Source organism: Quercus lobata, chromosome 1 (assembly GCF_001633185.2).
Source record: "Quercus lobata isolate SW786 chromosome 1, ValleyOak3.0 Primary Assembly, whole genome shotgun sequence".
NCBI classification, from domain to species: domain Eukaryota; kingdom Viridiplantae; phylum Streptophyta; class Magnoliopsida; order Fagales; family Fagaceae; genus Quercus; species Quercus lobata.
Window position 1 is genome coordinate 7,265,084 of NC_044904.1, and position 103,374 is coordinate 7,368,457.

At 35.8% G+C, this 103,374-nt stretch overlaps 4 protein-coding genes and 2 pseudogenes across 8 annotated transcripts; 2 read left to right on the top strand and 4 right to left on the bottom strand.

The window, feature by feature from the left end:
- Window positions 1-7,346: 7,346 nt before the first annotated feature.
- Window positions 7,347-36,248, bottom strand: LOC115976597 (molybdopterin biosynthesis protein CNX1). 3 transcript variants are annotated; one of them, XR_004088345.1, is made up of 16 exons: window positions 35,894-36,248; window positions 34,963-35,161; window positions 34,451-34,577; window positions 27,893-28,023; window positions 26,940-27,041; window positions 26,720-26,803; window positions 26,168-26,395; window positions 25,749-25,939; window positions 25,532-25,636; window positions 25,046-25,354; window positions 19,650-19,807; window positions 19,429-19,535; window positions 18,470-18,526; window positions 14,303-14,549; window positions 12,077-12,144; window positions 7,347-7,828 (listed from the first exon to the last, which is right to left on the bottom strand). XR_004088345.1 is itself a non-coding variant. In XM_031097998.1 (14 exons), exons 2-14 carry the CDS (start codon window positions 35,158-35,160, stop codon window positions 14,331-14,333), a joined length of 2,016 nt encoding a protein of 671 aa, XP_030953858.1. In that variant the 5' UTR covers window position 35,161; window positions 35,889-36,248; the 3' UTR covers window positions 14,058-14,330. The 3 variants fall into 3 exon arrangements, 1 of the variants encoding a protein (XP_030953858.1); XR_004088344.1 differs by having other exon boundaries at window positions 35,889-36,248; XM_031097998.1 differs by lacking the exons at window positions 7,347-7,828; window positions 12,077-12,144 and having other exon boundaries at window positions 14,058-14,549; window positions 35,889-36,248.
- A 2,013-nt stretch (window positions 36,249-38,261) lies between these two features.
- LOC115976607 lies at window positions 38,262-42,096 on the bottom strand (annotated as a pseudogene).
- Window positions 42,097-60,336: 18,240 nt separating this feature from the next.
- LOC115976614 lies at window positions 60,337-71,495 on the top strand (annotated as a pseudogene). Its single transcript, XR_004088346.1, has 4 exons — window positions 60,337-60,914; window positions 61,018-61,363; window positions 61,519-61,798; window positions 71,124-71,495. The product of XR_004088346.1 is annotated as a BTB/POZ and MATH domain-containing protein 4-like (transcript).
- Window positions 71,496-73,589: 2,094 nt separating this feature from the next.
- LOC115974216 lies at window positions 73,590-76,072 on the top strand. The gene is made up of 5 exons (XM_031094495.1): window positions 73,590-73,829; window positions 74,038-74,244; window positions 74,597-74,680; window positions 74,875-75,096; window positions 75,778-76,072. Exons 1-5 carry the CDS (start codon window positions 73,771-73,773, stop codon window positions 75,950-75,952), a joined length of 747 nt encoding a protein of 248 aa, XP_030950355.1. The 5' UTR covers window positions 73,590-73,770; the 3' UTR covers window positions 75,953-76,072.
- Window positions 76,073-77,827: 1,755 nt separating this feature from the next.
- On the bottom strand, window positions 77,828-86,524 carry LOC115976619 (protein OSB2, chloroplastic-like). 2 transcript variants are annotated; one of them, XM_031098044.1, is made up of 9 exons: window positions 85,913-86,524; window positions 84,628-84,766; window positions 83,222-83,315; window positions 79,561-79,643; window positions 79,394-79,445; window positions 79,016-79,119; window positions 78,789-78,933; window positions 78,429-78,493; window positions 77,828-78,351 (listed from the first exon to the last, which is right to left on the bottom strand). In XM_031098044.1, the coding sequence occupies exons 1-9, from the start codon at window positions 86,350-86,352 to the stop codon at window positions 78,235-78,237; spliced, it is 1,239 nt and encodes a 412-aa protein (XP_030953904.1). In that variant the 5' UTR covers window positions 86,353-86,524; the 3' UTR covers window positions 77,828-78,234. The 2 variants fall into 2 exon arrangements, with proteins under 2 accessions (XP_030953904.1, XP_030953896.1); XM_031098036.1 differs by having other exon boundaries at window positions 79,337-79,445; window positions 85,913-86,522.
- Window positions 86,525-87,960: 1,436 nt separating this feature from the next.
- On the bottom strand, window positions 87,961-95,482 carry LOC115976633 (probable serine/threonine-protein kinase PBL18). The gene is made up of 6 exons (XM_031098056.1): window positions 95,210-95,482; window positions 94,077-94,408; window positions 93,841-93,976; window positions 90,769-90,905; window positions 90,543-90,666; window positions 87,961-88,588 (listed from the first exon to the last, which is right to left on the bottom strand). Exons 1-6 carry the CDS (start codon window positions 95,271-95,273, stop codon window positions 88,203-88,205), a joined length of 1,179 nt encoding a protein of 392 aa, XP_030953916.1. The 5' UTR covers window positions 95,274-95,482; the 3' UTR covers window positions 87,961-88,202.
- Window positions 95,483-103,374: the final 7,892 nt, after the last annotated feature.

Genomic DNA, 103,374 nt, shown 5'->3' on the forward strand with positions numbered 1-103,374 from the left:
ATAACATATCTATATTTTCTTGAGCAAATGAACCTGGACTTTTTTACATTCCAAATGTATAATAGAGTTTTTGTTTTTATTTTATAGTATTATTATAGATATATGATGATGGGATTTGATTTAATGGGTGTCTACTTCATAATACTTTTCATCAAATGAAGACACAAAATAGGTTTCTTTAGCGCATAGGAGATTTAAAGCACATTTCTGTATTTGGAAATTATAATATTGGTTCCTCAAGTTTATTCTGGGTGTGCAATTAATTTCTTAAGTTTCAACTGAGCACAATTGGTCCATCAAGTTTAAAAAATGAGTTATATTAGTCCTTTCACTAACTATCATTAGTGGTGTTACTTACGTGGCTAACGGAAAAATAACTTAACATTTTTTAATTAAAAAAATTAAAATAACTAGTTTCCACCTAAGATTTTAGCAAACTGACCCTGTTGCAATCCGAAGCCATCAACGTCTTCGTCAACTACAGCTTCCGAAACCGAACAGAAGGAACTATTGGAAACTATAGTCACCAATCTCCCATTGGAGAAAAGCTCAAGGTCTTCAACAGCAACAAGATTCCTATTTGGGTTGTTGAGGACAGCAAATATACTCAACACTTCCAAAGCTTGCAAAGCTGCATTGGAGAAGAAGATCGGATTGCAACTCAAGCAAGCCACACTAGACGACCTTGTAGTTTTGCCTGAAAAATAAATAAACTTTACCATTTTTTAAAAATAAAGATTTAATAGGATAACATTTCAATCTAAAACACCTACTCTATAATGATTGCTCTTTATTATCATCTCAAGACATGAATTGATTCTTAACGTAGATATATTTGGATATTTCATTTGACAATAGACGACAAAAAAAAAAAAAAAAAATACCAATTGAGTTAACTATAACCTACTAAACTTTATTAGTTAAGCAAACCATTACCCACCGTAATGATCCATAATTGATAATTATTTATCGAACAAAATGACAAAATAGTTTAATTTAAGCCTTGATGAGCAAATCAATTAGAACATAGGGATAACAATAAATTGAGCTTAGTAAATTTCCTAGTTTAATCCATCTTTAATGGGATGGAGATATATTTAGGTTTTTTTTTTTTTTTTTTTAAGACGGGTAAAAGATTTAAATTAAGTCTAATAGAATTTATGAAGGGTTTAGGTTTTCTAGATTTGGTATCCAATATTGATTTGATTTGCGTGTGTTACAACATGTTTATCATTAGTTTTATTAGACAATAACCTCATTTATAATCCAAAGCAAAATTAAAATTAAAAAAAAAAAAAAAAAAAAAAAAACTATTTTGTAATTACATGCATACGCGTAGATGATTTTATGAATAACATAATTACATATACATATTAAACTTCATATCTAAGTAGAATACTACTAATGTTCTTTTCTTTATTTTTTTCAACTCTTGAAAAAACCTTCTAAGGATATTATTTAGTAGATTATGCCACTTCTTGATTGTTATAGTTCAGAAAGGAAAAAGAATAAGATAATTTCACTAACCATTTAAAACATCTGTCTTTCTCTTATTAGTTATAAATAGCTGATAACCCATGTGCTAAAACATTTTCAAAATAAAAGAAGCCCAAACCTTTCAAACCTTTTTATTTTTTGAGAAACACCTATCAAACTACATTATTATCACGTTAGCTTTGCAACAAAGCTGTACCTAACAATACTTCATTTAAGTTTTAATGTTAAAGTGTGAATCATCATGTGTCACAAAATCAAGTATTGAAATGGACTAGTAACACACAAGAGTAAGGTTACAATGAAGGTGCCTTCATAGACCTTATCGTGGTCTCCCATTATATGAAGAATTTTTGCTTGGGTACATAATATCATGCACTCATCATGCTATTGTGTGATGTATCATTAAAAGACTCATGTGATAATATGATCAGATCACATCCATCGGTAAAAGATAATTAAATTTTGTTAATCCAACATGTTGAAAAAAAATAGAGGATTCCCCTTTTATTTTTGTCACTTGCATTATGCAAGAGAGTTTTAAGAATAAATTTTATTTTTAAGAATAAATATAACTAGCTACGATATAAATTGGAAACATTGAAAAGTACTAGTTAGGTTACCACCAGTGAAAGATTAAGGATTTAAATCATGATTTTTCTTATAATAGAAACCAAATAGTACCATTGAATAACCAAACTCTTAGCAACATGCATATTGTTAACATGTAAGAAAAATAGTTATATGAGGTCATTTTCACTTCCAATTTATTATTATACCATTTTTAAGAGATTAAGGGCATGTTTGGTAGACTGTAATAAGCATTATAATGTAATAATTATTCATGATTTAGTTATTCAATAGTTTGGTTATGTTTTTATTATAGAGAATAATCATTCCTTATGAATAGTTATTTTTTTAAAATGAGAAATAATTATTCTTCTCTAAAAAAATAGTAATAGCTATTCTTTAGCGGATGTAATAATTTTTAACATTAATATATTTTCAAATAAACAAACTTTTCATATCCACATAACAATTATAAATAATAATAAAAAATCTACAAAAAATAACTCATTTCTCTCTCAAATTTAAAATATATTATGTTCTAAAAAATATAATTGTATGAATAAGATATTTTCTAAAATAAATTTTAAATTTTATTTTAAGATTACAACTTATAACCAAACTTATAAATAGATTTATAAGGTTACAGTTCATTTTAAAAAATAACTATTTTCAGTAATAAAGATTACTCAATTCAAGTAGAATATGTCAACTCAAGCCGCATAATATATATATCTCTAAGATGTGTTATCAAAATACTGGAAATATAACCCATATATCATTATTCATAAAATTCTAAACCAATTTTATTTTAAATTAGCTAAAAAGTAAAAACTGAAAGGTAACAAAAAGAAAGTACATCCAGCCAACTTTTTGTCTCATTCGATAATAGATCTCATTGTTAAGTCAAATTTCAATGCTCAATCCTACCAAATCTTAAAACAGAAGAAATGCACCAGATTTTTCCCTTCCTTTTGAAAATTCAACTCAAAATCATGTCATGAAGTTGGTGGGCAAGTAATGGTGGGTCACTCACTGAAAACAAAGTTGCATGCATATTACTCAAACTTTCAAAATATTATTAAAAAAACACAAAAAAAAGTCTAAAACTTGACAAATGAATTGTGCACCAATTTTTATTTCTAAACAAAAAACACACTAATCTTCTTTATCTTTTTCTTGCAAATTGGAATTTTGTGTTGGCTGGCGGAGTAGGTGAAGTGGGACCCTTATAATTTATTGAAATTCATGTAAGCCACTTTTATTTAATTATTATTACGAGAATAATAAGGCAAGAAGAAAACATTTTAGTCGCAGTAAGGTTAGCGTCACAAATTTTTTTCACAATTTTGTCGCATAGCAATTCATGAGTGATGAAAATAAGATAGTAAATCTATGTGGGTTTATAATTTTATCATTCACAAGTCACCGTCTAGCAAAACTGTGACAAAATTATCAAAAAGTTTGTAACAGTATACCCACTCTTTCTTCTTCTTTTTTCATTTGTATACTTACTCATTTAATCATCTGCTTCACTGTTTATAGATCTGGCTGAAAAATTTCCTCAAAAAAAAAAAAAAAGATCTGGCTGAAAATTCTATGAGCTAACTGGATATTCCAACAAATATCTTAATTGCCATAACGGGTGGGTTCCACATCTTTTGATGCAATAACCATGAGGACTCCACTAAAAAACCCCCCACTAACAATTTCGGCCCATAAAGAGGGAGAAAACTTATAAGCTATCGGAGCATTGCTCCGGGCTCTCAGGGTCCACTCTTTATGTAAGAGCTCGAAACACTGCTTCAGGTATATAAATATTGCCCCCATAATAGACATTAATGCAGGGATGAAGCATACACATCACAGAGTTTGCTCAATACAATTTAGAGTTTTAAGGCAATAATTCTAAAAGAGATAATTTTTTTTTTTTTTTTTTTTTATAGTTATTAATTCTCGCTTCTTGATACAAAAATCATTAATTAAGTTTTTGCTTATAGATTTTGTTAACATCTTATTTTTAATGATGATATGACCAATTCAATCGATTTAAATTGGATTTATCAATTTTAATTTTTTTTTTAATATATCTCCACCAATGCGATTATTAAGATGTAAAAAAATAAAAAAATAAAAAAAAATAAAATTATTCTTTCACAAGATGGGATTCCTTTTTTTTGAGAAGACAAGATGGGATTCCTTTTTTATTGGGATGAGGCTTTTTTAATTGGAGACCTTAGGCTTTGAGCCGTCCCCTCGATAAACGTAGTATTGTGCTTTGGAAAAACAATATAATTTTTTTTTTAGTAAATTATATTTTGATATCTAAAATTTGGGATAAGTTTGATTTAATTTTTCAAGGACATCGAAGATAATAAATAAATTAGTACAACCATCAAGCTACAGAATAAAAGATCATACTGGAAGTGGCATTATTAAATCAAAGACTAATTAAACAAGTGGCATTGTTATAAAATACTGCAAACCTTTTCAGCTTTGGTCTTTTGCTTTAATTTTCTACAGATATTAGAATGATTGACATCTTATACAGAATATCTACTTTTACAAACATTAAGTGCCCGTTTGGTTCGGCTTTTTGAGCCCAAAATGCGCGTTTTGAAAAACGCTCAACCAATTTTTACGTTTGGTAAACTCAAAACGCAACTTTTTTATAAAAGTTGCGTTTTGAGCATTGAGAAAAAACTGAGTAGAAACGCGGAAGGATTATGGACCCCTGAGGGTCCATAAATGAAAACGCGCAGAGCACGTTTTGTATATTACCGTTGCAAATCCGAAAATTACCGAAATACCCATCAGTCTCTCACGCCCTCATCTCTCATCTGTGTCTTTTTCCTTCATCTTCTTCCTCTTCATCTTCCTCTGCTTCTTCACCAGTCTACCCCCACAATCAACAAAACCCATTTCACCTTTGATATTCCGAACACAAAATCAACAAAACCAAACCAAAAATAACTCAAAATCAACACAAAAACAACTTAAAATAAACTCAAATCCGGAAAACCCATCCCAAACCCAACTCAAAATCAACCCAAAATCCATAGAAAAAAAAAACCCAAAATCCCAAAATCCTTATCTTCAGCTTCAATCATCTTCATCTTCATCTTCATCATCATCATCATCATCATCTTCTTCTCTGAAGTGTGAAAAAAAAAAGAATAAAGGATGAGTTCTGGCGTTGGTGACGATGGTTCCGATGTGTTCCGATTTGAAGTGCTAAGAGGAAAAAAAAAAAAAGAAGCAGATGGTGTTCTGGACCGAAGTGCTAAGAGGCCAAAAAAAAAAAAAAAAAAAAGAAGCAGATGGTGTTCTGGACCGAAGTGCTAAGAGGCCAAAAAAAAAAAAAAAAAAAAAAGAAGAAGAAGAAGAAGAAGAAGAAGCAGATGGTGTTCTGGACCGAAGTACTAAGAGGCCAAAAAAAAAAAAAAGAAAAGAAGAAGAAGCAGATGGTGTTGGACCGAAGTGCTAAGAGGCCAAAAAAAAAAAAAAAAAAAAAGGAAAGAGAGCTAGGAATGTTCTGGACTGAGAAGATGGGAGAGGAAAGAAGGAAAAAGGAAAAGAAAAGAGAGTGTGGTTGGTTACGTGGGTGGATGAGAAAAAAAGAGGAGAAAAAAAAAAAAGAAAAGAAAAAGGAAGTAGAGCCACGTGTGTGGAGAGAAAAAAAAGGGAGAAAAAAGAAATTATACCATAATATTTTCACAATATTTTTACAATAAATTTTAAGGTAGACTATTATTAGTTAATATTGATGAGAAAAAAATAATTTTTTTAGAAAGAGAAAAAAATAATTTTAATAGTATGTTAAAATTAAAATTACTATCAATTTTTATCACAATATTTTTACAATACTTTCACAATAAATCTTAAGTGGTAGATTATTATTAGCTAATATTGGTAAGAAAAAAATAATTTTTTTAGAAAGAGAAAAATTGATTTAAGTATGATGAAGTAATTGATTTAAGTATGAAACAAACTCACATAAAAAAAAAAATTTTGAAATAAATTTCCTTATATATACATTGTCCTTTTTGGTCATTTATCCCTCAAAAAGCCACTTTTATCAGCTTTTACCAAACACTCAGCTTTTTCATTATGCACTTTTTAACAGCTTTTACCAAACACTCAGCTTTTTGAAACTCCACTTTTTACATTATGCACTTTTACAAAACTCCACTTTTTTATTATGCACTTTTTCTAAAAGCTGAACCAAACTCACCCTAAAGCGAGAAGTGTAATCATAAAGCATCAGCAGTGGAAGGGAAACTTCAGCCCAAGCTGATGATGACATGATATACCTTAATTTTATAAAGTTTGGCAAGATGTAAGAGCACTCACAGTAGTGGTGCTAAAAAGCTATATTGGTATATTTTAGCTCCCCATATACAAAAAACAAGCCCCAGCAGTGGAGTTATAGTTATTTTTTTTTAGCTGATTCGCTACAGTGCACATCTATAGATAGATCTGCACTGTAGCGGTGAGCAAAAAAAATATATAATTTTTTATTCTGCCGGCTCCTTTTTTTATTCATTCTTTATCACCGTCCCTCTCTCATCTCTCTCTGAACTCATCGCTCTCTCATTCACTCTCTGAACTCATCTCTCTCATTCACTATCCGGTCTTTCAAGCTCGTCAACGTCACTGACCCATGAAGCTCGACTCATCCTCATCTCTGAACTCATCTCTCTCATTCACTCTCCAGTCTCTCAAGCTCGTCAACGTCGCCGACCCATGAAGCTCGACTCATCCTCATCTCTGAACTCATCTCTCTCATTCACTCTCCAGTCTCTCAAGCTCATCAACGTCGCCGACCCATGAAGCTGGACGTCACCGAAGCTCCCTCATTCACCACCGCCGATCAGCCTCAAACCCACGCCGTCGATCCCTCTTTGCTGTGATTGAGTTTTTTTTTTTTTTTTTTTTGTTATGTATTTTCATACGGGTTTGGTGGCTGTGGTGGTGGTGGTTGATTTTGGCTTTGGCAATGGGTTTTGTGGATTTTAGCTATGAGTTTTGTGGTTTATGGTTATGGTTGTGGCTGCAGCTGATAGTTGAGGTAGTGGTGGTTGTTGCTGTGGATGTTTTTTTTGTAGTGGAATATATTATTTTATTGAGTTAAAAGCTAAAATAGATCCACTACTGTAGTATATGTGTAGGTAAAATAGATAAAATAAATTTTATTGATGCCAAATAGCTAAAATTATAGATCCACTGTTGTGGATGATCTAACTATACTTTTTCTTTTTTCTTTTTTCTTTTTCCTTTTTTATTTTTTATTTTTTTATGACATGGAACCTCACCAAGACAAGGCCCTCTAGACCCACCCCTGTAGAGTAAACCACGAATACACAATCCCACCCGGCAGAACTGTGTATCAGGTAATCTAGGGAAACTTCTAGCGGAGATCGAATTCAGGATGTCTAGATCTACAACTCAACCAAAGCCTCCAACTACTAGGCTATACCTTGATCGGTAGGCATAACTATACTTTTAATTAAAAAAATTCCACATACCAAAATGAGATCTTCATATGACAGGTTGAGGATATGTGGTTGCATACGACAGAGTGACGTCTGCTACAGTAAGAGGAGCAGGGCATCTTGTTCCAAGCTACCAAATAGTACTTGCACTGATGATAATCTCAGCATTCCAAAAAAGAAATGTTCCCCCTCTCCCTCAGGGTGATCCTCCTGGCCCCTACTCACACACATAAAGGCATGCATGTGCACCCACACACAGAGTGAGAGAACACCTACAAAAATAAATTTCGTAAGATGACATTTTCAATTGCATGGGTATGCTTACAACCAAAGCTAATCTCCTATCTTCTGTTGATCTAATAAAGCTACAAGTCAGTCCTAATCAAGCACAAAACTCATGAGCAATGAAACATAAAGCTAGTCTCCCCAGCTTTATTAATTATGAGACCATATAGAAAGTACTTGAAACATACTCATTCAAGTTAAACTAGGAAGCAATTGACAGGCAGCCGAGTTCAACAAAATTCAAAGATAAAAATTATCTCAGTTCAACATCCAAAGTCTACCAGAATTAAGTAAGAAGAGGAACATGATCAAATCAAGTTGTAACATATCACTATGGGAAAGTGTATTATATTTGAGAACCAACTTTGAAAATTTCCCTACAGCTTTTCTTAATAGGAAATATGAATATTTTATTAACAAAGTATACAGGAAGTGTATACAAAGAATTTCCCTAACGATGAAACAAAGAGATTTAAAGTCACTAAAGTCCACAAAAGAAGCAACTGAAACATTGCCAAACAACTTAGCCCACTAAAACAAATGTACATAAGAATAGAATTAAGATCTAGAATAGGTATCTCCACCCATTAAAACTGTGATTATTCCTCTCTCCAAACCATCCCCATAAGACAAAGAGAATAGTGTTCCAAATAAAAACTGCCTCTATTCCACCCAAACATTCATTTCCAACAAAAATAAATGTCGACCATCTTTTAAGCATCATCCAAGTCACTTCCAAATAAAACAGCGTCAATCCCATCCAAACATTCCTTTCCAATAAAAAAATATGTTCATCTTCTACGCATCACCTATGTCACCTCTAAAATTATCTAATCTTATATAATATATAAAAGTTGAAACTCAAAGAAAGTTTAGTCCTAGTTGAATGGTACCCATATTGGAGATATACACAGTAGACATATTCATAAACATGTGATCTGTATAACTTTACATATTCGGAAGTATTTAACGTTAAAACTAATTTCAAGAAATTTTATCCTTATTAATAAATAAAAAATATGCAAGGTACTTGATTTAAGTATGTTTTACTACAAATAGAGATTTGAATAAAAGAACTATTGTGCAATGGCAATGCCAAGATACAACCTAGATGAGCCATTAGAAAAAACTTTTATCGCTATTTCACAAAGAAATGAGAAATGAAGCTTAATGGGGGGAAGTGGTGTAGCTAGATTCGAACCTGTATCTCTACAGTGCAGTTTTCTATGTTGGTAAATGGGACCCCAGCTGACTTCTTTGGTAGCTCTAGAGGTTTGAGACAAGGGGATCCGTTGTCTCCCTTATTATTTTTAGTTATGATGGAGGTGCTTAGTAGAATGGTGAAGAGAATGGAGGGGGCAGGTTTACTTAGTGGTTTTAGGGTGGATGGTAGGAGGGGCAGAGGGGAAAGTGTTTCACATTTGCTGTTTGCGGATGATACTATTTTGTTTTGTGATGCAGAGGTGGAGCAAGTCCTACATGTTCGATTGCTGTTACTTTGTTTTCAGGCTGTGACTGGTTTAAAGGTTAACGTAGCTAAAAGTGAAATGGTTCCTATAAGGGAGGTAAATAATGTGTATGCTTTGGCAGAGATATTGGGTTGTAGGGTTGGGGCCCTGCCAATGACTTATCTTGGTATGCCGTTGGGGGCGCCCAATAAGTCCCCCTCTATTTGGAACCCTATTTTGGAAAAAATCGAACGTAAGCTAGCTAGGTGGAAGAAGTTGTATTTGTCGAAAGGAGGTCGGCTGACATTGCTTAAAAGCACTCTATCCAGCCTTCCCACATATTTTTTATCTCTATTCACAATCCCTACACATGTGGCAAACAAAATTGAGAAGCTCCAAAGAGATTTCCTGTGGGGAGACCCTAAAACTCATTTATTGGGATGGGATAAGGTGTGTATGCCTATTGCTAATGGTGGCCTGGGTATTAGGAAATTGACCACTTTTAATAAAGCCTTGCTAGGAAAGTGGCTTTGGCGTTTTGGGATCGAGGAGAATAGGCTTTGGAGGAGGGTGGTAGCTTTGAAATTTGGGGAAAAAGGGGGGGGGGGGTGGACCTCTAAGTTGGGAAGGGGTGCTCATGGTTGTGGTTTGTGGAGAAGTATCTGGAAGGGCTGGGAAGTTTTCAATAAAAATGTCCAGTATAAGGTTGGGATGGGGGATAGAGTGAAATTTTGGACAGACAGGTGGTGTGGAGATCTTTCTCTCCAATTAGCTTTTCCAATCTTGTACAATTTTGCTGCAAACAGAGAGGCTTCCGTAGAATCATCTTTGATATGTCAAGGAGTAGGGGATGGGAGAATTTGGGATGTTCGTTTCAATCGAGGTCCTAATGATTGGGAGGCAGATGTGGTGGTTGATTTCTTTCGATTCTTGGCAGCCAATTTACCTTCAGGGATTGATGGTGATCGGTTGAGATGGAAGTTGACAAAAAATGGGGATTTTACTATCCGCTCATATTATCATAAGTTACATGGCTCTTCTTCCGTTGTTTTTCCATGGAAAGGTATTTGGAAGGTTAAGGCACCCTGGCGTGTCTCTTTCTTTGTTTGGACAGCCGTATGAGATAGGATCCTCACGGGTGATAACTTGCGGCTTAGAGGTTTTGATTTTGTTGACTGATGCATTATGTGTCGTCGTTGTGGTGAGACAGTGGATCATTTGTTGTTACATTGTGGAAAGGCTTATCGGCTGTGGTGCTGTCTTTAGGATTTTTGGGATTTCATGGGTTCCCTCATGTACAGTGTCTGATTTTCTATTTAGTTGGTGGAATTGGTTGGGGAAGCATTCATCTTACATTTGGAACTTAGTTCCGTTGTGTTTGATGTGGTGTATTTGGAAGGAACGCAATCGGCGGACGTTTGAGGATTTGGATAGATCTGAGGACCAACTGCTTGCTCTCTTTTCTGGTTCCCTGTTTGATTGGGTTAGGGCTTGGGGACTCACATCTAGTGACTCTCTTCCTCTATTCCTTAGCTCTCTTTCTTTGTAATTAACGTATTTTTATGCTTTTGCTTTTCCATCTTTTTTGTACTTTTGATATGCTGGAGCTAATTTGCATCTAGCAGTTTTTTTGAATATATTTTTTCTTACTCATCAAAAAAAAAAAAAAAAAAAAAAGAACGAATTAGCAAAGTAATTTTTAGCAATAGTTTCACTCTGCAATGATGATGGAAAATATATTGTATTGTAGAGTTTGAGTTTTTTGAAAAAGCACATTAATAAATGCAACAATCTTTTTAAGAAAAAAAACATTTCATTAGATATTGAACAGAGACTCATATTATGCATTAAAAACTGATAACCACTAAGATAATTTAACAACATTAGATTCAGACCCTACGTACAAGAGACAATAACAAGCAAATTTTTTCTATCTGATTTGCAATTGCATGAATTAATTAAAAACTAGTTTTGGATTTAGATTTCCACTAAAAGTCAATAATTATGGGCAATTTGCATGGCTATTTGTTAATAAGTTCAATTTATATTGTTCTAAAATGTAAGATATTTATATTCTATAAATTTTATCACTGGACTATACTATGCTTTTAGAGTAATTTATTAAATATATTATTATATTTAATTAAAAATAAATAAATAAATTGATTTTAACCAAAATTTGCCAGTAAAAGAAAAACGAAAGTAAAAATGCCCATGCATAGCACTAGTAAAAATAAATGACCACAATTATTAACAAATTGAGCAATGTAGTAAACAAGCAAACAACAAACCCACCACTGAATTTACACATGCAAAACCAATTTGTCAATATTTATTTTAATATAATATCCATCCAAACATTCTTTTCCTTCAAATTTCACAAGCTAAAACAGATTACGAATGATAATAAAGGAAAAAAAACCATTATCTAAAAACTCCATCTACTGCTTTACGATTTGACTGATATTCATTCACCCATGAATGTCAATTTTTCTCAATTTGTAATTATTAAAACTTGTTTTTTCTTTAAAAATACTCGCTATAAACCTATCTGAATTAAATAAGATGAGAACACCTTAGGAATAAAGGAAATTATGGAAATTGCTTTGCTTCAAGAAAGAAAGTAAAAAACATTTTACCGAGTTTGTTAAGTTTGCAATAAAGGTTATTGTTCTTATTGCATTACTAAGACAAGAGCATAATATCAAGGCCAAATACAGTGAAATTCAATTGTAAACATATTGATAAAGCAGATATAACTCAGCTTCAATGAAAAAGTTTACATACCTGGCCTCCCTCACAACCCAATGACTTGGAGCTTCAAGGGTGAACTTAGCTTCTGCATCTTTTAGTAACTTCAAAGGGAAACCAAGCACACTCAAAAGTCAAAACATGACTGTTATGCTTTACTGAAAGTAAGATGAAGCATACAAATGGGAGAATTTGGATTGAATAAAGACATACTGTTCAGATTAGCATTTTCCAGAAAAGATACAATGACACAGAATGTTATTTTAGAGAGTTTCAATCCTCAAGAAACAGGAATTAATTAAAAGTTCATAAAAATGGATATAGATGAAAGCATTTCATATTCACATAGAGGTACATAAAACATTAAAAAAGGCTTACAAGAATATGCTTTTAGAAGCCCCAATAAGGATATGGTTAAGACCAATCATTAACATTGTCCCAGGAAATTAAAATTACAATAACCATGCTTTAGTGCCAAAGTTTTGAGTTGGAGGTCCTCAACAAACTAATCAGGGTCATCCTAATGTAATCTTTTCCGCCATCTATCCTACCCAACATCATACTTTCAATTACCTCCTTAGGGTCCGTTTGGATTGAGCTTATTTTTGCTGAAACTGAAAACACTGTAGCAAAATAATTTTTAAATGTATGTATAGTGTCGTGGGACCCATTTTTAATGAAAAAGTTGTTGAAAAGTGGAATTTGTGGGTCCATGAACAGTGCACGAATGCACTGTCCACGGTTGACTTGGTCAAATAGTGCGGCTGGGAAAAAAAAAAATTTTTTCTGAAAACGCAGCCCAGGATTCAGCGAAAAACGCTGAATCCATTCGGGCACTTAATTGACATGTTCATTTTTACTTTTTCTACTAATGTTAATTTAGGTCTTCCTCTACATTTTTTTCGTTCCTTTAACTTGAATCAGCCCACTATTCCTTATTGTTGCATGAATCACTCTCCTCTACACATAACCAAACCATCTCAAGCTTTCTATTATATTTTGATCAATAAAGGTCATTTCATCTTTTAGTGAATTTCTTCATTTTGAATCTTATCTTTCCATATTTCAATTTATACAGCTTAACATTCTCATTTTAGCTGCACTTATTTTATGAATATGTTACTTCTTAATAGCCTAACATTCAAAACCGTACAACATAACTAGTCATAATTTTTTCTTTTAACATAATAGGCATTCTACAATCACACAATACTTTTAATGCAGTTTTTTGTTTCATCCACCTTGCTGTTATCCCATGATTCACATAATTTTCAATCTCTCAATCCTTATGAATTATTGATCCAAGATATCAAAAGAAATCACTCTCTGGTATCTCTTGACCATCAAGTCCAACAACCTCTTCATCTCTGTTCTCTTACTAAACTTACTCTGTTGTAATCCTACTTAGTCCAAAGCCTTAGATTCTAAAGTATCTCTCTAAATTCCTAATTTGACAGTAACTCTACATCTAGTCTTATCCGCTAAAACTATATAATCTACAAAAAGCATACACAAGGGACTTCATCCTAAATCGATTTAGTGAGCTCATCTATAATTAGTGCAAAGAGATATGGAGTCAATGTTGATCGCCTTGGGAAATTAAAATTGAAACCCGAAAAAGAAAAGGAATAAGTTTTCACTATTTATTATTGACATCATGGTCCACAATATCCAATATCTTTGCGGAGCAATTCAAGATTACTTTGACACTTAAACCATTTTCTAAGGGGAATAAGTGCATTCTCATTTTCCATCTCTTTAATCTTATATAATTTATCAATCAAATCCTTATAAAAATATATATATCAATCAAACAATAACAGTAGGCTTAAAAATTGGAGTAACCATCCCTACTGAAATACCACCCCTCCTATGGTTTGAAACCAAGACCTTTCCTTTTTTTTAATGGAAGGGACATCACATAGTTATAAAGGGTATTAGATTTGTAGAATTTGGACCAACAAATATTTTTATAAAGGAAACTCTAACTACAACCAAGTACAAAGACATAGCAAGCTGGAAAAAGGTGTCAAGTAATTCCTCCATTTTAACAAGACAGAACTTACATCTACAAAATTATGTGTGTGTGTGAGTGTGTGTATTTATATAGCCTTCAACAAATACACTGAAACTGCAACAAATAACTAAATGAAGTATTCAAAGAAGAAATGTTGAGTAATTAGTTTAGACAAAAAACAAAATTTGTAAACATGCAGTTTCACATTCTATATAAGGTACACCAACATTAAATTAAGAAATTACATGCTTTCTGCTCCTCCACAATACTTCTTCAATGGGAACAAGAACAACTAGGCTCTTTGCCGCCATCAGATGCCATTTTATAACTATGCTCCCACACATCTACAGGTGCTGCTTGTGCATGAGGGACATGACGGGGATGTTTCTCTCTTTTATCCCCCTTTATCTGCTTTAACGCATGCTTTAGGGCAGGCAACAAAGCTTCCATGCACTCAGCAACAGCATTTGGATTCCCAGGCATGTTGATGATCTGAATGTAAAGAAACTTATATCAAGGGAATAGAACCACCACACCTTGACAACCAAGTTATTTATAATTTTAATAAGTATTAAAATTTTATTAGAAAGAAAAAAGGCAAAGCCCTGCTACACGGGAATGTACAAGAGCACCCCCAAGAATTAACATCTAGATTTACAAAGATCTAAAAAAATCAATAAGAGAAGTACAAGAAAGGTTCCCAATGTCTCTTAGCCATTTGAATAAATATATCATAAATAAAGCCTTAAATGAAGTATTGATGTCTAAACTTCTTCAAATGTCCTGTAATATCATTCCTTCCATATACTCCAAATCAAACATTTTTTTTTTTTTTTGATAGGTAATACGAGAACTATTATTAATGTGAAAAAAAAAAGAAAAAAAAAAAGACAAGTACAAGTTGTTCATGGTGATGAACAACAAGAAACAAATAAAACAAACAACAAAACAATAGAGAGAGAGATCAGAAAGATAATCTAAGGGAAAACATAAACTCTGAAAGAGACGAAGAATCAGTAAAGCCCCAACAGCGAGACCACTCAAAAAGACTACGCTGGCATAAAACCTTTAACTCATCCAACGTCTTCTCCTTGTTCTCAAAGGAGGCGATGATTTCGTTCTAACCAGACTATCCACATTAAGATAATCTCCTTGTTCTCATAGGAGATTAAATTCACACCTCTGAAATATGGTTTCTCTAAACATCTCCTCCTGATCAAGATGCAATCTCCTTCACTGATCGTGACATTACCCAAGAAACTTCAAAAAAGACAAAACCCAAAGATCAAAACCTCCCCAGCTATAACACAATTTAGAAAGAGATCATCAACATCTTCCCAACAACCTCACACATGCAACACCAATCTAACAATAATTATGCTGCACCAATGAAAGTTATCTACTGTCAAGATTTTACCACGAACCATTTCCCAAATGAAAATTTTTACCTTCTTATGAGTCTTTTTTTTAGGCAACAATTGAATTTTATTAACAAATGAAAACCATCATTTGCATTTACTGGATGTGCTCCACCTTCCGTAACATCCATATACTCGTTCACCACAACATTTCTATTACTGTAATACGGAAGAGATCTGAGAATAACAAGAGCCCCATCCTTACATCAAACATCCTGACAAAACTTCACTCTCACACCATCACCAATTCTGAATCTAATCAATTTGTAAAATGACTCACAGCCTGCTCTAGTCCCTTTTGACAACCCCATTCTGATTTGACATTCATACTTCCATGGATGTCCATCCCCATCTTGCTCCCCATATTTAATCCTCGCTACACACCTCCAAAGATGACCTTTCTCTTGAGTGAAGCACCAATGCCACTTACCCAACAATGCATGCTTAAAGGTACTTAGTTTTTTAATGCCTAAAATCCTGTTCTCACAGGTAGTGTCACTTGCTTCCAGTCTATCAACTGAACTTTCCTCTCCCCTAAGCCCACCAACAAGAAATCCCACCGCAGATTTTCCAAACAATTAGCAACATTAGAAGGGATCATAAATAAAGACACTCGAAAGAGTGCTCTTGATGAGAGTAACTCTACCCCCCCACCCCCCCCACCCCTCCTTTTTTTTTTTTCTTTTTTTTTAATAATTCAATAGGTACAACAATGGGGTCTTTGCAAGTGTCACCCTGCCAATGGCCTTTCAGTCCTTTCTTTTAAACCATTCCAAACAGAATTAGCCTTGAAATTAGACCCTTAAGGAAGACCCCAATAAGTCATAAGAAGTGCACTTACCTTACATGAGTTACATCCCATAATGGTTGCTCGAAATTCCAACCTAGTCATTTCTCCCACTTGCACCATTTCACTTTTATTTAAAATTGCCCTTAACCCCATAACTACTTCAAACCAAAACAAATATCTCAATGCCTGAATATGCCTGAAAAGCATCCCCATGAACTAGGGAAAAATCCAAAAGGACACCCATTAAGCAAGACTGAGAATGTCACAGAAATGCATTTATGAATCCGGTTCCTCCATTTCTCCCCAAAACCATCTCTCTCCAGCATGTATAGAAGACATCCCCATTTGACATGATCATACACCTTCTCCACCATCCACACATTCATTTACTATCAAGTATCAACACCGAATCGAGGATACGACATCCCTTTGCAAAAGCATTCTATGAGTCATACACCAATTGACACTACTCATTTCAGACAGTTTGCTAGCACCATTGCTAAAACCTTATACAGGCTCTCTACCTAACTGGTAGGCCAAATATCCTTGATATTTTTAGCACCAGTTTTCTTAGAAATATTAGCTATAAACAACACATTGATACTCCTTTCTTTTTGATAAGTAACACATTGATTCTCCTTTCAAAGGACTCTCTCCCATTAAATTCCTAAAGGAATTGCATTACATCTTCCTTTGACACATCCCATCATTTTTTGGAAGAATGCACAGCATCTGACCTATGGGCCATCTCTCCATTCATTCCTGTAATAGCTCCACATACCTCCTCTTCATCAAATAGTCTTTCTAACCAACCACTCTGCTCCTTACTTATAGAGGAGAATTGCATCACATCCACTTTTTGTCACCAAGGCTCTGTTTCGCTTCTCATAGAAACAGGTTATCCCCTCCCTAACCTCTCTTTGCTCTACTAGTAGCCTCTCATCCATCTCCATCCTCCAAATGTGATTTGACAGCAAATGTGAATTTGCCAACCTGTAAAAAAACTTCGTATTTCCATCTCCTTCTGTCGAATTTATCCTCCATATTGACTTCCAAGGAAAATCCAATCTAGATTCCCCTGGCAAAGCCCAATAGTAGATATCACATCAAATTAGATATAGACCCCCATCCTATCCATACCTTTCTCAGAAATTTGAATCTTATAAAGAAACTCATACAAGTTCTATACAAAATTCTAACTCCAAATCATGTAAAGCATGAGAAAAAGTTGCACACCAATGAAGCACCCCATTCTTTCAATGAATGTGCTCTGAGATTATAGCACCTTTATTCACTGAAATGGCAAATAAATCAGTAAATGGAGATTTCAAACACACATCTACACACTGAACATGCCAAAATGGAATCTGAATTCCAACCTCAACAATGAATCTCGCATGCTTTGGAAATCTCTCCCAACCACTTCAAACATGCTTCCACAAAGAAACCCCAGAAATCTAGTCTTTTTTCGATTTGCAAATACAACTAAACACCAGTATAGGACTGAACCTATGACTACACCTTCAACCCTGTGTTTGCAAAGGTAGGAGATGCCATTGGTCCAAAGATCATTGGCACTTATGAAGCAGAAAATTTAGGTGATGATATTGATTCATGTAATACATACATTTAACATGCTATGTAAAAGATTATTAAGATCATCCATGAAGAAATTAAATCATCCCATTTGAAATAACATGGCATCTTATAATAGCAATTCAAATAGCATTTGAAATGAAAATTATTAACTACAATATTGTTCATAAAACCTCACAAGCTGTCAAATACCATTGCTATCAAGATTATTTTCAATGGAGATAGGTTCTTAACTAAATCTATCATCATTTTGAGGTAACTTTCCAAAAGGGAAAACTTATGCATGCAATTGCCATGGGAAGAAAAACAGAAAATTTCCATTCTGTGCACTTTCCAAATTTTCCATTGCATGTATGGCCATATTATTTTTAGTGAAATTGAGAAACCCTTCCTCAGCTAATACCGGGCCATTCTGAAGGTTTTCATGGCAGTCAGGCCCCCTCCAATTTCCCCTTTAAGAACCCAATTTCCTCTTTATTTGCCTGCTGACTTTACCAATAATGTTGAATTCACCATCAACGGGAAATTTTAAAGACTTGCAATTCCTTCCCATGTGGCCTTACCAATGATGATAAGAAATTAGCGAACAAAATAATTAGTGGCCTTACCAATGATGATCCCCGTATTCCAGCTGCAGAGCGTGAGAGCATAGCAAATGGTGTCACCTGTTTAAGAAAAGACAAAGGGGAGAAAATCAGTAACAGATAAGATTAATTTAATAAATGGATTTCAATTAAATGACTAATATAGAGTAACAAATATGTATTTTTATTATTATTTTTATTGTGGTGGGGAAAGGGGGTTTATGGGTAGCATTTAAGAATAACAATCATTGATGAGGCTCAAAGGCTCAATACTTTGACACCTTTAGATTAAAATGATACTGTCTTGGCATGCACGAAACTATCATGCATTAAAGGACAAGAAACTGTTCAAGACATCAAGCTCCTGTTTCTTAGAACATTTTAAAGAAGGATAGCTGCAACAAAATGCTTGTTTTTTTTCTTCTATGTTGAATTTTAGATGTTATTATATTTCTATTTGTCATTTATACCTTTTGTGCTCTTGTAATATATGTTTATTACTTATTACAAAGAAAAAAACCTTTTTCTACAAACTGATAGGGAGCAAATATACCCGTGCAGAAAAGTACCATGGGGTCCCTTTATAGTGATAAAAGGAACAGTGTTTTATATAGCAGAGAACAGTAAAAATCAGATTAGAATAAAAGGTAAAAACATAATAATAATAATAATTTTTTTATGATTATTATTATTAAAAAATATGAAATTTCGCGCAAATCAGTCTCTGATCAGGACTTCATTTAAAAAAAAAATTTCCACAAGGAAATAATAAAAGATTAATAATTACACATGCACTCAGTGGGTTATGAACCCATGACCTCATCCTCCTTCTTGCTTTTACAAGAGGAGGAAGTCCCATTTGAGCAATTTAAAATCCTTTCAAATCAAGGAACTAAAATAATAAACAGAAATGTAGACAAGTATTCATCCCTTTATACACGAAAGTACCGAATTAGTAAAAAACATACATAAATTGGTAATACCTTTAAACTCTCTTGCGTCATTACATGTATGAGACCAGGTGTTTCTTTCTCAATCAGCTCTTTTGTTGCTTCAGGGGTTACATCTCTTGGGGTGAAACCAGTGCCACCTTCATTGAGAATATTAGTCATAAAAAGGAAGAAAGCTTTTGGAGAATAAGATAAAGATATTATCGTACATTCATCCAAGGAAATGAAAGCTGGAAGAAAAGCAAGAATCTTACCAAGGGTAAGAATCAGATCCATTTTGTCAATATCACTCCATCTCTGTAGAACATCCTTAATCTTGCTCACTTCATCTGGAACCACAGCTGTTGCAACTACCCTTGCTCCTCCTAACCTTTCTGATGATGAATTTACAACAGAAACTGCCCTAGGACCACTGAAGATTTGAAAACATTCAAGAAATAATTAAAATTTTAAGATGTGGAAGCACAAATTGAGAGAAAAAGATAAGTACAAATGTCAAATTTATGCCCAGAACTTCAGCTTCTCAACCAAAACAAACAAACAAACAAACAAAAAAATAAAAAATAAAAAGTAACCTACTCTTTATAAGTCACTGATTTCAGATGAGAACTGCTTCTTAATAAAAATGGAAACTGCTTCAGAATAAGGACTCTAGTCAATTCAAGTTTTCATATATTTCTGATAAGCAAGTCCAGCATAAGTCACAGCAATTCACAACATTTGCCAACAATCAGCTATTTACATGACCCTTGGAGACCACAGCCCTAGTTTCACAAGTACTGAGTGAGGAAGCATTAAGGCATTGACACAAAAACATAGTTACATACTAAGTTGCAACCTGCACCTTTGCTGTTGGGGATGGTTTGGGGGAGGAGGGGGTGGGAGGGAGTATGCATTGGCAAGAGCTTATTGAGCTGATCTCCAAAGCTATCACAAACATATTGTTGCAAAGTATTTAGTGCTTCCAATGTTCCACTTTGACAAGGAGCAACATCAACTTTGCTCTTTTGCTGTGGCATCAAGTAAGTGACCTTTTTGAAACAATCATTCAAAAAGGAGTATCCAGATGCATTTCCATTCTTGGCATTGAACTTGGCATTGACCTTCCAATTCCAAGTTGAACATCATTAGAAGGAAGAAAAATCAACAAATAGAAATATCCAAGGATATTATTAGACATTATTGGTGCAATAGTTGATACGCTACTAATTCTCCCAAAAGTTTAAGCTACCAGGAAATAATGAATTTAATCATTTAACCATAATTCTAACATACCTAACCAACTAATGATACCTAAAATAAAATACAATCTACAAAGAAAAATACAATGTACTTCCATAATTAAATTAAACTAATTCAAAAGTAAAAATTTCTATGTGCTTCCCGCATCAAATGATCCGCTAGAACGAAATAGTGTTTAAAAATCTAATTAGAATAGGAGGATGATAAAACAAATATGTGTTTGTTAGCATCAGAATTAATGACCCAAGATGGGAATGAATTGGCCACTCATGAAACATCACCTGAATTAACTAATTTAGAAATGGAAGAAAAGGGAAGTGTGGTGCATATTGTTGAACGAGCTCGCTAATCTGAGCAGTGAATGCATCATAAGAATCAAAACCAAGAGTTGCATGCCTAAATGGAGTAGTAGGTTGTGGTTGTGCAGTTTTATTAATGACCTGATGCACATAATCTAGCTTGTCATATTTTACCTTACAAAGGCTCATTATGATTGATACCAATATTGATAGAAGTGCACTTGAGTGCGATGCATCAAAGCCCTAGGGCTTTTCACCTCTAAAGTGAGGTGCAATTGAAGAAGTGTGCCTGTTGGAGCATGTTCAATAAGCTCAAAGTGCAGTTTTCTGAGCATGTTAAAAAAAATTATGAATTGTAGCCATCTGATCTTAATACCATAGAAATAAACCATTGGTTTGGCATATAAAAGTCAATTTTATAGTATGCTACTATACACTTAGGCCCACCCCTCCACCTTTACACATATTCCCTTGAATTTTCTGCTTTGTACCAAAAGTTCCATGTCCCAAAACTCCTAGTTCATTCATGAAAAAAAGGTATGATTTAATTTATTTGTGACAATTTTTAAGTTACTTTAGTCGTTGATGTTGAACACATAATGTACCGTGCACTTAGACTTTCTTTTATTTATTAGAAACTAGAAAAGCATCACACAGGAAGTCTACTAGATGTATATCATGCTACAGTAATCATTGAACTCTAAAAAGTTTGAGCATGAGAAACTTCTCGATGCCATCACCCATTTAAATAGAGTTCTTAAAAAGTGAGCTTTCAACTCTAGAATTCTCCACTCACACCCGTCAAAGTTACTTTCCTTTCTATCCTTCCATATGCACCATAGTAAGCAATGAGGGATGGCCTTCCAATAGCACCATTCCAATGTCACCCAAATCAACCTTTCCAGCAAGCTGGTAAATCAAAACCATATTTTACAATTCTCTTACAATAGGAGAACTCAACATCAAGTGACCCACTGTCTCCCCACTAACCTTACACATACAACACCAACTCACCAATACAATATTTCACTACCTCAGGTTATATGCTGTTAAGATCTTCCCCAATGAAGCAACCCAGAGAATACCAATTTTGTTGGAACTTAAACTGTGCAGATAGACTTATACTGATTAGTACTCATTAAGTCATTAAGTGAATAAGCAATTACAAGAATGATATAAAAAATTATATTTCAACTTATATGATTACTTGATCACTTGACTGTTGTATCACTCATTAATAATTATTTTCAAATTTGTTACAATATATTTTTATAAATGTACGCTTCACTTCAATCAAGTGCACGCTTTGTGCCTAGGGTCTAGAAGGAATTTGCACTTAAGTATGCCTCGCGCTTTAACCTACAATAATTGGTACCACCACAATGATCACACCATGAGAACCACAACGAAAAGTCACAGACTTATACTGATTAGTACTCATTAAGTCATTAAGTGAATAAGCAATTACAAGAATGATATAAAAAATTATATTTCAACTTATATGATTACTTGATCACTTGACTGTTGTATCACTCATTAATAATTATTTTCAAATTTGTTACAATATATTTTTATAAATGTACGCTTCACTTCAATCAAGTGCACGCTTTGTGCCTAGGGTCTAGAAGGAATTTGCACTTAAGTATGCCTCGCGCTTTAACCTACAATAATTGGTACCACCACAATGATCACACCATGAGAACCACAACGAAAAGTCACAGCCTCCACAACCACTATGAAAATCACCAAAAGAATATCACGGCTTCCACTACTCAAAACTAAAGTTGAAGACTCTAAAGAACTGACATTGGTGCCATTCACCATGGAGTTTTGTCCCAAGGATGAGTGCAATAATCAAGAATAAGTATTAGCAGCTAAAGGTAAGGTCTCACTAGCAAGAATCCAGTCTTTGAACCCATTTAGATCAGAGTTAAACCAAATAACAAAGAAACAATCATTAAGTCCTCCCAATGTTGCTTCTGTTGCTTTAAATCAGTAGTAAAAGGTCAGTATTGTAGTAATTGATTCCATACTTTCTTAAGATTACTATAATACTTAGAAAACAGTTTCTCAGACTGTTTAGTAGTGAAAATCTTTTCATATATCTCATAAACACGAGAAACATTACTCTGATACAACAAATTCTGCAATAGAGTCTCAAATCTTCTTTAAAAGAGTCATAAAATTCAATTATAGTAGCAATTTGATTTCCATGCAATGCCACAATCATCCCATAACAATTGAATCCTCACTAATCCAGATCTCATAAGTTAAATCTTCCTTAAAAGTAGGGTTCTCCGTCAAATATTTCAACATTTGTTTGCCCACAATTTGATTTTTACAGCATGTGTGCAAGCCAGATAAATTATAACATTTGACCAAAAAAATAGAGTTAGTCATATCATCACACAAGGCAAGAGATTTTTCTTCAATCATATCAAACACATTTAAGCAAACATAAAACGCTAACAAAACTCAACAAGAATGATTAACCCAAAACAAAGGAAATCTACCAAATCAGAGCACATGCATAAACCCAAGCCACCAAAAAATAAAACTTCACAAATTAACCAACAGCCCCGCAGAGTAAAATTGCAACAAACTTTCAAAAAATTTCATTCTCCAAGGCTGACCAAACTTCCCAAAGCCAGAAACAAATCAAAAAGGAAATCTAGATTAAAATTTTGTGAACGGCCGAAACTTCGAAAGTCTCAAAATCCACAAAATTATCCACCAAACCCCATACATCAGCAAACAACCATCACTAAGGGCTTCCTAAGTCATATTTGGGCCTCATGGGAGTAGACCCAAGCCACAAAACTAGCATACTAACTCCGAAAATCGCAAAAAAAATATATAGTGCCAAAACAAACCACTGAAAAATATTTAAAAATCATATAAGATGGCTGCAAAATACTATGGATCACCATAATCACCAGGGGAGGCCAGCAACTCATATCATGTGCTCACCGGAATCTAGTGATCGGGTTGGTGTTGAAGTCAGCAATGTACGAATGCTAACGTCAGCACACCTTGATCATCTAATGACAACCTCTAGATTGTTCTAGTGTGTTCTAGGATTGGATTGGTATACTTAAGTAATTCTAACATGAACATATTATCATATTTTTCTTATTGGATTTTCAAGTGAATTGATGAGCAGTATGAATTTAATTTTCTCATTATTCACCTCTAAGGGAATTTGAGGAATTTTGAAAGCAGCGTAAAAATGGGTTTTGAAGAGAGAGAGAGAGAGGGAGCTGTGTGAGAATATGGTGGCGGTGTGATACAATGAGTTTAATAGTTGCATTTTCTACACACACAAAGACTCAAGAGCAAAAGTGGGAAGGTAGAGAAACAGAGGGAATTCATACCTCAATATAAACTCAAATCTGAAAAAAAAATTAAAATTTACTAACAATCAATCTCCCTTTACAATGCATGTACATGGATATTTATAGCTAGAAGTTAGTTATTGCTGATGAGATCATCCATAACTAATTCACATTTATCACATGCTAAAATACAATTGTAACGTATTAATTACATAATACAAGTTTATTAAAGTACATTGACTTTTACTTCTAACAACTTTTGAAAATCTAGCATGGGCATGTGCCACTAGCTTATTTTCCCTCCAAATGTTAAATACTACAACAAACTTGGCACATGTGGAATTTACTACTATAACCATATAGCACATGAAATTAAGCCCTTAGGCTTTTCTGGCCTTGTGCCATGTCACCATGCCACATCATCATCATCCATGTTATGCATTAGCTTCCTGCATTATGGTGTAAGCTTTTTTTCTACTTTTTCCTTTTTTTATTTTTCAAAAACTAATTCAGGAAGATGTGTAACAGATGTTATAAACACTAAGTGAGAATGTGCCACAATCTCATTAGGCAGTGCACATGTGAAATTTTCATGACAGTTGACAGAAAAAAACAACAGTACCATCAGGTGTCACAAACTGATATTTAGGGGTTAAGTGTTTTACAGTCAAACTAGCCACCAGGGGGAGGGAGCTATAATAAAAAGGTTCTACTTTCAAGGAGAAAAACACAGAAATGGTCACAACATAGAGAGAGCAACTTGTAGGACAATACCTTCGATCAGGCCCAGCCCCTGATGCAACAGTATCACTCACTGTAAGAAGAGCTACTCTGACCTCAGCATTCTGAGACTCATCTGAAATTATTTCTTGCGATGAACTTCCTTTGGAAGCAGAAGTTGAATCAAATGATAAGGAACTATTGCAAATGGAAGTACTGCTTAAGTCAGAAATTATAATGGCTGAAACAGAAGTCCCAGCAGATATGACACCGCCTTTTGCTGGCAACTCCAACAAAGCATTAGCTGCCTTCATACTTAAGAGCCGGCTGCTTCTCTGATGACCAGTGCTTTCAGCAACAAAACTGATAGAAAAAATGGATCCATTATATTAATGCAATGGGGAGCAGAAAATGAAATAAATAACAAAATTGAGGCAAAGTCAAATAGGAAATCATTTCCTACAAAGGATCCACTTCAAACTTCAACCATAAAAGTATTACACTCCCTGTCCTAAATGACACCATATCAAAAGAACTTACCCAGGATTGCCTGAGCCATCATTGACTTCCCACCTAATAATGGCACGATGGAATTCTGGTCGAGCTAAATCTGTCTTTATGGGCTGCTGAAGACGAGCCTGCACTCTGCATGTTATAAAAGAAAAGAAAATGACTATCAATCACTCTACTAAATCACTATTAACAAAATTGAAAGGGGAGAGAGAGAGAGAGAGCTCTATTTTTAAGCTTTAGCAACCTGAAAAGATGAGTGTTTCCCCATCCAGAAAGATGGCGGATGGTGGGGACCACAAAAAGATCAAAACAAACCATACAGCTCACTGGATTCCCTGGCAACCCAAATGCAAGTATTTTTTTCTGCATTATGCTCTCTGCTTGTTCTAAATTGATCTCGGCAAATGTCAAAGGTTTCCCTGGTTTCATGAAAACCTGAAAATGCAATCATTTACTCCCTATTTGGTTAGTTACACGTGCACCCAAATGGTCTTGAACCCAATCAAATATCAAACTACGATAATATATTTATATATCTATGCTTATCAAACTCCAGATATCTGGATCAAGTCTCACACATCATGATACTGAGCAGTTCGTTCCAACTACCAAAATACAAATTGCATCAGACAACTTCCCAAAAAGAATAGGCCATCAGTCTACCTTACTATAATACACTGTCCCTCTCTTTGCAAGCAATGGCTTGACAAAATCCTTGTCTCCCATGGAAACACCTCCAGAAGTTAGAAGAATATCAATCCCAGCAGATAAAGCAGTATCTAAGATTCTCTCAAGTTCATCTTCATCATCCCTAGCAATGCCAAGGTCAAGAACTTTGCACTGCTGTTGTACTGCAGCTGCCAGTATCATAGCACGGTTGGAGTCCCTAATCTGCAATAGGTCAATGAGCTTAACTTATAAATGACATAAAAGATATAAGCTAATCTTGCCGAAAATCCAATGCATTTTAGGAACCCAGATGAGCCCCATAGTGTAAGTTTTGGACAGAAAAACCAATGTGAATGTATTCCATTTTATACAAAGAAGTATTCTGAGCCCTTTAACAACTGTAAGGCTTATCAAGAAAAATAATAAGAAATGGAGAGAGAGAGCCCAAATTATGCAGTTTGAAGTTCTTTATATCAATTAACAAACGGATTGGTCTTACTTATTTTTTTTAAAAAAAAAAATGCAGTTAGGAGTAGAGTGTGGTACCTGGCCACAACTCAGAACCTTGGTTGCTGGCTCTGAGAGCTCATCTCCAGTAGAAAGCACACCAATTGTCGGGGTAGGATATACCTACATTACAACATTGGCCCTCAGTGACAAGAATTTTTTTGGAAAAAAAAATATATACAAATGGTTGTACACTATATCCTCCCCAGACGTCAGTGTTTGACTATATTTTAAAATACAAAATAAGTAGTATTACTACCTTCACCATTGTTACCCCCACGGCAGCAAGTAAGCCAATTTCTGAAGCACCTACTCTTTCTCCAGATTTTAAAACTATGGCATCTTGTTCAATGTCGCATCCCTGGCAAACACTTATCAGCTTAAAGATATGATAGCTCAAACAAAAAATGATGCTACACACATGATAATTTGGGCTTTTATTGGATCATATTGAAGGAAGACAAAACCATGCAGAAGTGTCAATTGTAACTCCCACATCAGACTCTTCATAGCAAGCATCTCATAACGATCCTTCTATTTGTAAAACGGTCCTTAAGTAACATAATTGACACATGAAACTTGCAAAAAGGGGCAGAACTATGAGGTTTTTTTTTTTTTTTTTTGGGGGGAGGGTGGGGAGGAGAATAGATGTATCCTTCAGTAACAAAACTGACAAATGACACTTGCATAGATTTTACAATCCCTCTAGTCCAAAAGTTTTCCTTAAGGATAAAACATTCTTTTCCTCTGCTCTGCGTGCATCTTATATGATGTCTTTAAAAAAAACATGTCCTTTCATCCGAAAGAATCCTTAATCTACTTTCTTTACAAGTAATAAAGTCAAAAAAGGCACAGAAAATGGGTGAACAAAATATATATATATATATATATATATCTAAATATCAACTCCTAACTAACAATGTATAAACCATGTACACAAGAATAACCATTTGCAAAAAGCCAAAAGCCATGGATCTTAATGTGTCTTAGGAGTTAGGAGTTGGCATTGTTGCAAGAATCAACTCATCTAAATTTATTATCAACTACTCATGCTACAACCACATTGTTAAAAAAGTTGATGGGCCATAGCCCTTTTTTCTAAAGTAATAAGAAAATGTAAATGTATTCATAACTGTCCGAATGATTTTTATCTCTACTATTTTATTTATCAAAAAATCATGAGCATTATTCTAAAGAAATAATGAATCGTACCACTGGACGTATATCAACACCTTCATTAGTTTGTACCAATATTTTTACTCTTTTTGATTCAACCGAAGCATTTTCAATTTGCTCAGTGTCCTCAACTTGAACAACTGCATCAGCACCATCAGGTATTGGTCCTGGGAGAAAACAAAATCAAAGAAAGGAATGGAGGGATCATATATTGATATGAAAAATGAAATTCAACTTGCAAATGAATACTTTGAAATATATGGAGCTTAAAAGTAATTTCGATGCTTTTATAAATAACATCTTTAAGTCATTGTAGGCAACTTGTTTTTTTTTTTAACATGGGGGGAGTTCGTAAATTCTTCATTGAGTCAAAATTTTTTCAATTAGTTTTAGAGGAAGGGGGTCGTTATTTCATGTTAAGGATTTTTGAGAGGGGCAAATTCTTTATGAGATCAGTCTTTATGGGCAAGAATGCAGCACAATGGCTGATGTCTAACATAGAACACCTTGTTGTTGGGGTGAGTTCCAAACAGTTTTTTAATCTTAGAGAAGGTGACACAGCTTTTACTCTCCAATGGAGTTCCAACTCTTCTGGTCAGTTCTTGCTGTTGACTGAGCTCAAAGCTGGTGGGTCTAGGAGGTCGAAAATTATACCGGAAGGTAAAGAGAGACATGGTTGGAGGGCTTTTGGTCTTGAACTAAGAAAACTGCTGAACCCTTCTCAATATGCAGTGGGAGGAAATGGATTTCCCAAATTCATTCCTCAGGTGCGTAGGTATAATTTGGAGGCTGTAAGTTCTAAACTTTTGCTGAAGTTGTGCAAGGCTTACATGGAAGAACAGAGGAAAGGAAGCAACCAAAGCAACTAGGAGCCACTGCCAAAAGGAAGTTACCACAGATAGGAGAGAAGAAGATGGGAGTGAATCTGAGAATATCTGGTGTAAAAGAGGGGGATTTACCGGTGGAGAAATCTGACAGGATGGAGGTGGTGAGAGGGGCTAGGAGGGAGTTTTGCTCTTAGGAGGTGGCAGAGGTTGGTGAGCAAAACCTGGCAGACACTAGGCTACGTTTCCCTAGTATTAATTTGAATTCAAAAGATTATGATATGGGGAAGAAGAGTGATGCTAGGAGATCTTGCTGGTCTGGGAGAGGTCTTGTCGTGGAGGTTGATGTGATAGGGAGGAGGCGGGTTTTCTGGGATAGAAAGAAAGGGGGAGATACGAAGTGCAGAGGGGATTCACGGGTAGCTGGTATAGATACCTCTAAGGCCTTTAAATGGGTTCAATGGAGCTCTAAACAGGCTGTAGTTAAGCCTTTTATGGGCCTTGGAACTAGCCCAGAGCTGACCGACACTAGTGAGGGTCTTTTTTCAGGCCCACGACTTGTTGAAGTGGGCAAGAGCTCTTGGGTTGGTGAAGGAGCTTTAGCCCAGGTCCCGTTGGAAGCTGATATAGAGAAAGGGGTGTCGGGCCGGTGCACGTCGTCTTCCGTTGAGCCCTCGCTAGTATCAGGTGAGGCCGACGTCTTCACCGGTACCAGCTCCGGCGAGCCCACGCTGATACAAGGTAAGGACGATGGTCCTTTCTGTGTCGGTACATGCTTCGATGAGCACGCGGTGTCTCAGGAAAAGGCCGATGGCCCTATCTTCGCCGGAAACAGCCCTGTCCTACCTTCGTTTTTACTAGGCAAGGCCGACGACCCCTTCTTTGTCGGAACTAGCTCCGATGAGTCCACGTCGACACCAGGTAAGTCAGATAACTTGCTTCCGTGGCCACCGGTTGAGGGTTTTTTATCTGTTTTTCTTCTGAGCTTATTGCGGGCTGGACTTTTGGTTTTGGGTGACTATGAGGGGGATGAAGGTGGCTTGGACAACATTGCCGTCTTGCCGAAAGCTGCCCTTGAAATTGAGCAACCCATTTCAGTGGTGTTACCCACGATGGCATTGAGTGTTGTCCCTGGGGCGAGTGCTTTGGTGGAGGAAGGTTTGAATTTTTCTGATATGGGTTTGGGTGGTGAGGATAGTTCACCTATTCCTCTGTTGGCTATCACTCCCTGTGGGTTACCTTTGTCAGATGAGCTGAACCGTGATAACCAGGCAGTGGAGTGTGTGGATATTCGGGATACTTCTAGATGGGTGAAGAATAGGCTCCCTGGTTTTAGTAAACTGGTGAGGCTGCCTTTGAGCCGTCATGAGAAGTTATGCATTGCTTTGTTACAAAAGATTGAGAGGGAAACAGAGGCTGCCAAAGTGCTGAACAGGAAAGTTACAGAATCTAGAAAAGTTGTTATCTATAAGGATAAGGGGAAGAAAGAGCTGAGGAACTTGCAGTCTTCGGTTAACTACGATGGTAGGTAGTGGTTGGCTGTTGAGCTTCTTTTCAGCCGGGGACTTCATGTCTTTATGCATTTAAAAATTCTCTCTTGGAATGTTAGGGGACTGAATGACTGTCGGAAACGTTTGATAGTGAAGAATTGTTTGCGTGAGTTGAAGTGTGATGTTATATGCCTTCAAGAAACTAAACTTACTGGCATGGACAGACAGATGGTAGGTAATTTGTGGAGCTGTCCTTATGTGGATTGGGTGGCTTTGGATGCTGTCCAAACGGCTGGAGGGGTTGTGATGATGTGGGATAGAAGGGTTTTAGAGAGGACAGAGGTTTTGGTGGGCTCTTTCTCTGTGTCTATTCGGTGGCAAGGGGTGGGGGACGGCTTCAGTTGGGCGTGTTCGGGGGTTTATGGCCCAATTGATAACAATGCGAGGGGTTAATGTGGGACGAGTTGGTTGGTGTTCAGCATTACTAGAATGTCCCTTGGTGTTGCATTGGGGATTTCAATATTGTCCGCTTCCCTAGTGAACGGTTGGGTAATTCTCGTCTTACTCCGGCTATGGAACTTTTTTCGAAATTCATTGAGGATCTTAATTTGATAGATTTGCCTTTGGAGGGAGGGAGCTTTACTTGGTCTAGCGGGTCAGAGAGGCCTTCGATGTCCAGGATAGACAGAGTTTTGGTGTCTCATGATTGGGAGGAGCAATATCCAGATGTGACCCAACGGATTCTTCCTCGTCCTGTTTCAGACCATTTTCCAATTCTAGTGGAGGTAGGAGGAATGGCGAGGGGGAAAAGTCCGTTTAGGTTTGAGAATATGTGGCTTAAGACGGATGGGTTTACCGATAGAGTTCAGTCTTAGTGGAGTCGGCATTCTTTCTCTGGCACTCCTAGTTTTGTGTTTGCCAAAAAGTTGAAGGTTTTGAAAGAGGACATCGTTCAATGGAACCGTTTGGAGTTTGGTCATGTTGGTCGCAAAAAGACTCATTTATTAGAGACTTTGAAATTGTTAGATGTCAAGGAAGGGAGATTGGCCTCTCTGAGGCAGAGATTTGTAAGAGAGCTGTGGTGAGATCTAAAGTGGAGAATCTTCTCTCTCTGGAAGAAATCTCTTGGAGACAGAAATCAAGGATGCTATGGATTAAGGAAGGAGATAATAATACTAAATTCTTCCATAAGGTGGCTAATTCCCGTAGAAGGTTTAATCATCTGAGTTTTCTAGAGGTGGATGGGGTGATTTATGAGAAGGATTCCGAGGTGGCTGCTCAGGTAGTAAATTTTTATAAAAATTTGTACCAGGAGTCAGAGGAGTGGAGGCCTTTTGTGGAAGGTTTGGAGTTTGATCAGTTAGATGGATTGGAGAGGGGTTGGCTTGAAAGGAGGTTTGAGTAGGAGGAGATTCTTCTAGCTGTTAATGAGCTGGCTGGAGATAAAGCTCCAGGTCCTGATGGCTTCTCTATGGCTTTTTTCCACCATTGCTGGAGAGTGGTGGAAAGGGATGTTCTAGCAGTTTTTGAGGAATTTTATCAGCACAGTAAGTTTGAGAAATCTTTGAACGCTACCTTTATAGCTCTTATTCCCAAGAAAAACGATGATTCTAATATTCAAGATTTCCGGCCTATCAGCCTGGTGGGGAGCTTGTACAAGATCTTGTCTAAGGTTTTGGCAAATCGGATGAAATGGGTCTTAGATCAATTAATTTCTAAGTCTCAAAATAATTTTGTGGGAGGCAGACAGATTCTTGACTCAGTTCTTATTGCTAATGAGTGTATTGATAGTCGTGTGAAGAGTAAGATCCCGGGGGTTATTTGTAAGCTAGACATTGAGAAAGCTTACGATCATGTGAATTGGGAGGCTCTTCTAGATCTTTTGAAGAGAATGGGCTTTAGGGAGAAATGGTGTAGTTGGATTCGCACTTGTATTTCAACTATCCAGTTTTCTATTTTGATTAATGGGGCGCCAGCTGACTTTTTTGGGAGCACGAGGGGCCTAAGACAAGGGGATCCGCTATCTCCTATGTTGTTTCTAGTTATGATGGAGGTCTTAAGTAGGATGATGAAAAGAGTTGAAGGTGCTGGCTTGATCAGGGGTTTTCAGGTTGTAGACAGACGAGGTGTAGGGGAGTGTGTCTCACATCTTTTGTTTGCGGATGATACTAATCTTTTCTGTGATGCGGATGTGGAGCAGATCCTTCACGTGCGAATGCTTCTCCTTTGTTTCCAGGCTGTCACAAGTTTGAAGGTTAATGTCTTGAAGAGCGAGTTGGTTCCTATAGGGGAGGTTAACAATATTCATGCCTTGGCAGAGATTCTGGACTGCCGGATTGGGTCTTTGCCTATGACCTATCTTGGTATGCCGTTGGGGGCTTCCCATAAGTCCCCTTCTATTTGGAATCCTATATTGGAAAAAATTAGTCGGAAGTTGGCCGGGTGGAAGAAGTTGTATTTGTCAAAAGGTGGTAGATTGACGCTGATTAAGAGTACGCTTTCCAACCTTCCTACTTACTATTTATCCCTTTTTACCATCCCTTCGCATGTGGCTAATAAGATTGAGATGATTCAGAGGGACTTCTTGTGGGGGGATTCCAAGCTTCATTTGGTGGGATGGGATAAGGTGTGTGCTCCTAAGGCTAATGGTGGTTTGGGAATAAGGAAATTAACTACGTTTAATAAAGCTTTACTAGGAAAATAGTTATGGCGGTTTGGGGTTGAGGAGACTCGTCTTTGGAGGAGGGTGGTGGCTCTGAAGTTTAGGGAAGAGTGGGGGGGTTGGTCTTCCAAATTGGGCAGGGGTGTTCATGGGTGTGATTTATGGAGAAGTATCCAAAAAGGTTGGGAGGTGTTTAGCAAACACATCCGGTTTGAGGTAGGGGTGGGGGATAGAGTGAAGCTTTGGACGGACCAGTGGTGTGGGGACTCACCACTCCATCTTTCTTTCCCAGTAGTGTATGGGATTGCTTCTAATAGAGAGGCATCGGTGGCCTCGTCTCTCGAACGTTTGGGGACCGAGGCTCGGAGAAGTTGGAAGGTTCTTTTACTTAGAAATCCAAATGATTGGGAGATGGGTGTGATGAATGATTTCCTTCAAACCCTAGGTTCTAACTTACCTCAATCTGAGCAAGGAGACCGCATGATTTGAAAATTGTCAAAGAAAGGAGTTTTTGACATCCGCTCGTACTACAATAAGCTCCGAAGTTCCCTGCCTATTACCTTTCCTTGGAAAGGTATTTGGAAGGCTAAGGCTCCTACTCACGCCTCTTTCTTTGTTTGGACTGCAACTTGGGAGAAGATTCTTACAGGGGATATTTTGCAGTGTAGAGGCTTCGATTTTGTTGATTGGTGCATTTTGTGCCATTGTAATGGGGAGTCGGCGAATCATTTGCTTCTCCATTGTGACAAAGCTCATCTGTTGTGGAGTTTAGTTTTTAGATCCTTTGGGATTTCTTGGGTCTTGCCAAGATCGGTTGCAGATATGCTTTTCAGTTGGTGGAATTGGTTTGGAAAGCATTCTTCTGGCGTTTGGAATCTAGCTCCGTTGTGCCTAATGTGGTGTATTTGGAGGGAGCGTAATTGGCGTACTTTTGAGGATAGGGACAAATCCGATGACCAGTTGCTCGCTTATTTTAGCGGCTCTCTTTTTGATTGGTCTCAGACTTGGGGACTCACCTCTAGTGATTCTATCCCTATGTTCCTTAGTTCTCTTCTCTGTAATTAATTTGATCTTTGTTGTCTCCGTTTGTTTTCTTCTTTTTTTCTTTTTCTTCTCTCTTTTTGTTTGTTTCCTTCTCTGTATTCTCTGTTCTGCCTTGTGTTTTCATGAGGTAGCTTTTAATATATATCTTTCTTACTCATCAAAAAAAAAAAAAAATGGCTACAGAAATTTTCTATTACAACTTTTAAATTTTATTAGGTAAACATTATTTTTTTGGACAAGTATGAGCTACCACAATTTAGGATATAGATGGATATCTTTAATGTTCCAATACCCTAACCACTGCAAAAGATAACAGTTAAATTTACCACAGTACATCTAACTAAAATAAGATTAGGACTGATTCATCTGTCAAGCTGTATCTTTGTATTGAAAAGGTCTTTCAAACTTGATTCAGTCCGAATCACTCCAAATGAACTAACTTTGAGACTTGATGCTCTAACTCTAATATGCACAGGTACTTGTCCTGAAAGCTTAAGAAAACGGATTTTTTTCTTTTTTATATCAATAAAATCTCACAATCATGCATAACAAATTCAAAGTAAGCATAACCAACCTCCAGTTGTTACATATGCAACAGTTCCAGGAGTCACAATCACTCCAACTCCATCATTCCCGGCTCTAGCTTCAGCAATAACCGAATATTCACCTGGCCCATCTGCAGCAATTACAGCATAACCATCCTGCCCAAAAAATGATCTATATCATCAACGATTCCAAAATTAAAGCGAGAACTAGATCTAGTGTAGCTTATCAATTATTTAGAATATATATATATATATCCAACTTTGGTTGGGGTCAAGTTTGATTTGCCAACCTAGTGTTTAAAACTTGCATTTTACCTACTTGAAGTCAATCCTTTAAATACTTTTCTACCCTCAAATCATTAAATTTCGCATGTATAAATTAAATGTCCCAGAAAAAAAATTAAAAAACACGCAATAGCTTCCTTATTTCAGTCCAAATACATTATAAACTTATAAACCAAAAGCAGTACAATAAGACCTGGGGTAATTTGCAATCCAAACCACAAGTGGCTAAATTGTAATCTTCCTCGAAATTAATTACCTTAACAGAAGCTGGATAAGGGGGCAAAGGATCAGGTGCACGAATATCCTCAGCCAAGACCTTGCCAAGAGCATCGAGAAGGGGAACAGTCACAGGCGGTAGACGTTGAGCCACGCTCAACACTATTTGGAGAGCCTCGTCTGCTGAAACCATCGTTGACTTGGTTCTACATTCAGTGAGCTTAGAAGTGTCCTCCATTCTGATTTTACCCATTTTTCATGACAACATAATTAGAGAGGAATATGGTTTAAGAATACTGAACTATTTGAAATGCAATGCCACTCATATCTTTGAACAAATTTTTTTTCCTATATCTTCTTTTGTTTTTTGGTAAGTTACACTCACACCCAATGGGTCTTTGAAGTTTGAACCTGTGACCTCACCCTCCCCTTAGAACTTGTAAGGGGAGGAGTGCCAGTTGAGCTAGAACTCATTGGCTATATCTTTGAACAAGTATAGCAATAAACAAAACATCTATTAGACATAATTAAAATGCAAAAACCATATACTGTAGAATGAAATTTCTAAAGGGAAACTGCCAAGACAAATGCACACATAGAGTCAGAAAATTGTGAGTAAATCATAAGCATTAAAAAAATAAAAAACCTTAAACAAACCGAATTTGAATTTAATCCCCACCTACACCAAAAACCAACTAATGTCTTGATGTAAAAAGCAATCATCACAAGCATTACGTCATAGGTTGAAACTTTCTCCCAAAAAAAAAAAAAATCTCAGGCCATTCATCCATGTGTGCATTCAAAAAATTATGAACTAAGCAAATTAGAAATGATGATAAAAGTGGTGTCCATAAGACTAGTATATAGTGTAAAGCAAGCTCATGAAATATAAAATATGATCACGCACAAGTTCAATGCGTCCAGTCAAACCGATTATCAAATGGTTTAGACATTAGAGAGAGTTACGTTACCCCAAAGCTTCAGGCGACGGCGACGGTGAGGAGCTTGCGGTCACGGCGGTGGAGTGCGGTGAGTGGTGATCGAGAAAGGTAGAGGTGAGAGTCGTGGTGGTTGGCGAGGAGATGGGTTTGTGTAGTGCAGGTAAGGTGTTTGAGGTTTGGTTTGAATGAGAATTGTGGACTTGGGTGGGGGCTTAAAATGGAGGTGTGATGGTTTAGAGAGGGAGGTGGTGCGCTGTGAATGCGGTAGTGGGGAGACGACTAGAGATTCTTTCTTCTTTCTTCTTTTTTTTTCTTCTTCTTTTTCTAAGATAGAGACCGGGGAAGGTTGAAATGTTGGCGGTGTTTGTATGGCTTATATGGAAAACGAATAGGATCTCCAAAAAAATATAAAAATAGTCAGATATGAAAAGTCTTCTTCTTTTTTTTTGCTGAATCAGTTATGAAAAGTCTTAGCCCTGATTAGGTTAGCCTAAACATTAAAATTGTTGACTGTATTTTATCCTAAATTTAAAAATAAAGATGTTTGTCTTCATTTAGGACTTTTTTTTAATATATAATTTATTTTGTAATTATTTAGTGATAGTTCAATAATAGGAAATAATTAAGGATGTAGAGTCTTAGATAACTTCTTTTAGTAAATATGCTGGGTGACAAAACTCTTTAGTCATTTGGAAATTATTTTATCGTTCAATTATTGGGGATGCATGAATGAACGGGCACATATCGTACTTGCACAAACAATAAAATAAGTATTTACACTAATAAATATATCATTCACTGCTATATTTTCGACAATATGAAAGGGGATTTGATTTGGATGGAACATACTCGCGTTGAGTGGTGAGATCATATACTTCGATTAGTGTTGGCATTGTACGGAATTAACGGTAGCATACACCTTCATGTTGCGAGAGGTTGCATGACCATCACACCCGTTGTTGTATGTTGTAATTCTTTATCATCACGTTTAGTAAGAAGCTCCAAATTTGGAAATTATTTTATTGTTCAATTATTGGGGATGCATGAATGAATGGGCACCTATGATACTTGTGCAAGGAATAAAATATGTAATTACACTAATAAATATATCACTCACCACCATACTTTCAACAATATGAAAAGGGATTTGGTTCGAATGGAACATACTCGCATTGAGTGGTGAGATCATATACTTTGACTAGTGTTGTCATATCTTTTAAGGAACTAACAATAATGTATACCCTCATGTTGCGAGGTGTTGCGTGACTACCACAACCATTGTTGTATGTTGTAATTCTTCATCATCACGTTTAGTAAGAAACACACTTATATTTATGATTTATGTATTCAACATTTTTTTTTTCTAATAATTAATACAAACTCTTTTATGTGAGGCATAGATTATAACATGTTAAACACAATTTTAACAACCTCATTGTCAAGGATAGAGCCAGCAAAAAAAAAAAAATTGTTAGTGGCCTAGTTGTGGTACTAATTCATTAGCTAAGACAAACCACCACACACATGCACAAACACACACACATAAAAACTTAGTATCTTTTATCAAAATTATGTTCAACAAGATCTTTCATATAATAAAATTAATTTTTTACCAAATTCCATAATTGTTATGTATTGATTATTTTTCTTTCCAATTCTAAAAAGTCCCATGGTTAACCTGATTCCTTGAAGTTTGATAATAAATATTACATAAGAAAGGTAATTGATAAATATAGGTTGTTTAGCATGATATTTAATTTATTCAATGGATCGTCAATACAAAAGGAGTAGTAAATTTTGGGTGAAATTAATTTTTAGGGACGGGAAAAATAAAGTAAATGTGTGAAAAGCTGTGAATAAGTAGAAAGATCACAAAAATACACTTTAACATGTATAGAATTTATGTGTCACATCAATTGAAATTATATATTCAAAGCATGATTCCAGTTAAATTGTAAAACCATGTTTTGAACTAGAACAACAAATATGGACACCGAAAAAATGTAAAAACGTGGTTGATAAATTGCAAATACAATGAAAATGAAAATGATTATTATTTTTATTTTTATTTTTATTTTTTCATCATAAATTAAAGCGAACTCGTATATTTAAAAGACGTTTTCAACTTTACGTTAGAAATAGTATATGACTAAAATTATGGACTTCCTTTCTTCACTTTCCACTGATACAAATTCTACGTTCATCTGCTTTTTTTTTTTTCCAAGCTAGAGAAGCTTTTATTTTTTTGGGTGTATGTAATAAAGATCCATTGAAGCTAGAGAAGCATTAAACAATACAGATTATGAGTTTGCTCTAAACCTTGTGAAAAGAAACCACGCCAAATTGGGAAAGCAGATATATATGGATGATCCTGTTGAAGGCTTTTGGATGGAATTAGCATCACAGTGCAGGATCTTAAATGTTGAGAAAATTTAGAAGATGGATGACCTTCGTTTGAAGCTACTTTTACGGGCTGGGTTGGGTCTCTGTTGTCCATCTCCAGTTTCATCCCCATCTATTTTTGCATGGAAGGAGTTCCTGATCTTCCTCCAACTGATCGATGCCCAACCTGATGCATTCTTTGGCTTGTTGCTTAGCTTTCCATACTCCTGTTGAAGCTCAGAGTAGTCACTCTGCAGCGCTTCCATCTTCGTCTTCATGTTTTCAATCTCTGCCTTCATAGTCTTGATCTCCATGTTTGTAGATGACTGGTTTCTCTCCGGCTCAGAGGTATTGCCATTCTTGTTTAGCATTTCTTCCCTCATCTTCAGTTGCTCCGACAGTAGCACCTGCATATCTCATCTCATCTTCTCTTCCACATGTGAGAAATGTAAAGTTCATATGCTACATACTGGTGAGCACTGAGCTCATGGCACTTTATGTCTGTTGAGTGCATTTACAGTCTATTACTTAGCTACATGTCTATGAACTTAGTTTTGCAAAGAGCCTCTCGGCTCGGTGGCACTTTTGTCTCTTCCCATAGGGAAGAGCTTGGGTTTGAACCCTGGGCCAAGGTCCCCCCAACTTATTGTAGCCCACAAGAAAGACAATGAACTTCACTTTGTGGAATCTTTTTATTTTTTGATAGGTCACTTTGTGGAATCTTATAAATCTATAACGATAGGCAGGCTGTGCTCGTGACATCATAAATACAAACATGCATAAATTTGTAAGAATAATGATATTTTGGCCTAGTGTCCATTCTTTATCCAATATTAATTATTTAACTACCTAGTATTGTTTGTTGATGAAGTATGTAAGAGTAAGACTTGTATGGATCTGAAAGTTTCTTACTTTTATTACTCATTAAAAGATCTACAAGGCTTGTGTAAGACAAGGTCTAGAATTCATAAAATATATACCTGGACAATGGTTCTTAGAGGCAATCGATCATTTTGTGCAGCATGCATGCGTGCATCAAGAGACAGTTTCTCACAGTTCATTATCTTGCACAGCCTTCTTCGGTCATGCTCAGATAGTAAACGATTAGTCTGAAAATTAAGTAGATTAAATTGTAGAGTTCAAAAATTTCTTTCACTCCCTCCTCCCAAAAATAAAAGGCAGATTAATGTAATACACAAGAAGAAGAATGAGAAAGGATAACAGGTAACCTTGAGGTAGGTGTCAATGGCTCTATAGAGACCATCATGACATGTTCGAACATTTTCTGGCAACGATTCAGCCAAAACTTGGAACTTAGTGACAGAGAGATTTGGGTCTCTTGCAATCTCAGCTAGGTAATTGTCTAAGAGCTTACTTATATTGCATTTTCCAGACTTCTGTTGCTGCTGCTGCTGCTGCTGTTCGTGCATCAAAAAATATTCCACTATCCTTTGCACCACATCTATGTCATGCAGTGTGCATTGCTCAGGAGAACTGTGCCAGCCATTAATGAAATACCAAGGATGAAAATTTAGTATTATTAGTTTCTTGATGGAGTGTGCATGGTTAGTTATTCTTTTTATAGAGTCTTAGTCTATTTGGTTAGTTATTCTACAACTTTTTCTATTAAAATTTTTCTGGACTGTAATGTCATGTCACACAATTTATGAAGAAAGAGGAAGTTAGTATACTCACTTTGTTAGTTTCCCCTCATCAAAATTTTTGTAACTTGGGATCAGAAGATCATTGACACTGGCATCTTCCAACATCATCCCCACTCTCTTTTCAAGCTCCGAAATCAAAGCTGGTGTTGCGGAATATACCATTGCCATCTTTAGCATCTGCAACAGGAATTTACATGAAACAGCTTCTTGTTGAGGAGGAAGCATGCTTATTAGGCTCTCAATAATTGCTTTTTGCTCCTTGCTGTGTGCAATGCCTCCTTCCTCCTCCTGACTACAAATACTGAACTGAAGCTCATTCTTTCCATGGCCATATCCTCTAACTCCTCCTGTCTCCATGACCATACCTGGCAACCATCTCTCTGCATAGTTCATGATGTATTTACCTATGATCTCTGGTGTTGTTCCCTTAGCCCTTATTGCTGTTATAATCCCCTTGAAATGATCAATACGAAGGATAGCTATATCATCAAACCACCAGCCTTCTTCATGAACTGCATCTCCAGTTGATGAGTTTTTCCTAGAAGCCTTCCAAGCTAGTGAGTCACAGCATCTTCTAACAATTTGTAAATTTTCAGCCCATGGAGATAGAGCTTCACAGGATTTTAGAACAGTAATGGCATCTTTCCATGAGCAAAGGACTACAAATGCGAGGAAAGCTTCAGTCTTGGTGATGAGATTTCCATCTTCAAATTCTTCAGTCATCTCCAGAAATTCTGACGCACATCTTAGTGAAGCTATGTTATTAGGGTTTAAGTCCACTGGGAGACCATAACAGAATTTTAAAATGATTTCAAATGTTTCTTATCCTCCTGGGAAGTTTTCAAGCTTTAGGTTGTACCCATAATTTGAGATTGAAGGCTGAAGTTCCAATCGGCCTATGTAGCCACATTTTAACACCAAGGTATGCTGTTTCAGGAGAATTGAGTTATGAAATGAGTGAATACTTCTGGTTATTTATCTTACCCCCTATATTCATCTTTAATTTTGATGTCAAAGTCATATCTGGCCCCCAACAAAGAAAAATCAGTATGACAAAAACACTGGTTTTATTTATGCATTTAAGTTCTCATATGGTCACATTAAAAGGAAGGGAGACTTCTTGTTTAGATTGCTTCACTAGGCAATAGTCACATCTTTTTTCCCTTCCTAAAATTGGGTAGAGGAATTGGTCTTTAATATTGTTGAGTTTAGAGCTTTATGAAGAGAAGAAATTCTACATGGAGGATTTTCTACTTTTTTTCTTGATGCACCTTTAAGACATGTTCCTTTAAAATAAGAAAAGAACATGATTCTTATTCTTTTTGCTCTCCCCCCCCCCCCCCCCCCTCTTTATTTTCCCCTTAAAATTATAAAAAATTTGCTTAGTTATTTTTTCTGAAAATTTATCCAACAAACAAAAGAGCCCCAATTCTACTTTTTTGTGCATCGGTATGGTGTATTATATCTACCATATCAAGTAGTCCCTTGTATATTATATTTATCAGATCATGTATAGTACGCACATTCAATCACTCCAAATGAAACAAATTGTATCAATGCAAAGTGGTGTACGTGACACATAGTTTCAAGTGGTGTCTCCTAATATATATATATATATACACTTAGTTTCAAGTTACTTATTAAAAAAAAAAACACGAAGTTTCAAGTTTTTGTGTTTCATAGTGAATATTGAATAATGAACATTGTTTTTTTGTCTTCTTTATACCTTGTGAACATTAAAGGTAATTTCTTGAACTTGAATTGATAAATCTGTTGGTATTTGAGACGTGATAAACCTGCAAGAAAGATTTCATTAGAGAGAGAGAAGAGAAGCCGCTGAAAACAAAATGGATCAGAGGAAAAAAAAATGCCAAAATTGAATGTTTATGTCAAAGATGAGAGAACTCCTATTCCTATATCAGCTTAGACATTCTCTAGAAAGAACATGCTGTGGCTTTCCTATGATAAACTGATTTGTTGTTGCCAATTCTAGACTAATACTTCTATTACCGTGAGTGTTCTCTCTTTTCCAAGCTATCAGCTATAGAGACGAATTTGGTGGGATTTATGATGCGTTGGTCATGAACTTGATCAGTGCCATCCGAATCACTCCCTGGGCTTTGTGGTTCAGTTACTTGAAGAGAGTTCTGCATGGTGGCTTTCTAGCTGGAGACATGAGTGACAATACATATGGTAAAATAATATGGTATAATAGGGTGGGTTGTTGTCTACATAAATGCCTGAGAAGTGAGTATGTGGCTGGCTTAGGAGTACCATTATGAGGGTTGGTGGGTTGTTCATTTTTTTTCTTCTTCTTTGTCTATCCCCTGTCACAAAATTCGATTGTGACATATTGAGGCACATTAGGTTAGTATCTGAGAAATGAAGATGATATTGGCTATGCCAATTCCATTTTGAACCGCACAAAATGTGGACTGGACCAATGGATGATTGTGTGGTTCATATGTAGGTTGACTGTTCCCAACATTTGTAACATATATGTAAACATTATTATTATTTTCTGTTTACTTACCAGAAAAAAAAAATTTAAAAATAAAAAAAATAAAAGGATTTGTTTTAACTATAGATTTTTTGTTTGTGCCGACTGAACCTATAGGTCATTTAAGCCATCGCCTAAGGCCCCCACTTATAAGAGGGGCCCTAATAGTACTAATATATCATATGATGTTGCTTTCTCATCTAAAAAAAAGATAAAGCCCGTCCAACAGATGTAAGACCCTGCCCAAATTATTTAAGCCCTTAATTGAAAATTGAGAACAACAAATTATTTCTAACCATTTCTCACAAAGCAAAAAGGCTAAAATAACATTAAGTCCAATCACATCACCAAATCTTTAGCTTTCTCAGAAAAAATAAATAAATAAATAAATCACCACATCCAAGTATCCTTTGAATCAAACTTTTGTACCACATTTCATTAAGAAAACTCATGTTTATTACTTGAAATGTAGAGAGGCAGAGAAAGGGAGACACTGATTTTCTCAATTTACAAATAACAAAATGCAAAAGAAAATATAACAGAAGGCAGAAAAAAGAAAGAATAGACAAGTTATAAGAAATGTAGAAAAAAGAAAGAAGAAAAAAAACACTCACTCTCTCCATCTTGATTCTAAAACAAACATTATTTTTAGTTGGCTTACTCATCAATTGGTGTTGGCAACAATCTTGCATGGTGTGTTCACAGATCTTCATTTCAAGTTCATTTTTTGTTTTCTCTTCCTTTGCCTCTTTTGTCTTCTTCATGGTTTGGTTTGCTGCTGGGTTTTTATTCTTACTTTTTACTTAACTTTAGTTTAGTTATACTCTTTACTCTCTTAACTTTTGTCTCTTTTGTTTGTACTGATTTCTTTAGTATTCTCTAAAAGGCCATGGAATGGACAATGTGTAGGACTAGGATGGATCAACACTTTAAGTGGGTCACCCACTTAACCCACTTAAAGTATTGATCTATCCTAGTCTTACACATTTTTTTAAAGAAATCAGATTTAGTAGTATGGAACTAGAAGTTAAAGTATTGATCTTAGTCTTACATGTTTGTTTTTTCTTTTTTTCTTTTTAAGAAACCAGATTTAGTGTATGGAGGGATAGTGGGCTAGTCTTAGTCTTAGTGGATCAAGTTTAGTATCTTCAAATTTTGGGTTTTTTTTTTTTTTAAGTCAAATTTAGTGTAAGGACACGATTCGTAACGACCCGTAACAATGTTGGGTTCGTACGTAAAAAGGTTCAAACAATATCATTTGTAGAGCGTGGGTTTGAAAGGCTAGGCCTTAGTCACCAGACGGTGGGTTTTTCGTGGTGTTCATACATGGTTAAGTCATTTTCGCCCTAGGAGTCTTTCTCCTGGAGGCGGGCTGGGAGGCTCTGGTTTTTTGCCATTTTTCCCAGCCCCCTCTTGGTGCATTAACTTTTACATTATATAGTCCTTCTTGGCTGATCTTAGCCCTCCACTTGTGGGTCAGGCAGGTAATTACTTCTGTACCCGTCCCATCAGCTGTCCCTTCTTACTTTCTGTTAGTTGCGATGATCGAAATTACACCGTCCAAACGTCTTTTCTCATTAACATGATCAGGCCGCTGGCAGGTGCATTTAATGCAGAGGGGACGTATTTTCCTTGAACCAATTTTGCACCGTACCTCCACGTGGGCCCTATTCCACTCACATCCCCTTCAGGGGGCTGTTTGGGGATAACCTTCACCAAGACGTTGCTCTTCTCATCGAAGTCCTGGAGTGCCAAGGATAGGGTCGCCCTCAGCTGTTCCCCTTAACACCTCGGCCTTTGATCATTCGTCCTCAGCACACTACCTCCTTAGCACGGGTCCTAAGCCCGGATAGAGCGTGGGCCGGATCATAAGCTCCCCGGCCCTACAATAGCCCCTCAAAATCCTGCTATCCGTCTCTTCAGACGGATAAGAGGGTTTTGATGACATCAGATATCTGCCAATGCCTGTCCATCCTTGTCACCTATCGGTTCCCGAGACTTTTTATCTGCCCGAGACAGGTTCCTAGAGCTTTCGGAAGGCGAAATGTGGCCTCATTAAATACGGGCAGCTTTGTGTTTCCCACGTTCTACGGCATGATGAAGATCGAACGGTGGTGATCCCTTAGTCTTTATAGGCGGGAAAATTTGTGCAGTTACCCTAGAAAGTATAAGAGATTTTTTTTTTTTTGAACGGATCTGTCTCTTCAATTTTGCACTTAAGATTTCTAGCGCATATATTCTGGGTTCATCTGAATTTTCGTCCAAATTCAAGTCTATCTCTAGCACAAAAAGCCTATCCAAAGCGCCTTTCCTCTTTTATGTAAGTTCCCTACCTCTATTAACTCGTGCTTTTTCTTTTCTGGGTTTGTTTTTCTTTGGTTCCCTTTCTTCTCCCGTCGCGGGTTGGGTTTGTTTAGTAAATCATAGAGATGGCTAAATTGAGACTGAGGAAATTAGTCGATACTGAAGAGGCGATGAATAAGTTCATCGTTGATTATAGGATTCCTCCCAACGTAAGTCTGAGGCATTGTAAGATGGGGGAATGGCACTATAAGAGGGAAACGGGCGCGGTAGTAATTCCCGTCCTCGCCTTTGTAGACGGGGGTATGAGAATCCCTATGGGGCCGATAACGAGGGGTTACCTCAGGCACTTCCGATTAGCCCCCACCCAGTGCACCAGCAACGTTTTTAGGATTCTGGGTTGCGTGGACGCTTTAAACGAGAAAATAGGGTTAAGACTGACCCACCACGATGTGAACTGGTGCTATAATCTCCAAAATTTGAAGGGGAAAACCTACTACATGAAAACGAGGGACGAAAGGGTTCGATTAATCCAGTGTCTCCCTGACTCTAACAAGGGATTAAACAAGGATTTCCTCATCGTCTCTGGTGAATGGCACGATGGTGATCCGTGCCCCGTAGTAGAAGGAGAACCAGGTGGGGTACTGGGAATGGAAGGGCGATGAACCTTTACGCCATTCTAATCTGATGTTATTCGGTAACTAACCATGCATACGTATTTTTCTTTTTGCAGATCCACACGACTACCAACGGCATTTTCACTTAGTCAACCGGGCGGACTTGGAGACTGTCTTACAAGCGGCAGTTTTTGTAAATGACGGAGATGGTCAAGTCCGAGCAGCTCACAAAATATTAGGGTACCCTCCTGTTCAGAAGTCATTTGCGAACGCAAGGCACGTGATCAGCGCCAACCGTCCTTGGCTTCCAAAAATTACCGTGGTCGAGACAGGATTTTTAATCTCCCAGGAACCATCTATCCCTGAGAACATCCCACCAGTGGGCCCCTCCTCGTCTCATCAAGTAGCAGAGGACGAAGGCGAGCTAAACCGGCCCGAGGAAGGTTTTGGGGTATTTGACCTAACCCACCAATCCGAGGATCCTTCTGGTGATATAGGTGACCCAGCCTTGTCCGAAGCGGAACTGTTGTCAGTAGGCACCTCTTCTCAGGCCGAGATGGGACTCAAGAGAAAGCCCCCGACCCCGCTACTCGAACTCCTCAACGGTCAACCTAGGAAGGATACACAGGGAACGCCACAACCCAAGGCTCCTTCCCCACCACCTCAGCCCCAGATTGTCCAGACTAGGTCATCTTCTGCCAAGTCACAGTCACAATCCCCCCGCCCCAAACTTCCTGCTTCCTCCCAACCATCTCTACCTCCTCGGCCGAAAGGCACTGATTCAAAGAGAAAGAGGAGCCCCAAAGGCAAGGAAACTATGGACGGGGGAAAATCCCAACCTTCTAAGGAGAAGGAGGAGGCTCCACGTACAAAACAACTGAAGATTGGGCACCAAAGCAAGGGTAAAGAGACTAAAGTCCAATCATCTCAAGGCAAGGAAAAGGGGATCGAGGCCCAGTCCTTGCCAAGCGCCTGGCTTTCTACCCCAATGCTTCACGGGGGTCCACTACTGAAAACTGCATCCATGAGGGACCTTGGAGATGGCGAGGGTGGCTACGTGGCAGATGCACTAGGGAGAACCATGCTACTTCCTACTGACATGGATGGTCTGAGGAAAATGAGGATGCAAGAGGTCTTCCTCAGTACTAAGAGGTACTTGGGCATGGTAAGGTTTCTTGAAACCTAAAACTTTATTAATTCCCGCTCCTGGTTTGTCATTAACTATGCATTTATCTCCCCTACCAGGCTCTCCAGGCCACCTATAGGATGGAGGAAGAGGTGAACAATAAGAGTAAGGCGGCCGAGAATGAATGCACCAAGCGCATAACGGCCTCGAAGACTCTCCAAGCCTCTGAGGATGAACTCACCAAGGTCAAGGCTGACCTAACAGTTGCTATCCGTGAAAGGGATAGCGCCTCGGCGGGCCTAGCTAGCTCCCAAAAACAGGCCGAGGACCAAACAAAGCGTCTACTTGAAGCCGAGGATCAGTTGCAAATAGCTAAAGATCTGATCGAGGGTTTAAGTAAGAAGCTGGCTGCGGCCGAGCATGACAAAGGTGTGGCGGAGTATACCTATGACGAAGCCCTAAGGGCCAAGCGGGAGGCCGAGTTTGCTAGAAATGAGGCTGAGGTTGCCAAGGAAACGACCGAGAATGATGGTTATAATGCGGGGGTAGCTGAAACCCAAGCCATCCTTAAAGCCCAGATTCCTGGAGTATGCAGGCTTTACTGCTCCCAGGTTTGGAAAGAGGCATTGAAGCAAGCTGAGGTGAATGCTTCATCCGATTTGTGGAAGGCGGAGAACATATTCTACCCTACAGCCATCCACGAGGCCACTTCCTCCAGCTCCGTGGCTATGGGTGACCAACCTGAGGAAGGGGTCACTCAGTCAGAAGACTTACAGGTTGGCGGCTCTCCTGGCAAGACGCTCAAAGAGGGAGAACTTCAGGATGTGATAGAAATATCTCAGAATACGGATCCTGAGGCACCTAAAGAGGTTACTGAGCCCGTGGTTGGCACTCAGATGCCTAATGCTGAGGAGCCAGCCACACTTGCCCAGCCCCCACAGGCAATTCCCCTCGCTGTGGTCCCCAAGAGTACCGATACTGACCCTGTTCAGCCTTCCCCAGAAGGGGCTATCCTCCAGGGCGCCAAAGCTGATTCCGTTCCGCCTTCCCAGGACGTGGCCGACGCAAAACTAAAGAAATAGAAACCCTGGCTAGGCTCCATATTTGTTTTCAGTTTAATGATTAACTTGTTTCTTTTTTCATTTTGAAAACTTTGTAATCTATTAATAGTTTGAACCTGTTGAAAATGTATATATGAAATCTTTTTCTTCATTTTTCCTTTTAGTTAATTGTTAGTTGCCCTTGTCGATACTTACTATTGTTTATGAATTCTGAACTAATTTATTTTAACACGTATGAATATTTGTGCATGCGATACATTTTAACATCATGTTTCAAAACCCTAGCTTACCTGCACCCGCAGAACCTTGGACTCATTTCTAACCCTTATTCAACGAAGATATAGGCATCATTTTAGATGTCACGTGTAGTCGCTAAGTCCTGCTTAGAGCCCAGGTTTCTTTAAAGTAATTGGTTTCCCCATAAGTTTGAGTCCGAGGACCATGCAATACCTTGGTTCTGTCCAAAACTTGATTTTGATAAGTCGTTGGTTTCCCCATAGGTTTGAGTCCGAGGACCATACAATACCTTGGTTCTGTCCAAAACTTGACAGATATTGATAAGTAGTTGGTTTCCCCATAGGCTTGAGTCCGAGGACCATACAATACCTTAGTTCTGTCTAAAACTTGATAGATATTAATAAGTAGTTGGTTTCCCCATAGGCTTGAGTCCGAGAACCATGCAATGCCTTGGTTCTGTCCAAAACTTGATTTTGATAAGTAGTTGGTTTCCCCATAGGTTTAAGTCCAAGGACCATACAATACCTTGGTTCTGTCCAAAACTTGATAGATATTGATAAGTAGTTGGTTTCCCCATGGGCTTGAGTCCGAGGACCATGCAATGCCTTGGTTCTATCCAAAACTTGATAGATATTGATAAGTAGTTGGTTTCCCCATAGGCTTGAGTCCGAGGACCATGCAATACCTTAGTTCTGTCCAAAACTTGACTGATATTGATAAGTAGTTGGTTTCCCCATAGGCTTGAGTCTGAGGACCATACAATACCTTGGTTCTGTCCAAAACTTGATAGATATTAATAAGTAGTTGGTTTCCCCATAGGCTTGAGTCCGAGGACCATGCAATGCCTTGGTTCTATCCAAAACTTGATTTTGATAAGTAGTTGGTTTCCCCATAGGTTTGAGTCCAAAGACCATACAATACCTTGGTTCTGTCCAAAACTTGATAGATATTGATAAGTAGTTGGTTTCCCCATAGGCTTGAGTCCGAGGACCATACAATACCTTGGTTCTGTCCAAAACTTGATAGATATTGATAAGTAGTTGGTTTCCCCATAGGCTTGAGTCCGAGGACCATACAATACCTTGGTTCTGTCCAAAACTTGACAGATATTGATAAGTAGTTGGTTTCCCCATAGGCTTGAGTCCGAGGACCATACAATACCTTGATTCTGTCCAAAACTTGACAGATATTAATAAGTAGTTGGTTTCCCCATAGGCTTGAGTCCGAGGACCATGCAATGTCTTGGTTTTGTCCAAAACTTGATTTTGATAAGTAGTTGGTTTCCCCATAGATTTGAGTCCAAGGACCATACAATACCTTGGTTTTGTCCAAAACTTGATAGATATTGATAGGTAGTTGATTTCCCCATAGGCTTGAGTCCGAGGACCATACAATACCTTGGTTCTGTCCAAAACTTGATAGATATTAATAAGTAGTTGGTTTCCCCATAGGCTTGAGTCCGAGGACCATACAATACCTTAGTTCTGTCCAAAACTTGACAGATATTGATAAGTAGTTGGTTTCCCCATAGGCTTGAGTCCGAGGACCATACAATACCTTGGTTCTGTCCAAAACTTGATAGATATTAATAAGTAGTTGGTTTCCCCATAGGCTTGAGTCCGAGGACCATACAATACCTTGGTTCTGTCCAAAACTTGACAGATATTAATAAGTAGTTGGTTTCCCCATAAGCTTGAGTCCGAGGACCATGCAATGCCTTAGTTTTGTCCAAAACTTGATTTTGATAAGTAGTTGGTTTCCCCATAGGTTTGAGTCCAAGAACCATACAATACCTTGGTTCTATCCAAAACTTGATAGATATTGATAAGTAGTTGGTTTCCCCATAGGCTTGAGTCCGAGGACCATACAATACCTTAGTTCTATCCAAAACTTGATAGATATTAATAAGTAGTTGGTTTCCCCATAGGCTTGAGTCCGAGGACCATACAATACTTTGATTCTGTCCAAAACTTGATAGATATTGATAAGTAGTTGGTTTCCCCATAGGCTTGAGTCCAAGGACCATACAATACCTTGGTTCTGTCCAAAACTTGATAGATATTAATAAGTAGTTGGTTTCCCCAAAGGCTTGAGTCCGAGGACCATACAATACCTTGGTTCTGTCCAAAACTTGATAGATATTAATAAGTAATTGGTTTCCCCATAGGCTTGAGTCCGAGGACCATGCAATGTCTTAGTTCTGTCCAAAACTTGATTTTGATAAGTAGTCGGGGGAAATAACCCCTCGGCTATGACATGAGACCCTGGTTTTGAGGGAATTAGCTCCTCAGCCGAGCCCATAGAACCATCTGTGCGGCTGACGCTACAAAGCGTAGCCCCTAGTAAAGAAACGTAGCCCCTAGTGGAACTTTACGCTAGAACACAACAACCGGCCGCTAGAAATGACAAAGGAATTGTCTCGACCTATCGCCTATGCCAAGACACAAGCCTTTTCCACAGACGGCATCAATTGTAAGGACACGATTCGTAACGACTCGTAACAGTGTTGGGTTCGTACGTAAAAAGGCTCAAACAATATCATTTGTAGAGCGTGGGTTTGAAAGGCTAGGCCTTAGTCACCAGACGGTGGGTTTTTCGTGGTGTTCATACATGGTTAAATCATTTTCGCCCTAGAAGTCTTTCTCTTGGAGGCGGGCTGGGAGGCTCTGGTTTTTTGCCATTTTTCCCAGCCCCCTCTTGGTGCACTAACTTTTACATTATATAGTCCTTCTTGGCTGATTTTAGCCCTCCATTTATGGGTTAGGCAGGTGCTTACTTCTGTACCCGTCCCATCAGCTGTCCCTTCTTACTTTCTGTTAGTTGCGATGATCGAAGTTACACCGTCCAAGCGTCTTTTCTCATTAACATGATCAGGTCGCTGGCAGGTGCATTTAATGCAGAGGGGACGTATTTTCCTTGAACCAATTTTGCACCGTACCTCCACATGGGCCCTATTCCACTCACATTCCCTTTAGGGGGCTGTTTGGGGATAACATTCACCAAGACGTTGCTCTTCTCATCGAAGTCCTGGAGTGCCGAGGATAGGGTCGCCCTCAGTTGTTCCCCTTAACACCTCGGCCTTTGATCATTCGTCCTCGGTACACTACCTCCTCGGTACGGGTCCTGAGCCCGAATAGAGCGTGGGCCGGATCATAAGCTCCCCGGCCCTACATTTAGTATTATGGATGGATAGTGGGCTGGTCTTAGTGGATCCAATCAAGTTTAATCCTACACATTTTGCTCAAAAAAAAAGGTTTACTGCTACAATCCTACAGAAAAAAAAAAAAAAAAAAAAAAAAAAAAAGGAGTATTGATAACAAAATTATAATTTAGAATAATTTACTTTGTAATAATATTAATTTTAATTTATTTGTGCAGGTTTAAAGTATAAAGTGATCGTATTAAGTAAAACTACAATTGTGCTTTTGATAATTTAATTAGTAATTTTGCCTCTCAAAAAGCAAGAAAAATAAATTTTAATTAAAAATATATATGAATTTATAATTAAATATAATAAAAAGTCTCGTTTAAAGCTTTCGCCTAGGGCCCCCAAATTCATTGAGCTAGCCTTGTTTCTTGTAATTAATGTAAAAAAACACGCATACATTTATGCTGACATTTTTTTTTTTTTTTTTGAAACAAAATTTGGGAACAACAGACGATTCTAAAACACGAATACATTTATTTCCATATTTGTTTTGTTTAAAAAAAAAAATACCTTGTGTGAAATATGTGAAATAGAAATGTATTCAAAGGTCTCTTTCTGCATGCAACTGTACACCCTTGATAATGTGCTGGGTATTCAAAACTTCTATTCTATTGTTTGTTCAATTACATGTCAAAGATGTCCAAGGGGAGATACCCCATTGTTCACGGGTAATTTGACAGCCAAACGACTGATTGTATATTCTCACATTTTTTAAAATATTGATGATGATGGCCGTGGGCTACCATACATTTGCGTGTATCCCACATCTTGATTAGCTTCCTATTGGAGCAGCTTCTAGAATATGAAATCCTTACCAGGCAACGTTCATTCAAACTGACTCGGCTCGGGCAAGGCCCAGATAGTTCCAGGTTAGGATCCTCAAGGCTTGGGTGGGATCATGATTGTGATAGTTTTTGCGGAAATAATATAAAACAAAATTTATATTTTCATTTAAAGATTATTGTACCACACAATTATAGATTATAAACAGAACAAAATTACGTATCTGTCTTAGTAACTCAAGTGTGTTGCCTCTCAGGATATTCACGTTCAGAAGATTACAGTATCACTCAGTAGTTTTGATGGCCAACAACTAATATGATTTTTTTTTTTAATTTTTTTTTTTTTTAAAGACTTCTAAAACCCAAGAGAGAGATTGGATGTGGGATCCTTAGGGATCCTAATCTTTAGCTGTAGGATTAATCGATTACTTTTTGAATGTTATTGACTTATCTTGAAGCTCTTTCAAAATTATTTCTTAATTTTCTCAACCATATCAAGAAAATATTTGAACTTCTACAGATTGTAATAATGTCCATCAACACATTGCAATTGACCCCTGAAGATTAGAGATTACAAATTGATGTGAACCCCGTCAAGAATAACGAGACCCAACAACGAAAGGGAACCCAAGATCGTTCTATGGACAGATTTAAATGGGAGACCTCGACCCGTTGTTTATGACAAACAAGAACCTCGGTATAAGGAAGACGCCACAAACGGTGGTGGAAACTCCGTTTGATAAGTCGAGATGAACGCCACGGGAATTCCCGATAAGTTCGAGTAGTTCTTCAAAGAACCAAAGAGAATAAACCTCACAAGTTTTATCAATAATGTCTGAAAAACGTTTACAGACTTAGATGACTATTTAAAAGCTCCTTAAAACTTGACAGACAAGAAAATATATTCTAAAATAACTCCTAATTGATACCTAACCATATTAGCAATAAAGTTTGACCTAAAAAGCATTAAATGCACCTAAAAACAAGGAAATAAATCACCTAAACCTAGAATAACGTTTTTTTACATAGACCCAAAATATTTCATGCCAATCCTTATTTAACTTATTGTGAGATAGAGTTGTTTTTTTTTTTTAAATTTAATGGAAAAAAATCTCTAAAAATAAGTAATATTTTTTCTGTTGACCAAATGTAATTTTCTTTTAACTCTTTTTTTTATGATATCAAATACTAGAAAATACAAAAAACTGTCTTTACTTTTCCATCGAAGTTCGTAGCTATGGAAAACTTGATTGAACAAAGTTTGTAGGAGCCGATCCAACTTAAAAAGAATCCTACCCCAACCTTTATAACATGGTTTGGGCCATTGAATTAGGGTTCATACATAGGAGGTGGGTCATATGGGTTTTACAAACTATGGGCCATGATAGATCGCAAAGGAATTAGGCCTTACAATAACATGTCAATAGATCTGTCTCTCCTGCGTCCACCTATGTCCATGACTGATGAAGGTTAGATTTAGACTCTCTTCACTATTATAGGCTGTTTGGTTTGTCTTTTCAAAACATAGTGTTCAGTGTTTAAACACTGAACACTAGTGTCCAAAATTTGGAAAAATGTGTTTGGTCACGGAGTTCAAAACAGGGTTGTTTGAAAATTGTTGCTCCAAAATCCATGTTTGAAATGCATTTTTTGGAATGTGCTCGGAGTTGATTTTAAACACTAAACTGATGTTTCCGATGGCACAACGGTAATAAAATTGAACTCACTTTTGGACTGTGCTCGGACCCACCTGATCAGCTTTTTTTTAATCTTTGTCTCCTCTCCTCTCTACTCTCATCTCTTCACGCCCCAAACCCAAATATACAAAGAAGATCACACAGTCCGAACTCACCCACCTCCATAACTCTCACCCACCTCCATTACTCCTCTGACCTAGCGCCATTCCACCTCACCCCTCACGGATCCAGCGCCATTAATCCTAACAGTGGCTTCATAAACGCGTCAAAATCCCACACACCGCATCACCAATACCCCTATCAATCACAGTAATCCCTTTCTCCCAATTAATTCCTCACCAACGAAGCTCTGTTGCTAAGGAAAAGGCAAACTCACACAATTCGAAGGGGTTGGTCAGGTAAAGGTTTTTAATTTTGTTAATTACTTGTTTCAACTTTCTTTCACATCCCAATCAAGGCCCAGATAGTTCCAGGTTAGGATCCTCAAGGCTTGGGTGGGATCATGATTGTGATAGTTTTTGCGGAAGTAATATAAAACAAAATTTATATTTTCATTTAAACATTATTGTACCACACAATTATAGATTATAAACAGAACAAAATTACGTATCTCTCTTAGTAACCCAAGTATGTTGCCTCTCAAGATATTCACATTCAGAAGATTACAGTATCACTCAGTAGTTTTGATGGCCAACAACTAATATGATTTTTTTTTTAAAGACTTCTAAAACCCAAGAGAGAGATTGGACGTGGGATCCTTAGGGATCCTAATCTTTAGCTGTAGGATTAATCGATTACTTTTTGAATGTTATTGATTTATCTTGAAACTCTTTCAAAATTATTTCTTAATTTTCTCAACCATATCAAGAAAATATTTGAACTTTTACAAATTGTAATAATGTCCATCAACACATTGCAATTGACCCCTCAAGATTAGAGATTACAAATGAGGTCCCATTACTTACAATTTTATATCTATGTCCTTCCACCACACTATATTCCCACAAGCCACTAGGACTAGATTAATATCACTGTCATGTCCCTAGCTTATGTAACTCTTAATTTCTTTATTTCATAATTTCTATTAGACTCCAAAATATCTTTGAAAAAACTCTTTAAATATATATATATATATACAATATTATATATATGAAAAACATTTTTGAAAAATGTCACTGGCCGGTTTTGTTTTGAATCCAACTTCAATATGAAAATCAACTAAATACACTATCTTCTTTAGAGACTAGTGGATTCATTGTTGAGCATTTACATATTTTACTCGTTACACACATAACCCAAAATGTTTGTATATAGCCTTTAAAATTAGCATCACCAGTTGACATTGTCAAAGTTATGTGCATAATAAATAAATATATACAAACCTCTCATATATGAGGACAATGGAAAAATTGTGATAAAACAACCTTTTAATTAACAGTGATCACTCCATAAGGTGTTCTTGATCGGATCTGATTCAGTGTATGTACTTGTTACATTACACCCACTTGTCTGCTTAAAGTCACTACTTCAATGATGGAGTAAATCATCCTATCACATAGCAGTACAACAAGTGTAGGTTTCAATGGTGATATTTATTTAATATCCATAACCTAGAACAATTCAATAATTTACGAAAAATCATTACTCCCAGTCTTTGGTTCCTTAACCATTAACATGATTTTTTTTACAGAGACAACATCACATGCCACATTTAAATAATGAAATATATCTATAAAAATTATGTATGTGAAAATAAAATTTTATTATCAAATAAAAAATGCATAGTATTGTTTTTGAGGGCACATAATTCTAACAAATTGGACCTGCCTCCTTAGCCAATTTGGACAAAGTGAAGCATGTTTGAAAAATTATTGGTCTCACCTCATCTGTGTACTCATCCCAAGAAAAAAGATGTTCTCTTGCGTTAGTTTTTCCAACCTTGCCTGAGCCTTGAACTTTTTGTGAATCCCATTTTAGTGTCCCAGCTCTAGGATTTGAACTTCCTAGCCTTTTGGGGACTTGTTGGCTAACTTTATGGTTTGCTTGGATTGGAGAGAGATGGAGAGGGAGGAGAGGCGAGGTCCCTCCATACAAACATAGGGTTAGTGACTAAAGTCAATTAGGGGGATTTGGACTGTTGCACTTGAATCCAATTGGGGGGTATCAAGTGCATTTTTCATTAACTTTTTAATTTAGCTTTTAGCTTATTTTGTTTAGGTATATTATTTTTATTTTTTATTTTTTTTTTGAAAAGGAAATCAGCTTCATTAAAAAACAAGAGATAAAGAATCTGCATACAAAGCTTTTAGAGCTGGCAGAGGGGAATCCTCCAGCCAAATACAATCCTCACTAATATATCTAGCATAACGAGCAAGAGAATGGACCATCCCATTAGCAAAACTTCTAATACATTGAAATGCCACAAGTTAAGACTTCATTTCTTCCCACTTTTCAATGTACAACTATAAAGCACACTTTTAATAAATAAAAACAATCTAGAAAAGCCAAATACATTGATGTCAAATGAACGGGGTTGATATTTTGCATTTCACGCTAGATGGACATGCGTTGGTTTTTGGTTTAGCGGTATTGGTGTTGGTCAACGTGGGATATTTAAGTATTTATAAATGTTGTTACTTGTTATTGGTCTGAGTAGTTGGAATTTAGGCTGATGGCATTAGGCTTGTTGTGGGCCTTATCTAAGATTTGTTGGCCTTTGGCATTATGGAACTATAAGCATGTAAGGTTTGGGCTCAGCCCACCTTCAAAAAGCATCACAAAATTTTAATAAAATGGTCACCCTGCCATTCAGGTGCCTCTGGTTCTAAAAGCAGTTCTGCGTGCCCTGTCCAGAAGGCGACTTGCATTCCGGTCTGATATATATATTTTTTAATCCCTAATATATATCAAAAAGTTTTTAATCCTTAATATATATCCCTAATTTTTTCATTCATATCATGTTTTGTTGAATGTAATATCTGAAGCTTGTGGTTTTTGTTAGCTTAGGTGTTTCTTTGTTTTTGTTCAGTTCAGAACTCCATGGTTCTTGTTCTGTTATGGTTTTGTTGCCGTTGGTTAGTCTTTGTTGGGTCTTCTTGTTGTATAGTCTTTGTTTGGGTCTTGTTGTTGGTCCTGAAGGTCTTCTTTAGTTTTTTTTGCTCCGTTTATGGTCTGCTTCAAACTCTTCTTCTTTTTTCTTTTCTTTTTTTTGTTGAGGAACATTTCAAACTCTCTCTTTCTATTAATAAATTCCAGCCTTGTATATGTAAAAAAATATCATATGATTCACTTTGTCTTGCGTGCGTGAACACACATATATATGATCAGTTTGGTATTGTCATAATTCAAAATTCATAGTCAATAACTGCTCTGGCCCATGTCAAAATAACGGGCTCTCCTCCTTTGATTGCTACCCAGTCACTGTTAACAGCCCAATTGTGCGACACCAATTTGGTGGGTTGGCCCAAATTAGTGCTTGGCCACCACTAATGCAATGAAAGACTATTATTTTTAGAGATTTACTAACGTGTACCCTTGAGTATATATTAGTAATCCATTTTAGGAAATTTTGTATAGAAAAATGTAAAAATAATTCACTGTTTTGACAGCCTTTTCAATTTCCAATAAAAAACCTTCCCAAAATGGATGGTTAATGTATGCCCCAAGGTTGTCAAAATCGGGATCTTATATAGGATTTTTGAAGGTAGGTGGAATCGTAGATCGTAGAATCGGATCGTGAATAGTAAGATTCTACATATTTTCAGATTTAAAGCAAAAAACACATTGATAATGACTTTATATATTGAATAATCACGTTAATTATAAATTCATCGATAAAAAAACGGCCAAAAACACATTTTGGTCCCTACATTTTCAGCCGATTCCCGTTTTAGTCCCTAAGTTTTTTTTTTTACTGCTTTTAGTCCCTATCCTGAAAAATGCTTCCATTTTGGTCCCTGCCGTTACTCATTTAACAGAAATATCCTACGTGGCAAACGGTCCAACAGTAAATGCTGACGTGTCTATTAAAATAATATTAAAAAAATATATTTGCATTTTTAAAAATGTCATGTCAGCAATTTAATTTTTGAAAAAAGCCACATCAGATAAAAATAATATAAAAATTTCTAACCTAATTATTTTTTTAAAAAAAGAAAAGAAATTAGTTAAATTAATTTTTTTTCCTTTTTTTTGGAAGAACATGAAGAACGTGTTCTTCATTTTCCTTCCCCAACTACGCTTGCCCATAAAATTAAAAATTAAAAATTTACTTTTCTTTTCTTGCATTTTCTTAGCCAATGTAATTAAGGAATCTAATGTATTACATTTTCTTCATTTGTATCGCATTACAAATTTATTTTTAGACTACACCATTCTTGGAGACCAAATAAAAATAGAGCAAAGATTCAAATTTTAACAATCATTTCTGGTGTTCTCTTTTCAGTCAAGTTATCAAAATAGCAAAAGAGTAAGCACAAATAGAACACAGAGCATTTCCATATTAGATCTGATGCAAAACCCAAAAGATAAACTAGATCTAGAACTTAAATCAAATCAAAATCTTATCTAAAAAAGACAAACACAGATCTAAACGAAAGATACGAATTCAAGCCGTCGTCACTGTTCTGGGTTGGAGAAGGCACAAAAGTCTGGGTTTATTTGGTCTTCGCTGCCCATACGTATGGGTTTTGAGAATTCAATACCCAAGCGAGCAAAACCCAGAACAACCAATCTTCAAGCCGCCATCACTGTCGCCTTCAGTCTTCGCTGCTGTTGCTCCGCCACCGCGCAGGCCGGAATCAGAATCTCGGTGCCGAGATCTAGTAGGAGCGTCACACCCATATCCGAAACTCAAAACAACCAAACAAAACAGAATGAGATAAGAGAGAGAGAGAGAGTTTTCACAGTGGTTTTGTGTGTATTCGGTGATGAATGAGAATGTAGAGAGTGGGGAAATAGTGATTAGTGGGTTTGTGGCTGTGGGTTGATTTTCTTGGCCTGGGTTGTTGTGGGTTTTATTTTGGTGGTTGTGGGTTGGCTTTGAGATTGGAATTTCTGGTTTTGATTAGTTTTTTTTTTTTTAAATAATTTATGGGTTTGTGTTCTTGGATCTGGGTTTGTGTTCTTGTTGTTATTGTTTAAGGCACACTTATATCTCAATTCATAAGATTTTTAGTTTTTAATTTTTTTATTTAGTTAAAATTAATAAATTAATTTTTTTAATTTAGATGCTGATGTAGCATTAAAAAATATTTTTTATAATTTAGGCCACGTGGACATTAGTTTATTATTATTTAACTTTGCCGTTTGCCAGGTCTGCAATATCCGTTTCTGATGTAACGGTAGGGACTAAAATGGAAGCGTTTTTCAGGAGAGGGACTAAAAGCGGTAAAAAAAAAACTTAGGGACTAAAACGGGAATCGGCTGAAAATGTAGGGACCAAAATGTGTTTTTCGCCTAAAAAAACTAAAATTTCCATCATATGATGTAATTTGCATGTCATACATCGCTAAGTCTATACTAATGAAACAAATATATTTAAGTTTTGACTCAATGTATCTAAAAAGTTCAATAAATGTTTAATTAGCAACCAAATACCAAAATATTTATCAAAACATATGGAAAATATTTTCCAAGTTCTAAGTTCCAAGTTTGAAATCCAAAATAAGTTAGCAAATGGAAACTGGCTAACTACAATATGAAATCCAAAAGCAAAATGAATATTAAGGTGAAATGAACATTTAATTATTCTCATTCTAAGGTTATTATAAACACCGTTCTAAATTCCTAATCATTATCATTATTAATTTCATCATCTATGTAGACATTATATATTTGTATATTAGAGCTGCAAAAGACATTAAGATACAATTTCACATTCAACTATTCAAGTTATACCACTCAGCAACAATTAAAGAGCATGCTAAAAAAAAGCAATCAATCAAAATACAAATACAAGCATAACTGATAAAATTATATATAAATTTTTTTTTAGTAATATTAAAATACAAATTAGTATATTGATCAAATAAATTTAACAATATTATAGTTTAAAAGACGACAAAGCCAACATCAAATTCTTCTTTTAGAAATGATGAAACATTCATTCATTTTGATTACAAGTGAACTATAAACTAGAAAATATTTGCTTAAGTTAATATAATTTTATAAAAATAAAAGAAAAAGCCATACCATCATAACATGAAAAAAAAAAAAAAAACCCCTTAAAGTTTCATCAAAACAAAAAATTTATCCCATAAAAAAAACAAATTTTTTTTTTGTTAGGATCGGTAGGATCTCATGCGATCCTATCATTTTTACAATCTTAATGCGATTTTAAATGTTTTGGTGAAGTGATATCGTAAAATCGTGTTATCCTATGATCTAAATTGCAATTTTGATGACCATGGTGTGCCTTGAGAGCACACATTAATTAGACCCTTATTTTTACCGTAAAATTTATAACTGGTAGGATCTGTAGGAACCCATACAATCCTATATGATCTTACACGATCTTACCATTGTTACGATTTTAATACGATTCTAAACGTTTTGATAAAATGAGATTGTAAAATCGTATGATCTTACAATTCAAATTGTGATTTTGATGACTATAGTGTACCCTAAAGGCACATATTAATCATACCCTTATTTTTACCCTAAAATTTCTAACTGGCAACGTATCAAAAAATTTTTTTCAGACATTTTGATAAACCGTAACGGAAAAACCAGAAACGGCACAAAGATAAATGAGCGCGAGTACGAAAGCAGTACTCTGAGATAAAACCAACAAAACACCCCCTCCACGTCACAAAATCACGGTACTCCCTCGTCATTTCACAAAAAAATAGGGACAATCCAGTCATTTCACTATACTCCAAAGGCCAGATAAACTAACCTCGAGAGCCCTCCTCACCATGACGTGGCACTTCCATCTCCGACACGCACCGTGACTCTTTCATCTTCCCAAAGAGAAAACCCTAATTCTCTCTCTCTCTATCTCTCTCTCTCTCTCTCTCGCATTGCGTTGCAGAATCAAATTGAGAATTCCAATTCAATTTCCGATTTCCGATTTCCAATTTCTATGAGCTGAACCCTAGAAAACATGGCGGAGACGAGTCCATCGAGCCAGTCGCGGTCGCTGACGGAGACGGTGAACGGTTCGCACAAGTTCGTGATCCAAGGCTACTCGTTGGCGAAAGGCATGGGAGTAGGGAAGCACATCGCGAGCGACAATTTCACCGTCGGAGGATACCAGTGGGCGATATATTTCTATCCCGACGGGAAAAACCCCGAGGACAATTCCGCCTACGTTTCGGTCTTCATCGCTCTCGCCAGCGAAGGCACCGACGTCCGAGCCTTGTTCGAATTAACCCTAGTCGATCAAAGCGGCAAAGGAAAACACAAAGTCCATAGCCATTTCGATCGCGCACTCGAAAGCGGTCCATACACTCTCAAATATCGCGGTAGCATGTGGTACGGTACATTCCATTCCATTCCATTTTCATTCACTCTTTGAATTAAGCTTTTGATCAATAATCAACATGTTTTAGAAAAATTTTCATATTGTGTAATTTAGGGGATACAAGAGGTTTTTTAGACGAAATTTGCTTGAGAGCTCAGATTATTTGAAGGATGATTGCTTGAAAATAAATTGTACTGTTGGAGTAGTGGTTTCGGCCACGGATTGTCCGCGATTACATTCAATTAGGGTTCCAGAGTCCGATATTGGAGCACATTTTGGTGTACTATTAGAAAATATGGAAGCTTCCGATATTACTTTCGATGTGGCAGGGCAAAAGTTCCGTGCTCATAAGCTAGTACTCGCAGCTCGTTCCCCTTTGTTTCGATCTGAATTTTTCGATGGCTTGGAGGAAGATAAGCAGGAGATTGCAGTAACCGACCTCGAACCTAAGGTTTTTAAGGTAAAAAAAAGAAAAAAGAAAAAAAAGAAAAAATATATATAATTGTTGTTTCATTTCTGTCAGTGTTTGTGTTAGTGTTGAGGCATGGGTCAGCACTTGTGCTCTTGTGGTGGTATTTTACAGTTCACTACTGCTTGTCATGGTATGTCCAATAGGCCATGCTGCATTTTATATACAGAGATTCCCTTACAGAAGAAGTGGAGTCTGTGTCGTCAAGCTCGTCTTGTACGTCCCCGGTATCAGACACGTTGACGGCTAAGTTGTTAGCAGCAGCCGATCGGTATGGTTTGGAGAGGCTTAGAATGATGTGTGAGTCTCACCTCTGCAAGGATATATCAGTCAATTCCGTTGCTGAAATTCTTGCCTTAGCTGACCGCTATCACGCCACCGAATTAAAAGAAGTTTGCCTTAGATTTGCTTCTGAGAACCTTGCAGGTATATTTTCATTTTAACATGAAGTATTTTTTTCATAATTTAAGTTTTCTGGTAAAGATTATGGAATGAAAAAATAAATTTGTTTACATGAATTCATTAATGTTGACTATAATATTGCCTTGTTAACAGTTACACAACAATTTGTATTTTAGAGAAGGTGTTGATGTTGATGCATAGCAAGGTTTTCATGAGTCTGTTTAGAAACCCCAAAATCAGCCGACATGACAGCTTTATATTCAAACATGTTTTTAGGGATTTTGGCTATGACTAAAAATGGTTGTTCTCTTTGCTATCAACTCTTGTTACTTCTCGGTTTAAGGGAAGCAATTAAAATGGAAGTAGTTTCTTCAAAATTTTCTGTAAGAAGTTGGCAAACAAATTACATTTTCAGGGTGTTCTGTTGCAAATACTTGGCCTTTTGTGGATTTTTAGTACTCTTATCTGTCTATTCATATGGCCTTTTCAATTTAGGCTGAGACTGCATATATATATATATATATGTGATGTTATATATCTTTATCTGTATATGCGTGATTGCATGTATGTGTGTATGTAAATGTTATTTTCAGTTATTAACACATTACATATGTAGATTTTTTGGAAGTATAGGGGAAGGCTTTTTTTTTGGTTAGCAAACAAGAAGAAAATACAAAGTCCTACCAGACCCTTCTACGCATATTTTTTTGACAACTATGAAAATCCCTTACTTTAAAATTCACATAACTAAGGACAAATTTTTTTGATGAATAATAGGGACAGATCTGAGATTAAGTATCAAAAAAGATTTGAGCTTAAGTATCTTTCAATTTTTTAGAAGGTATCTAATAAAAGGGCTTTTCACTCAGTAAAGGTGGAAGACAGTGCTAGGAGAGGGTTGTGGGAGGAGTTGGCTGGAGCTTATGAAAGATGAAAGTGGTTTTGTGTGTAGTTGGGGGTTTTAAAATCGTTTGCTTCCCTAGCTAGAGGCTGGGTTGTACTAGATTTTTTGCTCTCTTAGGTGATTTTCAGGGTTCATTTTAGGTATGAATTTAATTGATCTACTTTTGGAAGGAGGCTCTTATAAATGGTCGAGCAACCAAGACAATCTGTCCATGTTTCAGATCAATAGGTTTTTGGTATCCATGGAATAGGAGTATACAGTGGTTACTTCCTTGCCTATTTTTGGACCATTTTGGTGTTCTTTTGGACAATGGTGGTATGAGGATGGGAAGATTCTTCTTCAAATTTGAAGATTTGTGTTTTTTGGATTGAGTAAAAGGCCTGTGGGATGGCTATAACTTTCAAGGGCGCTTGAGTTTTGTTTTAGCTAACAAACTCGAGGTGCTCAAGGAGGATTTGCAGGTGTGGAATAAGCAAGAGTTTGGAGATGTGGGGTTACCAAAAAAAAAAAAAAAAAAGGCCATTGGCTGATATTGCGTTCCTTGATGCAAAAGAGGGGATAGGAAGGTTTGTCCTGAGATGATGAAGTTAGTAGAGAAGAGTTGAAGCAAATTTGTGAAACCTTGCTCACTTGAAGAGATCTTACGGCTTCAAAAGTTCATAGTGGTTAAGGAGGGAAAAAAACAACACTAGATTTTCCCACAGATTTCATTCAGGAGTTGGAGGTTGATGGTTATAGATTGTTGTTTATTCTGGTAGTGGAAGTTCTTAGTCACATGCTCTTGAGAGTTGTGGAGGGAGGTTTATTGGATGGGTTTAGAGTGGGCAAGGCCACCTCCAAAGCTTTGTTAGTGTCTCACTTTTTGTTTGCAGATGATACCATTTTATCGGTGGTGCACTTGAGTGTAATCTATGCCTTTGTGCTTTGAAGCTGTATCAGTTGGAAGTAAATTTGAGCAGGAGTGATATAATTCCAGTGGGGGAGGTTGGGAATGTGGAGGACTTGGCTGCATTGCTTTCTTGTGAGCAGTTAAACCAGGTTCATAAGCTGGATGTGCTAGAAGGAGAGAGAGGACTGTATGATGGTGAGAGAAATCAAATCGAGCCAGACAAAACTGGAGTTGGATTTGGTTTTACTGCTGGAAGAAGCTGGAGGAAAAAATGAAGGGTTCTCTACTCGGAAAAAGGGGATAAGGATATCGGATTTTTCCATCGTCTAGCTAACTCTCATAGAAGGTACAATGCCATCAACAACCTTAGAGTTGATAATGTGATGCTGTCTGATACAGAGGCACTTTGGGAAAACATTGTTCAATTTTATAGCAACATGTATTGTGAGCCTGAGAATTGGAGACCTGAGGTAGATGGCTTGTTTTTTTCAACCATTAGTGAAATAGAGGCAGCTCAGTTAGAGAGTTTGAAGATGATGGAAGTATTGCAGGATTTGGAAGAAAATTTTTATTACTCATCAAAAAAAGGTGGGTTCATTGTAGATGACTTATTTATGTATTGCCTTTGGGTGATTCATGCAAGGTATCTATGGTTTGGAATACAGTTCTTGAAGGATATAAAAATGGCTATTAGAGTGGAAAAAGTTGTACCTTTTAAAGGGGTGCTCATCTTACCCTTCTCAAGATAACACTTTCTAGGGGGTGTTTGGTTTGTGTTTTCAAACAACCATTTTCAGTTTTTAAATAGTATTACACGTATTTTTATATACTTTTTCACCCACACGTATTTCCACAGATGTTTTCAAACAACAATTTTCAGTTTTTAAACACATGTACCAAACGGGCCTAGTCTCCCTATTTATTTCCTATTGTTGTTTTCTATTTCTAATCAGGTGGCTAAGTGAATGGAGAGATACAACGACACTTTCTGTGGGGTAGGGGGTGGTGAAGTATCACTATATTGTAACTTGCGCTATGCGTGGGATTATTAGTGATAAGTATACAATATTGTAAACTGTTTAATTGTTTGATTAAATAGAATGGTACATATATTTGCTCAAGATTTTGAAACCAAATGGTTTGATAAAAAAAACCCACCCAAATTTTCAATTCTGATGGCCTTTTGTATTAAATTTTAGTGCTTTAAATTAAAGATACATACTTATCAGGATTTCTATCAACACAAATTTGTGAATTTTGTCATATGGCCTTTATACAACAAAATGTATTGTCAAAATTTTTAAAATGCTTGTATCTGCAAAAGGTGCCCTTATAAATTACAACAAGGAAAGGCATTACCTATAACTAATAATTTCATTCTTTGAAAATGGTTTGTACACATTGTGTTATGTGTCATTTTTTCTAATAAAAGATTTTATTTCTTAAAAAAAAAAAAAAAAAAACCTAATAATTGCATTAACTGACAAACAACCTTAGAAAAATTACAGAAAATATTTACCAATAATTTCAAAGAAGCACAACAAAGTTAGGAGTATACATGTGGAATGAAATAAATGCATTTATTTAGCATCATATTTAGGTTCAAGTTTGAATCCTTATTTGTAAGTATTAATTTTTTTCTCATGTTTATCATCAAACAATAAAACACTTTCTTGCTATATAGATATAGTTTCAAGAAGAAACCAACTTTAGTCTTTGCCTTATTTCCTAATTGTGATATATTTACTATCAATAGCTATAGATTGTCATGTTTATGATAACATTTAGTGATAAATTGATTTCTTGCCTTATATATATATTTGATAAGTAAGAAAATTTAACCCGTCAGGATGCAACCATTGCAACCTAGTGGTTGGAGGCTTGTGACGATTGTAGACCTAGACATCCTAGGTTCGATCCCCACTAGGAGTTATCTTGGATTACCCGATACATGGTTATGGTGGGTGGGATTTTGTATTCTTGACTTACTCCCCAAGGTTGGGTCCAAAGGGTCCTGCCTTGGTGAGGTTACACCTCAAAAAAAAAAAAGAAAAGAAAAAAAAAGTAAGAAAATTTATTAATATTGATAAATTACCGATTGTCTCAAAAGTTTAAGCTATTAGGAAATGATAAATTTAATTATTTAACTATAATTTTAACACTCCCCCTTACGTGTGGGTCTAAACTCCCCCTTAATAAATGAGACTCAACACTTGAGATTTTAACATTTTAAATGGGATGTAGAGCGGAGACGTGGATCAAACTTAGAATTTACTACTTTGCAATGGTGAATTTAATCATTTGACCATAATTCTAACAAATAAAATAAATTACATCGTGCTCATGATGATAAGCACTCTATAACCTATAAGTGTGTCACAATTTGTAAGACCCCCATACTTGAGACCAATCAAATTAAGTGTGCACCAACAATGCTTCCAGTTGATTCATTGATCTGTTTGAGATCTGTTTGTATTCTCAAACGTATGACTATTTCTCTCCTTCCATAATAGCCACATTAAAGATAGCAGTACAATGTTCTAGATCGCAGAAGAGTGTATCCCAAACCAATTTCTTATCCAAACAAAGCATCGAGCACCCTCCTTGTTAACACCCAATGAATCCCGAAAGTTCTAAAACGCTAGGCTACATAAATCATAGGCAACACCACAATAATCAACAACTTATCTATTGTCTCTCCACTATATCAGAACATACAAGTCACTTAACTTAGTTAAATCCCTGCTTGATAAGATTATCACAAGTAATAATTTTCTCACATGCTGTGGTCCAAACAAAGAAAGAGAGCCTCTTGGGAGCCTTAACACACCAAATAGTCTTCCATGGGTAAGAGTTATTTGGTGCACCACGGAGAGCCTCACGATAAAAGCGAACAATAAATTCATTGCTCTTTTTCAATTTCCATATCACCCTGTCACACCCCTCCCTCGTAGGGATATTGGAGTATAGAAGATCTAAGAAAGAACCTACTGACTCCAACTCCCAATCATGAACTTCTATGAAATCTCACATTCCAAATCTGGGCCTTCCCAACCGCGGACTCTCCATTTCTGATTGGACTTATTCATTTTGATCAAACGAGCAAGCGTACAAGTCAAGGTACAACTCCTTTAGACAATGACTTTTACACCAAACATCATGCTAAAACTTAGTCAAGTGCCATCTACCACTTCAAAAGACAAATTTTGCTAAAAAGTGCCCATCCGACCTTAATACTCTTCCACAGGCTACACCCTTGAGGTGCTCTTACTGATCCCAAAGTTAAGCCACCACATTCCTCACCATATTTTGTAGCAATGCGTACACTACAAAACGACGTTGTTCTGAAGTATGTATAGTCAGCATTATAAATGCACAACCAATTAATGCAATTTTAGAAAAATAAATAAATAAATATACAGCCACTCAAAAAGGAATGGTTAGGAAAATTGATTGGACAAATTTAAAATTAATGCTCACAGATAAGAATGAACTTGGACATAAAAATGATGCTAAATAAATGCATTTAAGCTCCTCAACACATGGCACATATAAGGTCAATAAATTTGATGTATTACATTTGCTGACTTGTCATGATGTGTTAGTCCACATGGTTCTGAATAGATTAAAGAAACTGCCACATTTCAAGCAGTGGATGCTCTAATCATGACAAATGGTGGAGCCTTAGCATAGACTTTTGCTATATATATATGATTTGATGGATTGGAGTAAGGTTTTCTCTTTGATAAATCATGGAGGGTTGGGTGTGAGGAAGATGATCACTTTTAAACAAGTCTTGCAGGGTAATTGGTTTTGGAGGTTTGGAGAAGAGAGTGACCACTTCTAGAGAAGTGTTATTAGGTGTGTGTAGCGGGTGGTTGGACTATTTTGGATGTGTGTAGGCCCCATGGGTGTCGTCTCTGGAGAGGAATTAGAGGTGGTTGGGGGAAATTCTCGACTTTATTATCTTGTAAATTTAAGGGTTGGTACAAGAATTTGATTTTGGTATGATGCGTGATATGGTGATAGAGCGTTAAAGGAAATATATCATGATTTATATTTGACTACGATGGATAATGATGCTTTAGTGTCTTCCATGTTGAGTTCAAGAGATTTATTAGTAATTTTCATTTACATGATTGGGAGTTGGAGGGACTTCTTCCCTTAGAGTTAATATATTCTCTTTTTTCTTTGGAGGGTGGGGCTGATTTTATGAGATGGAGACTTACTAGCAATGGTAAGTTCAGTGTTTGAACGTATTACGAAGGTCTAAGAGGCACTATTTGAATGCATTTCCCATGGAAGTGTGTTTGAAATAGCGAAGTTCAGAAGAAAGTTGTGTTTTGTGTGGATTGCAGTGTTGGGTGAACCTTTTATGTTTCAATATAAATTTTGCCTCTCATCCTTAATTCCTTTTATAGGCTGGATTGATTGTGGTTCTCTTAATTAAACATAATAGTCCTAAGAGCACTTTTGGTAAGGTTCAATTAGTTTTGTGGAAAACATTTTCTGGGCGGATACCAGAAGTAATCCCTATATCACATGGCTGGATGTTGAAGGCCTGCTACCAGTTGGCCTAATTGATTAAATAAATCTCATTCAATGGAGGGGTTTCAATTTTTATTTACTTGTATTGTAATATTTTATTTCCTTTCCTACTTAGTCTAGGGATTTTTTTCCTTTTCGTACTAGGTTAGTGGAATGTATTAATTGGTCATAATTGTTTCTTTTTCTATGTTAGGTAAGTTCAGAACTTTATTTAAGCACACCCAGAGTTCTCTGTTGTTACAGTTTTACAATAAAACTTCTCTTTGAATTTTTTCAATGTTTTGGTGTTGACTTCAGCCAACTTTAGGTTCTGATTCCTAAGTTTCTATCTCACTTGATGTCCAACTCCAAGCAACCCTAGGTGGCTAGGTGCCGACTCCTAGGTTTTTAACCTCTTCTTCTTTGTCTCTTTTATTGTAATTGCTTTTGGTGTTTGTCCTGCATCAGTTTCCTAATGTCTGTTGCATTGGGGAGAGGTGTTCAAGGGAAAACGTATTCTCAGTCAGTGGTAAAACGCCCTAATTAGGTGTAGACAATATGGAAGTTCCAAACCCCATTCCCTGCCCCACAAGCGCAGGGTCCTGTTAGGACTTAAAGACACTAAGAGTTTACGTGATAGACCTATGAGTTTTGAACTATTTTTCATTGAAATTTATTACCTGTCTCTCTCTATCTCAATCCTACTCTCTACTCCTGCTGATATGATGAGACCAAAGGACTTCTTGGGATTAAAGATTCTTAGATCTGAAAAGGAGTGGACTTCAGATATATGGTTTACTGGATTTTATTTGGTCTAATTTGGTCCATGGGAAAAGGGCTACTAAGAAGTAACCAATTGTCAAGAAGTGTTTGGCAATCTCAGATGATGTGCGATATTGGTAGGAGCTCCGTCTCTGCTCTCTCCATCCTACATTCCTATTCTTTAGTTCTCACTAATATATGATGAGACAAAGGGGCTATTTGGGAATAAAGATTCTTAGATCTGAAAGGAGTGGACTTCATTAGATGGTTTACTGGATCTTGTTAGGCCTAATTTGGTCCAATTTGGTCCATGGGAAGGCTACTTTCAGGTAGCCAGCAGTCAATAATTGTCTTGAAAGCCATGTTTGGCAATCTCAGATGATGTTCAATACTATTAGGTCAGGAGCCAGCTTGAACAAGGTTCCTGGATATAAGTTTAGGTTTGGCACTTCTGACATTTTCTCTTGTGGGCTGGTTTGATCAGTGTGAAGTCCTACACCATTGATTAGAACACTTAAGGAAGAAAAATAGGTCTTTTAGCTGACATGTCTAGAATATTTTTTAACAATTGATAATCTTGTCAAACATGGTATTACATTAGTGGATTTCTGTTGTATGTGTAAAGCTAGTGGAGAGACTATGAATCATATGTTACTGTATTGTGAGTTTGCTGATTTGGCAGTTGACTTGTACTGGTGTTTTTGATGTGCCCTCTTTTTGTAATTCATTATTATTTTTATTTTTTTGATAAGTCTCTTTTTATAATTCATTATTGGAAGCCCCTTCTGTTTCTTTCCCTTGGCAGAGCATTTGGTGTGCTAAGGTACCTAAAATGGTGGTCTTTCTTTTTATGGGCAGCTGCTAGGTGTGGGATTCTTACAATAGATAACCTTGTTTAGAAGAATTTGCCTCTTGTTAATTGGTGTTGCCTATGTCGTTTTTTTTATAAGTATTGCTTATGTCGTGATGAGCAAATTGTGGATCATCTTTTGCTCCATTGTAAGTTTGCTCATGCTTTGTGTAGTAAGTCTTCCTTATGTTTAGGGTTTAGTGGGTGATGCCAAATACAATTGTCTCTTTCCTGTTTGCATAGAGAAATTGGTTGGGGACTTATTCTTCAAATGTTTGGAATATGGTACCAGCGTGTCTTATGTGGTTAATCTGGAAGGAACGCAATACCCGAACATTTGAGGACATTGAGAGACTTATAGATCTGTTGAAGTCTTTGCTAGCTAGGACTTTGTTTGAGTGGTCTTGTATTTGGGGTTTTACGCATTGTATTTCCATGTTTGATTTCCTTATTTTTGTTAGCTTTTCCTAGGGGTGGCAATTCGTGTTCGCGTGTTGGGTTCATGTCGTGTCAAGTCATGAGTATTCGACTACATAGGTCAATACTAACCTGACATATTTATTAAACGGGTCAAGATTCCTCAACCCTAACACGACCTATTTATTAAATGGGTCAGTCGTGTCGACCTGTTTATCAGATTTTATCAAAATGAAAAAAAAAATTATGAAAAAACAAACAAATAAATATTTTTAATGTAAAATTTAGAACTAATGAGTAATTGCATCACAAATAATCATTCAAAACTAAAGCATATCCCAATATCACAAATAATCAATCACAATATGTCAAAGAAAATAAATCACAACAACTAATATGTTTATATACCTAGAGTTTAAAGGGTATTTGGTAAAATGTCATTTAATTAAACGGGTCAGACGAGTCAAACAGGTTCTATGTGTTCAACACTAACCCAACCTGTTTATTAAACGGGTTAGCCGTGTCAACCTGAATATGACACAAACCCGTTAAGCCTTAATCCATAACCTGCTAATTTCGTGTCGTGTCGGGTTCGCGGGTCGTATCAAATTGTGCCACCCCTAGCTTTTTCCCTCTTATTTGTTTGTATTTGCTTCAAATGCAATAAGTCTGCTATCATAAAAAGGATAGTAAACACATAGCACTTTTCTTATCAATAAAACTTTTATTACCTATAAAAAAAAAAAAATTGTTAAATGCTACAAAAATGGTTTTACAACAGTTCTTGCAAAACCAGGATATGATATGGTGGCGATACAATAATTAGTATTACTAAATATATATTTTTAGGAGCATTTAATTTTAATTTTAATTTAAAAAAAAATTAGTAAGATGCATTATGATTGAACACAGAATTATGATTTCCCTTATTATTATGATTATTTTTCCCTTATAGTAAATATATTCATTTTCTGCTCTCCATTTGGCCTTCTTATTACAGCTGTGATGCGATCAGATGGTTTCCAGTATCTAAAGGAAAATTGCCCTGCACTTCAGTCAGAGCTTCTGAAGACAATTGCAGGTTGTGAAGAGGATTGCAGCAGTGGAGGGGCAAAATCTCGGAGTGTTTGGGCCCAACTTTCAGACGGTGGTGATACCAATGGCAGGAGAGTTAGGCAAAGAAGCTGATGTCTGATAGTTGTATTGTAAATGCAGGTGATAATGTTGAAAAAAATGCGAAAGAGAACAGATACGTTATATATTGTCAAAATCTGCTATGTTTTCATGGATAATACTTGCCCAAAAGCAGTAAAAACTAGATACTAAATTGTAGAGTTTTGCTTGTGTAAAGGGTGTTTTTGTGTTGGTGCAATGTGTATGTGGTTACAGGGCGTGGTTTAGGATACTTGTCTGCAAAACAGCCAGGTGCTAATCCCTTTTTTTTTTTTTTAAAGGATATACATGGGTTCCTTTTAGTTGGTCCTCCGATGTTGTATTTTCTTTTCTTTTCTTTTTTTTGTAGGAGAAAACGTTTTTTCCTTTCTCGGAGGAAGTAAAAATTCGCTAATCTTTACCTCACTGATTTGTTTTTAGCATCCAATATTCATGTGATATAACGATGTCGGTGATTATGATAGGCTTGCCTAGTTAAGCAGCAGATTTTGTTTCCTAGTAGTGGCAAACTTGATGGGAACTCATGCAAACATAAATGGATGTGTGTTTAGATTTACTTGTTTGATTACTGTCCAAAGTGATTTATGCATTATATGTATATATGATTACTGTAAATCTGTAACACTTAGATACTGTTTCCAATAATAAAGTTAATCAGGTTGGCGAATTAGATGATTTTTGAAGGTCTAACAAAAGTAAGAACAGATTTGGAATCTACGCTGAAGGACGTTCACATGTTAAGTAGAGGATTCTGGTTATGTATTTTGTTCTGTGAGAAATTACAAATAATGTTTCTCTTCAGTTATTTGTTCATGGCTTGGGTTGTGAGGGTGTTTTTGTTTGGTTGGAAGACCTGTGTCATGATTGAAGTTTATCTCTCAAAAGGAGACTTTTACATGTATTGTTTATTGTTATATTCTGTTTTAACAGTTATAAACTAGTCAAGAGTTAAAAAAAAAAAAAAAAAAACCTCTTGTGACATGGCCGGACACTTTTATTTTTATTTTTTTAGATGTGATGTTATATTCTATTTTAACGGTAATAAACCTAGTTCAAATCTCCCCTGCCCCTATATATATTAAAACCAAAATAAGCCTTCATGAAACTTTAGAAAGATTTGATAAAAAAAATCTAAAAAAATAACTGTTAATGATTTACAACATGAAATCAATAATATTAAAAAAGAAATTATTGAATTAAAAAATGAAAAAAAAAAGCAGTAGAAATTATTGATTTTTTTTTTTTTTTGATTCTTAGATATTATTGAATTAAAAAATGAAAAAAAATAAAGCAAGATTATGAGGGAATAGATAACTGGGGGAGTAAGGGAGAAGAGTAGATATTTGGGGAAGAGTAAGGGAGAATAGTAGATATTTGGGGAAGTAAGGGGGAGTAAGGAAGAATATGAAAGCTAAAAAATTAAGCCCTGGTTACAAATGAAGAGAAGCATGCCTTTTTATAGGTAGAAACATACACTATTTGAATAGTGAAGAGCAACATGAATTACATGCGTGTGTATATATGGTTTAGTGTTATAATTTTCTACTCATTCCAATTTAAAGAATACGCATTTGTCCAATAGATTCACTAATTCGTGTCTTCCAATTATTAAAAAAGTTAGGTATATAATGAGATACTTAACACAACAACAAACACATAAATAGTAGAATACTATAAATATAGATAATAATAATAATAGAGTAGCAACTGGACTCAAGTTAGTTCTTATGTGGTGTTATTTTGAAAATTATTTTTAATATTTATTGGTACCAAAAAAAATCATTAACGAAATTTATATAAAAATTTCTCAACGGATTAAAAAAAGAAAAAGAAAAAGAAAATACACGTATATTATACACGTCTTCCACCCCAAGTCTTGGACTTGTTTTAAAAACTACAAAAATAAAAAATAAAGGAACCCTAATGACTTTTGGAGTGAAATAAAGAACGTGCAACAAATTTTTATGAGAAGTTTTAGTGCCACAAAAAAGGCACAATTTGTGTTACAACTTACCACATGATAAGTTGTAGTTGATAAAAGGATGTCCTCACATCACCTCTCTACCAATCACAACTCATCATGTGGCAAGTTGTGGCACAAGTTGTGCCTTTTTTTTTGTAGCACTAGACTTTTTGATTTTTTATTCAATAAAATAAAAAGTAAAACCTGTACCCGTTTGCTCGGTTAAGGAATTGTGGTCAATTGGTCAAAGAAACGATGACTGGCCTCTCGCACCGCCTATATAAGATTCTTGGTCCCCAAGTAATAGTAAAACCAAAACCAAAACCAAAACCAAAACCAAAACCAAGTCCAAGAATCTCTCTCCACAATTTATTTGCTTCTGAATCTATTCCTTCTCCTTATAAATAGTAGTATTAAAAGAACTATTCCGCAAACTTTTGCTACGATTGTAGGAAGGAAGAATCATATAGAGAGATATAGAGAGAGCAAGCAAAGGGGAAAAAACAACAACATGGAATGGTGCAGTCACTGTCTTAAAACCATCAAGACAGATAGCATTGGCGACTTCACGTAAGTACCTTCAAAACCATCTTAATCTTTCTTCTTGTTAAACCTTACTTGCATCAGTTTGATTCAATATAATATATGTACTGAGAAGAAAAAAAAAAAGTTTCTTGATGCCCTTTTAATAGTTCAAGGTTAATAAAGTTCAAGGAGAAGGTTTTTTTTTTTTTTTTGAATCTGGACTCTCATGGGGTTAAGGTGTGTAACATTGCAGGGCATGTTCTACATGTGGAAAGATTTTGGATCATGTCAGTGTCCAAAGAATTTCTAGAGTGAGAGCAAAAAGAATTAACAAGAGAGCAAAGGAGAACAAGCATGGTACAATGGGAATAGATTCTTCTTCTTCTTCTTCAATTTCTGAGATACATGAAAGCAATGGAATATTCAATCAAGCTACTGAAGACAACCAGATCATTCATGGGTATGTACTATATTTGTAAAATATTAGGTACCTTGCTTTTGAATATTTAGAAATTTTTGCATATTCCATGTTTTGCTTTCAGAGTGTTTTAGTTCTAATTTGGTTTTAAAGACTTGAAGTAAACTGATAGAGAAAGAACAATAATTATTTTGAGTAGAGTCTCTGTGTTTATATAATTTTCCATACAAAGACATGCTATGTATACAAGAATGCATATATATAGACAACATTTGATCTATGAGGATTCCTTGATTAGACTAAAATCAACAATAATTAATATTCCTTAACATGAGTTAATTGTGATTTATGTGATACAATAACAAAGGCTAATTGATATTATTGTGTGTTTAAGGTGGTCAGACAACTTTAGCTTCAAAGAGATGTGGTGCTCTCACTGTCTCAAAACCATCAGGACAGAAAGCATTGGTGACTTCACGTAAGTATTTCCAGAGCTTCTTAATTCTGTTCTTTTAAAACCTTATTTGCATCACTATGTTTCAATATATAATGTAGGTACTGAGAAAAAGAAGTTCCATTAATGAAATTAATAAAAATGTAAAGAGCACTGAGATACACTAACTGCAAAAACATGAGCACTCTTTTTCTCATGATTAAACTGTTACATTGCAGGGCGTGTTCTACATGTGGAAAGGTTTTGGGTCATGTCAGTGTCTCAAGAATTTCTAGACTGAGAACAAAAAGAATTAGCAAAAGAGCAAAGAAGAACAAGCATGCTATAATAGGACTAGATTCTTCTTCCTGTTCTTCAATTTCAGAGACAAGTGAAAGCAAAGAGAAGTGGTGCACTCACTGTCTCAAAGCCTGCGGGACAGAATGCTGTGGTGACTTGATGTAAGTACTTCATGGCTAGCTTCTTACAAATCTTGTTAGACCGTTTTTCGCCTCCTTTCTCTTCTACCACATACACTTGATAAGTGTTTAAGCCAGAAAACTTTATTTTTAAGTAGGCTCTGATTTTTATTAATTTATTTCCTTGCATATTCCTTTCTTATCCAAATTAATTTGTGTTATTGGGGGTTTATTTTTGGTCTTCATTACAATAAGATCTTCTCTGAGGCAAAACCAACACCTCCTCTTGTAACATAATTTAAAACACTGTCCAATATTGGTACTAATTACTGAGACCAGTGTGTGTGTGTATATATAAAATGTGCACATTAATTGCTCTTACTTATTTATTGGTTATGAAAAACAAGGTTCTAAGACACAGGTGATGCTGTTTATAGAGTCTGTTTTCTTGTTAAATCCTCTATAATATGTTTCAAACTGTATATCTCAGGGAAATTTTAGACAAGTTTATATGAAAAAAAGCCAACTCTCCCCATGAATCAAAGAACTGTATTTTTGACATGATCCTCTTTCCTCTCCTTTCAAGTTTACTTCTTGAGTATACCACAAAATAGATTCATTTTAAACAAAGACTACTCCTTATGGTTTTTTATTTACTTATTTTAATGCCTTAGAGTTCTTTTCTTCTTTGTTCTCATCGATGAATCTGTGATTATTTTGTAGATGTTGTTCTTGGTGTGGAAAGGTTCTTGGTGAAGTCACTGTCGGAAGTTCATCAAAACTGAGGAGGAAACACAGATACGAAAGAATCAAAAGAACAAAGAAGAACAAGCTTGGTACATCACTGGAAGTTGTTGAGGATTTGAGCGCTAGTGATAAAGAAAAGGAGTACCAATAGAGTGCAAGCAAAATAAATTGATAAGTACTCTATTCCATTGAGAATTTGCAATTGAAATTGGAGATGTATTTTTTTAATGTAAATAGACAATTTAAATCTTAATATTTGTCAAAAACAGTGTTATTCTTACTCTAAATTCTTTTACACATTATTTTTTTTTGAGAATTAAATTCTTTTACACATTGGTTATAAATTGATGCATCTGTTCAAGTATTTGTCACACTGATTGCAAGCTTTATGTGCCCAATTCTTTTTTTTACTTTCTCTTTTTTCATATGAGAAAATTTTATTTATGATGGTAAACCTGAATTACAATTCTTATCCTCAACAAGGATTTGTTGAATCCATATAATAAGAGGCGAGTTGACGAGCTGGTCTATTTGCACTTCCATGTACAAAATAGAATTCCAAATCACACATTTACTATTTTCATATTTTTGATGTTTGATAAGAAGGCTGACAATGTGACATCTATTTGCTTATTCCATTAAAATTGAGAGGATCCCAATTTTAAAAATAATTTCTCATGCACCATACATAAACATCTTTGTGTAACCCACTTATTATGAGAGATAATGTACATAGTGAATGCACAAAAATGCTTTCTCCAAATTTGAGACCATTCTTTATCCCCTCTCAAATTGCTACCATTTTCATTTTTTCTTTGCATTGGCTACATTGCTCACTCTTTTTGTCACACCAACTAGAAAGTTTCCTTCTTCATCCCAGAATATTGGTTATGACTTGTGAAGGCCACCTTCAGAGAGAGAGAGAGAGCATGGGCTGTAAAGGTGAAGTCAATGGATCATAAAGCCATTTGGTGAAGTAAGAATTTATGGGTTGCGGGAAATAATATGTGAAGTGAAACAGAGTGGGGTAAGTAGCCCATTTACTTGGAGACAAATTGAGTAAAAAGGCCCAGCCCGCATACACAATTAATTGTACTCTTGGATCTTGCGCATGCTTGGCTCAATTTCCAGATCTTATAATGGGGTTGTTTTTAAGTAGGCATTAATTAATTAATGAGAGGCTGCCACATAGCCAAGGAGGAAATATGGTTTAGGAAATTTATTATTATTATTATTTTTTGACAATAAGGTATTCATCGTGAATCTATTGTAGAGCTTTACTTCTTTTTTATCTTAATAAAAAGTGGGACCCTTTTACTATAACCTAAAAATAAGGGTGTCAATTGTCAAGACATGATAAAACAGCTCAAAATAGATTGACCCAACCTGACTCAAACCTGAATCTTTTTGACATGAAAAAGAAGAGTTGACCTGTTACCCGTCCTATTTTTTGTAAAATAACCTGATCCAACCAGCGACCCAACCAATTTTTTTTTTAATAAAAAAAAAATCTAACTATTCTCTTAGGTACTCATAACAACAAATCTAGATTCCATTAGCAAATTTTACAGTTTTCCATCATTACCATAAGATTTGGATAGATGATTGTTGTCCACACCTAATTTATAGTTTTGAATTAAAATGACTATTTAATCAAAAGAGAATGGCCTCCAGAACTTGAAGAGCTTATCAGTCGTGTGGGAGAGTAATTTGTAGAATCCCATCAACGTAATATAATAAAGAGCATAGTGTGAGAGATGAACCGTAGGGTGAGCATAGTGTGGTCATGAAGGTAATTGAGTCTGTTCAAAACTTTTTTAGGAATGAGATTATGCCAAACGAATCAAATAAAAATATATAAAACATTAATTCTAAAACTCTTGAGTGTTGACAATTTTAGTCAGTTTAAAATTTTACTTTTAAAATTAACAGCCTACTTTTTTTTTTTTCAAACGAATTCACCCCCCCCCCCCTTCCCCCAAAATGAAAATATATTTTGGTCCCAACTTAGCAAATGCGTTCCTAATTTTTTTTTGGGTAGGTAAAACTGATTTTAAAAGAACAAGAAAATTGTTGAAACTGAGAAAATTCCTAAACAGGTAAAATAGTAAACCGTCACTGTCATAGTTAGACAAGGTAAACATGCTTTCTTGTCACACTAACTCTGGTTTCAAACTTCAAAGGATGCAACTAAGAGGGTCAACTGGAATGGAGATGTACACCTCAAAGCAACGATCATGAGTTGAATGAAAAGACAAAAGCAAGTATTTTCTTCGACTTCTTGATGTATTTGTCTTGGTAAACTTCAACCAATCAAGACGGCCAGCACAAAAAGTCAGATATTCAACTGAGAAATCAGCATAAGACCTGATCACCTCATAACTCCCATTCTGGCCAGGACTCTAGACAGCACTGTATCCCTCTAGCCAATTGTCATACCTTGTTTCCTTTGAGAGGCGGCAACTTTGGAAGCACCCAATCAGGAGAACCATTGAGCCATAACCCCTCACCAGTATCCTTGTGCTTAAAGTCAGGAGATCTGTGATTCCTCTATGAACAGAAATGAAGAGGCATGAGATAAAATAGTTGAAAAAGAAACACCAAAAGATAATCAGCACCTGGAGTACCTTGTTCAATCTATTGTCCCACCATTTAGTTGGATTTTGCACCAAGTCCTTCCATGATTCCTCACCTAAATCAGTATAGTGATGATGTCAAACACAAGATCACAACTCTCTCTTTACCCATTACTTAAAGAAGAAAAAGACAAAATGAAAATTTTGAAAAACCAGATTGATAATTTTGAATTTTAAGAACTCAGAAACAAAATGGATGTCAGAAAAAATAAATCATATGAAGGAAGATATCTTCCTGATTTTATATGAAATCATTGTAATGATAATGAGATATATCACTTTTATTCTTTTAAACAAGTGATTTTTTTTTTTTTTTTGTCTTCCTGCCAAGCCAAAAGTTTCCGCGCTCACCTCTATGCTGCTTCACTTGTTTTGATTTTTGAGTTTTCACATCAACTTCCACTCCAAGTTCTGACAAAACCCAACTTGGTGCATCGGTAAGCCAGAGTGCATGACCACCAACCTTATGTTTGAAATCAGGACTCTTTGGATTCACCTGTAAAGAAAACAAGAAAGTCATACATTTCACCAACAAAATCATTCGGACAACACAATCACATGAAGAGAGGGGTCCACACCGATCCACTGCGCTTACTATCACGGTTATCCCACCATTGTTTCGGATCATCAAGAAGCTCTCTCCAAGAATTAATTTTAGAGTCCTCGCTTCTCTTCACATCAGCTGAAAAATGAGTTAGTCCCCACTTCGTGATTGGAATAAAGAATATAATCAGTAATAACATTCTAAACATTTTGACACGACCAATTCACCCAAGTACTAAAACAGAGTTTTCAATGCATATGGTAAGTACTTCTCAAGCTTTTTTAACTGAGTTTTGCAATCAAATTTTATTGAGTCAAGCTTCTTTTTGACCAATTTGGGAGTTGAATCATAATACCGAGTTCTATCGAGTCAAGCTTCTTTTTGACCAATATGGTAGTTGAATCATCAATACCGAGTACTAGGTCATCTTCCTTCTGTTCATATGCTGCAACTTTTGGATTATCCTACAAGCAAATTACACAACTATATGAGTACATCATTATCAATTACCTGGAGGGCAAAAAGAAACCACCAAAAAAAAAACACACGCACACACATGAGCAAAGCAACTACTCTAACCTCTTTCAACCTGATGTCACGCAGATTGGACTGGGAAACTAACTTCCATGATTGGCTAATATCATCCTCGTTTTTCACACTTGCTACAGTGAAAAGAAGATATCACTAAAAAATGAAGGTCGTAAAAGGCAAGGTAATGAAGCATTATGTTTGTACTTCAATAAACTGACACCTGAACCTGGACTTTTAATAAGCATTAATATTTGCCACATCATGCAATTGCTTTTAATTTTTCTGTATGTACAAAATATAAAGCAGATAGATATGTCAAATTTGAAGTGCTTGTTACTGGTGTAGGACACCAATTTTCCACCAGATTTTTTTTTTGGGGGGAATCATGAAAGTCTAAATTAAAGAGAAGAAAAAAATCTAATATGGAGAAATTTTGCAATTAAAAGATCCACAGTTCTGCAGTAAATAGAAATGCAAATAGTGGACAGACTGATCAAAGGAAAAAGGTTTAAATTTTTTGATAAATAATAAATTTCAATAAAAAAGCACAGTGAGGGACACAACCAAAGTACACAAGAAGTATACAAGAGAAACACACAAAATAAAAGCAATTCTCTAGCATATATTTTTATCAGCTAACTCAGAAAGTGTGCACAAGATCATTCTTGCCATCACCCACATGGCCCCAAACAAAGGGAATCCAAGAGACTACAACTCTATCATGAAATCACAGCGAGGAAATAAGCAACCCATTAACTACACATTTAATTTACACATGCAACACCACTTTGCAATGATTATTCCACACGTTTTCAAAAGAGAAGATTTCAAATTCACACTCACAATAGTACTTTTCACAAGATTACAGCACAAAAATCAATCCCCAACCCCAGCAATCTAGGAAAACTATTTGTTACAAAGAAGACCATCCAGGTAATATTGTTGCGATGACAACCAAACTTCCCTTTCCAACATGCTAGAAGGTCAACCACAGACTTCGGCATGGCCTTGTTTCAGCCACACTAGCAAGATCCCTCATACCAAGCACAAAAAGAGGTGCATCATGCTGTCAGCATTCAACATTGGACGTGTGATATAATCATTAGTTGCTCACCTAGGCAGTGTACTTGCATGTGTGCATCTGTGTATTTTTAGGCTATGCTTATCATGTTTAAGACCTTAGCTAGGAAGCATGGACGTGTCGGACATGGATACCACACTGACACTGCTGCATGTGTCCCGAGGAAAAACAAAAAAAAACAAAAAAACAAAACCTCATGGGGATACGGCCCAAACACAACTGCAACACAGCTGAGCAAATTATGTAGTTCTCAAATTTCTTGGCTGGGGGGATGTAGTTTTGGTCCATGGACATTCTTTAAAAAAAAGGCTAATTACAATTTACCTACTTGTAGTTTGGCCGAAATATAAGTTGCTTACCACTAATTTGAAATTTTGTACTTTACCCACCTAAGGTTATCTCAGTTAGGATTCCGTAACCCAACTCCATTAAAACTAGGGCTAAATATGTAATTTTGCTCCCCTTTATGTCTCTCTCCTCCCAAAACATAAAAAAACATAAAAGAACAAGAGAAAACAAGATCAAAAAGTGAGGGTTTTGTAAAAAGTAAGAACAAACTTTAGCTATATCTCATTTCCATCTTCTCCCCCACAAGCGTTTTATATCTAAACCTTTCAATCCAACCCTTTTTAAGACGCACAACAAACACAAACAAACCCTCTAGAAAACTCACCCAAACCCACCATTAATAAACCCTAAAAACCAAACCCAACACAAACCCCAACCTCCTTCACCAATTGAAAGTAGTAGCAAAGAATCAAAGGGTTTCACTTTTAGCCACGGAGTTCCAGCAATGAGATTGAAGAAAGAGAGAAAGGTGGCTTCAAAACAAAGATTGGCAGGTCTCTCTCAAACCCCAAGGGTGCTGGTGGTTCAATGAGTTAGGGTTCTGGTTATGGTGGTGTGACCAGGTGATGGTGGAAGTCTTGGGTGTTGGTGGTAGTGGTGCACATTAGCAAATCGGAGGAGAGAGGGGTGGTTCACGGTGATGCTTGGATTGGGTTTTGGGTTTGATTTCTTGGATTGGGTTTTTGGTTTGGCTTTGAAGTCAAAAAAATTTTATGGGTATTTTTTGGGTTTGATTTAAGCTTTAGATGCTATGGCTTCGATGTTTGCTTAGAAATGAATGAAGGAATTTGTTTTTGTTTTTGCTGGATCTGTTGATTCTTAATAGAATCTTCTATAAAGAGAGAGAGATAGAGGCTTCTATGATGGTGGTAATGTTTGTTCTTAATTTTTACAAAACCGTCACTTTTTGATCTTTTTATTATTATTATTTTTTTTTATAATGTTTTGGGAGAAGAGAGACATAAAAGGGGAGCAGGATTGCATATTTAGCTCCATTTTTAACAAAGGTGGATAACAGAATCCTGACTAAACTGACCTCAGGTGGGTAAAATGTCAAATTTCAAACTATGGGTAGGCAACTTAAATTTTAGCCAAATTACAGATGGGTAAGTTGTAATTAGCCCTTTTCAAAAAGAAAAAAAAAAGAGTTTTGGTATGTAGATATGAAGATAAACTTTTGGTGCATCATTGGCCGACTTTGTGCAGATTTGTCAGACTATACAGACAGAATTGGGGAAATGAATGGAGTCCTGTACTAAAGGAGAATTGTGCGGATTTGTCAGACTATCAACATGGTCATATCTCTGTACTAAAGGAGAAAATTTTAGCCATCTTTTAAAAATATTCTTAAATACCTTGGAATAGCCAGTGATCTCAATAACAGGCTTGACGGACACCAACTGCACATCAATGTCATATGAAAAATGAATGCAGTTCATATTTTGATCATACTAAAATTGCCTGAACATTTATGACTTCTGGTCTTTAGCACATTCTTTGGACTTGAGACTTCCACTCCCTATTTACAAAAGGCCTGTTTCATTGGAAAAAAAAAAAAAAAAAAATTATCCACCTATCTAGAATTTAGTTTTTTAGATCATGTCATTAGGTAACTTTTGTGGTCATGCTAATTTAAAATCCTATCTTATTACAATTTTCTTAATGAAAAATGTCCTACTAGGTCATCCTTTCATTAAAAATTCCAAATATTATTCTCAGCTTACCCAAAGATATTTCTTGCTTCTCTCACCTCCAAAACTAACCACTTTCCTTCCCCTTTTAACTTTGCTAACCTTTAACTACCTTTTCTACCCTAACCATCCTGAAGCCCCAAAACACCAGCCATCAAAGATGCCTCGCAAACTCTGGTTTTTAACAATCGAGACTCAATCTATTAAAACCCAAATAAAAATTCCAGCCTCTAAAGCTAATCCCTCATACATTTTTTTTCCCAACCTTGGGCCATCAAAACCTCCTAAGAAACAATAGCCTGAAGGCCATCTGTTGCTAGTACCCTACATCTTATTAGAAAAATTCCTTTTATACACTTATTTTGAAGTTGTTTTAAATAAAACATGACTAGTTTTATATTGGCTATCAAATGTACCACCTCCCTCTCTTCCAAGCTGTGGGAACATTAAGGCACTAAACATGACAAAGCCAAGTTCATTGAATGCATAGCTAGTATCCAAATTATTAGCAATGTGACGCAAGTTTCCAAATAATTATTAAGGTAGCAAGCACACATCATAGGACTGAGAACCAGATATATGGATTTACCTAAACGTTTTAAGGACCATTTTTGTTCAGGAGATGTCGAACTGTTCTTCATTTGAAAAGACGGTTGGACAAAGTTGAGGCTATGCACCATAACCTGACATTGTCAAATATTGGATGTCAGATTCAACACATACAATTAACATAAATAATAAAATCTCATTAAAAGAGAGACATGAGCAATAGTAGCTTCTCTCTACCCTATATGCATAAATAAAGGAGTATTACTCTTAACAACAATGCATGGGCCTTAAGATGTCGTTGCTTGTATTTCTGCAGTTGGGATTCATTGGGTGATGCTTGAGAAGTTATTAGATGTCTACGCTTGTTGGAAAGGGTTGTATGGTCGCCATAGTAATAGTCTTATTTGCAATGCTGTGTCTCATTGTGTTATGTGGACCATTTGGAGAGAGGAATAACGGAAATTTTGAAGCAGTAGATATAATGGATATTGAGATTATAACTAGCCTTTTCCATTATTTTTTTGAATATTGTGCTACAATTGGTAGGATATCTTTTAATTGCCTAGTAGTTTTAAATTTTAATGCATCCCTTCAACCTCAATCTTTAGTAGACTTTAATCATTTTTTTTTTGGATAAGTAGGAGACTTTAATCATTTTTATTATTTTGATAAGTAGGAGACTTTGATCATTTTAGAGTTCTCCTTTTAATAAAATTCATTATTACTAGTTAAAAAAGACAATGTATTGACCTTGAATTGTCCAAAAAGGGTAGAAGGGTTGGGATTGAAAATAAAAAAGAAAACCAAGTTTTGGGTGGCTGCTCTAGCTAGTGAACAGTGCCTGTGAACAATAAAGGTAGCTACCTTTTAGTGATTTGGTTTAAAAGCCCGAATAATGATGCTTCCCTAGATTAAAATCAAATCCAATCATTGTGGACTAATGCAGGGTGCATCAGTCCACAGCAAAATAACTCGGCTCAATTTTAAAGTTCAGTTTGCAATCTCTTAGTCTATTGACATGTGAATGAGCTATGCTCAATATGAACATCCTCCTCCCATAATAGTGGGATGGAGGGTAAGGTTGTAGGTTCATGAAGCACCAGGTGCCTGTGTAACTTGTCAATAAGAAAATAAAAATAAAAATCTTCTAGTCCATTGACCATGATTTTTTCTCGTTTGTAAGATGTATAAAAATTCGACAATAAAGGGGCACAAGTGCACAACCCTAATTTTTAGTTTTATACATAGCACCACCTCATAAGTATTTAAAATTTTGTGGAAACAAATAATTTTTTACCTCACACAGAAATGAGGGGTTACCAAAGTCAAAACCACAATTAGTGTTAAATAAATTCTCAAAAACTCAAAATCTAAATGAAGTCCATGGGGCCACATTTTTAGTCACAAGGCTTGCATATTCACTGCAAAGATCCAACTAGAACATACCTGTATATTGGCTTGACCCTGATTTGCATTCAAATGAGGGGGATCTGCACTCAGTCGTCCAGTTACATGAACAAAATTTTTTTCTTTTAAATGGCGAGCAGCAATATGAGCCAAATCGCCCTCAAAAATTATTGGAATCCTGATAAATGAGAAAACAAAGAAGACAGTCTTGCTAAGTAGGAAAAATGATACAATAAATAATTATGAAAAGATTGTGAAGGGTCCATTTGGTACAGATTATTGAGTCCAAAAGGCATTCTTTAATGATAAAAATTTATTTTTAGGTGTTTGTTACAGTGTTACCTAAGATCAATTTTTTTTTATAAGTATTGTTACCTAAGATCATAAAGCACTTTCTATACAAAATTTTGCAAATATAAATATATATATATTTTAAAAGTATAACAAACAACCCCCCCCCCCCCTCCTAAGACAATTAATAGAATGAAGAAATTAAATTAATAAGCAAGCAACGAATATTTATCAACTCTAACAATGAGAATAGGCAATGCCATGACTAGAATAATATAGGTCAAGAAAATTAAAATAGATGCATTAATACTAACAAAAATTAGCTTGTAGCAGATTCACCAAATACGTTTATTTCAGTACAACTCAGAGTGAAAACTTTGAAATGAATTAAATCACATAACAAACATTCTTGAAAATCATCCTAGTTTGTCTAAAACAGTCTAAAAAAGATAGCCACTTATCTAGATTAATCCTTCTCAAACCTAAATCAGATCCCAAATGTTTGCTCCATCTAGCACCAAAAGCGTCAAATTAAACCAAAAACAAAAACTCATATAAGCGAACTAGGAAACCAACTATATTTGTGAACCTTAGTTTCAAATTTCCTTTCTTTTTTTCTTTTTTTTTTTTTAGAGTATAAATAAACAAGTTTTGGGTCCTGGGGAGAAGGGAAGGAGAGATTCGAACTAGTGACCTATGCTTCACGAGGCATGGTCCTCATACATGTGACCAGTCAAGTTACAATTGGGGTTCCTCGTAATCACTTATATAGCGAGTTCAACCAAGTAAACACCCGATACGGGACACAAACACACACACACGCTTATCCAATCCAACCCATATAATTCAAAGTATCACACAAGCAATTGCAACTAGCCTAACATATAAAACTATATAGTATCAACTTACAAAGTGCAAGAGAAGCCAATATTTTTCATTTTACACGCATAAAAAAGGCACGAACATAACTCTTTAACACAAATACTATAATGCAAAAAAAATTAAGAGAGAAAATTACTAATTTGGTTCATACCAAAGAGGAGGAGAGTCAGGAGAAGAAGGAGGAGGGGAAATTTGGTGAGTTTGAGTAAGCACAGTGCCAGCCCAGCACTTGCCATCAGGAGATGATTCGAACTGAACCGGAACGTGGACATAACCAATCACGTTCACCGAATTCGCTATCTTCGCTTGGAATGGAATCTCGCTCGGCCTTGCCCATTCCGAACTCGCCACCGCCGCAGTCTCGGCCTCGGCCTCAACCTCCGCCGTTGATTTTGATTTTGATTTTGAACTCGAACTCTCTGCTGCTCCTCCGCGGCGTTGATATTGCCTAGGGATTTTAGAGGTGGAAGCGGTGGTGGCGTAAGTGTAAGATTGAAGGAAGAGAGAGGCGTAATGCTGCCATTTTTGTGTGGAAAGGGTTGGAGATGGAGAGGCTATTTTGGCAAATGCTCGGCTAATTACTTTATTCATTTTTTTTTCACACTTTTTTTTTCTTGTACACCTATAACTCCATTCAATATGGATATACAGAACAATACAGAGAGAGAGAGAGAGAGAGAGAGAGAGAGAGTGAAGAAGAAGGAAAGCAAACTCTGTGTTTTTCTAAAACCCTGCCTTGCTTTGCTTCTCTCTCTAGTCTCTGGTCTCTGCTTTGCTAGTAGTGCTTGGTGGGCTTGGGTTACATGAATCCTTTTAAACTGGGCCCAAAGACACTCCTCGGGCTTGATTCTGTTGGGTCCTAAATTACTCTTTAATTCAATATTCACTTTTTTTATTTTATAGCAATTCAATTCTTTTTTCTTTTTTTTTCCTTTTTTTTTTCTTTTTTTTATAGCAATTAAATTGTGACTTTTTTCATTTTATAGCAATTCAATTCTTTTTTTTTAGGGTGCCGTTAATGGGTGTTGTAACACACCCGTTAGTGTGATAAAATTTAAAATAAACTATTCACGTTTTTTTAGGGATACGAAAAAAACTGAATATGTATTAAATATGTGTCAGTGTAGATGGAGTATTAGAGAAACTAAAGTGCACGTCTAACATAAACCAAAGTTAAAAAGTAAAATTTTGCCAATTTCCTATTCAGGTGGGATTTGTGATAGATTATAAATGAACCACAGCCGGTTCATTAACAAGGACTGGCTGACACCTGTTTACAAAATCCTTTTTAGTATTAAAAGTCAGAAGTCAATTTGGTCTAGTAACTATTGGTTATAGTTAAATTTGATTTATGTTCAACTATTAAGCATAACATCTTTAAATATGGTTCAAAGTGATTCTCAATTCATTTAAAATTGAGTGGTGATTTCTATTCTTTGTCTTGGCCCATGAGGCCTATGGTGTACTCTCGAGGCAATGTGTAGGATAGGCCCACATTGGACAACATAAACTATTTAATTGCAATCTATCATTGGAGACCCCTATTGAAATTAATGGAACCCAAATTAGGGCGCTCACATTATCAATAAGGATCACCCTTATCTTTAAGCAAATATCCACATTCTAAATCCTAACTTTCAGTATATTATTACCATTTATCCATCTTAGTATTCTGTTTTAGTCACACTCATTTTAACAACATTTAATACCATAGCTAATATTCTAGCAATGTTATACAATTTTCTCTTTAACTTAATAGATATTTTACAATCATACAACACTCCCAAATTTCATGCACTTCTCTACTTCACTTGCCTTGCGCTTATCTTATGATTCACATCCTCTTCCATCTTTTTATCTTTTTGAATTATTGATCTAGGATATCAAAAACTCTCACTTTTTTACTAAACTTACATTCCATCTATTTTTTGTTTTCAGTCCTAGTCGACTGCAAGTTTTTATATTCTAAATTGTCTTATTGAATTTCTAACTTAAATGTTGAATTTCTAATTTAAACGTTAACTCAATGTCTAGTTTTATCCAGTAAAATTATATCTCAAAAAGTATAAATACTATTAATTAAATTATTTATAATATCATCAATCCAGCCAACGATTAGACCCTTCTCAAACTATATAAAAAAATAAAAAATAAAAAATAAAAAATCACTCTCTTTTAGGGTTCTCTGTTTAACCCAAATTTTAAAACTATGATCCTCATCATTACGCATTTATTCTCTTAATACAAGAAGAAGAAAGAATATAATTTTATTTACAAGGAATAATTAATTGGTCGCAAGAAGATACCGAAACACTAGACACACCCAAGTTGCAGATGTGTATAACGAGTCTTCTGCAGAATTGTTTTACGTAGCAAAAGAACAAATGCACCTGCATGCTAGGAACAAAGGTCATACTGAGTTTTGTAACTTCGATGGCTGTCTAGCGGGAGTGCCTCAATGGCTTGACCGTGTCCCTGCGATGGTCTGGCGTACCTTGGGGGGTCCTTGGGCCATGTGATGATGTTTGGAGTCGTTCCAACGAGGCTAGCACATCAACCATGGGAGGCCTATTCTTGGGATCTGTGTGAAGGCATTTCAATGCAAGTGCAGCTGCAGCTTGGACTCCTTTTTTGGAGTACTGGCCCCCCAACCTTGTATCCATAATCCTCAAAACTCGTCTGCTCTCACTCAAAAATGGCTTCGCCCAATCCACCAGGGTTTCCTCTGCAGCCCCAGGTCTATCATCATCCATAGCCCGTTTTCCTGATAGTAACTCTAATAAGACGACGCCGAAGCTATACACATCACTCTTTGGGGTCAGGTGACCTGTATGGTTTAAACCAGTTTATCAGAAGGAAAGAGCAGCTTGGAAAGTACAAACAAAAATAACATCATAACTAATCCAAATCCACTTAAAACATCGCACTAAGTGAGCGTTTGGATCTAGATTATAGACCTTGCGTTTGTGTCTGTGTTTGAGTGTATTTTTTTTTTTTTTTTTTTCCCCAGTACCCACGTGTGTGAACAGTAACTTTTTAATTATTTTTTTATTTTTTTCAGTTTTCAGCAAAATAAGCGGTATCCAAACAGACCGTTAGTATTAATAAGAAACATTAAATTAGAGTTAAACATATTTACATAGCATACATTTTTTTTTGCTAAGAAATGCATGTGCTATGGAAATTATATTAGTTCATACCACAATATATATAATGATAAATTTTACATGACCTAGTATTGACATGTTTCCACCATCCCTGAAAATTTGTCCATTTGGTTAATATAGGATGTTTAAAAAATCAACCTCATACACATTCTCACATAATTATCATTATAATTTATAAACATTTCAATATTGCTCTTAATATTTCATAAAATATGTGCAAAATCAAATGAATTATGTTATTGCAAAAGTTATGAAGTTATCATACAAGATATCATGAGAGTGTAAAAATTAATATTTGATCTTTGACAATTGATGGCAAATTTAGGATAAAAGGGGTATTGTTACACTGAGGGTTTAAGTATTTAATACTTGCTTATTCAACACCTAGTCTTTTCCTATGAAATGTAAGAAATTTCCTCTGGGAAAAAGATAGTAGGGGGACTAGGGGTGATGGATATATCCAGATATGTACATGACAAGGAGGCAAAGAGAGAGGGGAAAGATAAATAAAGGAATCTTGTCCAATCAGTTGCTCTCATAAGTGGGCAAGAGAGCGTGGGGAGCTTGAGAATTTAGAGCAAGTCGGGAGGTGACAGATGACTCACCATCTCGCTGACATGATCACTGACTCACTGGTCACCTCCCCAGCGCCTTAGACATAATGTTTCAATAAATTGTTTTAAAAATCATCACAATGAGCTGGACTTAACTACTGAGGGCAAGCCGGACCAAGGTTTGCTCAGTTTTTACTGGATAATTAGGTAGTACGGTTTCTGAAGTTTATAAAATTGATATCTATTTATGGTAAAGCTGTTCAGACCATCCGGTCCGATTTAGATTTTAAAACCATGAAGTTTCCTACAAGCTTCTACAAACCAGTAGCAGGGGAGAGTTTCACAAACTGTATAAAAAGCACTAGCATAAAATGCTGAAAATAAATCCATGCTTTCTGCAGTTCATATATAAGATGAAAATTATATGTTCAGAAGACAAACAGAAAGGTGAGGCTTTGAAAAATGCAGCAACCTAGTGGGTTCTTCTTAACTGCATATTCAAAATTGCATGGTCAAGCATGTCAGGGTATTCTAATCCTGAGATTACAGGAGTTAGAGCAGCTATGTTCTGCTGCTCTTCTGGGGGGAGAGAGTACTATTGAATTAAATCTAAAATCAAGGAGAAACTCAGCAAAAATGGGGAGTTGTTACGATCCTGGTTGGGGGTTGGGGGTTGGGCTGCAGTTCCTTGCACTAGACCTTAGAAACATTCGTCTTACTCTTTCACTGAAGCTTCTTATATAAATTTTGAGGATATCAGTTGGGGCAGCCTACGATCCAACGCAGGAAGTTAATAAATATCAGGATTTTGGGCCCTAGCCTCTCCATGAAGCAATAATGAGCCAAAATAAATAAATATTCAAACAAAACAAAACTACGCAATTGTTCAGGATAGGCGTAGCATGGGATCTTCTTTGTTATTGTTTTAGTTTTTTGGTTTCTTTCTTCTTCTTTAGGAAACAAAAAATAAGTCTCTCTCTCTATCTGTGTCCTACCCACAAATGTAACTTACTGATAAAAGACAAACGTATTAAAGATTCAACAAAAAGGTAATATCTACCTGTAGCTACATATTCTGGGGCAGCATAACCCCGAGTTCCCACTACTCGGGTTGAAACATGAGTATTATCTCCAGTTGGGCCATCCCTTGCTAAGCCAAAATCTGAAAGCTTTGCATTGAAATCCTACAAAACAATTAAACCAAGTCAGTTAGGCACAAAAAATTACTATGCATTATAGCTTTATAGCACTCAAATTAAAACTTTCAGCATTTAAGCAAAGCATACCGAATCAAGTAGAATGTTAGAAGCCTTTAAATCACGGTAGATTACATTGGCGTCTAAGCTATGCAAGAATGATAGTCCTCGTGCAACAGCAATTGCAATATTCATTCGTGTAGGCCAAGCAATAGGTTGAACACCTTCTGCAAAAATGGAAAAAAGATATTCCCAGTATTATTGATTAAGAAAAAAATATCAATTAGATTAAGGTGATGAATGGATTGCTTTTCTCAGAAAAAAAGGGGTGGGGGGGTGGGGGGAACCATACCGTAGAAGAGGAAAGAACTAATGTATGAAAAAAGAGGAAACCTAGAAAAGACATCGATGTAACTATCACATAAGTTAAAATTACAACACTTACATTACCCCATACGTGCCCTGACTGGAAGGATACCTGGGGCAAGTTTGGGACATGGTTGGACCTATTCAAAGACAACAGTTCTCCAGGAATACCAAAAACAAGAAATGACTTGGAAGCTTGTCTAAAAAGCATTTCCAGAGACTTCTCTTTGTTTTCTGGGAACATCAAAAGTTGTTGTGTGTCTTAGTTTTTTGTTTCAGCTAAAGAAAGGCAAACTAACTTGAAACAGCATGTCCCTTAAAATTCTTACTTCTTTTTTGATACATGTTTTTGTGGAACATATCCTGAATCAGATCCAGGTATGACCTTTATTTGCGGTTTCTAATACAATAACAACCAAGCTTTAGTCCCAAATTATTTGCATTTTCTAATAATAACAGGAAAAAAAAAAAAAAAAGGAAGAAGAAGAAGAAGGAAAAGAAAAGGCCTAATTTACCCCACTAGAAATTTTACCATCCATAATTGCTAGACCTGTTCCAAAATCATCCTAGCTGTCCCCTTGCTTGTATGAAGTAAAAGGGATGCCAGATGTTTATTTTGATCATTTTGTTATGAAATACAACTAGAATTATTATCACATAAAAATATCTACACAGAAGATACAGAAAAGATGATGGATCTGACCAGAATCCTGATTTAAATGTATCTCAGCAAATAACCTCCTTAGTTAACTTAGACCAATTTTCAGACTATAAAAGGGCCCTAGATCCTTGTAGTTAGAACAATTTATTCTATGACTAAATTTATGTTATTGATAATGACAGTTTGGCCATGCATTATGCTGCTGGGTTTGTCTATCAATTCGTGCTGTTCCCTATTCTCCAGTAGTGATTTCTTTTTTAAGTCTCCCAAGGAAAAGGTCTAGCTACCATTTGCCTTGTCAAGTGGCTAGCTGAGACAGGACAGGAAGAGTTGCTACTAATTTGATGCAAGATCTTAAGGAATTCACACTAGATTAAGTTTCTTGAAGGATTTTTTTTGCTTGTTTGATATGAAAACAGAGAATTGAAAAGAGAGAGGGAGAGAGAGAAGAGAAGAAGAAGAAGATAAACTCTAGGTAATTACAGCTAGTTCCCTTAGTAATCACAGCTAGGAAGGAGAAGGCAATCACAACCTTTAAGCCTAAAAGAACTGTTGAGATTTATTAAATTCAATCTATCTATGTTTCCTAGGCGATCACATTCTCAAAGGCTTAAGACTGCTGTTGGAATTTTATTAAACTCAATCTCTGTGAATTTGACAGATTACATAAAAGACTTTATATAGGCTATTCCAATCCTTTTTCCTACAAAGACCTGGATATCTAATTAAACCACTTAGGAAAGAACAAAGTTTTCCTCCAAAATAGTTTGAAGTAAATTCCCCCAACCCACTATGTGGCAATTCATAAAACTATCCACATGTATAAACCGCATGACTTATTGAATAATCTAAACAAGTCACATGACTCATTGAATATTCATATGACTAAAAAGTAATATGGATGGTTGTTTGAATCACTACGTAGTGGGTTGGAGAAATTTTCCTCCAAACCAATTTGGAGGTAAACTCTATCCATTAGGAAACTACTAAAACAATATAGAAAAGAACTCCAAATATAAAATTGAACTCATGGCCTCAGTTACAGCCCATTCCAGCAAATTTGAATAGCACCAAATAACCCCTATATCAATTGAACTTAATTTTGAGGGGAAAAAAATGAACTTATTGAAACTGAATTAGCAACTTCCAAACTTAAGTTACTTAGTTTATAGGATTCCAAATAGAGGGGTACTTAAAAAATGAACTTAAGTTACTTAGTTTATAAGATGCGGACTTCTAGAGCTCTTCCTTTTAGATTCCAATCAATATGTGTCTCATGATAACCCCAGGCTACCACCCATATTGCAAGTGATACAGATTTCAACAGCCTATAACACTAACAACATAATTTTTTCTAACTTTGTTTTTGAGAAGAACACAGTAAACAGGCAGTTATTATCTTTATAGTACAATCTCTCAAGCATATTCTACTGCAAAGATGCCAAGGTATACAGTTCTAATGGGAAAGAGAAAAACAACAAATAGAAATAATACAAAGAATCACATGAGCACAGTTATTTTACTTGTTTTTGCTTACAGTGCCCGAGGCCCAATACAGGGAAGAAAGTTTTACCAAAAACAGTTGAGTGAAAAAATAAAAAAAAAGAACAAGAACTCCCGGGGTCACATCAACCAGTAGTCAACAGTGAACTGTCCCTCTATCCAATTTAAATGACTCTTATACAGGCTCAAACACATGTGAAACCTAGCCATAACTTTTATATGGCAAATGTACCCCCTTGAAACATGGGCTTGGACCCTTCAAAGTTCAGGGTCAGTTCCCTGGCAATTTTGGCCTTGGACTACCCCAAACCCTGCATATGCCAAGGCAGAGACATAATCTAAAAGGATTGAGCAGCAAAATAATATTAACATAACATCTTCGCATGAAACTGCAATTTCTCTGATTTCATCTTGTCTGTCTCATTAAAAAAGGTATACAACCATTAATACCTTGAGAATTTAAATTTATTGGATAGGTGAGAATGTATATAAATTCATTAAGTGAATAATTAACTATCTAAACTATTGATGGAGTACCATACCAGTACAACAAATGTTGCACTTAAATCTATAAGAAAAAAAGTAAACCATAACACAGTGATTAAATTTCATAATGTGGAAAATACACTTACTTCTAAATAAATGATTCTCCAAGCTTCCTTTTGGCATAAACTCATAGACAAGGAGTCTGTTATCAGACTCTGAACAATAACCAATGAGTTTAACGAGATTTTCATGGTGAAGCTGGCCTAGATAATTAACTTCTGCCTGCCAAGTTTAAAGGTCCAAAACAGACACGAGAGTTAAAATTTTGGTAAGGCCCAAAAATGAAGAAAAATAGCTTTTTTACAGTTCATGTTGCACATACAAGCCATTCCCTGTGGCCCTGAAAGCTTTCTGGCTTCAGTTTCTTTACTGCCACCACTATTCCACTTCCTGGTCTAGTGGGAGCTAATGTGTTTGCATCAATCCATCCTTTGAAGACACACCCGAACCCTCCCTCTCCGATTAAACTTTCTGGGCGGAAATTCTTTGTGGCATTCTTGAGATCATTGAAGTTAAAGGACTTGACATTGTTGGAAAGAGATATATCAGACTTGGATGTTGTAGAAGATGTGTTCAAAGAATGAAAAGGTGTTTGCTCAGTAGAACTGGTCAATTCCTCCATTGTCTTACATGGAGGCTTTGTAATTGCACCTCCTAAAATGGATAAAATAAATAAATAAATAAAAACATTTAAAAAGATAATACTCAAAGTTAAAGGCAACCAACAAAACTTCCTTCAAAGAGAAACAGGGTACTCCAACTCCAAGTTACAAATAAAATCATGAAATCAAATATATTATGCTAAAAGAAAATTGGAATCAAGATTTTTTAAAAGCATCCTAATCTACACGTAAATGAACTAACGTTGGCAAATCATGGTCTCATCACATGCCCCTTTTTTTTAATCCATGTCCAGACAACAAATGTTCCATTGATGTATGCAAAATATATTAAGAAAGCTTGACTTATAAGTCTGCTGCTTTATATATATAAAGCTCAAATTGCAAAGTCTCTTGTCCTTAAATAAGGATAAGAATCCTTAATTATCTTGCCCTAACGATAAACAGCAATCATCAAGAAGCAAACGTCATAACGTTTCATATATATATATATATATGAAGCTCAACTCATAAAGCCTCTTGTCCTCGAATAAAGGAGAGAATCCTCTGATGTCTTATGATAAACAGCAATAATCATGAAGCAGACGATCATAACGCTGATTTGATTCTCAAAGCAGCATACATACATATATATACACACGACTGGTTTTAATTTTTAACCAAAAAACCTCCCCAGTACTTTCAAATTACCCAATTTTCTGTTAATCAAAACCGCCCCATCATCCAAACAAATACAGAAAGAACCAAAAAAAACATCAACAACTCAATCCAAGAACATAGCTATTAGTTCATAGAGAATATAAACAGTATTAAAAAAAAAAAAGACGGGACTGACCATGAAAATTGGTAGAAGAAGCATGAGCACACTTGACGGGTTTTCTGAAGCAGTTTCCCATCATCGAGTTGAAGAGAAATGGGTGTGGGTGGTAGTGGAAGGGGGTGGAGAAAGCAATAAGAGGAGTTGGGAGAAGAAGGAAATGTCAAAGAAGAAGATGCGAGGTCTTCCATTTGAAAGTGGCAGTACATAATTACGAGCAGGCAGCTCAAGCAGCTCAGCTTAGTCAAACTGAAGAAATATTGTATCGTTTTTCCACTAGTTTTTTTTTGTTGAGAAGACGTCTTTTCCACTAGTTGAATGATGGGGAAACAATACTATTTAATATCTCGTTGAAAGTTTGAATGAATTGACTGTTTATAAAGTAATATTGAGGCTGTATTTTAGCTACTTTTATTTGTTAAACTACTTGACCATAAATAAATAAATAAATAAAAACTTAAGAGCCAGGCGTTGAATTTGTTAGGGACATTGAATTTGGACTCACGAAAATGGCTTGTAAATTGAAAATAAAATAGACCAAATTAATTTGTAGGTTTTGTGGAGTTTAGTTGTATTTGATCTAAATTATGTCTCGACTTGAAATAAATGTGTTCTGATTTTTAATGGAATTTTTGCTGAAGCTTAGTCCATAGAACGGAGATTTGGACTGATAGAAAAAATTTTGGCATATTTTGTAGCTAATTGTAAATCATGTGCGCAGGATAGTGAAAAACAATTGTTTTGGATATTAGAGTTTGGTTTCTTGTTTAGAGAGAGAATTAAAATTGTAATGCCACATTTTGTAATTTTTCTAGTGAATAGTGAAATCACTGCAATTCTGTGGACGTAGGCAGATTGCCAAACCACATAAATATTGTTTTGTGTGATTATTTTCTTTGACACATTTTTTTTCTTTATTTTGCATCTTACAAATCTAGAAATTTCGTATATATTCCCTTCAGCTACTACTACCAAAATATATAGACCAAAATGGTATTTTCACCACTTAATTCATTAAGCAATATTTTGAGAATAAAATAGTGTATTACATTACTTCCTTCTCTCACATTAATAGTAATTAGTAAGTTTCACTAATTAAATTTATAACAAGGCACATTATTCATTTAATGTGTGATGCTAAAGATATTACATATTTTTACTACATAAGTCTAACAAACCAATCACAAAAGGCAATTCAAATACTTATTTATTATTTTATTGAAGTAGCACCAATTACATTCATTGTTACATCAAATTGTAAGTTTTTAAAGTAAAATTTATAATAGTTTTATCATTGTTCTTATGGAAATTTATTAAATACTATGATTATAATAAGATCATACTCTTTCTCTCACATGAAAAATGATGTTATAGATACTATAAATTATATCGCATATACCTTACAAACCTAACTTACGTGGTAATGAATATTATTGGTGAGTTTCAATTACTTAATAATCGAATACTTGAATCAGTTTTTTGTGATTAGTGTCACGTCAACTTGTAAGCTTTTTGTAACAAAATTTGAAGTACTTTTAATTTTTTTTTTTCATAATATAGTTATAAAACATTAAGAAATGTCAACCAATTAAATTATAAAACTCTTGATATTTTATTACAATTATTTTATGATTTTGTATCCGCGGAACTTCCAGTGAAGTATAATTATTTTATGGATGCCATCTACAACATTATTAGGAATACAACATTTTTTTACAAAAAAATAAAATTATAAATAGTAGAATTAATTTCTTTTAAAAAAATTATAAATAGTAGAACATCCCTAGGACATTTACCTTACTTTTTTTTCTTTTTCTTTTTTGAGGAAAGGACATTTACCTTACTAAATGACTTGATTTTTATTATACAAAAATAACGAAACTTTTTGTGTGGCTGCAGGTCCCAATCTCATATTTTATAGTATTTAGATGTAGGATTTTAAAAAAAAAAAAAAATTAAACAAATAATAAATAGAATAGATTAGATGTTTATACTTTGACCGTTGGCATCGCCTATCACAGAGTCGGCCGTCGAAAAATTAAAGTCATACATAGGCACGCGGTCAGTCAAGGGAGCTTGGCCTCGGGGAGAGGATTTCCTGGATAAGGGAAAATGGATCTGAATTCTCTTTCTTTCTTTTGTTTGTTTCTTGGTGGTGAATACAATATTAAAGAGAAACGGTATAAAATTTATCTTTGAGTAAAATATTATTTTAGTCCTTAAATTTTATTAAAAGTTTATTTTTCACCTTTAAATTTTAAGAAATTTATTTTTTATTTTTAAATTATTAAAAAGTTTATTTTTTATCATTAAATTATTAAAAATGTATTGTCTATGTCCTTAAATTTTATAAAAAGTTTGTTTTTTATCCTTAAACTATTGGAAAAAAAAAGTTCATTTTTATCTTTATTTTTGTCTCTAAACTATTGAAAAAACTCTTTACAAAGTTTAGGAATAAAAAAAAAAAAAAAACATTTTAAAGTTTAAGGATGGAAGACAAACTTTTGATAAAGTTTAGAGACTAAAATAATATTTTACCCTTTATTTTTTTGTGTTTCATTTCATGGTCCTCCAATTGTGATATGTTATGCGTCTAATTTTTTTTCATTTAAAACTTTAATTATTTCATAAAAATAAATAAATAAATAAATAAACCATTGCAAGTTATGATTGATAGAACACAAAAAGTTGTATAAAGAAATCCAACCGCTTAAAAATTGGTAAAACAAAATATTTAAGGATGAGAGCACAATTGGATTCAAATCCACTATGTTCAATAAAAATAGGTTATGGGTATATGGGTTAACCTAAATCCATTCTAATAAAATAGTGGGAGAAGTCGACCTATTTTTTTAGAAAAAAAAAATATGATTTTTGTTTTTTTATTCCTTTTTTTATTATAAATTTACTAACAAAGTGAAAGAAAAATTATATGAAAGAAGCAATAACAAGAATCTTCAATTACTCAAATCTGTTTTAAATTTTTTATCTAATTTTTCTTTAATTGTCTATATTATATAAAAAAATTTCTCAAAATTATCATGTAAATTCACTATTGTAAAATAATAATAATATTAACAACAACAACAACAACAATAATAATAGTACGAGGTTATTTTTATAAAATTTATGTAATATGTTCCTAGTGTTAATTATTTTCTATGATGTCTATTTTGTATCAAAAAATATTTATATTTTTTTTTCTATGAGATATTATTGTTTTAAAAAAATTCTTCTTGATATTATTGGGGCTAAACAAATGTTGTCTTGCATAGTCTATGCGTAATCCTACCATAATACTAGGTTGGCCTAACCCGTCAAAGATTGAGTAAAAATTATAGGTTTTACAACTCATTTTAGTCCAACAAGTTTATAACTTGAACCTGGTTTGACTTATACCCGATTGGGTTAACACAAACATATCCAATCCAATCCATTTGTCAAGTCTAAAGTTATAAAATATGAGACATAAATTTGATACCATAAAAAGGTATATGAAAAATACAAGAAAGAGAGACTTGCATCCGCAAAAGAATGTCCTTAATTGCTACATATTTACTATTAAGATTACATCATTGACTAACATGTGGTTATATTATTTGCATTATAATTGGACTATGATAACTTTTTTTATAACCCGATAGTTATAATAGAAAAGTGATATTTGATTTCTTTGTTTGATATAAGGAATCAATGTTCCTATTTATGAAACACTTTGAAAATTCTATTAATCGATAACGTGGTTGATAAAACTTAAAACTCTAGATTTACAATACGTCATTTAAGTCTATTGAGCTTACTACCAAAATGTGACAGATTATGATCACTTGACTACTACATGTAAGTTTTTAAAGTGGAAAGGACGACATTCAATGACTCACACTATGTTTGGTTGCAAACGACGGAAGAGAAGGGAAGAGAGATGAGAAAAAGAAAGTAGATGAGAGAGAAGAGGAAAGAAAATAGTATGCTTGGAAATAAGGAGGGCAAGAGAAAAGCAAAAAGAGAAGAATCTTTTTTTTTTTTTTTTGGGAGAAGGAGAAGAATCTTTTATTTGGTTTGCGAAAAGAAAGGAGACCAAAAGAAAAATATGTCATTTTACTTTTATACCCACAAAAATGTAAAATATGGATGAAAGTTATGGGCAAAAATGTAAAATTGGTTCATAAGTAGTTAAGTATGTGGGGGTTCACTTATTTTTATTCCATTACTTCTCTCCAAATAAGTCCAAAATGGGCTAATTGCAAAATGTGGGCCCAGGGAGAACTATTTCAATGACTTTTTATTCTCCCCTTTAACCAAACAGTAGAATATACAACTTTCCCCTCATTTCTCTTCTTTTCCCTTCTCCGTGTTAGTAAATTTTTTTTTTTGTTTTGGTAAACAAGAGCTTCAGCTTAAATTAAATATTAGAGTTGAGACAGAGCCTCTCAAAGTACATGCCAATAGAGTCATAATACAAAAGCATAGACATGTCCACTGAGGGATCATCATAAATCCTAAAATCTTGTTCTTGAGCAACTCCCTTCTTTGCCAAAAAGTCTGCACATTGATTAGTAAATTTTCATGTACATATATTTATTGGAATAAGTTCAAAAGCATATTGGAATCCACTTCGTGGTGTAAGACAAAAAAGACATTGTAATCATGAGTCACCTCTCGTAGGTTCGGTGCCTTTGCTCAGATTTCTTTGTATGTATGGTTACCACTTGGTGTAGTGTTCTTTCCTGTGACACTGATATGTCAAGGAAAGCATTGTCAAAAAGTTTGAACCCCAACAAAGGTGATAACCTGCTAACCTTGACTACCGTAACGGAAAATATTTGTCATCCTTGTCCAATATTTGTAGGGGCCTTTTTTATGTATGGTGTGTTGGGCTGGGCTGCCTCCTGCGGTGATGGGCCCGAATATTTCTGAGTAAGGAAGTTGGGGCAGGCACAATTATAACTCAACTTGGGCCGGTTTGTGCACAAACTTATACCTTGTCTGCCAGGAGTAAACTTACAGTAAGCAGAATTGTTGCAGATGAGTTACGGCAGGCAGATATAATAATAATAACTAAAACAGAGTATTCTGACTATTTAAATAAATGACTATGTAATCTCTACTCATAAAGCATGGTTACAGTCATGATAATGTCAATCACAGAGAAAGTGAAGAAAATAATACGAGCTAATCAAATGGGCATAAATCAAATTTTAAACTTAGTCTGCCGAAGCAAAGCCAAAGAGGGGAGAACGCCTCTTCTCAATGCAAATAATCTCCCAAGAAAAAAGATCTTGCCGTGGGGATTAATGGCTTTAAGGGAGTCGGACTTGAATGGTTATTGTCCAAAAAGAAAGAGTCCTTGTTTACGTTTTGGAAGAAAGCAAGATTTGAAGGGGGAGAGAGGGAAACTAATCTATTGATGCATGCCCATTGAACTAACTCTCCTTTTTTCTTAGTTTCCTTTCTTTTCTTCTTTGTTTTCTTTCTTATCTTTTTTCTTTTCTTCTTACTCCGTTTTTCTTTTCACTCCGTAAAAATGTTCTGTTTTTCGATCCCCTTTTCAGGGCACGGCAAGGACTCTTTTATAGTGCCTGTCGTGACCAAGGTTTTACCATTTTGCCCCTTAACCGCCTTTTTCTGGTCTGGGCGTATTTGCCGACCACCAAGTCTATGCGACATTCGCCCTTACCAGATAGAGGCAAGTTTGTTTCGTTCCTCTGTATACCGTAACACTTCTTCCTGCCACGGTATAAATGCTTTCTCTCTCTACTCTCAAGGCATGCACCCAACGGTTCCCCCTCAAACTTGCCTCTTTTGGGTAGTCTGTCATCCTAGCAGGACGTACCTCCTAAAAGGGCTTGGGCAGGAGCTGCAAATAGATCTTTTCCCCTTTCCCCACCACCAAACCATACCCCCCTTGCCTCTTACCTCTGGCCCGTGGCCCCACCATGTCCTATATTGGCTGGGTACAGGCTGGTGGTGCCTGGGCCTTGCGCGTCCTTCCCTTTCAGATATGTCCAAGAGTCTGCCTGCTACTCATGCGTCTGCCGTGATCTGGAGACTCTCCGTCTGTGTTTTCTGACCTTTCATGTGGGCCTTTATTTGGTTTCCCGCTCCATTTAGGAGCTAGGCTTTGTATGATGATGGGCCTTACATTTCTTTGGCCCACTTTTGATTTTCTTTATAGCCTGCAACGTTGAACTGTTATTCCTGTCGTAATAACTTAATCCTGCTATACCTCTTTTGGGCCAGTCGTTCATCACTTTTCTCAGTGGCCTGTTATGGGCACTATTTTGCTTTTACTCATGGGCTCCTATGTCCCTTTGGGCATCCACGGCCCGATTGCTTTCTTTGGGCTTCCTCAACCCGTTTGCTAATTCCACACTCTCATGGGCTTTTTACTAACTTTATTGGGCTTTCTCGGCCTAATAAACTTATTCTCATCTTTGGGGTTCATGGGCCTGCCATAAACCCTTACTCTCTTAGTTTGCATTGTCTTAGGCCTGCGGCGGCCCTTTCTCACTTTTCTATCTCATACACTGTCCATGGGATGCTATTTCTTTCTTTCTTGGCTTCTTTGAGCCCGCTTGCCTCTTCAAGACCTATTTATTTATTTCTTGGGCATGTGATCCATTATTCATGCCGCTTGGGCCTAATGAGTTTTTGTTATCTATTTTGTCAATTCTTTGTTACCCTCATTATTGGGCTTTCTTTCTGCTTGCCTAGGCTTCCACAAATGGCCCTCAACAATATTTTCCCTAATTATGAGTGTCCACTTTGCAATATATAATGACATGACTGGTCTAGAATTGATGGATCTAGATTCTTAATTTACTTGTTTCTCCCAAAAAATAAAAAAAAATTCTTAATTTACTTGGCTTCATTTTGGGTTCAAATGTTCAAATTCAAAGTAAGAAGTTTAACAAAATTTAGCTATAAAATTGGTTATAACTTTAAGCTAAAATATTACTTAATATCTTTTTATTGAATGTGAATGTTGACAAATCCATTATTAGATTACATATTCTTCTTATATTTTCCATGCTTGCAAAATTTTAAGTCACATGGCAGAATCTTAAGAAAATAGCCTAAAGAACAACACTTAAGTACTGTACATAAGTCTTACTCATAATATTTAATTAGCACAAAATTTGACATGTGTATTAAGAACATAAAAAACGTGTAATTAAATGGTTAGATTTTCAAAATATGTATTAATGTTTATTTTATCGAGTAAGAACCTCTTTCCCTTTCCCTTTCCCTTGTGTGTGTATTTATTTCTCAAAAAAAAGAATGGGTAATTGTCCCACATTGCTTAAGAAAGTGTGTTGTGTGTAGTATAACTTGCCCCACCCTCCCTTAAAAGTTACCTTGGCTTTTGAGTGGAGTTGTAGTGTACCTTTATGTTAGAACCTCTTTCTCTCTCCTTTGTGTGTGGGTGTGTGTGTTTGTTTCTCAAAAAAAAAAAAAAATGTTGTAACCTTAAGTTACAACCAGTTTTATAACTAAATTTTTTCATCGATATATATATATATATATATATGTCGTTCTAGGCAGTCTCGGTGCGGAAGCATAAATAGATTACAAATGTAAAGGCCATAACTCTGGCATTACAAATGCAAACTAGAAAATAAAAAGAAGCCATCTGTTTACAAAGTAAAGAAAGGGGTTCTGAGGGTTGAGATGAATTGGTTCTTGCAATTGGATCTCTGAGGTAGTGTGAAAACTGAACCTGCTGAAATCTGATGCAAAGGGTTCCTTATATAGCTGGAGGAAGCCTTGGATTTTTCAAGAGATTGCTGGAATCACGGAGGGTGAATTACTTTTACTCTGGGTGAATTTCTTTTCCACTGAAAGCAAACAGTAAACTGAATGAGTCTGTCGGGGTACTATTTGATGAATAGTGATTGATACTATTCATGAATAGTAATTTGTCCCCTTGCTTTTCTGGAATAGTGATCATGCACAGTATTCTGGTACTGTGGATGAATAGTGTCTTGTCTGCAACTTTGCTTGGTGTGGGTATTTTTCTGAATAGTAACCGAATTTGCAAAGGTAGTTCTTGAGCTATTCTGGGGCTCTAGAGCTGTTCTGGAGCATCCTGGAGCTGTTCTGGTATTGTTCGGACTTTCTTAGTCGGAAGTACCAGATGGATACCCATCATAGGGATCCCATGGAGGATTATAATCACAATC

Coding starts and splice junctions, on each gene's coding strand:
- LOC115976597 (XM_031097998.1), bottom strand. CDS start 35,160: ATGGAGGACACTTCTAAGCTCACTGAATGTAGAACCAAGTCAACGATG. Junction 27,042..27,892: donor GTGTTGATATACGTCCAGTG/GTACGATTCATT, acceptor AGTGTTTGCCAG/GGATGCGACATTGAACAAGA. Junction 26,396..26,719: donor AGGTTCTGAGTTGTGGCCAG/GTACCACACTCT, acceptor GACCTATTGCAG/ATTAGGGACTCCAACCGTGC.
- LOC115974216 (XM_031094495.1), top strand. CDS start 73,771: ATGGAATGGTGCAGTCACTGTCTTAAAACCATCAAGACAGATAGCATT. Junction 73,830..74,037: donor GATAGCATTGGCGACTTCAC/GTAAGTACCTTC, acceptor GTAACATTGCAG/GGCATGTTCTACATGTGGAA. Junction 74,245..74,596: donor GACAACCAGATCATTCATGG/GTATGTACTATA, acceptor TGTGTGTTTAAG/GTGGTCAGACAACTTTAGCT.
- LOC115976619 (XM_031098036.1), bottom strand. CDS start 86,352: ATGAATAAAGTAATTAGCCGAGCATTTGCCAAAATAGCCTCTCCATCT. Junction 79,446..79,560: donor GTGACATCAGGTTGAAAGAG/GTTAGAGTAGTT, acceptor ATTTGCTTGTAG/GATAATCCAAAAGTTGCAGC. Junction 78,352..78,428: donor GGGACAATAGATTGAACAAG/GTACTCCAGGTG, acceptor TTCTGTTCATAG/AGGAATCACAGATCTCCTGA.
- LOC115976633 (XM_031098056.1), bottom strand. CDS start 95,273: ATGATGGGAAACTGCTTCAGAAAACCCGTCAAGTGTGCTCATGCTTCT. Junction 94,409..95,209: donor TTCTTCTACCAATTTTCATG/GTCAGTCCCGTC, acceptor TATCCATTTTAG/GAGGTGCAATTACAAAGCCT. Junction 88,589..90,542: donor CCCAGAATATGTAGCTACAG/GTAGATATTACC, acceptor TAAACCATACAG/GTCACCTGACCCCAAAGAGT.